Source organism: Sprattus sprattus (genome assembly GCF_963457725.1).
Source record: "Sprattus sprattus genome assembly, chromosome: 9".
NCBI classification, from domain to species: Eukaryota; Metazoa; Chordata; class Actinopteri; order Clupeiformes; family Clupeidae; genus Sprattus; species Sprattus sprattus.
Window position 1 is genome coordinate 10,612,883 of NC_137928.1, and position 144,179 is coordinate 10,757,061.

General features: G+C 44.7%; 6 protein-coding genes across 6 annotated transcripts in view; 2 read left to right on the forward strand and 4 right to left on the reverse strand.

Moving 5' to 3' along the window:
* fndc3a (fibronectin type III domain containing 3A) overlaps positions 1 to 27,584 on the reverse strand; it is a 60,106-nt gene extending 32,522 nt beyond the window's left edge. The window contains exons 1-3 of the mRNA XM_080845192.1: positions 27,266 to 27,584; positions 19,776 to 19,926; positions 4,719 to 4,794 (exon numbers count right to left, since the gene is read on the reverse strand). Coding sequence (XP_080701318.1) covers positions 4,719 to 4,794; positions 19,776 to 19,886 — 187 coding nt within the window. The 5' untranslated portion in view covers positions 19,887 to 19,926; positions 27,266 to 27,584. The remainder of the gene's footprint in view (positions 1 to 4,718; positions 4,795 to 19,775; positions 19,927 to 27,265) is intronic.
* A 2,705-nt stretch (positions 27,585 to 30,289) lies between these two features.
* Positions 30,290 to 31,318, reverse strand: cysltr2b (cysteinyl leukotriene receptor 2b; the record flags this gene model as incomplete). The annotated part of the gene is made up of 1 exon (XM_080844782.1): positions 30,290 to 31,318. The coding sequence occupies one exon, from the start codon at positions 31,316 to 31,318 to the stop codon at positions 30,290 to 30,292; it is 1,029 nt and encodes a 342-aa protein (XP_080700908.1).
* A 14,551-nt stretch (positions 31,319 to 45,869) lies between these two features.
* On the forward strand, positions 45,870 to 62,680 carry rcbtb2 (regulator of chromosome condensation (RCC1) and BTB (POZ) domain containing protein 2). Its single transcript, XM_080844865.1, has 12 exons — positions 45,870 to 46,187; positions 46,994 to 47,128; positions 47,654 to 47,804; positions 49,598 to 49,764; positions 50,151 to 50,309; positions 52,073 to 52,180; positions 52,626 to 52,768; positions 54,793 to 54,983; positions 55,394 to 55,520; positions 57,706 to 57,845; positions 59,703 to 59,833; positions 60,114 to 62,680. Exons 2-12 carry the CDS (start codon positions 47,003 to 47,005, stop codon positions 60,252 to 60,254), a joined length of 1,584 nt encoding a protein of 527 aa, XP_080700991.1. The 5' UTR covers positions 45,870 to 46,187; positions 46,994 to 47,002; the 3' UTR covers positions 60,255 to 62,680.
* Positions 62,681 to 69,000: 6,320 nt separating this feature from the next.
* On the forward strand, positions 69,001 to 71,604 carry lpar6a (lysophosphatidic acid receptor 6a). The gene has a single exon (XM_080845388.1). The coding sequence runs from the start codon at positions 69,857 to 69,859 to the stop codon at positions 71,003 to 71,005; it is 1,149 nt and encodes a 382-aa protein (XP_080701514.1). The 5' UTR covers positions 69,001 to 69,856; the 3' UTR covers positions 71,006 to 71,604.
* A 20,096-nt stretch (positions 71,605 to 91,700) lies between these two features.
* On the reverse strand, positions 91,701 to 101,726 carry nek3 (NIMA related kinase 3; the record flags this gene model as incomplete). The annotated part of the gene is made up of 13 exons (XM_080845305.1): positions 91,701 to 92,199; positions 92,463 to 92,577; positions 96,125 to 96,259; positions 96,584 to 96,745; positions 98,412 to 98,514; positions 99,017 to 99,217; positions 99,458 to 99,512; positions 99,722 to 99,808; positions 99,923 to 99,990; positions 100,445 to 100,528; positions 100,666 to 100,763; positions 101,413 to 101,509; positions 101,616 to 101,726. The coding sequence occupies 13 exons, from the start codon at positions 101,724 to 101,726 to the stop codon at positions 92,133 to 92,135; spliced, it is 1,383 nt and encodes a 460-aa protein (XP_080701431.1). The 3' UTR covers positions 91,701 to 92,132.
* An 8,482-nt stretch (positions 101,727 to 110,208) lies between these two features.
* LOC308369830 (LHFPL tetraspan subfamily member 6 protein) overlaps positions 110,209 to 144,179 on the reverse strand; it is a 51,267-nt gene continuing 17,296 nt past the window's right edge. Inside the window, exons 3-4 of the mRNA XM_080844375.1 lie at positions 115,067 to 115,165; positions 110,209 to 111,268 (exon numbers count right to left, since the gene is read on the reverse strand). Of these exons, the coding sequence (XP_080700501.1) occupies positions 111,150 to 111,268; positions 115,067 to 115,165 (218 nt within the window). The 3' untranslated portion in view covers positions 110,209 to 111,149. The remainder of the gene's footprint in view (positions 111,269 to 115,066; positions 115,166 to 144,179) is intronic.

Below are 144,179 nucleotides of genomic sequence, written 5' to 3' on the forward strand. Positions count from 1 at the left end.
GCCAATCAAGGGGGTACTAGAGAGAAGAAGGGGAAGAACAAGTGGGATGGAGAAGGGGGGGGGGGGGGGGTGTTTGAAAATAATTATGAGAGTGAGAGAGAAGAAGGGAGAGACCAGGAAAACAGACGGACATGAGAAGTAGTGGGGTTTATCTGATTCAGCACTTCATGGTAGGTGGTGTGGGTTGTCGTAGGATGTGGTGCTGGTGCTGGTGGTGGTGGTGATGGGGGTGGGGTTCTGGCAGAGGGGACTGTGGGGGCTCTGGGCTGGGCTGGGCTGGGCTGGGCCCGAGAGCTGAATCACCCAGCATCGCTCGCTCGCTTCGCCTGCCCGCTCTGCCCCTGAATCACTGCTGCAGTGAGTCACACACACAGACAAGAGTCTCTAGTCCTTTGCCAGTGCTGACCTGCACTCTCTCGCTCTCCCTCCATCTCTCTTTCCGCCCATCTATCCAGCCTTCTCCTGTACCTCCTCCTCCTTTGATTTCTGTCTGTCTTCTGTCCAATTTATTCTTCTCCAGTCTTCTCTCCATCTCCCTCTTGCTCCCCCTCCTTCCCCTAATATCTCGCTCTGCCTCAGTCTGTCTTGCCAGCAGTCTGTCTGTCTGCTTCTCTCAGTCTGTCTGTCTGCCTCTCTCAGTCTGTCTGTCTGCTTCTCTCAGTCTGTCTTGCTGCAGCCTGTCTGTCTGCTTCTCTCAGTCTGTCTTGCCAGCAGTCTGTCTACCTCTCTCAGTCTCAGTCTGCCTCCCGCTCCCTTGGGGCCCATGTCCATGGATGTGGACATTAAGCATGGAACAGTGCATGTTCCGACAAGGCGGCCCTATACACCATACTGACGTCCTGACTTGGCACCCAAACAACTTGGTAAATTAGCAGAACAGCTTCTGGTGTGATACTGGACTATACTTGCTGATGCAGCTTATGAAACAGTTTTGAGCTTTGCAAAACTATTTTATTTATTTATTTACGTTTTTCTTAAAGGGACAGTCCATGTGCAGAGAATACAGTTTTTCTATCTGCTACCTTGGCAGTCAACGGCCAATAACAACACTGACTACACCACAACAATTTCAACACATTTCCCGATTCCTTAAGCTGAAGGGAATCCCGTCAAAGTAAACTCTCTGCATATACTAATGGACAAAGTTGAAGAGACTTTTAAAACCAGAAAAGATAAATTCATATTTTGTCCAGAACTTGTATATTTGTCATAAACAATTAAGCTGTTCACCTTCAGAATTAATTATTGCAAAAAATGGTGTGGCACAACTTTTCACAAAGGAATGTGTGCTTCTGCTCTGGTAGCACAATAAAAACTAGACCCAAAACTTGACAACATAGCGAAATGAACACGGTGACCCTTAAATTGATACCATGGGTTCACTTTCATTTTGGATCAATTTTTTGGGATTTAGAATACAAGAAATACAATAAGAGATGAAGCTGTCTGTGTTGAGACCTGTCAAGTTTTCACCAACCACGTCGATGGTTATTTTCATGCAAGGTTATACAATCATATACGCAGTGTTTATTTACAATGTTTCTGCACTGGCTGCGTTTAGTCTTGTTATGTCTGCATGATGCAAATAGCATCTTTTCCTCTGCCCTCTCTACCAGTCCAACCTCACACAAAAGAGTAGCAGGGAAAGGGGAAGCAAGTCAGTGACCCACCACAGGATGTTTAAACTCCAGCTGAAGCCCTTCACCCTTGCTTCCCCTGTAGCCTATACTACCCCCTAACCCAGAAACTACACGGCTTGAAACGCTTCCCCCTGAAAGAAGTCCCATTTCCTTCCCCTCGCCAGCCTGCCTCCTCACATCAAGAAGCCAGCCAGGCAGTCAGTCATGAAACACGTGGATCCTACGCACTTCCAGCAGCTAAAAATACATGAATGAACACACAAATAGAACCAGGACGGAACAAACCACGAGAAAAAATAGGAGGAGGGAACGAGGGGTGGAGAGAGGGAGAGAGAGAGAGAGAGAGAGAGAGAGAGGGATGAGTGAGCTAGTTTCTCCGGTTCTAGCTTCGGGCTTTTTTCTTTTTAACTGCCCTACCCCTTTCCTCTCGTCTTGCTCCTTCTCATTCTCTCTTTCCTCCTGCAGCCCATTCAAAGGTTAAGGGTTAAGAGCACACACACGCACACACACACACACACACACACACACACACACACACACACACACACACACACACACACACACACACACACACATACACTACACACACACACACACACACACACACACACACACACACATACACTACACACACACACACACACACACACACACACACACACACACACACACACACACACACACACACACACACGCACACACACACACTACACACAGAATCACACACACACAGTTCCCCCCCTCCCTCTGTACCCAACTAGCGGTGAGTCATCATTCCATCCACGTCACTGACAGACGAGCTCACCCGGTGACAGGGCCAGTTAACAGCAGCCGCACTCATCCGTGCACACATTCCTCCTCCCCTCTCGCTCCCCTTCCCCGATAACCCCCCCCCCCCCCTCGGCAACACGGGAAGGGGGCAAAGGCTAGTGTCTCACTCAATCACACGCACACCAAATTTAGTTCCTGTCAGACAAGGGGGCGGAATGGCAGCAGCGGTGTCCCTACGTGACCGCCACACGTGTTCCTAGAGGAACTTTGTCAGTGCCAGGAAGTGTGCGAGGGCACAGTGGGTGCCTGACTGTTGCCTTGCCTCCGCTGCCTCCGCTGCCTCCGCTGCCTCCGCTGCCTCCGCTGCCACCACCTCCTCCACCACCACCACCTAAAGTCTCCCTAACTCCCTAAGATAACCCCTGTGGCTGGTGCATCACATGCCTTATTCCTGGACCCATCACGAGGACTCACAAAGCCCTCTCCACTGCTACAGTGTGCCAGAGGAAGAGGAAAACTGAAGACCTCACTTAACTCCTGCATGTCGCACACCTAAAACATTGCCAGCAGTAAAAAAAAAAAGTCTCTGTGGATAATGATGTAGTATAGTGATGCCCAGAAAGTTACCAAAGTATGTAACAAACCTAACTCTTAACTCAACATAAGCCCAAACAAGCAATAAAGCCCAGTTCGTAAAAAAAAAGGCTGTGGAGAAACAGGCCAGTAATTCAATTAGGTCAGGCCCCCCCCCCCCGTCAGACAGAGAGGCAAGCACCACATAACTGAGAGCTAACCTCTGCCAGCATACCTTCAGACGGGGAAAATATGAGCAAAAGCGATATTGTGTGTATGTGTGTAAGTGTGTGTGTGTATGTTTGTGGTTGGGGATAGGGGGAATTCACATCACCTTTTATTTCCCCCCACCCCTTTCATGTGCGTAATGTTCGTCTTGAGATGCTTTAAATTAATGTAGCTACAGCTCCCTTGCCTTCATCACTTTTAAAGTGCTGCAAGAAGCATTAAAGCGTTTTGGTGTACTGCTAGCGAGCTACCTACCTAAAAAGCAACCACCACCAACAGCCCAGTTGACAAAGATAAAAGCTTGCTTGATAAAAACATGCTTACTGGTGTGTTTTGGTGTTACTGTTGGCAATTGGGAATTGGGAATGTTGGGAATGACAGGTGAGTTAAGCTTAACAAATCCAACTACAGCATCATCGTCTCATTAATCTTATTTCAAAATGACTAGTTTTATTCAGGCCTGGTACACAAACCCTTCAAGCAGTGCCTCTTTTGGGGCGCCACAACGAGCTGATTTTCACGCTCCTGAATCTAGAACTCTTGTGTCGGACCCGAAGCGTGTCTCTTTTACGATTACCCTGTCACAAAGCAGCATCTTCAGTGAAAGTGCCTGTGTCGCTTTGCAACAATAGTTTAAATGGAGGGGGGTGTGTGTGTGTGTGTGTGCCTGTAAAATAGGCCTATTGAGCATGTCTAAACAGACACTGCACGGCACAACAGTGCTGAGCTGTTATGACTGCGCCACAGGCGAAGGCGGCAATTAGCAGCAGCTTGGCATTATGGGTAGTTGGGTACAGGACTGTGCCCTCCCACGGATCTGCAAAGTAACTTATCGCCTGGCACCAGCGCGTGCCAGCAATGCCAGCTGCGCCAGGGCATTTTGGCACGAGCTGAGAACTATGGCAACAATGCGGCTGTGGTAAGGCACGCTTACTTTTGAGGTGAAAAGGTCCAAAATGGTGTAGGAGAATTGAGTAAAAATTGATGGTAAGCTGTTCAAAGGAAATACACTGGCAGGTTGTCTGAGAGGGTAACTCATGAACCCACACTTGGTTTGTGTTAAAAAAAAAAAAAAGGCAGTGTTGAAATCAAGATGTTTCCAATAACTGGTAAATAATCACAGGGGAAATCTCACAGGAGAATATTACCATGAAAATATATATGGCCAAAAATAGTTTTATTCCCACCCAGAAAAAGGCTTCCTTATTCAAAGTAAGACCTTGAACCTATTTGATAAACAAACCATAATGTACTACTAATGATGCCAGCAGTGATACATAATTACCCGCGCAAGTTCCTTTCATCGTGGTTCTTAAGATCATAATGCATCCGCCCCCCCACCCGCCATCATAAAATCAATATGATTATAGATCTAAGAGAACTCCCAGTGAGAAAGACTCCAACTACATCAGAGCATTAGCCTGCTCCCTGTGTCACACACACACACACACACACACACACACACACACACACGTAGTTAAGGAGAGAGAAAAAGGAGGGCCTTACCTGTGATACACTGGATGTGACCATCCTCTCTCTGGATTGTGAAGGCTTCACCTGGGTTTACCTGCACCAAGATTACCTGCAAGAGAACAAATCAATAACATAAACTCTTGTGATCAAACAGGCAATCAGTTGAGGAAAGCAGGTAGCGTAAACACTTCCTAGAAGGAAGAAAATAAAAAAATAACATCCGAATGAGCCAAAACACACAAATACACAAACCTCAACCCCCCCCCCCCCCCCCCCCCCCCCCACGGCACCCATGTTGGCGCGTGCCGGTATGCCCTGCAGGGCCCAATCTCAGGCCGTTCCAATTGACTCGGGGGAGCCCAGGGGCTGTTGATTAATTCTTCATGACTCCGCGCATAAACACATTCCCAGGCCATCCACAAGCCTGAAGGCTCGGGATCACGGCAGCCGTTACAAACTTCCTGCTGTTAAAAATACACCGCGGGAATGCAGAAAATAGATAAAACTACTAGCAGGGGCCAACACCACTCAAGTTAGAAGAAGCGCATGTGTTGCTGTTAAAAAAAAATATCAGACAAAAACAGACCTTCTTGTTTGGATTTGTTTTTCTGGGTCGATGCTTTGTCGAATTGGGCTAGTGGTGGAGCGTGTTTGTTTTGTGTTTGTGTTTTGCAGAAATGTGATTAGAAATTAGATTGGAGTGCAAATTGAAATTTTGTTGAGTGGGTATGAATTATAAATAAATATTAATATATATAAATATAGTAAAACCGAAGTAGATTTAACTTAAGATATCAACCTTAAAGGCATAGTCTGTAGAATTTTGTGGCATCTATGGTGAGTGCTGACTCTTCCTCCCTCACTTTTTTCTTTACAAGCGTGTAGGAAACATAGTGTCTGTCAGCTACTTATAAAAATGAAGTCATCCTCTATGACCGCATCGAGTAGCCATTATGAGTTATGAGGTTACCTTAAATGGATATTTAGAAATGTTGTTTATTTATTAAGACTGTAAAAGAATAGGTGAAACTTCAGTCAATGGAATGTACAGTAAATGGAAGCTTTTTTGTTTTGTTGAATGTTACATTTTTTCCAGCTGTGGGCTGATCTTCGGAAGGGCACTGCGTCCTCTGGGTCCAAATAACTATGATCATTTCTAGTTTTGTAATGTAAAATTACAAAAATGTGATATTTTTCATCATTGACACAGGCAAAAAGGCCCACGGCCAAGATAATGAAAGCCAACTAAGGCTAAATTAACTATCCAGCAAAAAAACATTTGTCCCTCATCAGCGATTTCCATCTGGAAAAGGGCACACCATAGTTTATCCTTGTTATCGCTCGTCTCAGTTTCGTTTTTTGTTTTATTTAAACAAAGGTTTCAGGCATGTGCTAAATAATAAGTATGATCCTCCATTTTTAAACATTTGGGTTGATAAAATGATCACAACACAAAATGGTTAGCCAGCACCAGCAACCACTGATTCCTCTTTTTTCTTCTTCTTCGTCTTCGAAGTAATTATACACTAACATTATACACTTACAAAAACATAATCATAAAAAGCTATATTCCGTTGGTGCTAATAGATACCCCTAAATCCTACACACTGCACCTTCAAACCTTAACGCTAGGTTCCTTAATTAGAATGGTGAGTGGTTCTCTGCATGTGTGTGTGTGTGTGCGTGCATGTGGTGGGGTGAGCTGGCAACGAAGAAGCCTCGGGAGAGCGGTCACGCTTGGCGGCAGAGCCTCGTGGCACTCAGATGGGCCCTTGAGCCGGCACTCCATTGAGTAAGAGGGTCATCACCATGGCCAGGGAGGTGCATTGTCTTCACAACGCATTCTAGAAACCTCAGGAGGAAGAGAGGATGGGGGGGGGGGGGGTGAAAAGAGAGCGGAAAGGAAGAGAGAGGAAAGGAAGAGAGATGCCTCCGTCTCTTGACGTCAGTCCACGTCACTCTGGTTGTCCGCAAACAAGAGAGGGTGGGGGTGGTGTGTATGCATTGGCTGGTGGTGGTGGTGGTGGTGGGGGGGGGGGGGGTGTTGTGGATGTTGTGGATGTGTGAAATCCAGAGTGCGTGTTCACAGCTACCCTCTGATGGAAGCATCAGAGCAGACAGCTTGCTCTGTATCAGCGCCACACACAACCACAACAAAACCCAGACCCCAGAATACTCAAAACACTCCCCCCCCCCCCCGGCAAACACACACACACACACACACACACACACACACCACAACAACAACAAAGCCCAGACCCCCGAATACTCAAAACACCCCCCACACACACACACACACACACACACACCACAACCTGGCACACGGCAGATTACGGCCTCAAATCAAGCTCAATTTCTATGATCCAGCTGAATTAAGACTCAGAGGGCAGAGGAAGAGAGGGATGAAGGGGGGGGGGAGAGGAGATGGAGACGCAACACTGTGGGGGTATATTTGGCTTCTGGACAGAAGTCATGCCAAATCCATTTACAAGCCCACAACCCCGGCGTAAACAACAGCAGCAGTAGCATAACAAAATGTCAACCACATGCCCCCCCTCCTACCCCCCGTCTCTTTACTTGTATCTCGGCGAAAATGGCAGTTTGAGTTAAAATTTTCTAACGGCTGAGTCAACAACCAATAAACCACTTCCGAAAAGACAGCTGCACCTGCAACGCATGTTGTGGCTTTGGTGGTTTCCTACATGAAAATTAGGCACTTGGTAATTTCCCTTTTCCAGGAAAATCAGCCCCTCAGAATACCCACATTTTCACTGAAAAAAATAACCTTTTCCTCTACCTTTAAAATTTCCACAGTTAAAATTGGAATCTCTTTTTCCGTCGGCAATATTGCTCAGTCACATCACACGATGAACATCAAAATAGATACTAACTTCATACAGCTCCCATAATTGACCCCAGAAACAAACTCGTATTACCCCAGAGCAACACTCTCAGACTCTGACTTGTGGCTTACTCTGGGCTACAGTAAGAGGAGTAATGGAGCATGACTTGGGGGTGAGAGAGCTCTACAGTACGGCAGGGGCCAAAACGCCACAACGCCACTAGATCACCACACCACCGCCGCCCGTCACCTCTGCACTTAATAAATGCTCCAAAGACACCCATCCATCCCTTTCATACACAGACACACGCACGGAACACGCACACTTTCATACACGAGCACTTGCAAAAGCAGCTTTGCAGCAGACACAATGCAAACAATGGCAAACAGCATCAGGTATAATACGAACACGGTGCCCATCAGCTGAGCATCTGTTCTTCAGCCCACCTTATAACAGCCTAGCATTGACAACAGCTGCGCAGAGAACATTTAAAGTCCACGTGCCTCTTCCTCTGCGCGTGTGGTTTTTTGCGAGTGTGAGAGACGTGCGTGCGTGTGTGTGTGTGCGCGGTTACCTCGGCTTTGCGGTGGAAGAAACCGTCGTGGGAACGCGAGTGCCACGGCATGGGGTTCTGGTGGAGGGCTTCTGCGATCGCGGCCATCGCTCGCTACTTCCGTCTGTGTGTCTGTGTGACGCTGCTACTCCCATTCATACGCTCCCTCCTCCACCAGAGCACACCAGCCAGGCGTGAGCGTGCGCGCGCAGTCACACACACACACACACACAGAGGCTCTCACACGCCCTCGTGTGGGGGAGGGTGGGGGGGGGGTTGGTAGCATAAGGGGTTGGGATGAGGAGGGGGAGTACTGGTAGCTGAGGGTGGTCTGATTGAATTAGAGTCAAGGCGCTGCCGACTGTCGCAGGGTTTTCTGTGTGTGTGCGCGTTTGCTTTCTCTCCTCAACTGCCCCCCTCTCTCTCTCTCTCTCTCTCTCTCTCTCTCTCTCTCTCTCTGCTTCCTCCTTCCCCTAACACCAGATCACACACACATACACACAAACGCAGATCTCTAAGTTCCGTGCATGCATGCGCACATCTGAACGCTCACACTTTGCCTTCTCATTGCGACCACAAACAGCAGCTGTCTCTCTCACTCACTCACTCACTCACTCACTCTCTCTCTCTCTCTCTCTCTTTCTCTCCCTCCCTCTCTCTTTCTCGTCTGGGTCGTGCTGCTAGCCGAAGCCCCGATGGACCCGTTACTTACTGTAGATCGCATAGCTCGGCGTCCGCTGGTGCCGGCTGGCTGGGTCAGGGGCTCGTCGGGTCAATGCGGTCTGCCGGCTGCAACCCCTGGCAGGGGTGGTAGTGGCGGTGCTGGTTGCGGGGGTCCGGGCGGCCCTCTCCCCCCACTCCTCTAGTGCTCATGGAGGCTCCACAGAGAGGGAGGACGCGGGTGGTGCAGGGGCCAGCACACAGGGCCCCGAATGAACCCCCTTCCCCTATTGGATTCACCCCCCCCCACCCGACGGCTGCCCTTTCTCTAACCCCTAGCCTGCTCTCGGGCACCCCCAAACCCACGCTTTGGCACGACACAGCCTGAGAAAGGTAGAGCAGAGAGTGAGGGTGATAGTGAGGGCGAGAGAGAGAGAGCCAGAGATAGGAAGAAAACTGGCTGAGAGGGAAAGGGAAGTCGAGTCACAGGAGGCAGGGAACCAAGCCCATGTTTGCACTCCTTCTTCTCTTTATCTCGGTCTCCTCTCCTCTGCGGCAGACAAACCGTGTTTCTCTCTCTCTCTCTCTCTCTCTCTCTATTTCTCTCTCCTGCTGCTGCTCCCTCTCTCTCTCGCTCGCTTGCTCGCTCTGCTGGCTCACCACCACCGCCAGTCTCCACGGCAACCCCTTCAACAAATAAGCTCTGGCGATGTCCGCAGCGCGCTGCCACCGAGGAGGAACGGCTCACATCGGCACGGCAACGCACAAGCTTTGACTACGAGAGGAGGGAGGGAGAGGGGAAGAGATAGAAAGATAGAGTGAGAGAGAGAGAGCGAGAGAGACCACAGACCAGAGCTCTAAGGTGAGGCTGTTTGTGCCTCTCCGTCTCTCCCTCACTGTCTTTCTCACTATCACTCACACAGGGGGATGCTGAAATCTCATCATATGTGTGTGTATCCTTCTGTCTCAACTCTCTGTGTTTGAGCATGACTATGAGCCCGCTGTATAGTTGTGTGTGTGTGTGTGTGTGTGTGTGTGTGTGTGTGTGTGTGTGTGTGTGTGTAACAAGGAGGCAGAGCATGTCTGTATATGTCTGTAATCCTTACTGTAGCCCCCGGAGCAGAGAATCCACAGATTTCTTTTCATAGAAAAAAAAAAGGCAGCGTAGGGATTTTGCATACTTTTCATCCTTTTGGCCTGGAAAATAACCACGAGGGGACAAAATGACTCCAGATCATGTACCTACTTATAAACCTACACAAACATACACACACTTTCTTTCACTTACAAACTAACGGACATGCTTTAAACTGCAGTTCTATGTCGACGTCCCCCCCCCTCCCCACACACACACACCCTTCTCCACCCTTCTTTTAATCTCTCTCTCTTCCATTCACAGCGACATGTCATACGGCTTCTATTAATACACTGATCGATGGGAGCTGGTGATGAGGTCGTGGGAGTTCAATAGCAGCCCCCTTCTGGGTAGAGGGGTGAGGGCGGGGGGGGCGTACAGGGACCACCTCTGCCTGTCAACTGTTCCTTTTACTTCCTGTGTGTGACACGCTCTCTCACACAGACACACAAACAGACACACACACACACACACACACACACACACGATTTGGGGGTGGGGGTGGGGCTCTTTACTCCACAACAGCAGAAAAAATTCTAGTTAGCTGAAAAAATGTCCCATGATTCTGCAGCAGCTTCTCTGTCCATCACAAACTTCTCCACTCAACTTGCTTTCCAAGTACTGTCAGGGAAAGGAGTCCAGGGGGGAGAGAGAGAGAGAGAGAGAGAGAGAGAGAGAGAGAGAGAGAGAGAGAGAGACCACCCACTGGTGTGTACCACACTCCCGACACATGAGGGAAGCTTGTTTCAACCAGGCAGGTTGACATAAATAGTGCGGCACAGATTACGCATATCCCTACGCACAGTCGCACGCATTGCAGAAAATGCAATCTTGTTTTTTCTTGTGTTTTCAACAAGCTGCTTTTGATTCTCTAACTTAAAGGCCTGATCTATAAACTCCTGCTGTGAGGGCAAACACGTTTACTCGAAGCTCATACACCAATCCATCCACACACACACACACACACACTCACACACACACACACACACACACACACTATTCCCAGACCCCTCCTTCTCACTTCAGACATGTAACCATTTGCCTCAAACTCCTTATCACACACAGACTCATGCACACACACGTACACTCCAATGTCTTCCAAAGCCACGTGCACCAGGGTACGGTTGCGGTCATGGTCCACCTCTGGCTGTACACACTGGCCATCAGACTAGGCATCAGATACACTGGCCATCAGACTGGGCATCAGACACACTGGGCATCAGACTGGGCATCAGACACACTGGGCATCAGACTGGGCATCAGACACACTGGGCATCAGACACACTGGGCATCAGACAGGGCATCAGACCCCAAATGATCATCACCCCTTTGTATCACTCTAGGGAGCCCTTCCTGACCCCTGACCCCAACCCTGGCTCTTTGGCCTGAGTTCTGGTTCCGATTCTGCAGGGCACCCATCTGCTGACCTCCGCCCTCCTGATGTATCTACAACTACCCACACCTCATGGCATGGCAGTGGATACACTCCTGGGGAGGGGAAGGCAGAGCAGGTTAGGGAAAGGGTGTATGTGTGTGTGTGTGTGTGTGTGTGTGTGTGTGTGTGTGTGTGTGTGTGTGTGTGTGTGTAGTGAGCTCTAGCTCTCTTCTCTTTTGCAAGTCTCACAGCACCCCACCCCACCCCTGAGCCACTACACCTCGCCACTGCCAGGAAAGAGGAAGAGTGAAGAGGGTGAGAAGTTCAAGCCAGCCACCGTCACCAGTTAAGATAACACGGTGCCTGCAGTACGCCAGTGGCGTCACCGGGGAAGGGGGGAGGCACCGTGGAGACATCGGACGCCATGACAAGAGGAAGGAGGGGTGGTGGTGGTGGTGGGTGGATAAAAGGTAGAGGGGAAATTCAATACCTGCCATGGCATCATCGTCATCTGCCATTGGCATAATCATTGCCACGACTACACATGTCGAAAAACAAACGCTTGCCAGATTCTGGGCAGGGACCCAAGGGTCCAGCGAGAGGGATGGTAGGAGAGGAGAGGAGAGAGAGAAACGAATTAGGAGAAGGGAAAAAAAAGAGAGCAACATGGAGGGGGGGGGTATGAGCAAACATCGGCGGTGTGGTTAGTGCCGAGGCTTTATTGCCCTGGAGACGGGCCGAGTTAGTTGGCTGGCAGGCCTGCTGGCCGAGGCAGTTCATGGCTGTTAGCGCTGACGTCTCTGGTCGCGTCGCTCCTCCGGTGAGTCAGGGCTCGGGTTTCGCACTATTTGTTCCTCTTTAATTGTTTACCGAGCCCTACCGCGGCCCACAGCAGCTGGCCTGACAGGAAACAAGACACCCGCTGACGGTAGCGTGGGGGGGGGGAGGAAAGAAAGAAAGGAAAAGAGATGAAAAAAGAATAAAGAAAAACAAAGTTGAGACTATGGAGAGTGTTGGATGTCCACAGGTGATTTACAGCAGGCCTCCTCCCCGCCTGCTTTCTCACCAGGTTAACTCAACCTGGACAACACTAACACTCATACAAACCTGTCATGACACACTGCCTTTCTGTCTGTCCCTCACACCACATGAAAACAATCGGATGTGTTTCTCAACAAAATCACATTTTCCTTAACGTGCATTACGATGGTAAAGACACTGTCTGTAACGTCACGGTCACTGTCACTGAAACACGCATGCCACGTGACATGCATGTATGCTTAAAACAGCAGCTTCCATCTGCTCTTCACCTTCTCTAGTAAAACACAGAGAAATGAGCAAGTCCCTGAAAAAGAAACTTCTAGAGTAACGTTTTAGTTTTACCACTGGATACGCTCGCTCTTTCAAGTCAACCTAAGGGAGCTTCTGCATGGACGAAGCACAAGTGGTACAGAAGCACAAGCTGCAGCAGTAATGAAATTCAACTAAATTTACCAGGTAGACATAGAAAGGTGTATGTGTGTGAGAAACATGGCAGTTTCAATTCCTACACGCATCAGGATACGTATGCTAACGATACATACAAACATAAGGTGGTATATACATGATGTACAAAATTGATAGTGGATAACATGAGCAGAGCCTTCAAGTATTGTAGAGCGGCTTAGTGGGTACACACACACACACACACAGGCCTGGCAGGTGTGAACTGCCTGGGGTGAGTGGCCGTGAGGCAGGAGGGAGCCCTGCTCCTCTCTGTGTGGGTGATGTAGAGTCTGGCTGCGTCAGTGTGGCGTTGTTGACTTACAAAGAAATCCATCTGACTGCTCTGGGGATGACTGGCTCCTCTACAGCACCACACCACACCAAAACACACACACACACACACACACACACACACACACACAGTGTGTGTTTGTGGTGCTGCCACCGCCGAGTTATGGGTGGGTGGGTGAGTGATGCAGGGCCAATAAAGCCTGATTCGGTTAGCACGAGTCCCCTGGCACACAGCATGCTCCATCGCTCGCTCACGCCTCTCTCTTTGCCTCTGTCGCTCTTTCTCTGCCCGTCTCAGCTCTCTCTTCCATCCTCCATACCGAGTCTACCAGTAATAACCTACCCACACTCACAGCGTAGACACAAAACGCTTGAGCGCTTCGGCGACGCGCGCAGCCGGCCCACTCCACTGCATCTGTGAGGGCGGAACACATACCGAGGTAGTCCCCATCCACTCTTGACGAAGCATATAGCTGATCATGCAAATGCTCACGCCGCCAGTCGTCTTTCACAACCAAACCCAATTTCAACTTCTGACTCAGATTGCACTCAGAGGGGTTTGGGGGGCTGGGGCGACTGGAATAACTATATGGTCCAATGTTTGGGCCAAAAGGCTGAGGTTAGGCACACAATAAGTGCCATTGGAGGTGGCTCTGGGTGATAACAGAGGGCATTTAGGAAGAGAAAGGAGCAGTAGAATAGTGCATTGCGTATATCGATCAAGAGCTCTCTCTTTTGTATCAGTGCCACAGAGCAGAGAAGATTCCAGAGCCTTCATCACTAAGCCGATGGGCGGTCAGACGCTGTGGGGGGGGGGGGGGGGGGGGGGGGGTGGAGAACCACCACCACCAGATTAACCTCCACCCCCTCATGGTGGATTCAGCCAGTTTCCTTTTTTCTCTCCCCCCTCCATTACACAAGGTGATAAGTTACAGACTCCCACAGGAGAGGGGGAGAACCATTGCTATGGTAACGTTGCTTAGTTCGACAGAGAGAGAGTGCGCTGTAGGAAGAGCAGCGAAAGCACTGGCAGCCTGGAGGTGGGTAGGTGGGCTAGAATGACAAAGAAGAGCAGGGAGAGAGAGGAGATTAACGTCTGACAGTAAGGATGTGGGGGCGGGGGCGGGTCTATTTACGATAGGAGACGTGAGCGCAGTCATAACTCAGGTGACGGGCTGGCAGGGTGACAGCCTGTGACGCATGGGGTTAGCATACCACCCTTAAACAATGCCCTTCCATGTGTAGACACCTACCAAAATCTGGAAATATCCCCACAGTTCCCTTCCGTGTGGCTGGTGCCATTCTCCAGGACTGGACTCGAGTCCCTCACCCGCTTCAGTCATTCAGTCTCCCTGCTTCACTGGAATACATGAGAGGGCTGTGGCCACAGGTCTACTGTGGGTCCACTGCTGTGACCTGTGTGGTCTGGGAGTCCTGATGGTCTGACAGGCCAGATCTCAAGGTCTCCACTGAACACTATACTGACTGAGCCATCGATTTACTCCTCTATGTTAGATTTACTTACAGGCTCGCTTTATCGGTCTGGCTTGGCATTTCTAATCTGTCTTCAGAAGAAGGCATAATGGCAGAAAGGAACAAACACACACACACACACACACACACACACACACACACACACACACACACACACACACACACACACACACACACACACACACACACACACACACACACACACACACACACACACACACACACACACACACACACACACACACACACACACACACTCTCTAAGCTGTAAAACAAGGCCAGAAGCCAGCAGCACCCATTTCAAAGCAAACCATGTCAAAACCCATGCACAGATGAAACAGAACAGACCACTGAGAGAGGGAGTGAGAGAAAAGGGGGGAATAATCAAACACATACATAAAAGCATACAGAGTATAATGTGTCACACAAGATGGTGTGGGTGTGTGTGTGTGGGGGGGACTGTATGTATCCTAGCAGATGTTTACAAGAGATGTTTTGGCGGGGGTTACAGCTGGGCACCTGGCTGGACCATTAGCTAAAGTATCGATAAACAACCACATGATTGATTCATCTCCAGCTCCAGCTCCACATCCACACAGAGAGGCTCAGGCATGGGAGAGGAGAGAGGGAGGAGGGGGTCAGGGGAGATAGAAAGAGCAAGAGAGAGGAGAGGAAAAAAGAGACAGGATGCGGTGAAGATAGAGGTACGACAGTGAAGAGAAGTGTGTGTGAGTGTGTGTGTGTGTGTGAGTGTGTGTGTGAGAGGGGGTGGGGGGAGGAGAAGAGGCCAACATGGGGTGGTTATCATATCCTTTTGTCGATCCTTCCTTCCTTCCTTCCTTGCTTCCTTCCTTCCTTCCTTCCTTCCTTCCTTTCATTACGTCATAGCCCCTCCCTCTGATAAAAACGTGGAGGAAAGAGGGCAGTGTACGTCTCACGCATCACTTTAAAGAGACGTCAATTACTTATGACACAAGTAGCATCACCTCTTGATAGATTTAATAGACCTGTTTTTTTTTAGACAGCATATCAAATTAAGGGATTTGAGATCAAACCAAAATATGAATATTACTGTATGCAGTTGTCATCGGAGAAGCAATAAATAACCTTAAGGGTTGTTTCAATGATTTGCACCAACATTGACACAGATCTACTATTTAATTTCATTATGCATCATACATTTTGGTATTTTTTGCCAAATGCTAACATTACAATTGCCAAGGTATCCTTTTAAATCCATAAACAAGGCTAAATGTGTTGTTACATGAATTCTATCCATAATACAGAACAGTACAATACAAGTTATTATTGTGCAAAAGAAAGACAACTCCACAACACCTGTTATTATTTATATACACTGGCCTTTTAAAAACAACATGTTGCATAAGGAAAAGTTACATCCTTGTAAACCAACTCTGAACTGAATAAGGTCTCTTTATGCCAAAGTATATGGAAATTGCACACAATATTAATCTGGATAGAAGGCCTACCATACTACAGCCATTGAGATCCACTAAAGCATGAAGAGTTTTCTGCTAACAAGTCCTATTAACGAGGTGTGATATTTTGCAGCTCTCATGTCACGGTATGAATGTTTGACTGATCATTTATTGTTGTTCATAAACTGCTACATCCTATTTTAAACTATGGGTTGACGGATGTTAAGAAAGCATCTGGAAAAGAAAGGGGAGGGGAATTTTCACCCTGTGGCTGTGCCTCATAGATTGTGAGGTCTCTGCCCATAGGCACCAAAAGGGCATGTCGTGCCTTATAAACGCAGTCGTAAAACCAATCTCTAAAAAGACTTCCTTATAGGATGCCCTTGTTTTCCCTCGTTCGTGGGTCCTCTGGCCTCCCTCCGCACTCCTCGTTCCTCGTCTCCCCCCGGCAGCAATTAGAAAAATGAGACGACATCCTTCATGACGTCACACTTCAAGCGATTTCTGGAGCGCGAGCTGGAGGACAAGAGGAACGAGGACACAGAGGAAGTATGCAAATAACGTTATGGGATGCACCTAGGGTTCTTTAGAGAGAGAGAGAGAGAGAGAAAGAGGGAGAAATTGAGGGGAGGAGAAGAAAAGGTCAGGGGCAAGGAGGGGATGATGTAAATGAATGGAAACTGTGAATCGCACGTCATGTTCACCACTTCATTTGAGGGGGGAGAAATAGCAATAGTCCATTGTGCGTGTGTGTGCATGGACTTGCATCATGTGAGCGCCAATTGGAGGAGATAGAGAAAGGTGGTGATGCGGAAAAGGAGGACACACACACACACACACACACACACACACAAACACACACACACAAGGGACGATGAGTGTGAGCTCTTCAAAAGGTCAGCGATGGAAGGGTCAGCTATCGCCATGGATACACGTCACTGTCACTCCCACACAGAATCACTCTGCAGGCACCATACACACACACGGTGTCTGACCACTCGGCCAAGGACCCCAGCCGTCACTGCATTTACTCTCTCGGTCACATTCTCACAACACACACATGCACAGAGAGAGAGAGAGAGAGAGAGAAGAAAGAGAGCGACTGAGGAGGTATCTGATGTGTGCAGTACTCCCAGAGAATCACTCACACATCCTGTGTGATCTGCAACGGGCAAACATGGTCATGGACAAATGCCCACACACACACACACACACAGACACGTACACACACGCACACGCAGAGTAATTAACATCAGGCCTGCCCTTTTAACACCAGCAAAGGGTCATTATAATTCTAATTCTGCTGTGCATGCCTGACATGGAATGTATCGCACAATCATGGTCATATCAGACACCTCAAAGGCTTCGCACTCCTTTCTGGGGGCGGCAGAAAACAGGAGTAGTGGAGGAGAGGAGGTGTGGAGGAAAGGAGGAGAGTAGGAGGAGGAGGAGGGAGATAGGGGTCGCTTAAGTGTCTTAATCTTTGCTTTCTTTGTATCCAGTTAGCCAATAAGAGGGCCAGCACTGCACTGCAGCGACCCACGTCACCGTGGCTCCCGCATCCCAGTAAATCTGCATGTTGAGGGAGAGCCTCTGATCTGTGTCCTTCATGAGGCTCTGCCTCCCATCTCATCAGTGTGTGTTTGGCTACAAAACAGGCCGCTTCATAGGAATGATGCTGTGGGGTTGCATTGGTGCCTGAGGCCTGGTGTAGAGAGGTTTGTGAGGCGAGGCAAGGTAAGTGTGTGTGTGTGTGTGTGTGTGTGTGTGTGTGTGTGTGTGTGTGTGTGTGTGTGTACACAGTGCACTTTTCTGGCTCTTTAAGTACCCACGAGCCATGAAGGCACCTTCAGACAGGGGAAGTCAGGTGATTGACGCCCAGGGTTAAGAAGCTAACCGTGCTCCATTAAAACACACACATCCGGTGCTGGCTAAGGCCCAAACAGTGGGTGGATAGGGAGGGTGTTTCACAGAGTTTCTGATGGAAATTGAAACGGGTTGCTCAACATCAGAAAAAGCTCCTCTGTATACATTATGACTCATATGCCGTAGGATTAGCTCTTTAAATGCTTAGGCTTGCTAATTAGCTACGGTGTAACTTCAATAGCAGCAAAGGAAAAAAGGCTTATGCATTTGATGCATTGATATTTTCACGCCAAACTCTCAGTTTTGGCTAGGTTTTAAAGTAAGCCATCAAAAGGCAAGGCGCAGCATTTAAATACACTTTACTCTCAGTGGCCCCCATCATGACAGCAGTCACAGTCACTTAACATTAAACTTACACAACATGCTGGTGCGACTCTTGTACTAAATAATCTAATAACTAAGACATAAAGGACATTTGTACCCACATTTGAAACATTTATTTATTGTTAATAATACAAATAGTGTTCTGCATCACAGAAAAACAGCCGTGGTAACTTAAATAACACGTAATTTAAACAAAACTGACTCTCTCATCAGACAGCGCTAGTTGGGGGTGGGGGGGGGGGCATGAAGACATCTGCCCTGCAGTGGCCTCACTCACAGTGGAACAGACACCTGGCAACAGTGGTGAGGACAGAGGAGTAGTGCGTCAGTCCGCCATCCTCCATGTAAAACCATCGTCACACCAAGGCCATGAGCTCCGTGATGCCGAGCCCCATGGCAACGCACCAGGTTGCCATGACCCCGGGTTATAGTTACCCCGGTTTCCATGACACCCTCTTTTTTTTTTCCCCCACTACTGTCTACCATCTCTACCACCACCTGGCGCACCAACGTCAACCACTGCCCCCGCTATGCACGGCTGGAAATCACATTGTGTGTCATTCAGCGTGAGCCCTGGGATGTCACGGAGAGAGGGATGAGATGATGTGAAGCTTCTTGAGAAAAATGAGAAATGGAAAAACCCATTTGGGTCTGGCCACAGTGTCACATCCATCAGAGCTCAAGGAGGATGTCTGGAGAGGGAGGGGGTTCGACCAGCTTGGTCCTGCTATGAGGGCCACAGACCATTAGGGCTGTGACTCACAGAAAAAGTGCCCAAAATGTCTCCCAGACTCAGTTAGTGGACAGAATGAACGAGGAAAACAGGCAATAGTAATCTCAAAAGTTACATTCACATTACAGTCATTTTCTCAAACTATGAGGCAATGATTTAGCAACAAATTAACAAAATGCAGTTGTAATCACAACTGTCTAGTGGACCAGACTCGTTCCTCCTCTCCTTTCATGACCTTAGTGAATCGCATGACACTTTACCCCAAACCAAACCTTCTAGGTCATGAATGAATACTGGCCAAATAATTCATGTGTGTGTATTTCCCAGTGAAAAGGCAGCAGAAGACAGATCATGGAGAACCCCTTTGATAGGTCACTAGAACTAGAACTCACTCAAGCCTTTTACTGTACTCTGTACAATGCAGTTGCAGCTGTGCTTTACCTGAGCCAAATGGTACGAACTCTAAAAAGATGATCATCTCTGTAGCCATAGTGCCCAAAAATCTGAAACCCCTGCTTTGTATTTGTGCAGGGCACCAGCAAGTAGAAAACAGCTGGATGGAGTCCATATACCCGCTCACTCACAATAACTTCTACATGTATCCCTCGATTCGCACCGTCAATGACCTCTCCATGCTACTCCTCCCTCACACACATATTCATTCTGGCGAAAGACTTTGTTTCCAAACAGCCTCGCAAGGCAGACATAACAGGGGATTCACAACAAAGGCCTAGAACAGGGCCAGCTTCCAAACTATTCAACACCAGCCAACAAAACAAGCGCATTAAAAAAGATAAAGGATTCCAACGTTGAAGAAGAGGAAGTGTCGTACCTGCTGTGGGCCGTCTCCGTTGACCATGGGCGGGGGTGGAGGCGACTGGAGGAGGGGGCGCTCGGGGCCAAGCAGCTGGCCGGACTCCAGTGGGGGGGTGTGGTCTGCCATGGCTCCCTCATTCACACCACGGACCAGGCACTCCCAGCTCCTGCAGATAAACACGCCAACACACACACACACACACACACACACACACACACACACACACACACACAGACAGATCTATGAGTCTCAATAACCGTCATTGTTAAGAGATCAATAGTATAACTGTCTGCCATGTATGGCACCACTAACTTCATGACATTTCTTGACTACCACATTTTCAAGAGCATCATATTCAAAAGACCCTCTAGGTACATTTTCTCCTTAAAACACAGAATTTAATTCAACAATCAACAAACATGACAGAGGTCTCACACTGTTTTATTTTACAGCTATATTGATGTTCACATGGGTCTACCGTTGTGAGAGTCAGTGAATAGCCAGAGTCACCATTGTTTTTGGTTTGCATAAAACTCTGACGGAATATTCTGAGCATTCTTTTGTCCTACATTCATGTGATATCTAGTATTTAAGGCCAACATTGTACTCTTGCCATGAAAAGAGATAAGGGCACAAAGCACCCTAGAAATGTACTAAACTTGCACACAAGTAGTCATACACACAATCATACCAACAGCTGTGACAGCTGGACTGTCCTGTTCACAGTACTGAAGCCTTGAATTCATTTGCATAGCCTCTTACAATAGTCAACCTTAGGGTTAAATGAAAGCCTTTGTTAGTCTTTTTTTAAGTTTATTTGGTCGGATGCCGACTTCTCTGGGACTTATTTATAGAATTCCAACTAACTAAGGAACACAACCACTTTTGAGTTTCGTTTTTCAATGCATCTCTCTCCATCATGTGTTTTTTTGGCCTCATTACGTAGTGAAAGTTACATAAAGACTTTTTTTTTTTTTTTTACAGCAGTAAGGTTATCTAGGGGGAAACATTCTGAATGAAGGATAACATGCAACCTTGTTGCCAACTTTTTATGGTCAGAAGGACAAACAGTTCCAGACATTTATTGGCGGAAGATCAGTTCATGCGGAAAGGAAAAGTGTACAAATCAAAAGACGAACCCAGACCTGAAAGTCCTCCTGTGAGCCAACGCGTCATGGCAAACTACGCTTGTGCACTTTCCCCCAACGCTATTTTCCACTTAGCCAATCGAAGGTAAAGTACTCTTGACCATGTTGACGTAGGGACCATGAATTATAGCACTGGCCTTTTAGCATAGTCCTGGGATGTCCACGACAGCATCGACAGCATTGGGTGCCTCAACTCCAAGCAGAAGCCACAAAGGTATGGAGAGGGAGCCACAGAGAAGGTGTGAAGGAGAGAGAGAGATGGGGACGGCGAGAGAAGCAGCATATGTGTGACCTTGAACCTAATTAGAATCTAGTGCACTGCTAAACCCGGGGGTGATCTGGCTTAACTGCTAGCCACACCCCCCCTCCTTAAGCTCAAACACTGCCAGGTTACAAGGTGCTGGTCAATGGACACAATTACACTAAGACTGCATCTCCTGCTGTAGTGTTATGTGAACAGACACTCCCAGTTTAGGCAAGAAGCCCATTGTTGCTGGTCTAGCCTACTATGCTCCCTGGCATTACGTACTCGGAAATAACTGGGAAAAGGAACTGCTTAAGAGGCCATGTTTTCCCAAATGCATCTCAGGAATGAGAGCCTTTGTAAAAGCCTGGTGGTTATGATGGTGATGTTGAAAGTCAAAGCAGTCATGCCAACTGTTGCATGCTATATCTACCTGCTTCCCCCACTGGAACGTTTGTGATTGTTTTGTATCTTAGAGCTTTAGAGCTTTAGGCCCGCCCATGCAAAGGATATGACATAAGAAGGCTTGCACTCATCCAGGTTTAAAGTGACATTACACCCCGTCAGGCTAAGTAACTGGAACAACTCAGTTCTTTGCTTGACCATACACCGATTCATCTTCACAAGTCTTCCAAAAGTTTATCAACAACACCAAAAGATAAAGGCCCCAAATTGTATGTCAAGCACATTCTACGTCATGTAAACAATGATGACAGGTGGAAATCGAATGGAGACCTTATGGCAGTCAACATATAAGGGTTGCCAAGGCCTTTTACAATCAAAAAATTCAGTTGACTTGATCTATTTTGGTAACAGTACATAAGAAATGTGTTCATATTCTTGCCGCCAAGCTTCAAGGTCAGGGGTGTAATGTCACCTTCAGAGAGAGAGGCAAGGACAAGATGAACCGATGTAATCATTTGGACATTTCATCTCATGCCGTCTTGTCAGTGATGAGGCAAATAGGACACGCCATCTCTTTAGACCTCTGATTGTTGCACAAGACCATACTGTTAAAATTACACCATCACTGCTAGATCAACTGCTAGATGGTTCTGCGGCAGTTAATTTCTAAATACGGGATGCAGCATGATGGCAGTGACATAGCAGACTTAGGCCTGCATTACTCAGAAGGGCCCTTGAGGAAGTAGCAGGAGCCCTGGGAAGTGGCAGTCACACGTCTGGGGGTCCGTAGCCACTTGGCAAAGGAGTGTTCTCCGTCGCCATCTCCCCAGCCTGACCACGTGGGGCAAGAGGCACTGAGAACATCATCAGGACAGTTTATCCATATGAGTGGTGAGTTTGGTGTGACGAGCTCAGCTCAGCTTAGCCCGTCGATCAAGCACAGCCTGAATGTGCATTTTTATACATCAGGGTCTGCTCGCTTCAGGGTGTCTTAAGATAAGTGATTTAGGCCACTGAGGTGTCCCGACACCCTCAACGAAGAAGAGGCAAACTGGCAGCGTAAATCTACTGTTTATAGCCCAGTTGCCCATGTATTCAGGTAGGTATAACATTAGCCCGCAAACTAAACATTGTTTGCCATTAATTACCAAAATTGTGGTGGTCTACCATAGCCCAGTTTTTCCTGTCAGCTTCACAATGAACGGAATATAGGCCTATCTTTCCACTTCTCGTAATAACATAAACAGTGCTGTGTTTTCCCCCTTTGCTTCAGCAAAGCAACGATCTAAGTATCTTACTATAAGTCAGACCCCCTCCCCTCCCCCGCTTCGCACACGCATGGCATGCTCACACACACATGCACTGGACTGTCAGGTCACCTTCCTGCATCGGAGACAGGAGGCACTTTAAGGACAACAACCTTTGATGAGGTAAGTAAGGTTAACTTAAAAAGTATCCACTAGTCCACCAAAACCCAATTGTTATCAGTGTAGGACCGCAAACAGATTTACATTTACATTTTCATTTATTCATTTAGCAGTCGCTTTCATCCAAAGCGACTTAGAAGGATGTATAAACATTATTTTACGTTAACACCGATGGCACACTGCATATCAGGAGCAATTAGGGGTTCAGTGTCTTGCTCAAGGACACTTCGACAGGGAATCGAACTAGCAACCTTCTGATTACTTAACGACTTCTCTACCTCCTGTACCACTGTCGCCACTCGCCAGACAATGTAGCAGTTATCATTGATAATTAATCCTAATTAGTCTCCTTGCTTAAAAACAGGGCGCTGTTCAATTTAGGAGGTTTAAGCACATTTCACCAGTCAGAAAAGTTGTCATCAATACTGCCAAAACATGCGGTAGCATATTTTCATCCTTCAAAATACATATGATCTAACCAGTGCTACTGTGCAGGATGGTGCATGACTACTGAAACTGAGGAAGCCCCAACATGAATATGGACATGGGGGTGGGAGAGGGCGGTGGAGTATTTAGCATAGATACACAGGGTTGACTATGAATTTGCAGTGGTGTTGTCATCACTGGATTCATCTAGATAATTTCATGTTTCAAGTATTTTACAGATAGCCTACCTGTGGGAAACACTGTAGTCTAACAAGAAACCAACCTGTTTAGTTTCCAGGCAAGCACTTATTTCTTTAGTCAAATTCAGAGGTTGCTTGGTTAATATTTGTTCCATTATTTGTGTGTTAGCTGGTTTCTAATCCTATGTGGGCTATCTTACCAACCTGCCAGTTCTCCAGAGAACAATTTAACCATGGACTTTATCAAATTTTTCTACAACTTGTCACAATGAAGGAATACATTTATTTTGTTAATTCCAATGTCTACCTTAACACTCACTGTAGTAGAAAAGTTCACCAATTACGATCATTGCTATAGTAACTATTCAAACTTTCCAGATGAAAGTTTTTAACTGGGTCTGTTTCATACCCGTTTTATACAAAAACGCAGACACTATGAAAGTACTGATTGATGACTGACTGAGCCAACCACAAAAGAGATAGCATCTTTGACGTCATAAGGTGCGTTTGAAGGCAGACCCAGCATAATTTGGCCCTGTTCAGGAGAGGGTCCAAAAGGAGCGGTGTGCAGTTTGGCGCCGTTCACCTTGTAATGGGCCCAACCCAGCTAGAACCGCAATGGAAAAACGCCACTGGTCAGGCAGGGTTAGAGAGTCGCACCGCCAATATAGAGGGAACCCTTTGAGGAAGGAGGCAGATGGGCCTCGGGAAGAGGGTGACTGCTTACTTGCTTGCTCGTCTGTCAGCCAAGTTTTTCAGCCCCAAATGACTTCACAATAGTAGGTGTAAGATTGCATCTGCAGCTCAAAACAAAGCAGAAAAGGAGTGCTCCCTACACCATCTCATCCACTAGAACACCCCCTACCTCCCACTACTGCTCCCTGGTTTTTCATATTGTGAGAGGATTATAAAGCCATGCCTACATTGCCAGCATTCAGTGCCTCTCAGAATTTCAAAACATACCAGAGGCAGCCATTTGGAGAGCATGAAGTTCTCCTTTATAATACATATGCTGCATGTTTCATGCAATCATACTAGAATATTTATTGCCGTATAAATCCAAATTCTGAACCAAATTCAAGGCTCATTGGAAATATATGACAAGGGCTGGGAGAGTCCACTTAATCTCCAGACAGGCCAACACTTCCTTTATCTTCTTACTGTGAATACAGAGGTACATTCCTTCCACCCGTCATCATTGGATGAGACAGCTCTCAATCAAATTTTCCCCAGCTTATCAATTTCAACAGTGTCCACTTAATCCAAGGGCCAACACTTCCTTCATCTTCTTACTGTGAATGATGGGGGACATTCCATTGGTCATCACTGGATGACACTTCTCTCAAACAAACTTTCCCCAGCTCACCATTTTCAACATGCTGAGAAAAACATGAGTGCACATGAATTGGTTTTGATAATTCCACCAATTGCCAATCTGAAAAAATCTTTAACATGAGAGTGACCGCATGAGGTAACAAAAATCCATTTTCAGTCCTATGCATTTGCAAGAATGTCTATTTATAGGCTAAGTATGATGAATGAGACCAAAACTGAGGGTAAGGGGAGACATCTGGAGGTGTTTAAAAACTAAGACAAGAAAGTGAGAATTGGAGAAAAAAACGTAAGATAGAAGACAGAGATAGCATCTGCTTGTCTGTATTTTGTGAAACCGGCCTTCACTACATAACAGAGACGATGCAAATAAGCACCTGTGTGGGCACTTGCTTAGGCCTAACCGTAGTGCAACAATTAGACATCAATACAAGAGAGAAATCAAGAAACAAAATGTGTCCCTGTGGTAAATGGGTTATGGTAACCAAATGTCCTACAAACCCACATACATCACAGTTATAAACATAGCCATGGACAAAACAGCACAGGCCCCAGAGAGAACCCATTAGGCACCACACCTGTGATGCATAGGCCAATCTCTAAATGATTCATTTCGACAAGGGAATATTTGATGCCTCTTGTGTGAAAGAGACTTCTTATTTCTCCGTTCTCAGATTATATCTTGACCTCAAAGCACTTTTAGAAGACTAAGTGCATGTGTTCCACTCAGTAGACCCATTGTAAACTTGGAGTCTGGCCATCGCACAAATCCTAATTTTGTCCAAATTAGGCTAAGAAAAAAAACCTTCAAAAGAAAAAACTTTTTCAGCAAACATTCCATTTGCAGGCCAAGCTATGACAGAACGGAATTATGTGCATATCATGTACTATTCAATAGGTACAAAACTGCCACAAGATACAGTGGTAATGAAACAGGAACATGCTTAAAGAAAATGCAAACAGATTAGGCCTCTGATCACAATTTAATACTTTCATAATTTAGTAAGAGCCTAGTGGCAGGTGGCCACAGCCTATACCATGACAGCTCTCAACCGTTTCATTTCGCCCAAGAGCTGTTTCATGTAGTATCAAAGCCTGAATAACCTGAACACAATTGCTCCTATAGCTATGCAGAGTACGCTACTGCAACACAGCACTTAGGTAAAAAAAAAAATACTGCAGGACATCGTGGACATTACATGTCAGAAGTATTGCATTTGTTAATACCCAAACTTTATCAGTTGACTTGTGAGAATGTTTCAGAAGAGTGGTAAGCAAGTGGGTAACTTTGGTTTGGCAAATCTCAATTAACTCAATGGTTCAACCAAACGGCTTTGTGACACCAGGGCACTGTTGATTGTTCAGCAACCGTTTTCCTTTGAGTCCTAGACAGTTTACAAACAAGCTTCCTAGTTAACATTAGCTATTTATCTTAGGTAACGAAATTATTGACCATGACTTCATGAAACGTTGCCCGATGAGAACATGTTAGTGAGCAGTCTTCAGATGATATTGATGACTGACAGTATCTGCATTTCTCTCTTAGAAGTCATAATACCGACAATCGCGTCATTATATCCCAGTGTTGACGTGGACATGTAATGCTAGCCAGCGAGCTACCAAGCTAAATTATTCCTTACAGGACTAAAACAGTTAGCTTGTAAATATACGCTACCTAACCAGATGCCATTGGCTGGGCGACTGAACTAAATGTTAATTTAATCTCTGATTCCAGCTTATTGATCTACGTTCAAACAAATACCAAGGTCCACTACATGGTAAACGAATATCTAGTCAGCAGAACTGTAGCTGGCAAGCTAAGTTAATTTACAGCTAGCATGTATACCACGAGTAAACGCTCATAAACTAAGTACATAGATAGTACCCATATGCAGCTAACGTCAACGTCAGTTATTTGGCTAAATTACACAACAACGCAGGGTATGTATTTTCAAGACTGAAACCAGGCAACCCGTTTCATTTCATAGCTAGCGAGTTGGCAAATGCTGTTGGCTACCTGCACAGCTCGGCTTAATGCCGTCAACATTACCAACTTAAAGTCGATGGTCAGTATTATAACGAGTAACATTAGAGTGAATAGCAAACAGTAATGGGATGTGACATGTGAGGCTAATTTGGCTAGGTACAATGTTGCGTGTAATCCAGCTACTTATCGTTTGATAAACTTGGCTGATAGAATAGTTCAGACTTCGACATTGGGCAACAATGCTGTCTAGTTTGCCTGCAAGCCAGCTAAAACCACTGTGACAATTAGATACCAAGGGTTGCTAACTTAGTAAGGGAAACAGTCTTTGCTACTCACCACAGCTGTTTCTCGCTCGAGCCTTGTCTGCAGGCACACAAATAATACCGTCACACTCTCTGGCTGCAGTATGACTGAATTTAATCTGTCAGCGTTTCGAAAACTAGCCTCCTCGCATTCACTTGGATAACTAGCTAGCAAGCTACGTGGCTCCTTAAGCACACTTAATACATGTCTCGACTGCCTTCCCGATCCTGGAGTTTCTGATAGGTGACATCATAGACATGATCGTTTACAATTATATAATGGTGGTTGGAGAGGTTCCTTAAATCCCGAAATCAATAGTGTTTATGGGTATCACTAATTTCTAGCTACAACAGTAAACCTCTCTGCACGATAGTGCACAGGGCCCTTTAACCATCTGGAAGACCGCCATCGTTTTCCCTACAAGAATGTACACAAAGCCTAAGGCGCATGCGTATCTTGGAAATCAACCATATGTGGCCTTCTCACACACGATTTTCGCAGGCGAAGTTCTAATATCACAATTGTTGCACAAAGTCATATGGGAGTCATAATTATACGGCATAGAAAAACCTGATAGATATCTGATACATTGAACAGCTTTATAACATCCTTTTACAACGCACTGAAAATGACACGTAGGCGAACAGGACGAACAGCAGGCTAGGGAAAGTCCACTGCTTAGAGTAGTCATCTGAACAGACACTGGCTGACAGACAAAGCCGCCACATCATGGCCATCCACGTTATAAATACAAACTAAGCAGATTTTAAAGGATAAATGAAAATCAAGAGACACTCCACAAGTAGCTGTCCTCATAAATGTTGTCCTTATAGACCTACCTTTATGTGTGTGTGTGTTTTGTTCACTGCTCACGAATCGGTGAAAGGTTTAATTTAAGTGTGTGTAAACATCCTTTGCCAATAAAGTGATTCTGATTCAAATTATCTTACCAATTCCCGCAGAGGGCGCAATTTACTCATGAAACTGTTCAAAATTGCATGGTCTATGAAACCACAGGCCTTCTGTGCCATTTAAAATCTTAGTCATTGATGTAACAATGTGCATCCTTGCGAATCTCGTATTTATGTAAAAAATATATATATGCCCAACAATAAAATGGAAATTTGGTTATTTTGGAATTAAAGGGGATATTTAGTTTGGCTAAACTGTTAGAGTTTAAGAATTGTTTTCGGACAAACAATTGTTCAATCAAACCAGAAAACATTATTCCTTGTGTAGCCTACTAAACCCAGGACAATACAAGATTGTATATTTTTATACCAACCTTGGATTGCAATGCTGCCGTTATATAATTTCTTAAAAAAATACAATATGGGATAAAGACCTCAAAACATTTTTTATCAATGTATTACAAGCTCAGATTGACAACATTGTAATTGAAATAATTAATGTTTACAGTTCAGTCAACAAGGGAAAATGAAGTGGTTGTAGAGTCTTCTGTTAAGTGGTGTTCACAAGATTATCATCGAATGATGCTTAATTTGGACAGCTTTTTGTTCCCCTTTGCCTTGTTCCCCCTTTGCTTGTTTTTACATACTGCGTCACCATTTTACTTTGTTTCCAATGAGACATTTGATAGACATTTTGAAAACATTTTAAAAGAAAGCCATAATTTAGAAGAAATGAATGGAGTACAATCCATAACAAATACTGTACATACATAAAAACGTTAAGAAAAAAAAACATAAAATTATGCTTCACAGGGTCGATGTAGACATCTTACTTTTCAACTTTCGTGCTGTTCTTTAAATTGAAAGAGATAAATAGAATAAAGTGACATCAACCGCCATGTTTATAGACAAATAGCTATACAAATTAACACACAATTCTGATTATCATGAATTGTGAGCTATGAAAGTCCTTTGATTATGTTGTCATGAAATGATAAATATGAGCATTGTGTCATGGTCTCACACTCACTAAATCAGAGTGCCACAACCCCGAGTGTACAGTTTCAGCAAAGAGCATGTAAATGTTTGATCAACTATGATTCATACATTTGAATACAGAGATTGTGTATTGGTCATTTGTGCATACATTTATCAATAGAAACAAACCCAAGTCCACGGCATGAGGTTTTTCCCCATTGCGTCCACCCGTGGAAAATAAATTGAAGGTGACAGCAGAATCATTTTTCAGTTACCTGTTAAGCTGCAACAAACATAGTGACCCATGGATCTATCTCACACTCCAAAACAATCTATCCTCTGACCAATTAAGGCAGTGTAATACATACTAACGTTTGCTTTGTTCCATTTTTTTATTTGATATTTAATTGCATAGCACACATTGTACAAAAAGCCTACATCACAAGTAAACCATCAAATACCTGTCAGCTTGCCATACCCCTCCTTACCTATCAACTAACCCTTACCATAACATGTCCTTAATCCCAATTCTATCCCTAAGCCTAAGTCTTTGCTTCCATCCTTACTGTCAACAGTGTATCAGCAGTATGTGGACAAAAATAACTGGCTGTCCAAACAGAGTGGGACCTTAAAAGTCTTCTCTTCGTAGAGCATGTAAATTTGACTTTTGGCACAAAGCCCAGATATCCCAAGATAGTATAAACACTTGTGTTTTGCTGGGTACACAATAAATCTCACTGCGACTTGGTTTGGATGATTTTGTCTAACTGCTATAGCCAGGTGATTTTTTTTGTAACATCCTGCCCCATAATGCATTCCTGGATGTCATGTTCAACATATGCATACTGATGTATATGGGGCTGTTTTAAGTCGTCTTCTTGGTGTTTCAGCGTGTCCCTGCTGAAGTGTGCAGTCAGGGCTTCCACTTTTATTTAAACACACAAATCATCTGCATGACACAGACAGACATGCCTTAGAATTTCTTCTGTCCATGAACCGCCAGTGAAATAGTTTGGGTGGCCTTCTGCATCAGCCAATGGCAAGATTTTAATTTACACTAAACATGCCCCTCAACTTGAAAGCAATTCAACCATTGATAGATTACGTAAATGCCAGAAAAGGCACTTTATAATTCTTGAAATGTTTGTTGGGGCCATTTTAACAAATCTCATCTTGGGTAGCTTCGCAGTTGCATCTCTGTTTTTGTGACATCACCCAATTTCCTTTGTTCTTTGTTATTTCGTATTTGTCTTTTACTTCTTCGCCAGACCTTCCTGAAACTTTCTCCAACAATGAAGTAAAGGAGGGGATCCAGACAACTATTTGCCGCAGCCAGACAGTGAGTGATGACCGCAGCTTTACGTACTCCTGTTATGTATCCACACGAGCCCCTGGTTCCGTTTATACACAGATCCCATTCCGCCTGCAAAAATACGGTCCGTGCCACATGATAGGGGAGAAAGCAGACCAGGAAGATGAAAAGCACAATGATGGCAAGGGAACCTGCTTTTTTGTATTGCTGCCTATGTGTCGTCACACTGTTGTGTATCAAGAGGCGATGCACCACAAAAATGTAACACATAAGGAGAACCAAAAATGGAATGAGGAAGCCAACCAGTAATGCCCCATAGTTACTGATGATAAGGATTCTCAGTTGGTCTTTCTTTGGGTTCAGAAGCTCCAGGCACATCACCTTGCCCTCACTCTGTTTTGCACCACCGAAGAGGTTTGGAATGGATGCCAAACACACCAATAACCATATGGAGAGGCACGCTAGCCAGGTGTAGCGGTAATTCTGCTGCCGCATGTAGATGAACGGTTTGGTGATGGCAACATAGCGAATCACACTGAGAACCATGAGGAAGTAGATACTTCCATACATGTTGACGTAGAAGACGTAGGACATGAGGCGACAAATGACGTCCCCGAAGACCCAGTTCAAGTTGTTGATGTAGTATGAGGCTCGAAAAGGTAGCGTACTGATCAGCATGAGGTCAGACACAAGGAGGTTCACTATGAACATGTTGACCGATGAGAGAGTTCTCTGTGTTCTCCACATTTTCAGGAAGAGGCACAGTGATAATAGGTTGGCACTGAGCCCAATGACGAAGATGAGCAGGTATACAGCTGGGAAGACGCTGCGCTTGAATTCGCTGATGGAACAGTTCTGGCCATCTTCAATGTAAGACACGTTCATGGTTGAACCTATTCAAAACAGAATGAGGAAACATTGCATCATGGCTAATAGAGTGGAGAAAGGATACTGTAGATCAAAGTCAGTGTGAAAGCAGAAGGTCTGTGTATTCACATCACGTAGATGCCCTACATTTGTGAGATATTCTGGGAATATATAATGCTGAGTAATGCATCAAACCACGTTCATGAGCGGTCTGTGGAAATGTTTACCTTTGAAGGTGAGGTTTTTAGAGATTAATCTCAGTACACAACAGGAAACTGACTGTTGAAAATATCTAGGTCAGACAAAGAATGACCTCTTTTCTTCAGCATAGGAAAATCTAATTTTCTTTATACAAGGCTGTTGTGAAATCCTTTCTTCGGAGGATCAGTATGTTCAGAGCAATCCAGAAATATTTTCACAGATTTTGCTCCTGCTGAGCCGTTCAAATGTCATATCTCATAATCTTGACAAGACACAAGTCTTAGCTCGAAAAGCATACTTCTAAGCTTTAATAAGTACAGTCTTGTAGTAGAACTATTTCGTCTCTGCCCAGATTGCTAAAGGTAAAACTGAAAGTGTAATTCAGTAATTACAAGCTCTCACTGAGATATCAAATGAATATGACAACAACCGACTGTTTTGTGGCCTGCATTTCAATGAAAAGACCTTTGTAACTAGACAGCTTAACTTCTATTTTATTTCCACAAATGGAGAGCTGAACAAAGATTTAGAGATGTTTTTATAGAGCTGTCTTTTCTGGTATCATTATCACCACTGCGAATAAGAACCCATGACATTTGTTAAGTATCTTCATAACAGTATTGTCAAAAAAACTCACCTACCTGTGAAGTATAGCAACTTGCATTAATTTGGAAATCCCTAAAAAGGAAATCTCTTCTCAGAGTGTGACAGCCAGACAGAGAGAGAGAGACAGCAGTAGACACCAGCCACAGACCATATAAATATAGGAGGTTTCGTGTTTGATGCATTTAAGGGCGGTCCTTGTAGTTCTATGGTATCGGTGTCTGCCCCACAATCTGGCTCTTGTTTTTCATCCTCATTCCTTTCATTCAAACATGCATGATCAAACCTGTACATATCTATGTTGCTTATTAGTGTCAGTGCTGTTAAATGTATTGGCAGTTATCCTATAAAGACTCCAAAAAAAGTCAGGCTGCAATAAAACAGATGTTTACAAGTTTCTTGTGCTCTAAGATGAACATTATCCCATACAAGGAGATGTTTGTGTATCTTAAGAATACCATACCACTTTTTCCGCCGGTGAAGCAGGCAGAAAGGTGGGGTGGGATCAGAATATAAAAAATAACTCACCTTAAATGGACATTGAGATTGTGTGGAGGGAACCTGTGCACTACTGCCTCAAATAATGATTACATTGTTTTAAAGGCCACACCTGTGTCCAGGGCCATTAGCCTACAGCAGTAGAAATATGTCTTGTCAAAGTCAAACCTGTGCTTTACACTGACAGCTTTTGACTAAATATTATATTTTACAGTCTTGTAGATTATGGCCAGCCTGAGAGGTACTCAAAACAACACTTCATACTTACTTGTTGAATTTTTGTGTCAAAGTTTTATATCTCTTAACAATGCAGCAATGTTTTCACCACAGTTGTGACTTTCAGGTTGTGTAAATGATTTGTATTCACAGGCTCAGTGTTATTGTTACTGTGCCCTCACTGTAAGTTCCCTAGATAGTGTCAGCCTGTCATTTGCAGTTCCCCTGTGGGCAACTCATTTTGGGGAACTGATTTTGGACTGTAAACATGACAAATCATGAACAATGACATGAAATGAAAGATACAACAAAGGTGATGAAGTATTTAGAAGGGTGCTATAGCAGTTTACTGAGCATATGGTATAGCCACTTTAATTTCACTTACTTTTCTATTGGTGTGTAGATGTGACATATTCACAATGGCAATATAAACAGTTGCTGTGGTTGTTTGTCTTGTGGTTATGTTGTATCCGTTAATGTAAACCTGTGGTTTATGTTGTAGCAATGCTCTTCGATGAAAATGCTGACCATTCACAAATGACAGCATATAAAGGAAAACTTGTGTAAAATCTTTTTAATTTCAACCCGTTTATGTAAACCTGTGGTTTATGTTGTAGCTATGCTCTTCGATGAAAATGCTGACCATCCACAAATGGCAGCATATAAATGAAAACTTTCATTTCAAACAATACTTCAAAGAAACAAACAAAGTTACAAAGAAATTAAAAAAAGACCTTTTCTTACATCACAAGATATGTCAGAACCCAATGTACTGCAAAACTCCCTTCTTATTACAGGAACACACATAAAGGCATGACAACGCACTCTTTCCGAAGAAACCCCAGCACCATGTGAAAACCCACATTTAGGCCAAGTGTCTGCATCATCTGCAGTGAGAGGAGAGGATGAAAGCACATGTTTGGTTTAGCATTTATTTGGTTCAGAGTTTATAAATGGGTCATATTTGTATGATGCTGAAGCAACATAAAGGTGTCACATCAATCACTATGTTCGTCATTATTACGAGTTTTATAAAGTTTTATAAATTCAGAGCAGAGCTCATCATCATTGTTAATGAGCCTTCCAAATAAGGCCAAATCAAAGGGTTGTAGATAATAATAATAATAATAATAATAATAATACATTTGATTTGTATTGCACTTTACATTATACAAATCTCAAAGTGTTACATATACATATAAAACAACCATGAACATTGATTAGCAGAAAGCTTTTGAAAAAAGATACATTTTTAGGCCTTTAAAAAAAAACGTAGACGAGTAAAACCACATCTGGACATTTTTCTCCTTTCTATGGTGTTGCTAGAGTATGGTGGTTGCTATGGTAAATGAGATAGAGTGATTGAAAGTGTGTGTGAGAGAGAGATTGAGAGTGAAAGAGATGGAGGGATGTAAGATGTTATGATAGAATGAAAGAAATAAAGAGACATACAGAGTGAATGAAAGAGAGTGAATGAGAGAAAGAGACTGAGTGAGTATAAAAAAGAGGGTGAGTGAGTGTGTGAAAGAGTGAGAGTGAGTTAAAGTCAGAGGAAGCTGACATGAAAACAAAAATAGAGTTGGAATTGATGGACATTGAATTAATGGAGTAAAGAAAGAAGAGTGAAAAGGAGTCAATGTTGAGAGAAAGAGTGAAGAGAGTAAAGCTAGAAAGGAGAGAACATTGAGTGATACTGAGGGAAGAATAGTTAGAGCAGGGGTGCCCAAATTCTTTCTTGTCAGGGGCCAAATATTAATCGGAGTGGAGGGCCACGGGCCAAAACCAGAGTTTCATGTTAGGTCATGTCCCATTATATTGAAATGTATTGCATATGTGTACCCAATTAACATTACCTTTAATGTACATACCTGCAAACTCAGAAGGGCTAAAAAAAAGGTGACAAACCAAGCCCTGCCTGTAGGGGGGTCTGGGGGTATCCCCCCCAGATTTTTTTGTTATTTTAACATGTAAATTAAGCATTCTGGTATACTCCAAGACGAAAATAATGGGGAAAGATAACATTTGCTTCAGGTAAAAAAAGAAACATTTATTAACATATCATACTAATTTTATGTAATCTATTAGTATACACAGGGAAGATAGGTAGGGGACTTTTATAATGGCCAATCAACTAACAGCAAGTTAAAGGCTAATAAACATGATTGCAGGCAACAAGAGTGACTGCTGATGTTTCGATGGAAATACTCCCATTATTTTCTATTTGTATCCGTCAAAAGAGAAAGATATAACAGTTACGTGTAAGCTGTGCCGTGGAAACAAGCGCCGTGACAGCACTTGACTCCAAAGGCTACCTCCACAAACATTTGTTAAGCTAACACGAGCAGGTGAAACTTGTAGCAAGAGAGCGTCATGCCTTGACCTCAACTGAAGGACAGACTGCCCCAACTCAGATAGAGAGAGAGAGAGAGCTTGCACATTGACTACTGGTTGATTTCATATTTCATATCAACATTCTTTACACAAACATAAGTAAGGTACTTACAGTTGGCAGTTGCTAAACTCGTGTTGACATGTGTGAATTTGAACTCATGAATATGAACTTGTTCTACCTTTTCCCATTATAGGCCTACATGTAAGTTGAGAAGACTATAACATCAGCTAGATAACTAGCTATCATTTCATGCAAACGGAGCTCTTCCATTTAAATCGTTTAAGGTTAAGGTAAAAGCTAGCTAGTTAGCTAGCATAGCAACAAGATAACCATAGATATGGATCTGTATTGACAAAAGGTCAATAGCGCCCCCCTTGACCCATCTGAAACAATGTTAAAACTGTGGCCAAGCAGTGAACTGCAACCAGTCTTAGTTAAATATGACGTTGAAACAGAGACCCTGTTAAAAATGGGTTAAAATGCTGTCTAACGAATGACGTTCTAACTATAATTCTGACCGGAGCGCGGGCCAAAATAAATCCAGCGCGTGCCACATTTGGCCCGCGGGCCCCAAATTGGGCAGCCCTGAGTTAGAGGGATAGATAGATAAAACAAACTGGAGGGGGGTTCTGGAGAGAGAGAATGAGTGAACGTAACATAAAGAGAAAGGATTTAGTCCATGGGCCAGACACATATTGGTACCATCTGAGGGGGCAAAACTTTACCTATGCTAAGTTGTTTGTAGGACTGATATAAGTCTATTAATATATGATAACCCTTGCACAAAAGCAGCTTTTCATATTTTTGGGCTATATAACCGTTTTCACTGATGAACGCTTTAGCTAAATTTCCCAAAATCACACATGTGCTAATGTCATCTTAACAGTGATATAATTTTGTCATTATCTCAATTATTTGTAAATTATTCGAATAAGTCAAATGTTGCAACTAGACAAGTCCCAACCCTCCGTGCCGGATTCCAAGGAAAATGGGTGGTCCACAGATTGGAAGTTGGTGATTGAGTGGACATGTCTCACCAGATATGTGCAAACTGCACACCTGTTCTGATCAACCCAGTGAGAAAGAACCCACTGTCTAGTGAACAGACTCAGATGACGGTCATGGTGACTGACTCCTAGGTTGAGGGTGTGGACCTAATATATCCCAATATGTACAGTTCTAATTCTAGTTTATCTAACAGGCAATGTTAAATAGCCCTTCTATTCAAACCATCAGTATTGTTGTTACAAAGAACATGCCAATTGATGTTAAAGAAGCATTCCGGATCAATTGCTATTCGCTAACGATATGCTAGCGGCTAAAACTAACGAAATCTCTTGAAATGTGCTGACTTTGACATTATGACAAACTAGTTACTCAACAACTGTCCTAACACAGTCAAACATCAAGCAAGTGCAAACACAAGACAAAGCAAGACGGCAAATAAGCTACTTACTAGTTCGGCAGACAGTAGAAAGCCGGGCGGCGTCAGGCAATCCTACATTTAGCAGTTATATGCCTATGGACCCTGGTATTACAATGGCACAGAGGCGATTCTCCATATTAAAAGTCATTGTAGCGCCCCAATTCTTTTCAAGCTGTTATTTTAAGGTAAAATTGCTAATCCTAACCCTAATCCTGAAGTATAATTGTTGCATACTGTAACTTTAAGTGAGCATGTTCAAGTGTAGCATGTGTTCAGGTGTAGCATGTGTTCAGGTGTAGCATCATCTGGACGTATGCACTGTCAGACCACTAATTAAACAGTTTTACATGTAATGTACGTTTTGAAGGACTGGTAATACGAAAAATAAAACAAAACTATTTTACATGCCACAACATTGTTTGCCTGTATCATGTGTAGTTTTATCATAATTATCATCTTAACAGTGGTATCATTTTGGTCATTATCTCAATTATTTGTAAATTATTCGTATAAGTCAAATGTTGCAACTAGACAAGTCCCAACCCTCCGTGTGTTACGTATTTTCTATCTATTACTTGACTAGTTGTTTAGGTATTTTCAATCTATGTGCGTGCTGGTTCAAGAGAGGAGTCACGGACGAAGCTTCTTTTGTAGCAAGATAAGTTTACTCGGTAACTGGTGTTACAATACAGCCGTCAATGCAATGCAGTCAATGAAGATACATTAACACCAAGAGCTGGTTAAGGCCTTCTCCCCAACACAAGAAATGATCAACCTTTTAACGCCTAATTCTGTGATGTCACTCTGGGTCTGACAGGGCCCCCTCCCCTCATCATGCAATGGTTTCATATAGTCTGTCCCCTCTAGTCTAGTTAATCACAAGATGTTCTTACATCAGCACTTCTGGTTTTATCTAATGTGGCACATTGCATTATTGTGAAACATTCTCAGGTCGGTCTTAATTTTGACATCCAGGGAGATTTATGGCCCTGGTCACTGGGTTACACTTTTCCACGTGTGAAACTTACTCACAGTTTTATACATGCTCCATCGATATATTGATTTTATCTTACACATGCCGGATTCCAAGGAAAGTGGGTGGACCACAGACGATGATGGGAAGTTGGTGATTGAGTGGACATGTCTCACCAGATATGTGCAAACTGCAAACCTGTTCTGATCAACCCAGTGAGAAAGAACCCACTGTCGAGTGAACAGACTCAGATGACAGTCATGGTGACTGACTCCTAGGTTGAGGGTGTGGACCTAATATATCCCAATATGTACAGTTCTAATTCTTGTTTATCTAACAGGCAATGTTAAATAGCCCTTCTATTCAAACCATCAGTATTGTTGTTACAAAGAACATGCCAATTGATGTTAAAGAAGCATTCCGGATCAATTGCTATTCGCTAACGATATGCTAGCGGCTAAAACTAACGAAATCTCTTGAAATGTGCTTACTTTGACATTATGACAAACTAGTTACTCAACAACTGTCCTAACACAGTCAAACATCAAGCAAGTGCAACACAAGACAAAGCAAGACGGCAAATAAGCTACTTACTAGTAGTTCGGCAGACAGTAGAAAGCCGGGCGGCGTCAGGCAATCCTACATTTAGCAGTTATATGCCTATGGACCCTGGTATTGCAATGGCACAGAGATGATTCTCCATATTAAAAGTCATTGTAGTGCCCCAATTCTTTTCAAGCTGTTATTTTAAGGTAAAATTGCTAATCCTAACCCTAATCCTGAAGTATAATTGTTGCATACTGTTACTCTAAGTCAGCATGTGTAGCATGTGTTCAGGTGTAGCATCATCTGGACATATGCACTGTCAGACCACTTATTAAACAGTTTTACATGTAATGTATGTTTAGAACAGGGGTGCCCAAATTCTTTCTTGTCAGGGGCCAAATATTAATCGGAGTGGAGGGCCACGGGCCAAAACCAGAGTTTCATGTTAGGTCATGTCCCATTATATTGAAATGTATTGCATATGTGTACCCAATTAACATTACCTTTAATGTACATACCTGCAAACTCAGAAGGGCTAAAAAAAAGGTGACAAACCAAGCCCTGCCTGTAGGGGGGTCTGGGGGTATCCCCCCCAGATTTTTTTGTTATTTTAACATGTAAATTAAGCATTCTGGTATACTCCAAGACGAAAATAATGGGGAAAGATAACATTTGCTTCAGGTAAAAAAAGAAACATTTATTAACATATCATACTAATTTTATGTAATCTATTAGTATACACAGGGAAGATAGGTAGGGGACTTTTATAATGGCCAATCAACTAACAGCAAGTTAAAGGCTAATAAACATGATTGCAGGCAACAAGAGTGACTGCTGATGTTTCGATGGAAATACTCCCATTATTTTCTATTTGTATCCGTCAAAAGAGAAAGATATAACAGTTACGTGTAAGCTGTGCCGTGGAAACAAGCGCCGTGACAGCACTTGACTCCAAAGGCTACCTCCACAAACATTTGTTAAGCTAACACGAGCAGGTGAAACTTGTAGCAAGAGAGCGTCATGCCTTGACCTCAACTGAAGGACAGACTGCCCCAACTCAGATAGAGAGAGAGAGAGAGCTTGCACATTGACTACTGGTTGATTTCATATTTCATATCAACATTCTTTACACAAACATAAGTAAGGTACTTGTTGAGAATGGTTGTGTATGAATGTATGTATGATTGTATTTGTCCAGGAGGAGGCGCTGTTGCGCCTCATACCACATTAGTCACGTGTGACAATACTTGTCTATAAAGGGGGATGTGCACCCTTCGTTCTATCTGTTCTTCCATAACTCTCACGGAGAGCAGCAAGTGTCAGTTCATCAATAAATATGCCACAAGGTTGAAGGCTGAATATACATTCTGTTGTAACTATTATTCCGCTGTGCAGGTAGGCAGGAGGTATAAGCCTACCTGTTAACAGGTTATGGGCCCAGCTAACGGAGAATAGTTATAAAGTTTGACGGACATGTGCGTAGAGAGCTAGCAAGACTGCGCTAGCATACAGAAGTTGGATAAACCAAAAGAGCTAGTTTAGCATCGGGAGTACCGGGAAGCTAAAGCTAGGCTGAAAAGGAGCGACAAACAGAAAAAGCCATGACGAACAGAAGCAAGTGGCCCACGTTTGACGGGAGAGCAGAGGAGTATGAGCTCTGGGAAGAAAGGATGCTGTGCTGCATGCACGGAGTGGGGCTGAAGCAGACGATCCTTACAGAGCCCAGTGGACCACTGACGGTTGAAGAAAAGGCTAACGATGACAAGCTGAATGCTGACTCCTATTGTGCATTGGCGCCGCTACTTGACAATACGAGCTTGGGACTTATATTCAGAGACACGAAGGACAAGGGCAGAGAGAGCCTCAAAGTGTTAAGAGAACACTACATCGGAAAAGGTAGACCCCGTATTGTCTCCCTGTACATTACTATGACTGCGCTGAAGAAAGCTGACAACGAGACTGTGACGAAGTACGTTATCCGAGCCGAGCAGATCATTACGGCACTCAGAGGTGCAGGTGAAGCACCGAGTGAGGGACTGATGATGGCGATGGTGATGAGGGGGTTACCGGAGAAGTACAAACCGTTCACATTGATGGTGACGCATGGTTCAGCAGACATGACGCTGGGGGAGTTCAAGACAAAGCTGAGAAACTTCGAGGCTTCAGAAGACTCAGACCCAGCCGCAGAAGAGGCGGGAGAAAGAGTGCTGAGGGCCCAAGCAGCGCCAAGGAAAAAGACCGGATCAACGGAGATGGTGTGTTGGCGGTGCGGAGAAAGGGGCCACAGAAGGGATGACTGCACAGAGAAAGTTTGGTGTAGTTTTTGCAAAAGCAGGGGGCACACAGACAAGGCGTGCTCAAAGAAGGAGCGTGAAAGGAGCGCCAGGTGTGCATGTGCCCAAGATGGCGGCGGTGGCGGTAGAGCAGGTCGTGAACAAGATGGCGCCAGGGGAGCCGCGGGAGGAGAAGACCACACCTTCAGGGCACACACAGAAGATGCCAGCCTCTCACTGCAACGGCTGCCGATCCGGAGAAAGGGACTGATCGTGGACACGGGCGCGTCGTCCCACATCATCAACGACAGGGGCAAGTTTAAGGACTTTGACAGCACCTTCAAGCCGGAGAGACACAGCATGGAGCTGGCAGACGGGAAGCGCACTGTCGGGATTGCGGAAGGCAGGGGTGACGCACAGGTATACCTCATAAACAGCGAGGGGCGCCAGTGTACAGTGACTCTAAAGAACGCTCTTTACATCCCCTCTTACCCCCAAGAACTCTTCTCGGTTAAGTCTGCTACCGCTCACGGTGCCAAGTTGTTCTTTGAAGAGGGTAGAAACGTCATGGTGTCGCCGGATGGCACAAGGTACAATATTAATGTGTATAAGAGAATGTACTACTTACAAACTGAGTGTGATGCAGATGATGTATGTAACGTTAGCTATGATATCCAGACATGGCATGAGGTAATGGGTCACTGCAATTACGAGGATATCTTAAAGCTGCAGAGTGTGACAGAAGGCATGCACATTAAAGGTGTAAAGCGTAGGCCTGATAAAGAATGTACAGTGTGCATAGAGGGAAAGTTCACTCAAACGAGAAACAGAGATCCTGCTGATAAGGTTAAGACACCACTTGAGCTAGTGAACACAGACCTTGCTGGTCCAGTAAACAATGAGTCCATAGAGGGTTTCAGGTACATGCAGTCCTTCACCGATGTGTATACGGGGGCAGTGTTGGTTTACTTCCTGAAAGCGAAAAGTGATGCAGTTCAGGCCACTGAGAAGTACCTGGCAGATGTAGCTCCTTATGGCACTGTGAAATGCATTAGATCAGACAACGGGACCGAGTTCATTAACAGAGAGTTTCAGACACTACTAAGAAAGAACAAAATTAGACACGAGACTTCCTGTCCTTACTCCCCACACCAGAACGGGATAGCTGAAAGAGAAGGGCGCACTCTTTTTGAGATGGCCAGATGCAAGCTTATTGACAGCGGCCTACCTAAGAATCTTTGGCACTATGCCATCCAGGAAGCAGCCTATACTAGGAACCGGTGCTTTAACAAAAACACAGGCACTACCCCATATACAGCAATGACGGGTAAAAGGTGCAATCTCGCCAGCATGCATAAATTCGGGTCAGTGTGTTACGCCTACCAGCAAGACAGGGGAAAGCTAGAATCTAGGTGTGAGAGAGGACTTTTTGTAGGACATGACAAGAGCAGTCCCGCGCTCCTAGTTTACTACCCCAGTAAAGAAAAAGTGCAGAAACACAGACTGGTAAAGTTTGTCACCAAGACAACCTGTGAAAATGAGACCCAGACACAGGGAGTAGAGCTGGACCCCAGAGTAGTTTATGACAAGATCATAGAGAATCCACAGCCTAGTGTGCTGAGCACAGATGAACAGGCTGACGGTCCACAGTCAGCACCAGAGGATGATGACGAGAAGCACCCTAGGGTGACGTCACATGCCTCAGACAGTGGGAGATATCCCGCCAGAGAGCGTAAACCCCCAGTGTACCTGAGAGATTATACTGTAGAAGATACCGATGATGACAGTACGCTCATGAGTGTAGATTACTGCTTCCGTGTAGTTTGTGGTGTACCTCTGACCTTTCAAGAGGCCACGACATCAACTGACTCAGGAAGGTGGAAGAAAGCGATGGACGAGGAGATGAGATCCCTAGAGGACAACCAGACCTTTACACTGACTAGGTTACCAGAGGGCAGGAAGACAGTGGGAGGAAGATGGGTATACTCGATAAAGGGTGACATTGACGGACACGACCAGTACAAGGCTAGGTTCGTAGCAAAAGGATACAGCCAGAGAGCGGGCATAGATTATGGCGAGACATTCTCACCAACAGCCAATCTTACAAGTATACGTGTAGTGATGCAGAAGGCAGCCCAAGATGATTTGATCTTGCATCAAATGGATGTGAAAACGGCCTATCTGCACGCCCCCATTGATCGAGATATCTATATGGAACAACCTGAAGGTTACGAAAAAGAGGGGGAGAAGTTAGTGTGTAAACTAGAGAAGTCCATTTACGGCTTGAAGCAGTCGGGGCGAAATTGGAATGAGATGCTCCACACATGCCTTGTAGATGACAACTTCACTCAGAACCCGACAGACCACTGCGTCTACACAAAAGAGTCTAAAGAGGCAGGAAAGGTAATAGTAGTTATCTGGGTGGATGATCTTATCATTGCAGCCAGCAACACAGGGAGTCTAGAGAAAGCGAAAAACATGTTTTCTACCAGATTTAAAATGAAGGACCTAGGTAAGTTGAAATATTTTCTGGGCATAGACTTCAGCCAGTCCGATGGCTGTGTGAAAGTGTCACAAAGGAGGTATGTTGAAAAGATACTGGAACGATTCGACATGCAGGAGTGTAGAATTAGGGAGACACCATGTGACCCAAAGTTAGACTACTCTGAAGATGCCCCTAAAATGTCGGATGTGAGGAAGTACAGGGAAGCTGTAGGCAGTCTCATTTACTTGACAACCTGTACACGTCCTGACCTATGTTTCGTGGTGAGCAAGTTGTCACAGCACTTTGCTGACCCTTCAGATGAACATTGGGTTACTGTGAAACATGTTTTGCGTTATCTCAGGGGTACTGCAGACAAACAGCTCTGTTTCAGAAAGAGTTCAGAGAGTCTAGGCCTACAGGCATATAGTGACGCAGACTGGGCTGCGGACGCTACTGACAGACGCAGTATCACCGGCTATTGTGTGAGTATGGGTAAAGACAGCTCCCTAGTCTCTTGGAAAGCCAAGAAGCAACCCACAGTAGCATTATCCACATGCGAAGCCGAGTACATGGCTCTAGCTCTTACAATACAGGAGTGTATTTATTTGGAGCAACTACTGGGAGGTTTAGATACCTATGTGTATCAGAAAACTGTTGTTTATGAGGATAACCAGGGGACAATAGCGCTGGTTAAAAACCCTGTGTGTAGACAAAGGTGTAAGCATGTGGACATTAAATATCACTTCATTAGGTCTACCATAAGGGAAGATAAAATGACACTTGTTTACTGTCCCACAGACGACATGGTTGCGGATGTTATGACAAAGCCCGCCTCCAGATTTAAGCTGATGAAATTTGCAGGAGTCATGTTTGGTGTGTAAAATGTTTACATTTGACTATGACAAGTTTTTCTTTTATTGTTCTGTTTTGTTTATTTGATGTAAAAGTTGTACAGTATACATGTCATTCATAAGTGGGAGTGTTGAGAATGGTTGTGTATGAATGTATGTATGATTGTATTTGTCCAGGAGGAGGCGCTGTTGCGCCTCATACCACATTAGTCACGTGTGACAATACTTGTCTATAAAGGGGGATGTGCACCCTTCGTTCTATCTGTTCTTCCATAACTCTCACGGAGAGCAGCAAGTGTCAGTTCATCAATAAATATGCCACAAGGTTGAAGGCTGAATATACATTCTGTTGTAACTATTATTCCGCTGTGCAGGTAGGCAGGAGGTATAAGCCTACCTGTTAACAGTACTTACAGTTGGCAGTTGCTAAACTCGTGTTGACATGTGTGAATTTGAACTCATGAATATGAACTTGTTCTACCTTTTCCCATTATAGGCCTACATGTAAGTTGAGAAGACTATAACATCAGCTAGATAACTAGCTATCATTTCATGCAAACGGAGCTCTTCCATTTAAATCGTTTAAGGTTAAGGTAAAAGCTAGCTAGTTAGCTAGCATAGCAACAAGATAACCATAGATATGGATCTGTATTGACAAAAGGTCAATAGCGCCCCCCTTGACCCATCTGAAACAATGTTAAAACTGTGGCCAAGCAGTGAACTGCAACCAGTCTTAGTTAAATATGACGTTGAAACAGAGACCCTGTTAAAAATGGGTTAAAATGCTGTCTAACGAATGACGTTCTAACTATAATTCTGACCGGAGCGCGGGCCAAAATAAATCCAGCGCGTGCCACATTTGGCCCGCGGGCCCCAAATTGGGCAGCCCTGGTTTAGAAGGACTGGTAATACGAAAAATAAAACAAAACTATTTTACATGCCACAACATTGTTTGCCTGTATCATGTATAGTTTTATCATAATGATTGTGGCCTAGTGGTCTAGGTTCATTAAATACAAACTGAGGGACTACTATTTAGTTAAATTTAACTTAATATTGTATTTGAAGAGAGAACCACAAAATATTATTATTTGAAACTGCAAATTTCGCAAAAGTAGACTATATATCCTTATAAAATTGACAATGTGAACTGTTCAAGTACATAGGAGCCCATTCAAAGTATTTATTGGTAGGTTTATTTCAATGGAGATGAGATAATAGTAGGCTATATATGGTACAGTTATACGAGATGACTGGAGCATTCATCTTTCCAGTTAGCCTGATATGGGTCTCTCTGTTCAAGAGGTGAAAACCACTAAAAAGCTGCCACTCTGAAAGGGTTATCACGTCAAAACATAATCTAGGGATGCATAACATTTTAAAAATAGCAACTAGACTTTGCCCACCCAGATGGTACCGATATGTGAAATTTCAGGTCCGGGCCCATGGACTAATTGGGGGAGGGAGCTACAGGAAGACATAAACATGACACAGAAAAAGAACACATATGGGAGGGATGATAGATGACTTCAAAGTCAGAAAAGGCTGACATGAGAAAGAAGAAAAACAGATTGGAAAAATGATGGACAGTGTAGCCTAGTAGAAAGAAAAATGGGGAAAAGAAGGAAAAAGAGTGGCTATGCATAAAGAGAGAGTGAAGAGACAGAGAGAAAAGACAGAAAGGAGAGAAAATGAAGTGATGCAGGGAAGGTGTCTCTTATCCCTTATACAGTTAGGCCTATATTGAGAGCAACAGAGAGAAAGGCTGCCTTGTAAGTGAAACAGGTGCAAGAAGAAGGCACCGGATAACAGTACGCGTTCGCAAGCGAGTGTATTCAAGGCTAACTTCTACATATACAGCGGGTTTTTAAAGCCCGTGTGGCCGTGGTGTCATTATGTGAAGAGGTCTGTTGTCATTAATGACTGTATGTATACAAATATTTGTCGGGCACCAGAGAATTAAGTTTGAGCGCAAGGTTACCTCGCAATTCATCATTATGTTTTAAGTGAATGGAGTAGGCTACACTACGTTTAACACGTATGACAGAATACGTATGGCGTTGAGGTAGCTGTCAGAATGCGCGCGACAGAGGGGTGGACAGTTTTTACACCACTGCCGGTCCGCAACAAGCAACATTGTACTTTAATTTAGTCGTTTGAACTGTTTAGGCGTTCACCCAAATAAGCTAGCGTTTAACTCTTAAAATCACCGAGGTAATTGTGTTACCTCACACCACAGTAGTAGCCAACGCTAGCTGTGTAACAAGTTATTCTACTTTAGCGCTGGCTGTCTAGCTAGCTAGCTACTTAGGATACCATGTTAGGGTAATGTTAGCAGTGGAAAATAAAATGTTGCCATGTCAAAGGAATCGCCGGCGGAAAGACTGGATGAGGAAAGAGAACAGCACTAACATCTAACACGGGTGAGTGACGAAAGGTACAGGTATCATTTCATTGAGAAGCAAAAGCCTTAACCAACCAAATTAAACTGGACTTTGGAAAACTCGCTGTTTGTGAGCTAACGTTAACTAAAACCCAGGTATAAACTAGCGTTTTCATATACGCCTGACTAGCTATCTAGCTGGAATGTAATTCTAAAATCACATTTGCATTCTTTGGGAAATGTGAGGTTTAACTTATCTGGATGGCGAAGGATAAGTTATCGTTTAAAACACTGGAGGCAATTCCAATCTACGCTCAGTTCCAATAAAGTTAAATCATATTGTTATGCTATGATAACTGTTTTAAATTGTTCAGTAACGCCTTCATCCCATACCTAAATGTTGAATTAGTTTGCCTATCAGATGTCCAAGTTGTGTATTTTGAATGTGAAAGGCAAGATTTGTGCTGTATGTCTTTGGTTTCTCAAGTGGCTTTGAAGGTAAACAAACTTAGCTAGTTGCTAGCTAGCAAGGTTAGCTGTAGCTAAGATAAATAAGAATCCTGTTACATTTGAGCATTAAGCATGTTAGTTAGCTTGCTAATACAAATACAAAACCAACGCACACAGAACCAGGTGAAAAACAAGCGAGCTAACTATGAACTCGCCTAGCTAGTGCTATTTAGTATGTTACTTTGGTGAAGACATCTGCATTATTATTAAGTGAAACCATCGTTAGCTAGCTTAGCCATTTGGACGGGCTAGTCTGTTAGGTAACATTATTCGGAATGAATTTGATAGCAATTTAATATTCATCGTGTATTTAAAAAAAAATTCTGTTCTGAACAGCTGGCTAGTATGCTGGACGTGGGAAAGTGGCCAGTGTTTGCACTCTTGCCCCCCGAAGAAATACGGCTCATTCGCCAGGCGTGTGTCTTTGGAAGTGCGGCTAACGAGGCCCTTTACGTCACTGTCAATGATGAGGTAAGCTGCCAGCAGACAACCATGAGTGAAGACTGTCAATGTGGCCTAGTAAACAAGGTTAGAAAACGGAGTCGTCCGAGTTGAGTCAATAACGAATGCCCAGGAGTCAGGACGCTGTCTGCTACTGCTTAGTGTCCAGCCTCAGCGGCCCTCTCGCACAGTAAGTGACAGATATACGCTAAGCAGATAGAGTGAGGCTATATTTAGGTTTATAATGCTAATGCAAGCCTTGTTTTTATCCACAGGAGAGCTTTAGTGCATGTCTACGCCACAGCATTTACCCTCTTAGCCTGATTGTTTGCGCTGGGGCATGACAAGAGTTTTGAATAGTTTGTTTAAGGCTCAGTTAGAATACATTATAAACACCAGATGAAGCTTTTCCAGTAGTGTACACTCATCTGCTGAAATGTGGCACAGTCCCTATTCCTTAATGGTTTAGTTTATGACCAAACACCAATTGCTGAAGCGATTTTTCTACTATCTGTCTTCCCCCTGTTGAAATTGGATGCCCGTTTCCTTACACAGGTGTTTGCCCTCGGCACCAACTGCAGTGGCTGTCTGGGACTTGGGGACGTTCAAAGCACCATTGAGGCACGGAGGATAGACGTCCTCTGTGGAAAGAAAATTGTGTCTCTCAGCTATGGCACGGGACCTCATGTGGTCATTGCTACAGCAGGTGAGACATGGCAGTGACTACACCAATGTTGCATGAGGATTGGTGAGCAAACAGTGATTGATTGATTGCCCCCAGTACCAGGGTCAGTGGACCTCACTGTGAAAGTCCTCCATGGTGGCTGGGTTTGTTACACAGTATGCAAACGTTCCTGTAGAGCAGGTTCATTTTTGGTTTTCAAGCTGAATCTGATTGGCTCTCTTATGTCATTATATTCATTAAATGTTGCCGTGTTGTTTGGCCAGATCAGAATATATGGGCAATGTTAGAAGATGATGCTCTTAAGTTGCGGTAGCTCATATAAGTAACGCACAACAGTTTAATCTGGTATGAGTAGTCAGCATACAAATCATTTTGTATGTTTCAAATGTGCTTGTTAAAGCTGGTTTATGCCTTTATTAGAAGAAGCATGAGACATGCTCAGAGGGTTGCATTGGGAATTCAGAGGCAATACAACATGACCAGTGACCAATAATCAAAGCTGACCGAACATGCCCCCCGCCTCCATAATGATGGTCCAGAGAGTAATTTTGTTTCAAACATGCTGGGAATTGAGAACACTGTTGACCTCTACTGTGTGTTTTTGGCCAAAGACATCATCTGGCACAACATAGAGTATTTTTTAGTTATATTTATACAGTCATGGACAAAAATATTGGCACCCCTTCACTTTTGTCAGATAATGCACCAATTCTCCCAGAAATCTGTTGCAGTGATAAATGCTTTGGTATTCACATGTTGATTTATTTAGTTTGCATTGGAAAAACGCAAAAAATCAGAGAAAAAATGCCAAATCTGACTTGATTTGACACAAAACTCCAAAAATGGACTGGGCAAAATGTATTGGCACCCTCGACTTAATATCTGGTAGCACACCCTTTGGAAAAAATAACTGATATCAAGATTTTCTGATGCCATGTACACAGTCAAGGCATCGGGTTCCAGAAGCATTAAAGCAACCCCAAAACATCGGTCCACCCCCACCATGTTTGACTGTAGGGACTGTGTTCTTTTCTTTGAAGGCCTCATTTCGTTTTCTGTAAACTACTTTACCAAAAAACTCTTCTTTGGTGTGATCTGTCCACAGGACGCTCTCCCAGAATGATTTTGGCTTCCCCATGAAAGTTTTGGCAAACTCCAGTCTGTTTTTTTTTATGTCTCTGTGTCAGCATTGGGGACCTCCTGGGTCTCCTACCATAGCATCCTATTTCGTTCAAATGACGACGGATAGTGCGAGCTTAACTGGTTGCAAATGTGATTGATATATTACCAGCATCTGTGACCTGTCACAGGTGAATTTAAATACAAATTAAAGGAGCATTACATGCTTGAAATACAATTATTTCTTACAATTTTGAAAAGGTGGCAATATTTTGTCCTATCCACTTTTGGAGATTTGTGCGGGATCATGTCAGATTTGGCTTTTCTGCTTTTTTGGGTTGTTCCAATGCAAACAATAGAAATCAACATGTGAATACCAACGCATTTGTAATTGCAACAATTTTCTGGGAGAATTGGTACATTATCTGACAGAAGTGCAGGGGTGCCAATATTTTTGTCCATGACTGTAAAGTGCCAAAACAATCAAACTGTTCCAAGGTGCTTACCAAAGGAATACTGGACTGGTTTTGATCCTTCATTTTCCCTTGTGAAAATTTGTCCCCAAAAAGAATTTAAGAATAGGGTCGAGCTTTAAAGATCTTAAAAAAAAAAAAAAAAAAAATGTATGAAACCCTTCTGAAACAGTTTATTATATATATTTTTTTGCGTCCATTAATTCCCCCCTAACCCTTCAGATGGAGAGGTGTACGCCTGGGGTCACAATGGTTACAGCCAGTTGGGCAACGGCACAACCAACCACGGCTTGACTCCGGCTCTCGTCTCCACCAACCTGATTAACAAGAGGGTGACAGAGGTGGCCTGTGGGTCCCACCACACCATTGCACTCACCACAGATGGAGAGGTACTGGCTCTTTAGCGCCCAACAGGAAATGTCTGTTCTGTAAGGGAGTACCGAGGGGGAAAAGCGTTTGAAGTATCTTTCACTGAATAAGAACGTATAAACGCATTACTTCCCTAGACAACAAACTTCTGTTAATTGTTATGTTGAGCTATTACTACAAAAAAAAAGGCATGTGCTTTTATTCAGTCTCCTGTTTGACCTTCCCTTAAAAAGCATATTTGTATGTGTCTCAGTGTACTTTTTAACACCCAGTGTGTCCAGTTTGAAGAACACATGTATTCTATCTATGATGTCATCCATCGATACACACCAGGGCCTTTCCAATTTAAACAACCTGTTGGCCTTTCCTCGACCCTCATATATGAACCCATTGTTTCTGTGTCCAGGTGTATGCCTGGGGCTACAACAACTCCGGGCAAGTGGGCTCCGGGTCCACGGCCAACCAGCCTACGCCGAGGCGGGTCAGCAGCTGCCTGCAGAACAAGGTGGTGGTAAACATCGCCTGTGGACAGCTCTGCTCCATGGCGGTGCTGGATAACGGGGAGGTACGGTCCTGTTGACTCACATATACACTGCCTTAACAGAAATACTTAGCTCAGCTCTGAGAGTAAACTCTGAGAGTTAGCAATCTACAGAGTCCCTTGTACTGTGTAAAACCTGACAAGCTGATAATGGCTATGAAACTGATGTTGACATTATTCTAAGAACAAGTAGGAAGAGTGTCGTCTGAGCTATACCATTTGCCTACCGGTTGAGTTAACATGACTGATATATTTGAGGTCAGTGATTGAAATCTGAAAATCCTGTAGCCACCCCCTCCGGCCACACACACACACACACACACACACACACACACACACACACACACACACACACACAAAAAGAGAACACATGGAAGCATATTATTACGTTTGTGGGCCAATTTGTAAACAGGTCTATGTTCACCCCATAGAGATAATAAGTTGGTCAGTAATGATGGTGCATAGCTCTTGAATAATGAAACCTCGCTAAACAGATGTAGTGAGCCTGTGTATTGTACTAGCGATTATTATTCTAAGCTATTTGGAGTGAAAAACTGTGAGGTTCAGTGTCATGTTCGTAAGACCTGAGAGATGTTTTAAATCTGTGAGTCTCACGGATACGGCTCTAAGCTCTCATTGTATACTCTCCTTCTATGCTACCATGGGCCAACTGTTGATGTTGATATGCTATTACCCACTGAGGTCTGTTTTTAGATGCTTGTTACGTAAGTGAAGTGGTTTGATTAATTTCCATTTGCATGCTTCTGTAATGCCTGAAGGCACTGTTCATGGCATGGACTCTCCAGCCAAACAGATATTGAAAAAATATGTTACGTAGTCTAATTGCTTCTGGTCATTGTGACTTTGTGTAGGGGACAAATGCTCTCTCTATTTCAGTGTTTAGTGATTTTCCAAGCCTACTCATGCAGTCAAACTGTAATTCAGTTCTGCTTAAAATGTAATGATGCTTGATTACAACAAGGGAACAAGGGTCCTCACAATTACATTTAGTCATGTTCATATGAAGTGAATATGAACTTGTGTTAATATTAAGCTGCACAGGCACCCAGAGCATTCCTACCTATCGTAGGTTTTAAATATCCTAGGTATCTTGCTTAGGGAACCGTCTTTACAGTTGGCAGCCGCATTTGTATGTCTGTAGAAAACGGTGTTTCCTGGTTGCTATTGATGTCAAGTTGCTATGCCAGCTAACCTGCGGCTTCATATTCATATCCATATCAAATAGTTCATATTCACTTCCTATAACAGGAGTTCACATTACACATGGTAGCAACTACTAACTGTTAAGATCATTCCCAAAGCTAGAAATAGCTCATAGCTAGAATAGTTCATGACACGACACCTGTTACTTTATCGGTGCCGAAGAGGGTGAATGAAAATCTGTCCCATGTTGTCACAGACAGACAGACAGACAGACAGACAGACAGACAGACAGACAGACAGACAGACAGACAGACAGACAGACAGACAGACAGACAGACAGACAGACAGACAGACAGACAGACAGACAGACAGACAGACAGACAGACAGACCCTAGTATTAACTGCTGCGCTGTTAACTGCTGCGCTGCAGAGGTTTTACAAAATCAGTGTATAATCTGTGGTTAATAGTTGGGAAATTGAAATACTCCCCAAAGTCAATATAATTACTGATAAACTGTCAGTTGGTCCAATGTGCTGCTGTATGTGATTCAGTAATGATGAATAGCTCAGATAAACACAGTGGTACTCGCATAATCTTTTTCTCTCTTTGTTACTGCTTGTAGGTCTATGGATGGGGCTACAATTGCAATGGGCAGCTGGGCTTGGGCAACAATGGAAACCAGCAGACACCCTGTAGAATCGCAGCGCTTCAAGGCATAACCATCGTACAGGTGAGCGTTTCAGTATGGAAATGGTTGACTGCCTAAGTTTGGTAAATACTTCACGGTTTTGCCAAGACTTGCTAAAACCAAACATGCTGCAACACAAAGTTGCCTGTGCTGAGATGGCCCCTTTGCAAAGAGAACTCTGTCTGCTGTTAGGGACATTTTTTTTATTTATTTATTTGTTTATCTTGGTACCTGTTTGTTGTTTACTTTGTGTGATGGTTTGATATATTTCTGTTCTCTGACGATTTCAAATGACGACGATGCATTCTGAACACGTGTACCTAGCATTTCAAAAACGATATTATCGAAACCGGTTTCCTTTGTTTTCAAATTGCGCTTGTCAACATGCAACGATAACATGTTTGAGTTTCTTTCCCTTCAGTGCCTCTGCATGGGGAATATAAACTGTATTCGTCCCCCTCTCTAAGCCTTTCTGCTTCCTGCTCAGGTGGCCTGTGGATATGCACATACCTTGGCAGTCACAGACGAAGGCTTAATTTACGCCTGGGGTGCAAACTCCTATGGGCAACTCGGCACAGGGAACAAGAGCAACCAGGCAGTTCCCACACTTATCAACATGGAAAAGGAGAGGTGAGTGAGGACCATGTTTTAAACAATGTTTATTCACACCAACAGGAATTTTAGACTTAAACAGGGCTGTAAACTTGCCACCTTTCAGCGAAAATCGCTGTCTAGAATCCAAAATAGATGTTTTGTGTGATTAGTTTAGATCTGATACAACTTTGAAGGGGGGGGGGGGGGTGGGGGGGGGGAGGAGTAACATGTGGAGATTCATTTTAAATTGCAGTCATTCCTTGTAAATTACTTTGATGTTTGATCAGGACATTTTGACTAGGCACATTTAATAAACGTGATTGACTTGGCAGATTTAAAAGTCAGAATAAAGTTTAGAAGCAGAGCAGATATTTGGGTGGGCTGCCCACCTGTGTTGTCTGGGAAGTCCCGCCCCTCTTCTTCCGGCCAATTTGATTTTGCCTCAGAAGTGGGTATGGCAAACTTTCTATAGAAGTTCAATTCAGCATTGTAAGGATCCTTGGGGCCAATCACAAGTATTGGCTACCTGGCGCGCCATTGGCGGATTTAAACTAACCATGGCTATGTAACAAAAGCTACAGCACGGAGAGTTTTTAAACATTGGACATGGTGGCTGCCGAAGCACCGCAAAACTTCGATAAGGCAAGTTTTCTTTGAAAACAGAACAGAAACTTGCCCTGGAACAATTCATAAAGAAAAAATATCTGTTTGCTTTATTACCGATCATTGTATCGTTGTATAGTATCGTTGGTCTGATTGGTTAAAGGCGTGTCCAATTACGTGACTGAAGTGGACCGCTGTTGAGTAGTTCGCCAGACCAACTGAGCAAATGAAATGCAGTGAAGGGGCGGGGAATTCCCAGACAACCACCTGTGCCCACTTTGAGATCCAGCCTTGTTACATGCTGCAGATACATGATACAATGGCTGCAGTTTTTCCCACTACAAAGTTTTGGCAGCTCAGGATGGAGATGTTCAAACATGTTGCTGCGTAACAGTAAATGAGCTTGAGGCAGTAAACAGCTGGTGTAAGAAGTCCCAGCATGCTTTTTCATCATAAAACACATCTGCCATCCGCTGATAGACATGTAAGATAAAGATGTTTTGTGAAATATAGGGGTCAGATGAGTGGACTCTTGTGGAAAAACAGTTTAACAATATTGACTTTGGTTCTTAGCTACAGGGCTTCACTGCATTTATGAAAGGAACTTTTAAAAGGATTACTTGTTGTATAAAGGCTATGCCATCTAAGGCAAGGCAAAGCAAGGTTGATTATAAAGCACATTTCATGCAGAGGCAATTCAACGTGCCTAACATAAATACGAGCAAAAGGAACACCCAAAGGTGCTTGAAGTGCTTAAGAGTGCAAATCAATAAAGGATTATAATTAAAAGAAACACAGTACATAAAGTAGTAATTAAAAGAGCAGAGACATAAATAATTAAAAGAAAGTACACAGTACGTAATTAAATATACCGGTAACTGATATAATTAGTTTAAGTAAAGTAAAATGCAGTCATAACAGAGTGCAAGTCTTAGAGCTCAATCATAGGAACATGAATGTTGGTAACCTGAATCATGTTTTAACATGAATTTAATTACAAAAATTGTTACAGTTGGGGCACATCCAAGATATTCTGGCTGTTTGTTTCAGTTGATAACAGCCAAATGCTTCTTCCTGGTGTTTGGTTTTGTCTCTGGGCTCTACTAGTTCATGGATCTAAGAGTCCTACTCAGTTTAACTTCTTTAAACGCATCAGAGATATATATACTCAGGATTTAGCAAAGGACTCAATGGAATGGGTAGGGTGTCTGTTTATTCTGTGTATTCTATGAAGCAGATCTGATGGGCACACAACATTGTGCATCAGATTTGGAGTGTGTGAATACCTCAAGTTAAAACCGTTTCAGTGTCGATGTAGTGCCAAGATGAACATGTTGGCACATATTTCTCTCCCCTCCAGGCACTGTAACCCCACACCTTAAATGCACTCTCCTCTCCTCTCTCTCTCTCTCTCTCTCTCTCCTTATCTCTGCACTCACTCCTTGTGCTGTGCTCAGGATGGTGGAAGTGGCCGCCTGCCACACCAGTCACACGTCCGCGGCCAAGACGCAGAGCGGCCAGGTGTACATGTGGGGCCAGTGCCGCGTCCAGGCCGTGGCCGGCCCACACCTCTGCCACTTCTCCGCCACCGATGACGTGTTCGCCTGCTTCGCCACGCCTGCCGTCACGTGGCGCCTCCTCGCCGTGGGTAAGTGGCTCGGGGGGGGGGGGGCGGGTGAGGGGTTTTCATTAGTGCCCACTTACGGATAGTTGTGGCTCAGGATTAATTACATTTCATGGAATTTCCTTGGAGTCAGGCCGAGATCCACAGATCCTAATACTTCAGGGAATGTTCCATTGCTCTTATCCACTTCACAGGAACAGATTAAACTTACTGTGCTTACTTTGACATGGCATCTGAAATTAATCACACTTTGTGGGATTTCATAATGATCCAAGTCATCTCATGTTCACAGTGTTTTTTCCAGTAATGGTAATGAATACAAAGGAGGGGAGATATTCCTTGTTGATATGAAAATCTACATGACCCACGTATTCAAACCATATCTCCTCTAACAACAGACAAACAGAGCCTTAACAGCCCCCATTGTCTCCTAGATGGGGATGACTACTTGACGGTCGCCCAGTCACTCAAGAGGGAGTTCGACAGCCCGGAAATCTCTGACCTCAAGTTCCTGGTGGATGGGAAGTACATCCACGTCCACAAGGCCCTTCTGAAGATCAGGTACGTGTTTACACGTTAAATCAGGCTTAGGGTTCACATCTACTGATTTAAAAACAGGAAGGTTTAAAGGCATACATTGGCAGAATCCATCAGATGTGCCAAGACTCTGATTGCAAAATGAACAGGCAATGACAAGTCTTCTGAGTGGAACCTTGAAAGTGGTCCCATCCCTCTATAAAATGGCGTCTCCTCCTTCCCTCTCAGTTTAGGCTCATGTGTGGGGGGCATGCAGTGCCATCCTGTTTACTTCAGGAGGAAGCCACCTCTGGGAAACATGTTTCCCCTTCCGTTGTTTTCCACGCACACATCCCCCCCCCCCCCCAACCACACACACACACACACACACACACCCACACACACCTTAGTCTGCACATGGAGTGATGTAGACAATGTTGAGTGAATGCATGTATTTTTGTTATGGGAGTTTTTTCAGAGGTAGAACCAAGCAAGACATTTCTTTATGTCTGCATGCACAGGGCCGGATTTAGACATTTTGAGGCCTGGGGATAATTACCAGGATGAGGCCCCTATATCGCCCCGATGCACATTATGACACGCACACAAACCCACGCCAGGTGGACTGTCACATCAGTGCTTTAATAATAATAATAATAATTCAATTTTCTATAGCGCTTTTCTAAATACTCAAAGACGCTTTGTCCACAGAACCACTCTATAAATATGATCAGTTTAAAGGATAAAATGTATGTGTGTAGTAGACTCAGTGGTGTAGTCCAGGGTATACGCAGGTATACGGAGTATACCCACTTATTTTTCAGTCAGCATTGGGTATACTTCTCAAAACAGGTTATCCTGTGCTGTATGGGCTGCTTAAAAATAAATCAAGAGTATACCCACTTCTACATGGACCACTACACCACTGAGTAGACTACACTGTAGACAATAATAAACCAATAATGTAAATGTATACATATTTCCATTCATTCAAAAGCAAAAACAAGGCTAAATAGCCAGGGAATGAAATAACGAATTGATTAAGCATATGCCTATTAGTGAAGCAACAGCTTGGCTCCGCGCCCACGTTTCTATTCAAGGGCATTTCTATTCAGAGCCTCACCTGCCATCATTAAAGTAAAAAAACATATAACGATCAAAGGAAATAAATATTTTCTACTGGTCTATGATATAAATGTATTTTCTGCATGATTCCAATCATTTCGAGCAGTTTTATAATCAAAATCGCTGAATTTGCGCATGTCCTGTTCAAACAGACAGAAGACCGCAAGACGATGAGACAACGACGAGCTGTGCCTCATATCAGATTGCGCAATATCTCACAAACTGGATTGAGCGTAGAACCTATTTAGTCCTGCTGATCTGACAAAAAAAAACCTCAGTGAAAACCTCTACACTTTTATTTGACCATGACTGCGAAAATGGAAGATTCTATAGCTAAGCTAAAACATTTTACTTAGCTATGTCTAACTGGCTTGCAAATGTGTCTACAATTTTCAATGAATTAGCCTAATCTGCAGCGATATGCTTGAGGATAAGAACTCATACTTCTTCAATTGCTGAAAGAATTTACGTTTTATTAGGCCTGTTTAGATGGAACCGGGAAGCCTGGCTTGTTACCTGCATCGTCGTATTTGAAAGCACGTCATTAAAAGCGTTTAAATCCCTGCCTTAATGCAATGTGGTGCGAACCAAAGCAAGTTGTAAAATGTGAATTTATCTTCTTCAGTCTTACTTTGCACTTGAGGCCTTTTGCGATTAGAGGGTCACGGTCCACGGACCAGTTTTTTGGCCCCACTCTCGTGCTTTCTTTAACCGGATATTTCGCGCATTATAATTAGTTTCACTCTGAATGTTTCTAATGTTATGCGCGGTGCCGTTGACTCACTCGACATCGGGCAACCTGAGGCCCCCCTGGTGGCGAGGCCCGGGGCTGCAGCCCCTAAAGCCCATTGCCTTAATCCGGCCCTGTGCATGCATATAATGTTACATGCGAGAGGGCTACTTGGCCCGTGCAGTCCAAGCGTCAGGAAAGTCATTGCTGATGCTGAAGTGTTGCTAGGGTGGGGGTAGTTGCAGGAGCTCTTGTTGAGGCAGGCATGTCCTCAGTCTAACCAGTGTGCAGTATTACAGAATTCATCCTCTTAGAGTTGTTTTTTAATCGCGAAAGCTTCCTTTTTTTGCCTCCCCCCCGCTCGTCTCCCTGCAGGTGTGAGCATTTCCGTGACCTGCTGAACGAGACAGACGAGGACTGCATCGAGATCCACCAGTTCTCCTACCTTGTGTATCGCGCCTTTCTGGAGTACCTGTACACAGACACCATCAACCTGCCACCAGAGGATGCCATAGGTAAGCTTCTCTTCCTCCCAAGAACGCATCTTTCTGCCAGGGCAAGAAGATGAAAACATCATTATGAAAAGGAAATGTAGTCTTTTTTTTTTATCATTAAGTTCCATTCCAGCCGGCAAGGTTTGGCTGTGGATGGAATGCCTAGACAGACTGCCAGCCACATCATCACAAACCAAAGCCGCAGCCTGTATTCACCTCGCTGCTTTGTGATTTAAAAAAACAATGGGCCTAATTCTCGAACACGGTGAAAAACAAGTTAACAAGAAATGTATTCTTAACTCTACCTCTGATGTTTCCGCACACATCTGGCATTTCTGAAAGTTTTCTCATCTGGGATTCGTTCTAATCTTAGACCATTAAGAATTTAGTTTAAGAATACTAAATGGCAGTCATAATTCGGCCAGATTTTTCTTAACTCCCCGGGGACAAAGGCCTAAAGGTTTTCTGGGGTGTTCTAATGACTCTAGTACAAAAACAGAGCTTTAAAGGCATATTGACAACAAGAACAAACATTGAAATATCCCTCTACAGGGATATGGTCCCGAGACGGCTGAATTTGTGAGAAACCGTTGGTGATTGCGTTCACATCAATTCCACAGAAATCCTTGGATTTAAGTAATTATAATAATAAATACGAGAATATTACATGAACGTTTACGTTTCACATTTATAGTCATGATTCTACAAGGCATTGTGATGTCCTAAAATAAATACAGGCACTACACCAACACTGCAAATGTAAGTGAATTAATAAATAAGCACTAAACTCAATTGTGTGGATATAGCCATAGTGGAATTAAATGGACACATCTACATTCTGAAACAGTACCACTTCTGCACTGGTAAAGTTAGGTCTGCGTTTACTCGACCGGTGCTCGCTTTCCGCTTTGACATGATTTTGATCAGTCTGAAGTTGCTTTCACGTTGCCTGTGGATTGTGCACATGTCTCTTCAGTTGCATGCCCTTATAAAGAGCTGGTGGGGTGGTTCTGTATGAAAATCCAGGTTCACGAGAACGTACGTTCAATTTAAGAATCAGTGCACAGCTACGGGCACTTTGGTGTTTGGAATACATTTCCATACGTCTCCGGCGAAGATCTTTTCTTAGGTTGGTCGTGATATGGCAATGGCACAGAGGCCATTCTTTGTATTAAGCGTTATTGTAGCGCCCCAACTTTTAACCCTAAATTTAAAAAAAAAATTAAAGCTGTTATTTTAAGGTAAAATTGCTAATCCTAACCCTAACCCTGAAGTACAATGGCTGCATACTATTACTTTAAGAACATTTTAGAGAATGAGGCCCAATGAACTGGTAAACATGTCAGCCTGTCAGGTCATGTATTGCTCTGAAGAGGGTTTTGTGATGATGACTGACAATTTTCCATTCTGCTTATTCCATGGCTACTTCCCAAAGAAATAAAAATGCATTTATTTACAGCTATTAAGAAATACCAGACCTCCAAACACAATGAAGGACCCTTCATTACAAGCTGAATATTCACGACGTCAGTTTCACCACAGCCTTTTGGCATGTTTGTCTTGCTGAGAGGATATTGTGAAACCTTGTGTTTATGAAACTGGCACTGGTCATGTTTTGCTCTCTTATGCAGTGCATTGCAATACATCTTTTCAGTCGTAGCAAGTAATATGTAGATACAGAACAAGGTGTGTTTTATTTTGATTAGTTTTTAATGTTCAACTCCTCCTCGGCTTTCCCTGAATATCCTGTGACGTGGTGTTATACTCTCTCTCTCTCTCTCTCTCTCTCTCTCTCTCTCTCTCTCTCTCTCTCTCTCTCTCTCTCTGTGTGTGTGTGTGTGTGTGTGTGTGTGTGTGTGTGTGTGTGTGTGGGGTCAGGACTGCTGGACCTGGCCACCTACTACAGAGAGACTCGGCTGAAAAAACTCTGCCAGGAGACAATCAAGAGGGGCATCTCAGAGGATAACGCCATCACACTGCTGTCGGCCGCTGTCAAGTATGAGGCCCGGGTAAGGTTGCACACTCAGCACCTTGCGCACTTGCGCACACACACACACACACACACCAACATTTTTATTTTATACATGCATTTACATGCAGAATGTATTTGTGTCACACACACATACTCACAGCTTACACACTGAACACTTTCATATACAACCATGAGCATGCACATCCAAACAAAACACACACACTCATGTTCTGACTCGACAACAGTGTGTGTCATCATGGGTCCCTGTCCCTCCCTTGGTTTATACCTCCTCCAGCTATGACCTTTTGGGTTTGCAGGACCTGGAGGAGTTCTGCTTCAAGTTCTGCGTCAATCACCTGACGGCTGTCACTCAAACCCAGGCCTTCAACGACATGGACCACGACCTGCTCAAGAACTTCATCAGCAAAGCCAGCCGCTACGGGGCCTTCAAAAACTAAAAACTCCTGGCCCAAGAGGCTATGGAGAAAGGGATGGACAGGGTGAGAAAGAGAGGGGAATAAAGATGGCTGAGACTGCTGAAGTACCCGTGGCTGTGGACTGTGCACTTTCTCCGGCTGGCGTTCAGAGCCAGGGCCCAACGCCAAAAAGAGACGATCAATCAGAGCTGAGGTCAGCCTAACTGGAAAGGGTTCACCACACACCTACACACACTTGTTCAAAAGGGACATTTCATTTTTTTTCTAGGCAAAGTGAGTTTCGAGTCAAAGTGACGGAGTGTAGCTGTTATAATGACTGTTCATACAGCTCGTCAAAGGGAGTTCAAAAGGAATGCCCCCACCCACACACACACACACACACACCGCATTTTTTGTTTTTTTCCGGTCGATAAAATGGACGCAGTGGTCAAATGATTAGACGGGGCTCCTGTGGCCCAAAAGAAGGGATCACAACGTTGCCACTCTTACTGCTGCCCTGTGGATTCCGTGAGTTCTCCCATGTAATCCATGAGGCTAGTGAGGGATGTGATGGTTTAAGTTCACCTCCTCATAGGCTGTCGTCTGCTGAGTACTCTGTTACGAAGTCACTTCCAGATGAGTGCTTTTTGTCACTCTCATGTCAAAGGGAAACAAACCTAGCAACTGAGAGGTAAACTATACCACAAACAACAGCAGAATGAGTGAATTGGTGAGGTCTTCAAATGCTCAAACCTGTTTGGATTCTCCCCCAAATGTCATTTCTGAAGGACAGCTTTGTATTCATATATATATTTTTGATTTATTGTATCAATGGAAAAATCAATTTGTTGAAAATCCGACAAATGTAAGAAATATGCACTTGTCTGTTACCTGTGGCAAAATGTCTATATTTGTGCTTTTTGTTGAACTTCTGTGTTGCAATAATATCAAAAACGTCCAACTACTGTTTCATGTCCAGTATATGACTTGCAAAGCGATGTCACACATGTTGTAGTATTAATGTGTTACATTGTGCTTTATTGAAATATGTTTTGAATGTACTTTTGTCTGTGTGTTTAGCAAGGATTTAGCGATGGTGGTGTTGACAGAGAGGGGGTGAGGACCTTAAATGACCTCACTCTGTCAAACATTAACTTTCTGTGCGCGGCTGATAGCACTTTCCTGACTCCTGTCGACCATATAATAGACGTTATAGCAGGATGTCCACGCTGTTGAGCTTTCTGACCAACATGCCAATGTCTCAGCATTTTCCCATTCTCCATTATCTCCAAACCACAGCCAGCCATTGTATGTTTACTTTAGCTGTTACATGCATGAGCAGTTGATTTATTTTTCTAACTGGGAAATGACAATGGGGTAGAGTCCTTTGCTTGCTTGTTGTTTACATATGTATGCTTTTGTTTCCATATGTATGCTTATTGTTTACATATGTTTGCTTTTTTGGGGAGGGAAGGGGTGGAGGCTCTTTAAGATGCATCAACGCTCTTTTGGCGCAGCGATCCCCCTAACAGACCAATGGGTAGTCAGTACACAGCTGTGACGGTTTGATTTGCCCAAATGGCCAGTCCAGTGCAGTCTTGCCTATGCTCCAAAACTACTGTGCGGTAACCTCCGCATTTTTACTCTTCATTGTTTTTTTTTTCGACTGGAAATTTACAATGGCCCAATGGTGTTGGCACCCCACTGAAATAAGTGAACTTGTGAAAGAGGAGGTGTAACTACTTGGTGATGTGCAACAGGGGGGTATTGCAAGTATGTGGTTCGATGACAAAACTGGGTAAGTTAACTCTGAGTAAGTGGTAAACATCCTAAAAGGGAACCCAGTGGCTTTGTTTTGGAGAAGGGGGAGAATGAAGCCATAGGGCTCTTCTTTAGGAGGTCAACCACTCCCTCTGAGTTAACCTACCTAGGTTTGTCACCAAAACACATACTACTTATACTCAGTTCTACTGCATTTTCAGTGTGAAAATAAACATCCGTGAGAACCCAGCCTCAAGGTGGCCCTGTTTATGTGTGAAGGAGGAAGTAGTAAAGGCACTTGTGTGAGCTGTGATGAAGGCTGGCGTTTGATAATATTTATAAAACCACTTGAGCAGTACATCCATCGCTGAGAAACCAAACAACAATAATAGATCATGGAGTCTACATGGTAGTGCTTACATTCATTTCTTTTTTCCTAAATAGCCTTTTTTCCCCATTTAAAATTGTACTTTTGACTTGCACACAGATTCAGACCACATGTCCAATTTGCAATACGTCCTATGGCCTGAGGAGGGCAGTGTTGCACTGCGAAGAGGCAGGCAGGTTAAAGGAGGAGAGTGGCCTACTAAATCCTCCACCCCACTATATATCCTCACCTTGGACCGTGCTGTGAAATGCTCATCTCCATAATTATTCGGCTGTAGCACCCAGCTTGTTATGTGCCTAGTTACTGATGTTGGTGTGTGTTAACAGGAGTGTTGAAAGATTAGATAGGAAGGCCTGTGTGGCTTAACAGAATGTTGTTTCACACATTTCCCAATACATGTCTTTAAAAATTCTTGTAAAAAAATTAGTTACTGTAATTTTTTTTGAACAAGGTTCAATGTTCAGTGTTCAACCTTACATGTAAAACTTTATGAACTGAACTTTGAAGTCTTCACATACATCAACCGCACCACACTTCAGTCTTCTATCCCTTTTTCCCTTGGTTTATCTTAAATGTTGAACTTTACTGGAGAGATTCTCCTAAACTGTCAAACATTGCATGAGTATCAGGCTGCTCTGGCATTTGTGTTGTGCAAAACAATTTGTGATCATTCAGCTTTCAGCCATAAGCTCTTTTAAAATGGATTTGCTTCGGAAAATGACCATGCTTGTCTTTTCCCTTTCTTAATCCACTTTCTCTGGCAGACAAATGTCCATTTCATTTTCACAGTAAGCAACATTATCAATTTCTGACAAGCCTCAAACACTCCATAGCAATAAGGGAAATGTTTGAAATCCTGTTGTAATCCTATAATCTGTCTCAACTGCTTTTCTTGGTGGTGTTGTGGTGCGTAAGTAGGGGATAGAGGCAAGCATAGGCCTGCCACTCTTGACAGGAAATTGATCTGCATCTGACGCATCGCACGCACTCTGCTATGAATAGTTTTATGTCACCGAAATTAGTCCACATCTCAGACCACTGAGGTTTCTTTGCTGTGAAGTGCTAAAGAATGGTTTTCCCACCCTTTACGAAAAAAACACAAGTGAAAGTACAACAAACTCCAGGCTGTTTGAAACAACATGCACATTGTATTATTTAGTATGTGAAATTTGGTGTACTTTTACATGCCACAATTTGCTCACATTTTCTAATGGTTCAATGTCTTCTTTAACTTGTAAAATTCTTTACCCTTTTGCCACTTCGGGCACTTCGCACATAATGATCACTGCGTGTAGCTATATTTATTTGTTAATGTTTTCTTGTTGAAAATGATTTGGTGTCATTTGTGGCCTAGCCTACAAAAACACATTTGAAGTTGTGTGGTTGCATAACGGCTGATACGACGTTCAAATACCTTTTTATTTAAAAAAAGAAAATAAAACTATTCTCAATGACCTTTAGACACCTTAAACCACAGAGAGACAAAACAATGTCTGTTAGATAAACAAGGACAACAATAATCTTTTTACACCAACTTCCTCTCCCTGGTGGCGTTCAGGGATGCACGCTCTTTCAGCACAGTTGGCCCCCAAAAATAGCACTTTCGCAATCCCATTTACTTGGCATGAGGAAGCCTTTGACACGAAACAACCAGGAATCCCAATGGCCGCAGCAAAAGACATTCCTCAGAAGAACACAAAAGACCCTTGGAGACACGCACACAGAGTTCCCCTTGGTTTGTGTGATGCTTCCCAGCTTTCCTCTTTGCCTGGAATCAATGTCATATCTGTTTTTTCCTCGTCTTGAGTGGTTTCTCTCAAGGCCACAGACCCTGTTGTAAAATAACTGCCCACCATTGTGCACTTCAAGGCTAAAAACGTTAGAAAGCAGCACATGGCAACTGACACCAAGAATACATGATGAAGTATCAAGAATGAAACCACAAGCATCCTTCCCCTTTTTTAAATTATGTATATACTGTGTTGTTTGAGGACCTCTTTACTATTTTGATATATTGGTAATGAAAATTTGAATTTGTTCAGTGACAGTTAGCTCAGGCACATTGAAGTTTCCCAAACATTCACAGTGAAACAAGCCATTTGTGTGCTTCAATGTGTCCATTTCCTCCGATTTCTCACTCACACTGAGGTTAGTGGTTTCATAACGCGTTACCTCACCTGTCATCACAGCAGCATTGCTCACAGCTGAGAGTTAGCATCTGTCGACAGCGCCGAGGCTTGAGCAAGCCCCACTGCTGAGTTTTATCAGATGGACAAGCTAGAATGGGGAGGCAGCTCTTGCATGCGATGCGGGGGAGAGCGGCGCTACTCCTTGCGTGCCCAGTGGGGGAGCCTTCGTCTGGGCTTGCTCAGGAGGTTCATGGCCACCCCATGTGCCTGTGTCCAAGGCCTCTGTGATCTTACAACACACTGTCCATCAGCATGCTGTTTAGCAAGAATGAGATGCACAGAGGTGAACCTTTAAAACATCACAGCTGCAGTTCTATTTTACTCACTGTAGTATACCTTTTAACAATACACAGAAACATTAAGATTCTTGCCACGGACATAATCTGTTAAACTTATATGATTTGTATTGCATAATTTACAAAGTCCTTCAAGCTGTTTGCTGAGCAGATACAATTCCAGAGGCCACAGGAGAAAAAAAGAATTAGTTAGCTGTTATTTTGGTATCCTGATGACAGAATGATGACTGCTCTGAAAGTGCACCAGAGGAAATGCAGATCATGCTCACACATGGATCTCTTAGAAAATGAGGAAGGAAATGTTCTTTAATATTTATATAATACATATTTGTTTTACCAGGTGTATCTGCAAAATAAGCTAAAGCTGATGTACTTATTCAAGGTGGGTGAATTAGTTGATAAAGCAAGGATTGAAAGCAAGGAATGTGTGTTTGACTTGCTAATGTGAGGGAGAGGCCCGTCTACAGATGATGGGGAGAGATATTCTCTCTCTCTCTTTCTTCCTCGCTGTTTAGATTGGCGTATCATTCACTATTCCAATGCTCAATTAAATAGGCCTGCATTATTTGGTTCAGTTGGAACCAAAAGTGTACATTCACCAAACATATTCAAACTCAGATTTTAAAAACCACAACTTTAGGAAAACATATTATCCAATGACCAGTGATGTCAATAAACTAGATGCCCTAAACAACTTGCCACAAGACACCTATGATGAAGAAACACGAAATGAGCGTGTTGTGAAAGCTTCAGCCAGAAATGTACCTGGGTGTGTAAAACACATTACTTTTACAACTTCAGCTATGGTAATCAGATTAGTAGCAGCATTAGCAGTAGAAAGCGTTGTGTTTTATTGAATTAGATGGGTTTGGAGACATCTGGGCACATGTGGAGTCTAAAAGTGGTGTGTAGGAGTGTCTGCCACCAAGGAGGGAACTGTTGAGGAACCACAGCTGTTGTTTCCTTGCAGCTGTCGCTGTATTCTTGCAGGCTTCCTTTTTTACAAGCGTGCTGGAACAGCATGCACATATTCAGCCCTATTGCCTTTCTGTGTTTCAGATCAGTCTCATCCTAGAGCTGTGCGTCCCATCTGTTTCTCTCACAGACACGCTCTCACACACATTCACAAACAACACAAACAGAAATATCCTTGAAAACTCCCTTTTGGGTTATAGTGGTGTTTCATTTAGTTAAGGAGAATAGAAGTAGGGGAAGGCCCAGGGTTTGTAAAAAAAAAAAAAAAAAAAGGGTGCCTTTTAAATTCCACACATTCTATGTTTGTCGGCGGTACCAGTTGACTGCCTGACCCTGGATGTTCCGGCCTTGGTGAGAAACGTAAACAGATCCTCAAAACTTGAGAAAAGTACTCGGTCTGGAGACGGCGCTGGTGGTGCCGGCGCACATCAGGAAGTGTTGATCTTATCCTCCCGCAACCCACCCCTCTGACCTGTGTGTTGCACTGCATCCAATTTAAAGGAGCAGTCTGTCTGTCACATGCTGATGTGGTTAGCATAACTGTAGAGAGTCTGTGGAGAGTTCCCCTCCGCACATCACCGATGTCTCATACTTTCCCCCTTAGTGGTTGGGTAAAGGTGTGGTTAGGATTTGTTGCAGTGATGGTTACCACCCAGATGACGTGGTCATTTGTTATTTGGATTATGTACAATTACCGTTGTGCTTCCAATTAAGTAGCTGCTGGTTGTGCCTCGAAGTATGTGTGGAAAATAACACTGATAAAACAAAAGATAGACCTCATCATGTTCACCCTCAGGGATAGGTAATACAATTGTTACGATCAACCCTCATTATCCATTAAGTATCCAGTTCACCAGATAGGCTATGGGCTTGTGTGTTTTTGCTGGTGGAATACATGGAAAAAGTAACCTTTTGCTCCATAACTCTGTTCTGTTATGTTGTGATGTCCTGCTGCTCTTGCAGTGTGTGGTTTCTGTCTGTGTCATGTAATGGGGAGAGATGTGTGTTGTCCTGCTCGGCTGGAGTGCAACTGTCTTGGCCTTGGTGTTTTGACAGCTTCCTCGAATTGTAGGAAACTTCAACAGTCCTGGGACATGAAAACCACATGTTTTTATTTAGTGGCCTTGCTTGCATGCATGTGAGACGCTTCTTTTCATGTGCTCAATGGAACATTTTCACTTGCTCGCGTGCAGAGGGAAACGGCAAAGGCTTCTTGGTGTTTTTGTCTCCAAGAAAAAACGTTTTTCTTTGACCTTGATGCTGTTTGTCTCATGGAAAAAATGAACAAGGGGAGAAACAATGGGTTTAAAATGGCCCCCGCCTTTGACCATGTCTGATGGATCACGTGACATTTATTTGTTTGTCTAATTTATAGCCCAACGGCCTCACTGTGGGTTTTATGCCAAGGAAGTAAAAAAGGGGAAATGGTAACAGTCCAAACGACCCCAGCCCAGTGACTACAGATGAAAATGAATAATGAAAAGACAACCAAAGAAATATCAAAATGTCAATATATTTGGACGAAAAATGCTAGTGTCTAACGATAGACCACAACCATTTACACACAAGCCAGAGGACGCTAGTCCTTAAAGGTTTAGGTTTAGGTGTGAGTCCTCAGTCTGTCAATTACCATCTAACCACGTTTGTGCCAGACAGCTCCATAGAGGTTTGGCCTGGTGTCAAACAGCCTAGGGCAGAGCCAGACCTGTTATACTCCCAACTCCAGTCACCTGGCTATAGATGGTTACTCACTGTCCTGAGTGCATATTGCCACTCCTATCCAGCCAGTTAATAGCTGATATGTTGTATGACCGTATCACGCAGGAAACTGTCACTTCTAGAAATTGAGAAATGGAGTAAAATCTGAGGATCACAAAAGTGGAAGTAGAGTGGAAGTCGTGTCTGTGTGCGCCTGAGAAAAGAGGAATAGAGCTTAAAGGTGTTGAGAGAGAAGTTAGAATGGCAATGATTGAAAGAAAGAGGGATAGAAAGCAAGGCATGCTGTGACTTGTAGTCTCCATCTAGTGCCTCACTTCCTGTGGGTTCTTTGCAGCCTCTCAGACTGGTTCAGTGGGGGTGGGGATGCAGGGAGGGAGGAGGATTGTCTGGGAGGCTCTTTGTACTCTGCTTTCATTTAGGCAGAAACAACACGGATGGAGCCTCCACTTGTTACATGCCATTAATCCCTGAGCCAGGGCGACTCCACTTGAAAGCTGGAGGATTATCCATCAGAATGAAACCCTCTATTTTCACAGCTATGCCTGCCAAATATCTCAAACGTCTGTGGAAGCCATTTAAAAAGAGATTGTGTGTGTGTGTGTGTGTGTGTGTGTGTGTGTGTGTGTGTGTGTCAGGGGGGCATGGGGAGGGGTAATTATTTATTAGCCTGGATCTCCCTACTCTCTCTGGCTAAGCTCATTCATAACAATAGGCCTAATGTCTTTAAGGGACTGCAGAACAGCGAGGGTCCATGAGAGGAGGAGGCCGTTTAGCAGCCAACAAGTTGTTGTTGTTAAAAGTGTGTGTGCAAGCTCATAAGGCAATCTAAACAAGTCCATGTGAGTCCCTGTTTATTAGGGTGTATGGTGTAAAATGCTCTTGTTGAGTTTACTGGTTGGGCCAGACCTACAGCAGACAACACACATTTTCTCAGGTCTGTTCTCTTTCTAGCTCTCTCTCTCACACACACACACACACACAAAGGAACATGACGTTTTCAAATGATCTCACGTGTAGTTTGAATAGGTATGAAGAAAAAAAAAACAGCTCTTCCGACGGTTAGATAATCCTTTATCTTGCTGGACTATTACAGGAAAAGAAACGGTTAATCTCACTTCTTGCAATACTGACCACATGCTCCTTAACCTATAGTGTGTGCAAACAAAAACGGAGAGGCGGGTACTCATAAAAGGCTTTGAGGAGTGGCTATACCGGCTTTACAAAAACACTAGCAGTTTTAAGTCTTGGAGCTGGCAGTCCTCTCTTTAACTTTCCAGGCAGTCCTCTCTTTAACTTTCCACTCAGCGTCCCTAAAATGTAAGAAAACATACATCCCTGAGGCTACGGGGCAGGCGAAGAACGAAAGACAGAAGAACGAGGGGAGGGGGAGCAGGAAGCCGACCACTGAAAAAGCAGAGCGCAAGGGAGGATGACGCTTACTTACGACTGACACACTCGGGGAGGCGAGAGAGAAGTTTTGTCTCTCGCTCGCTAGTACAGTCACACGCTCAACGGTGCATTCAAATAAAGCACAGTTTAAACAAAGCAGGTGCTTCCAACCACCAACGGATTTCCCATGCCACACCAGGATTTTTTTTACGAACAAAAGGACACATCTGTGACACTTGGATAAGTACCGAAAACATCAGACAAAGAGTCACCACGAAGGTAAAGAAACTTCTTGAGGAAACTTTGTGGACCGCAGAAAACGTTTATGCATCATTTTCGAGGGACAATTTTAAAGAGGAATTTGAATTAGCCTATCCTGCGCTTCTGAACTCCTTTGTAATACAGACATCGGGAGGACTGTTTTGACTGGGGCTCGCGTGATTTCCTCTGAGTGTCGGAGTAAGTAGAGTTCTGATTCCACAAGGCTCAGGGGCGTCTGGTGGGGTGTCTGGGCTGCCGGGTAGTGCAGAGGGGGGGGAGAAGAAGCTGAAGCTAGCGCCTGCAATCTCTTGGAGGGAGCTCTTTCAACATGAGCTAAAGCAACTCCCCCCATCTCAAGACACACAAAAACAACCCCTGTAAGACTTTGGCTAAGCACCAAAGAATGTGTCAGGCAGCATTTTGATTGTATGCAACCAGCCTCAAAACGTTAAAAAAGAACTCATGAAAGACTCTCCTTTGTGTCACTGCACTGCCTGTCAGGAGACATTTCTGCACAATTTGCTTGAAAGAGTCCCTTCTGTTTGTTGCCGCGTTTGTGCTCCACTGACCATTCATGGTGGACCAGGGGCTGAGGGAAATCCTTTCATTGTGTAGCTGTTGCATAACTGTCACCTTTCGTCACCGGTCCCCCCGTTTCCTCAAGAGATGTACAACGGCACCCAGCTGATGGACAACATCACCCAGCCATGGGCCTACGGCTACGGCAACGGCAGCACCACGCCGGGGGATGTGTGGAGCAGTGCGCTCCCTTCCACGCCATGCCCCAAGAACGACAGCTTCAAGTACCCGCTGTACAGCACTGTATTCAGCATCGTGTTTGTGGTGGGCCTCATCACCAACGTTGTGGCCATGTACATCTTCCTGTGCTCGCTGAAGCTGCGCAACGAGACCACCACCTATATGATGAACCTGGTGGTGTCAGACCTGCTGTTTGTGTTCACGCTGCCACTGAGGGTGTTCTACTTCACCAAGAGGGACTGGCCGTTTGGTGGGACTCTCTGCCAGCTGTCCGTCTCGCTCTTCTACACCAACATGTACGGCAGCATCCTTTTCCTCACGTGCATTAGCTTCGACCGTTTCCTAGCCATCGTTTACCCCTTCCGTTCACGGGGGCTGCGCACCAAGCGCAACGCCAAGATTGTGTGCGTGGGCGTGTGGGTCCTGGTGCTGTCTGGGAGCTTGCCCACAGGCTTCCTGCTGGACTCTATGCCCCAGAAAGTGAACTCCAGCAGCGAGGTTGGTGGCCAGTTCTGCTTCGAGAACTTCTCCTCCAAGCAGTGGAAGTCGCACCTGTCCAAGGTGGTGATCTTCATCGAGACGGTGGGCTTCCTCATCCCCCTGTTGCTGAACGTGTTCTGCTCCTACATGGTGCTGCGGACCCTCCGCAAGCCTCAGGCTCTGGGCCGAGGCGGCAAGCTCAACAAGACTAAGATCCTGCGCATGATCATCGTGCACCTCTGCATTTTCTGCTTCTGCTTCATACCCTACAATCTCAACCTGGTCTTCTACTCGCTGGTGCGCACCAAGACACTGAAGGGCTGCCAGGTGGAGTCGGTGGTGAGGACCATCTACCCAGTGGCGCTCTGCCTCGCCGTGTCCAACTGCTGCTTCGACCCCATTGTCTACTACTTCACGTCGGAGACCATCCAGAACTCGATGAAGCGCAAGTCGCAGGGGAACCGCGCCTATGATGCCAAGTTCTCAGAGGCCTTGCAGTCGGAGACCACCTCCAGCCTCCGTTTCAATCTGCAGACGCTCAAAGCCAAGGTCTTCAACAACGAGTCCACAGTTTGAGAGGTTTAAATGGGGCCGGACAGTTGTTGAGGTTGACAGGTGCTGTGTGAGTGAGCGCTCGGAGACCCGTAGGCTCTGAGAGACATGTCTAACGGGTGCTTAAGTGTGGACATGTGGTAAGACCCAAAGAAGTGTTTTGAAGTTCTCAGTCCAGACAGACATATAAACCACTTCATGATGCACTGCACTTCCCACATATTCCAATGGAGAACAGTTTTTTTGGGTGCAAGAGTGCGGCGAAAGGAATGCTTATACTCCTCAACTGGAACTAAAACTGAACACTGGAGTCTATATGGAAAATATATATATATATGTAAATGTGTGTGTAGAAATGTATTTGAGTTGGTCTTGTGGTAAGCGAAAGTCAAAGATAACCTACAACTACTATTTAATTTCACATTTTAAACCATGTAATGCATTTCTCAATGCTGTTTCTGGCCACTGGACCTGTCTTGTATGTCATTAATGGCAGAGAGGTATGTGATCCTGTAACCATTAAAACAAAGCTTTTATGGGCACTTAATGTTGGAATTCACATTAAATTGCACTGACATTTAATGTCTATGACCAATGCCACCCTGTATTTTTTTGCAAGAAGCCATTAACTGGTCAAATAAAGCAAAATGTGTCATAAGAGCGTTGCCTATTTTGCTATATGGCATGTTTTGGCGTGGCAATTTCCAAATAATTGTTTCTCTTCTCAAAGAGCAGCACTGAGAGCAGAAACCCTGCACAGCTGACTGACACAAAACTAAATGTCAAGAGGACAGGTTAGCCGGGCAGTGTGAAAGTAGAACACTTATTTCTCTCTGGTCAGTCTAGGGAGTGTCCATCTCCTGCTGGCCTCCGAGGCATTCCACAGATACTCTGCAGCATAATCTGCTTCCAGTGCCTTTGAGTACCAGGGGCAGGAAATACTTGAAAGACTGAGAGGATGTTACTTATTTTCACAGTATGTCAAACAAAAGCAGTTGCCTGTGACATTTTCTATCAACTAGCCTGACCAGTTGGACACAGGTGTCTCGCACCTAAGGGTTCTTGTCATCTTTACTGTTTAACTATTTGCTAGCCTCAGTTGGCGTCACTGCTACTTGCTAATACTCACACTGAACCTATTTAGTGATGGTGTATACACAGTCTGGGGAAATGGCATATCGGTGAAGGCATCAGAGGCCAAGCAACTGCGATTGGGAAAAAGGTCAAGAGGAGAGCCTGAGAGTGTTTTGTCAGTGTAGTTCATTTGTAAGATTCATGACATCCACTGGCCTGCACCAGTGAGTGAGAACCTCTCCTTGCAGGGGGGCCAGACGGGAGGCCCGACACCAGACCAAAGACATTCTGCGCTAAAAATATCCTGTTATAAAACACACCAGGTCATGTTGAGTCAGACTTGCGAGTGCTCAGTGAACAGTCATTTGGAATAAAAAAAAGGCTTGAAATCTGTGAATCGCAACCATGAAGGCTAAATAAGAATCGAGAATTCAGTCTCAAGAACAGTGTGTTATATTCTCGGGTTCCTTGTTGCATGTGTGTTGGTATGAGTGAGAGGAGGTGTGACTGAATATGTATGAACGTCTCTTGAAGACTTCACACTTCTTATGTTGCAAGTAGCAGCTCACCAAGAGCACTCAAGCCTGGCACATTTTTGATCAACAAAGGATTAAAAGACTAAGTACCAGATTACACTCATGTTTAAAAAAGAATAAAGGAGTTATTTTTCCACTGTTTTGCCCCCCCTGTGTTCTGACCTGGCAAAGAAGATGGGGCCAAACATCAAAGCTCACACAAGAGGCTTCAGAAGCAGGCGTGTTGTTGCACTTCTTCCGTACTGTGAAGACCTTGAGCCTCAGATACCACAGGTCTCTGTACTGAATTTTGCTCTAAATAACAGTAAGGGATCTCTTGTTGTTTGTTTATTTTTGGTGTGAGGAGGGATCGAGAGCAGACACGATACAGACAAACTAAGGGTCACTGAGACTGGGTGTTCGTTGTGCACATCTGGATGTGTGGCCTACCTTTTCCTTTGCAAGAGAGCAAGACAATCTTACTGTAGAAGAAGAGATCTTACAGGTGTCTCTGGAGTTGAAGATAGAGGCAGGAGGTTGGAAGGTTGGGGTTTTGGGTTGTGGTGGGAGGGTCTTATTGACACATATGCCCAGCACAAGACACAGCAGCAGCTGTGCAAGCATGCAGAAATATGGGGAAGGTATTGATAGAGGCCTCAAGGCCGGGAGGATAAGGTTACTCCCTCACCCCTAACCCGCTTTCGAAAAAAGCCACGTGACTGGGCCGCCTTGAGTCAGGAGCAGGGCCTGCTGGGCCGCCAACAAACAAATACAGGACCGGGAGGGCAGTGGGAGGGAGCCCCGCAGGCCTTGAAGCTAATCCAGCACAAGCTCCCTGGGTAAACACTGAGGGGTTTTCAGCAATATTGTGATAACAGCATACTTGAAACTAAATCCTCCTCCAGACCAGACCCTAATTCCAGTCGGTGAAGAGGCGAAAGCGCTGCAAAGAAAAAGAGGAGTTAGGGGCAAAACTGTTGACAGCCATTTTTGTTTTATGCCCTTGTTTACTTGTGTTGTGAGCCCCAAGGGGACACATTAAACCGGAGTTGTCAAGGTGATGGAAAATACAAACTGTCGGCGGCAGGGATGGTGCTGTGGGGTGGACACCTACTCCCTGATTGTGTTTAGGTCACGCCCTACCCGCAAACGTGGATTCCCCTGAATTTAAAGCGACCCTTTTGACCCCAGCTTGGCTCAGACAGACAATGAGCAGGTTGTGATGTTGGGACGCGGCCGGGGGCCCTTATCTGTCCATCAGGTGCAGGGAGCAGAGAGACTTAGGCTGCATGCCTGAGAGAGAATGGGAGGTCAAAGGTCGGTCGCGTCACAGCGACCTACATGAGGCCTGCCATGCTCCCTTATCTGAGACAGATGAATTATGGGGTGGACAAAAAGATCCCCTTTCCAAATGTCTGTCTGTGTCTCTCTGTATATCTGTATGTCTGTATGTGTATTTACATTCACATTTTGTCATTTGGCAGACACACAAATACCTTGTAAGCAAATTGCCATGAAAAGTAGGTTTCATTTTCTTAGTGTCAGATAAGATCAAGAAGAACAAAAAGAGCTTGACTTGCATAAGAAGTATTGCTATAAGAAGTTGCTTCTTTCTTCAGCTGCTGTTTATATTTAGAGTGGCACCGCAGAGTACTCTCACAACTACTGTATGCAGCTCATGTGTGGCAGCTCATTTCACCACTGTGAGACCAGTGTATGTGTATCTGTTTATCTGTCTATCTGTGTATCTATCTGTCTGTTTCTGTCTGTGCATGTCTCTCTGTGTGTCCCTCTAGCTGTCTGTTTCTATACCTGTCTGTCTGAACAGTGGTCTGTCTTTTATAGGAAATCCTGGAGTATGAGACCTCTATGAGAGGCCCTCCATAGCACTTCATCTGAAGATGGCCTAAGAGTTATGGGGTGTAGAATACCTCTCTGTCATGCTGTACTAGAGCTTTAACCTCACTATCTCTCTATCTGCTTGTCCATTGGTCTTTCTATCTATGTTTTGATCATGGACAGATTCCATATCCATGGTCCCCTTGGCCTGGGAACACAGCATCCCCCCACTCTGTTTGGTCCAGGAGGGTTCAGTCTGTGGAGACGGGGACGGTATCAGGAGAGGGTTAGATGCTCCATGGTGAGGTCTCGAAGTTCCCCCTCTGACCCCTGTGTGTCCCTGAGGGGTGGACAGGCCTGTTCAGGGACCTGGACTGGTCTGGTATCTGTCTGTGTGTGTGTATCTGCTGAGATTCCCTGATGATCAGATGATACGGAGGGACTGACCTCTCTGGCTACGAAATGATGCTACCCGAGGGCCTCCAGCCCTATGATGGATAAGCTGCCTGCTGACTGGAGAAAAGACTCCTGCAACTGGCACTGCTAATGTTAGTTGAATGTGTGAGTCTGTGTGTGTGTGTGTGTGTGTGTGTGTGTGTGTGTGTGTGTGTGTGTGTGTTTGTGTGTGTGTGTGTGTGTGTGTTTGTGTGTGTGTGTGGTGTGTGTGTGTGTGTGTGTGTGTGTGTGGCAGAGTGTGTGTCAGAGTTTCTGTTAATGTTCTCCTGTCTTGGTAGCATTAATGGTCTCTCCCGAGACCACAGCACACCTCAGAATAAACAACACTCTTATCTTATCATCCCAACTTAAGTGTGTGTAGTGAGAATACCCAGAGCTCATTTGCTACACTCACACACAAACACACACATAAGCCCGTGTCTCAACTTCATGTTTGTGTATTTGTCCATCTGAATGTGTCTATATGTATACAAAAGCTTCCAGCATGACTCAGCTGTCAAAATATTTACAGAACAGTCTGTGCACGGACATAACTCAAGCTGACCAGTGAAAGTAAGACCTGTGAGAATTTCTGAACACGAAGTCCTTTGTCTTTGATTTGTAATTAACAACAATTAAATAGAATAGAATTGATAGATAGATAGAATAGAAAAGCCTTTATTGTCATTGTATTTGCATACAACGAAATTTGGAGTGCTTCTCCTGTTGGTGCGACAAGTAATGAATGGGTCTGCGTGTGTACTGTTGCAAATGAGGATGTCCAAATATAATCTATTGTGAATGTTTCAGGCTTTCATCCTTTGGATGGTTAGAGTGTGTGGATATGGTTAAATAAGTTAAGTTTGTCAAACAGCTGCTCTGACCATACACCATACATTGTATATGCTGGCTATATTATTTGAAGATACTCTTCACTATGCTATGGAGCTCCAGTATGCGTGTGTGTGTGTGTGTGTGTCTCTGTGTGTGTGTGTGTGTGTGTGTGTGTGTGTGTGTGTTTGTGTGTGTGTGTGTGTGTGTGTGTGTGTGTGTGTGTGTGTGTGTGTGTGTGTGTGTGTGTGTGTGTGTGTGTGTGTGTGTGTGTGTGAGAGTATGACTTTATGGGTGAGTAAGAGACTCAAAGAGGATGTGTGTGGCTGTTTGTCTTTGTATACATGATATAAAACACATAGGTTTGTATTTGTATGACTGCGAGTGTTAACTTGATCTGTGTGAGTGTGTGTGTCCTGTGTGTGGGCATACCCTCTCATCACATGACCAGCCGTGTTTTTTTTGTGTGGAGGACCTGGCATGACTAACTGAGCGCCTCTGGCCCGCCGTAATGATTTTCCTCAGAGGAGCCTTCCAGTTCCCCCACAGGAGGATGCGGTGCAGGAAATGGCCGTTATTATACTGATAGCAGGGACATTACTGTTACCAGTGCCATTCTCATGTACTCATTCTCATTCTCAGCCAGGCTGAGCCTAAATAAAACACCAGTAAAGTATTACGATCTTAGTCTGAATAGATGGGTTTCACAACCCACAACCCACAACTCACACTCACACACGTGTATGTATCGCACTATAAAAAGCATTGATTCATATTTGGGGAAGTATCTATGGTGTATTAACATTAACGCACTGAAATAGCAGTATGCTGTGAGGAGTTAAAAGCCAGCCATTAACATATACTGAAGTTGTTTCCATGCATCAGTGAAAAGGCTTATATGACACACTGACGATGGCTTTGGCCGAAACGCGTTTGGAAATAAACTGGTCTAAATAGCAATGAGAAAAGCTTGAGAGTGCGGTTTTATTCTACTCTAGGTTAAATGATACACCACCATGGGCTTTTACCGTTCCCTCCGCATGCCTAGAGCATCATGCATAGAGAGGCTCTACAGCCCCCCGATATGGCCAACGGCACAGCGTCCTTTCAGGGGATGGAACATTCTAGTGAACTTGTCACAGACAAATAATCTGATCAAATAATGAGGTTGTCATGTCTCTGATGAATCGAAAAAACGACAGGCGTGGGTCCACAGACTAAACGAAGCCAGGCCAGAGGAGGGACAGTGAGATGAACAGTGAAACTTCAGGCCATAAACAAACGTTATCAGTTGTGCTGGAGGCAAAGACAGCCCAGCGATGTGTTGCGTAACCGATAAGACTGCACTCCCCCTGCCACTGGAAACATTTAACTCTTGTGCTGGAAACGCAAACAGCAGACCGCACACATACTTTCTCTTTCGTGCCCTCTCCCTCTCTCTCTATCTCTATCTCTCTCTCTAATACACACACATACAAAGACACATGTCCTGCTCACACAAACACACATGCTTACTTTTCATATCATCTTCCATAATATACACACACGCACACATACATTCATGCATGCATACTCTTACATTCCAGCAGCCCAGCTTTCTTTAGGGGTGCACTACAGCCTTCTCCTCCAGGTCTATCTGTACTAGTCATTAGGAGGAGGCTGGGATTAGACGGCAAGGAAAGTATATTCCCCATGGTGGTGGTATCGGCTCGTTTATTACCTTGTTGATTAGGGCGCCAACAATCTGAGCTTTGATCAGATTCTGAGAAACTGTCGTGTGACACAAAAAATGATACCGTACTACGTGATCTACGATATCTCTTTTAGAGTACATCTCACCATATGTGAATGTGTGTGTGGGGGTGTTAGTTGTGTCTAAATGGGTAAGGACTCTGCTGGGGTTCTATTTACCACAAGGGTGACATCAAGTTCAGATTTGAATGAAAGCTAGAAGGCTATATATGCTTTATACTTTCGATCCAAGTGGAACACAAATCTAAAGCTGGGGCACCCATGAGCAAATTGATACTAGCAGTTAAATGTACACACACATTTTCACTGAATTCAACTGAAACATTCAAATCAAACAGACTCCTTTTCCACATCCTTTGGCGGAACACCCAGTTCCTTTTCCTCAGAAAATGTGCCGTAGTTGTACAGTTTATTCAAGCTGGGATATTGGCAAACCCTTATCACTGCTGCTTTGGAACCTTAGTGAGGCCCGACTCGTTCTAACTTGCTGCTGAGGAGGAGAGTCAAACGGCACTGACTGTTTCTCGTAATCAGCAGTTCCGTGTCACTGCTTGGCCGAGGCTCCTTCCCAGCAGACGATCCAAGAGGAAACTCCCTAACTTTGGGACGGCAGTTTGCAGTCATTCCATGAAACATGTGTGCCATTTTTTCACACCCTTTAGATTATGGCACTTTGATTTGGCTCGTGACACCTTGGGTCAATAGGTGATTTTCAGTTTTCACAACTAGTAAGTCCTGGAAATTAACGATTTAATATTTCAGTACTATCCGTGCCGTTTATCCATAAGAAGAACATCATATTCCCAAAAGATTCCCAACAATGGGATCCTTCCTCTATACAGTGAGCATGTGTCACGTGTAAGAATGAGCTCTGGGAGGCACTTCAAAAAAACTAAATATGTACAACGATGATCCCCCCTCTGACAAATGAGTAAACAGTTTGGAAGAGGATCCCTGATAACATTGTGTGATTTTTTTATCTGTCGAATTCTGTTTACATGAGTCTCTCTGTACAGCTTTGACATGGTATCACAGTATCTGAGAGGGTTTATAATAACATCAATCGTTTACGGGTACAGACAGGAATTGTGTGTCTGTGGGTGGGTGTGTGTGTGTGTGTGTGTAGAATGAGTGTGAGTTTGTGTGTATGTGTCTGGGGCTTCTCCCTGTAGGAAAGTACCTTAAGTATGAAACGTTAAAGATTGACCTGGCAATCTGTCAATAAGGGAGGCATGTAGTGTTGCTGTGTGTGTGCGCGTGTGTTTATGTGTGCAGCTTGTGTGTGTGTGTGTGTGTGTGTGTGTGATTTTACTGTGTGCTCACAGGCCTAGGGGGAGTGCTGGAAAGCACATGTAGTTCTGTCAGACACCCCTCCACCCATCCATCACAAGGGAGGAGAACGCCCCTTTCCAAATGACCCCCCCCCCCGCCCCATCCCTCCTCTCCCCTCTCCTCTCCAGGACAGCGTGACCAGCAAGGCTCACATTGAGGCCGTAAACAGAGCTCATGCGGGTCTCCTTCCCCCGGGTCAGATGGAACACATCAGGGCTGACACTATCAGGTCACCGCCGTAGAGGGTCGTCGGAGTCGCCGGCACAAATTCCTCACATGTTTTTAGCAGAACAAAACCCAACCCACTGACCCACAAATCACAGCCAATGTCTGGCCACATTTCATGCTCTGTCTCAAACAAGATGTGTGTTTGAACAGAGTATATGTCCACAACGCAGTGTTTTTTTCACTCCCCTGGCGCCAATTGCTCTGACGTTATAGTGTTCTGTTTGGGGTTATACTCACTGTAAAGGACGCCTTCGTGGATGAGCTGAAATGCCCATATCCGTGACACAAGCCCACGGGTCTGTCAGCCAGGCACGCGGTGTGTGTTCGACAGAAACATGGTGGCTGGCGACAGGGCATGTGTCTGTCTGCTTGAGAAGGCCCCCGATTGTGTGGTGTGATTCCTAAACACGACGCAGTGTTCCAGCTCATTACACCCATCAGCTCAAGGTGATTGCTGAGTGAGAGAAACATTTGTAAACACTCTTTCTCTCTCTCTCTCTCTCTCTCTCTGTGGGTGCAAGTAAGAGCGGCTGACTGTGTGGTTGTAAGTGCCCTCGTTTGTGAGTGATGTGTGAGCCTGAGTTACCTAAGCCAAATTTGCTTAACGCACTGGCAGCCAAATTTGCTTGTTTTAAGCAGGATTTTGCTTAAAACAAGCAAATTTGGCTGCCAGTGCGTTAAGCAAATTTGGCTTGTTAAGATTTCTTAAAATAAGTAATATTTGCTTGAAATAGGCAAAAATAACCTTACCAAGACAGCACTAGGTAAGTACAATTTAGCTAGAAACAAGACCAACTAGATTTTTTCATCTCAATATAAGAGTAATAACACTAGGTTAGAAAAGCATTTTTGCAGTGTGGGTCTCTGAATCTGCATCCTTTTGAATCCGGTCTCCAGATTGGAAAGATTCGAACCCACCAGCGGATCCATGGTTGTGTGGACGCCCGATCCGCACATTTTATAACCAGATGACAAGAACACACCAAGCCCCGCCTTGCAACCTTCACCTGAACCCTTATAAACTCTGCTGCGTCACTTCATAACAGCAACAACATATACTAAATCGAATTTGTTAAGAAGCTGGTTAGGAAAGGGATGACATTTACCAGCCACACTTTAATGTATCACTGTTACATCTATTTGCACTGGACCATTGTTCAAAACCTTTTTTTAAAAGTGTCTACAGTAGCCTATATGAGCAAATCTGACTTGAAACGATTTTTAAATTATAGACGGAAGTTATAGACGTGGCCTGGATGCCCCACTTGAAAGGTTATTTCACCAACAAACTCCCCTATTAGCATGGTGTGTAACCAACAGAAACCAAACACGCACCATGTGGAAGAGGATGGTTGGGGGTTTTGAAACTACCGTGACAGTTGCTGGCAAAATCCAACCACAAGATGTACCATACGATATGCAAACTATGTTAGTGAGTCAATCTTCGTCAATGCAATACAGATCACTGTAAGAAAGGCTGATGTTTTTCAAAGAATGGGAGGACTGGTTTTTTATGTGATCTGGCAGGTATGTATACATGGAAAAACAGTTAAAGGTTGGACTGACACATAATGGGTAAACCCAGACACTGAGCCAAGTGAGTCTGGACCAACTATATAAAGGTCAGATAAATCCATACAGCTTCCTGTTGTGCACAAAGTAAATCAGACAGGAAGCACGAAGGTTGCATGATTAAAACTAAAAAAAGATCTCTCACACTGACTGACTGGCTGAGGTTAACCATCCTTTCTATCACGTTACTTATTTAGAGCAAATGTTTCTTTTTTTATTTCTAGAAAGGGAGACAAACAGAGGAGGAAAGAAAGAAAAGACATGCATACAGTCTCTCACACTGACTGACTGGCTGAGGTTAAGTTAGTAAGTAAGTAAGTAAGACTTTATTTATATAGCACATTTCGTACAAGAGTTGCAATTCAAAGTGCTTTACATAAAATCAATAAAAGCAAGCAGCAGGAGCAATAAAATAATGGTCATCGTATCAGAACCTGATGTTCCGATCCTTTCTATCATGTTTCTTATTAAGAGCAAATGTATCTTTTTTTTCTAGAAAGGGAGACAAACAGAGGAGGAAAGAAAGAAAAGACATGCATACAGAAGAAGGACTGGAAGGGCTTGGGCTGCAGAGAGAAAGCGAGATGGACAGAGACACGTCCGGATGAAGAGAATGAGCGGGACAGAGGTGGGTAGGGGACACAGAGACACACCGCAGGCAGGAGCCTGGCGATGTCCAGCTCGATGCCGTGACTTGGTGCTGCATAAGTGCATCCGGAGCTGTGGAGGCCAGCAAGATAAGTGGCCGTGATCCTACTGGCTACGCGCCAAAAATCACAAATTATGGAAAGATAGATGGTGGCAGCATTAACCGAAGAAGAAGTCTCTCGCTCTCTAAACACAGGCCGCCTTCTCCACAGGCTCTCATTGTCAGTTATTCCACTTTATAGGCACCAGGAGGTTTGACCTAACATGATTTACAGTATAAAGGGCTGCAGGATCAACAGCGACGTGTGTGTGCTCAGGCGTGTGATTTCCCAAAATGTTCCCAATGATAAAGCTCTCTTTAAGAAAAGATCTTTTAAGACAAGCAAATATGCCCCCCCCCACACACACACACACACACTACAGATGTGCATTGTCAACGATGCAGATTTTGCATATAAATCTTTCAGTAAAAGCAATATATAACATAGTTTTAACATAAACACAGTACATATTTTTGAGGAATAAAGCGAAACTACAGTTGCCATTCATGGCCCTGTTATCCTGTGTCTAGAAAATTGCAAGTTTGCCTGAGACAAACAGCGTTTCATGCCTACTTCGCATCAATCACACTAGCATGAAACCACAGGAATTCTGGTTTGCATTGGAGTGAGTCAGGAGGCAAGCTTCAGTTCCATGGAAGTGAAGTCTTCCTACGTTAGAGACCCTTTCCAATTAGTGTGTGGGTGTATGACTTTTCTTTTCTCTCTCTCTGTCTTTGTCTGTCTCTGAGTGTGTCTGTCTCTCTCTCTCTTTTGAAAACAACCCAAATTAGGTTGTTTGAAGCGGTTAGGTTGTTTAAACCGCTGGGTGCACATTGGACACACTAAGCTAAATGAGCTGCTAATATAACCCGAGCCGCTGGGTAATTACAACCAACCTAACCTAGCTCTTCCAAATGGGTTAACATTGCTATTTTAACCCATTTGGATAAATTGGACTTCAAATCATATGCTCTTGTTCATGTTAAATAATTATACATTGTATTTGAAAATGCCTTTCAAGACACCCAAAGCTGCTTCACAACAACAAAATGCAAATGCAGTTCACAAACGACAGGGGAAAAAAAAAATTACATACAAACATTAGATATCTATATTAGAAAGAGATCTCAAGTTAAAAGAGTAAGTCTACATCACATTACACTTTGAAGGCTTCATATTAAACCGTAGGTGCAGTAGGAGGATAAGATATGTTGTCATGAGGGGCAGGGAGTCCAGAAAAACAGAGTGACGCCCACAGCAGTGGTCTTGGACAGCTCAGCAGACTTCAGGGGATATTATTTGTACCTCAAGGTTGGGTTGGTATTTTCCGTTGCTGATCCATATCAAAAGTGAGTCCAGAGCCGCAGTGGATATAACATGAAGCCTCTGGCAGGGTATATAATATAATAATTGTCAGACTTAAATCGCACAAGCCCCACGCTGCACATGTGAATACGTGGAGGCGACACACAGGACACACACACACGCACACGCAGGCCGTTTGGTCGTTTGTGAATTTAGCTACTGCATTTATCCCAACCCGGACTGTCCTTCCTCCAGGACCCCAGGAGCAATGGGCAGCCTTTAGGCGCCCGGGAACCAGGTGAGGTGAATCGTCTGTCTTGGTCAGGGACCGAGGAAGAGTGTTCTGTTGCATGTTTTTTCTGTTTGGGTTCTAAGTGGAGGAAACCCCTTGTGAACGCGGGGAGAACATGCAAACTCCATTCAGACTTCAATGGCTGACTCTTCAGAAATGTGTGGTCAAATGACCAATTTCTTCTATGGTTGAACTTAAACATGCTTTCATGTCATGCAATGTGGCTCTATACATTGCATGATGAGTCAAATGGCTGACGTGTGTGTGGTCAAATGACCAATTTCTTCTATGGTTCCCTAGAAACAGGGGGTGGCACAACCCCGCAGGCACAAATCACCCCACTCTCCCCTACCGTGGGAGGTGATCCTTACTCATCATGGGTTGTATGGAGTAAGAATAGTTTCAAAATTCACAAATAAATGTAATGCGATTCACAAATGAAATTCCTGATTCCTGGGAGATAGCCCACCTGAGCACTGAGGGTCTGAGTCTCCCCCCCAGTGCCAACAGTGCCCCATGCGGGAATCAAACCCATGACCTTCTTGATGTGAGGCGGCAGTGCAAGCACCTGAGCCACCGTGCCACTAAGCCTAAGGGTAGGCCTGCAGGTGGAGAGTATTCGCAGCTCAGACTGGCTAGAAGAGAACTTTTGAAACTTTTGATATTGAAAGAGCCACACACAAACTCCGCAACACAAACTGAGCCTGACAGAAACAGCACCAGTCACAGTCAATCCAATGTGTCGGAGAAGGGAGTCGCACAAGCACAACCTCAATCTGGCAGTTGACGTCAGTCAACCTGACCGTTCATTAGTCTGTAAATAAATGTAACAGCGTTGATATTTGTGAGTTGTGATATTTACATGTAAATCGGGGATTTCATTTGTGAATCGCATTACATTTATTTGTGAATTTTGAAACTATTCTAACTATTGAAACTATGACAATGAAACTATTCCATACAACCCACGATGAGTCAGGATCACCTTCTACGGTAGGGGAGAGTGGGTTGATTTGTGCCTGCGGGGAAGTTGTGCCACCCCCTGTTTCTAAGGAACCATAGAAGAAATTGGTAATTTGACCACACATTTTTGAAGATCCAGCCATTTGTCTCATCCTGCAATGTATTGAGCCACATTTCATGACAGGAAAGCATGTTTAAGTTCAAAAAACAGTTTTTTTGCCTTCCAAAGTAAAATTTCTATGATCAAGGGTTTTTTATTGTTGTGTTATTGATGTGTTCATGAAACCCTAGGCCTTGGCCTTGTTTACGAAAATGTACCTTTGATGTGCTCATGTGGCACAATAGGCTTGTAGAAAATCGGCCTTTGATGTTGTAAGATAACTTTAAATAAACCTTAAATGAGTAATTTCGTTTTGAATTTGTCTAGCTTTTATATAGCATCACAGTTTCTGAGATGAAAATATACTGTTTTGCTTCAGTAATCAATGGCACAATTTACCCCAATGTATTATCTCTAAAGGCACAACTAACCGCACCGGGGACAAGTTGTGCCACGAGACCACTTTTTTACAGAAAGCTATATTTCTTAAAAACTATATTTCATACCCAAAGTGATTGTTCCCAGGGATGCACCACATCCTGAAATATATGTTCATATTTTAGTTGGAAGCATTACTGTCATGGCCTCACTTTAGAGTAACTTTAAGTAAATACTGGCACAATTCACCCACTTCTCCCCTACAGTTTACATGGGTATCCTTGAAACACACCTCAAATCACAAGAGTGAATAAATCCAGAAGAACAAAGTTCTCCACACAGGAAAGCTACCTATCAATAAAATAGCACAACTGTTTAGATTCAGTGCTGATTCAATGCATTCTCAGAGGACATGAGTTAGAGGATATGACTGTTGCAGTCTGGTCTTTTTCATGCCATTATGAGATACTTCTGGTGTTTGGGGATGGGGGGGGGGGGGATGGGGGGGGTGTGCTGGCGGTGATGGTTGGGGAGTCTGGAATTTCCAAACCAACAGGCAAGTATTTACAAGCATTGTAAAAATACTTGGGATACAGTGTGATATGCAACTCTGAGAAAAACAAGCCAAAAGAATGACGCTGGCACTTCCTGACTGGAAACAGCTGAATGCTCCTCATAACCCAGCATAGTGTATCATACACAGAACAGGAGGACATATCAATACTAAGCTATAGTGCACAATAACCACTTCATATCTTGTACTTTAGCTGAAAACATGAGGTGATATTAATATGTAACCACAAACGAGTTACAGTGAGTAATTATGAATGGAAAGTGTTTGCCAGGGCCTACCTACACATCAAATGTGAAAAAAGATTCAATCCATCGGTAGCCACATATGTCATACACTGCTTCCTTTTGTCAGAGTGTGGGCACAGACAGTAAGTGGAGAGAACAGATTTTACACATCAGCCAATCAAATAGTTCTCTTTCTACGAGCCAGGCGTAATATATCAGAAACGCCATCCATCAAAAATTCAGCTCGTGCTGCAGGCCTATGTCCCTTGATGTGCTATGCTAGGAACCGGAGAACAGGGTAAGTAGGCCTAGTTCACTTCACTGGGGACCATATTGTCGGCCGAAACACATTTTGCTGCTGTTTTAAAGATTCATTTAATTTCGTCTCATAGAACCATTGCTTTTAAAATAAAAAAAATCTTGTTTGGTGGTAAGCCGTTACTTTGGGTAGGTTATCTGCTTCAAAACTACCTAATTAGCGAGACTTAAACCATGCAGGTTGGGTGCTGATGGGCCCAACAATTCTAGATGAGTTCTGTGGTTCATGTGTGTTGATCATTCATATGAGCTGCCTGCCATAGTAGAAGTATCTGTAATAGTAGTAGTAGTGGTACTAACATCTGCCCCATGTTTGCCGATATGATGTCTATTTAAAGTATTTTCTTGATCCAATGTATGAATTATCTGCCTGCCTCAATTCACGTATTTGTCATCATGAACTGTTTATTTTGCTAACTAACATGATAAAATGCAGAAGCTTATAGTATTTAACAGTAGAGATGCACAAAAATGAACTAATGAACTGTAATATGTTGGTCAGGATATCCTGGTATTAAGCCTTAGGTTATTGGCAAACTGAAACAGGCCATGAACTTCCACATTCGACTACATTTTTAACGCTTGACACAATGACTTGGTTACATTATCGAAACGTATTAACTAATGTAAGTCGATGAAACCTGCAATGATGCCCTGATGATCATATTCAGAACTTTAGAGGTGAGCAACACAACTAACAATTCTTGTGTCTTCCAGCATAACTGCCTGTTACACACACATGAAGTGGGACATTAGCGATGCTCTGCTCTTGTTTTTCCCCACTGACATCAGAGAGGGACTTTCTAAGAGCACTCAGCAGTCCAGCGGTCTATTCCAGACCCCAGGAAGGAAGCCGAGGGGATGGATCCACCCTCCTACTGACCCCAGGATGGAATGGTCTGTCAGAAAAGCCCTGGGTGGGTGGGGGGGGGGGGGGGGGGGGGGGGGGTGAAGTGTGTGTGTGTGTGTGTCTTAGTATGTTCGTCTGTGTGTGTGTATGCTGGGGTGCAGCACTTGAACAATGGTCATGACCATGCTTTGGTATAATTTGCCTGGCTCCCATTCTCCAAGTGCTGTTTCTCTATTTAACTACAAGTGACCTTCCACCCAGCCACTCCAGATAAATTACAACCACATACACAAACACACACACACACACACACACACACACACACACACACACACACACACACACACACACACACACACACACACACACACACACACACACACACACACACACACACACACACACACACACACAGTGGTTTCTATTGTCCTGTACAGCTTAGCACAGTAGTGGGAACACAATGGGAAAAGCAGTCTGAAAATAAGAATAACAGTGACTAACATAAAAGCCTGTATTAATAGCTCCAAAGATGCCTTTCAACCACAGAACTTGTGTGTATTCTGCTTGGTCGAAGGGAGGGAGGAGATGTTCCCTTGTATTTTGGGAAATGCTTTGGGCACTAAAAAACAATGAGACGACGTTTTACATCATAGCCACGGATAAGACATCTGTTTCGACATCTTTTGAAATCGTTTCAGGGGAAGTCTGAAGTCTGAAACTTGAACTTGACTGTAATGAGATTACAAAAATATCACTTACACGAAAGATTATTTGTGGGACAACAAGTAGGACTGGCATGGTCATAGATAAGAATGATTAGCATGCAGGAGAATGATTTGGAGTAGCTTGTTAGATGCAAATAGCAACAGTACACAGACACACAGTGACTCTCACTTTACACACATACACACTCACACTTTCTCTCTCTCTCTCTCTCTCTGACACACACACGCACACACACACACACACACACACACACGCATACAAAATAAGATGAGGCACGCAAACAAGTATGAACAACCAGTATGATGACACATTGGGTTTCCCAATAACACCATAACTAACAGTTTCAGAATTCATCTAGATTGGCGTATGACGATTCTCAGCTACACATCGATATTAAATACCTTAAAATATGTTAACATGGTGTTTCAAGTGAAACATCTGATGAAAACCAGAAAATTACAACAACTTTCTTTCTTGCAATGCCAGCCAAAACTCAGCAACGCAGACTTAAAGGCACCATTTTTTTCAAATCTTTATTTCTTGGTGCAATTGGTGGAGATTTCCGAACGCGTGACGTCACTATTTGCGAGCGCATGGTTTAACCAGTGACAGGATCATGTGATAGAATCTCCGGAAGCGTTCGGGACTCATCGGTCTTTTTCGTGTGCGGTCGGAAGATTTGAAAAAATGGCCTCTCCCCACCGGCGATTGTTGTTGTTTACGATTTTCTATCAGTTCTCACCACACAACAACGTCTCATCTTTGCTCCTTGAATGTCGATATGTAATGGTATGGAGTTATTGAAACTTACTACGTGTAAAAAAGACTAGAAATTGAATGTTTATTTTTCGAGTCTCAAGCCTCGAAAGTTGCACTGGGTGCCTTTAACAAATACACTTTTACACAGATAAAGCCTCAGAAGCACACACATAACAGTAACACACATACACAACCAATTCTCCTCCGCATGAAAGTAAATGATGTACAGAGCACAGGGATGACCGGCTGGCGTGGAGGGGAGATTTTCCGGCTCATTCTCTGTCTTGCAGACAATGGCTTGTGATAATGTGTCTGCACGGAACACAGTATACTGTAAATGAAGTGAGCCGAAGCAGATTGGGTAGCCGAGAGATCAATGGGTCATCCTCCATCTGTACGGTTCTTCCTGACACTGTCAGATACACTCAAACACACATACACATACAAAGACAAAAAAAGAGAAGGAGACAGAGAGACATGGATGAGAGAAAGGGAGAGGGTGTGGTGGGTGGGAAATCAGCAAGTCCAAGCGACTGAACAGTGACATGAACAAGAGCGAAGAAGACAAAGAGGGGCAGAGAGAGAGAGAGAGAGAGAGAGAGAGAGAGAGAGAGAGAGAGAGAGAGAGAGAGAGAGAGAGATGAGGACTTGAAAAAGATGAGCACCAAAAGGTGAGACCCTGGTGACAGTTGGTGCTAATGTGGGATATCAAATGAGGAAACGGGAAGTGAAGGGAAGGGGGTGTACGTCCCCTCAACCCCCTGAAATGAAAGGACTTCCTCTCGGACAGATAAGAGGGCAACAAGAGCTGTTCAGACACTTGATAGGGCTCCAGAAAACAATCAGAGTAGATAAAAAGAGCCACAGGAGGCTTTTGGCCTGTTACTTGTCACCACAAACAAAAACAGTGTTGCTGACATTGCCATGGTTGCAAGGCTAGCGGAGGGAGCATCAGTGATGTTCGGGGTACGGGGGGAAAGTTAACTTAGCGTCAAAATCTGCATGTGTTTGTGAGAGGGTTGCGGATATCCTCCGCTGAGTGTGTGTTCATGCCTCGCTCATTACGGTTGTGAAGTAGCAACAGCAGTTCCTGTTTGTTGCACAGAAAGAGAGCAAGAGCTACGAGAGCAGCAAAGCCGACCATCACCCGTGCAAACATTGAAATGCGTCCACCTTTCACACATTTCACACCTACGCGGCACATACCGCTAGACCTTCTCAGAACCTCTTAGGATATGAAAGGTTGTTTATGTGCTGCACAGACTAACGCAAAAATGGGGGCCATAGCAAAAAAACAAAAACAAAAAAAAGCTCCCGTTTGTGTGGAATGCTTCATTGTTGTGGCCCCATGTGCACCCATTGTGCTGTTGAAACAATCGTTACAATGTGACATTTTCTCCCGCTTTGTTTATTATTCAGGAGACAGCCAGGACCAGACATTACTTCATGGTTTCCTGTGTGTGTGTGTGTGTGTGTGTGTGTGCGTGTGTGTGAAGGGATGGGTGGGTGTGGGGGTTCTGTTTTTCTAGTTTCACTGTGTCCATGTCTGTGTGTATGAGTGTTTGATCGCTTCTGGTAAATAGTGGTCATTATGATGCTCAGACACAAACATATCTCTGCCTCTTGTTTAGGTCCACTAGTGTCCAGTTGTCAATTATAAGCATTTAAGTGAGTTCAGTCTGTAATACTGATATACAGCACAGAAGTAGATACCAGCAAGTCACACTGACTCAAAAGATAATGTGCACAGTATCTGGCTTGTCATTTCCATATGGCAAAAGGCCAAATCAAATGATAAGAGGGCTAGACATGCACTTCACCTCCCTAACTTTGTTAGGACTGGGATCTCACTACACTTTGAATTAGGCCCCATGGCTGATCACTACCAGACCCTGTCCAGCAGAGTCTGATGTAATAACTTTCGCTTCCTTCTTCCCGCACACCACTTTGTGCTTTCTAATATAAAAAAAGCAGTAGCTAAGGGAGGAATCGTTTAGACAAGAACTCACACCCACACACACAATCAGACATACAGACCATCTTTGGAACAGCAGTATTTTCTGATACGTTTTTTTATATGTTTATCTTTGACCCTCACAAGACAATGGGCTTCTGCTGAGGTAGGAGAAGGAGATGGAAAAGCGGGGGTGCCAAGTGCGGGTCCCTGGGGGACCCTGTGTGTCTTAAAGATAAGGCCTTGAACTGCAGTCCAGCATTTCCTCAGTAACATAGCCATGGGGTCTTATCAGTGGGTGAGTAGAGTCTTCTTGTTACCCCTACAATGTCGTTCCACAGCAAGTACAGTACATTATAGAGAAAAAAACACATGTTGGCCTGTCTGCAGTCTCCAAATACTATTCAGGTTAGCAACTGAAGTTGGGACAATGTTCGCAGATCAGAAATTCAGAGGAACACAAAGAGGAGAGGGGGTAAGTATATTCAATCTGAAGACAACCCAACCAACCCAACAGACATTGAAACTATTCTGTTTGATTTAACTTTCTACATCACAAACAACTGTACTTGTCTCATTCTGACAAGAGCAACACAACGTTCAACCACAAACCCCAGACAGGACTAAAAAAAGCAAACATGACGTTGACACACCACAATATATGCACGTGTCTCTCAAATGTGGTAATAACCACAAGTTGTTACAATCACCATAATATCATAGACATCAGCCTATAATGCCTAAGTAGCGTGTAGGCATAGGACAACAACAACAGAGTCATAGAGTGAGAGCTCATTAAACTTGAAAAAGAATGTTTTCACACCAAACATCGTGGCAAAGGTGTAGCTGTATTTTTTTTTTATTCTGTAAAATCTCAATCTGTGACCGATGGATAAAGGTTTATGTCTTCGAATAAATGTACATCACCACCTCATTCTCATTGAGCAAGTAAATGAACATGACACATTTCTAGTGTTATTTTGTAGGAAAAAGAAATCAATCAATCAATTTTAAGGAATTGTAGTAGTATTTGAAGTATTGGTCAAATGTGTCTGTCAAATGCCAATAATGCCCTAAAAATCTCTGTAAAATGCAGTCACAGAAGACATAGACCCACTATATACCCTGCTATTACTGTTTTAGCACTGGGTGTCAGTATTTAATCACCTGCTGTCTGCGCAGGACCCTTGGATTGTTCTACCTCCCCTCCCCTTACAGCGTCCATGCAGCAGGGATCTAGTCCCTCAGGCATGCAAAGGGCAGAAGCAGCCAATCAGAAGACACCTCACCAGAGCCCATGCACTGAAGACGACCTCCACTGGGTGGGGTGATGTTGACCCCATCTAGTGGACAACAGAGTCAGAGCAGCACGGGGTCACCACTCGAAGGGGGGCGGCTGAAGGGACGAATATGTTTCACGTTCAAGTTTCACAACTCGCTTGTAATGGCTTTCAGATGTGTTCCGAACACATCTGGGATAGGAGTGGAGGAACCATCCGAGAGGCTTTGATCGAAAAATAGGGGGACTTGGGAAAAAAGAGAGAAAAAGAAAGGCTGCTAAGAGAGCACCTGTTTATATATTATTGAGAAGGAAATGAGGAGAGATGAAATTTGACCCAGGAGACCCCAGCTGGGCTCTCGTGTGTGTTATTCCACATTCTCTCTGCTTCCCATGTTCAGTCACCGTCTGGTTTCGATAGCGCTGGAAAACACAGCCGATGATCAATCCCAGACTCCACCGTGGCTTTGGCAGATTGGGCCAGAGAGATGGACCATTTAAAGAGAGATCTCCTGATTCATTTTAGGCCGGATGTTGACCGTAACATTCCTGATGTTTAACATTCCACGAGAATAGCTGATGGCAAATAAAAAAATAGTCACAGTGGGGTCTTGCTGAAAAGGGAAAAATCTATTTAATACCACAACAGGAATTTTACCAATTGGCAACTTTGCCTTCATCACAGATGTTTGGCAGGAGAGTCCACCAATTTAAGTGCCTACCACAAGGGTGAAATGACATGGAACAGCTGACAGAAGAGCAAGCGTGTACAACTGGACCCTTTCTTAGACTTAAAACTGGCATGCTAACAAGCGTATCACCAGACAACAGCATAGAACTCAGGCATCGACTTGATGTGGTCTCTATAGTGATGTGTGATTGTGAGGCACAGTATCTGGGGCACACTTACCGCAAAACCCCCCATGTCAACACATAGCAGTCATCACTGAAGCCTCAACAGGTTAATTCAAGGCTAGGGTTTCAAATGACTACATTTCAAGACCAAAAATGTATGGTCATAACCACAATATGACTCATATCCTACCAGTTATGTGAAAAGCAAAGCTGTAAGGACATCTTCTACTGCTTTCCATTCTTTACACATTTACATAAAAGGGTGATGAGATAAAGGTAGTGTTTTTTTGAAAAAAGTGATAAAATATTAGTATTCAGTAGTTATTTTTTCAAGTCCATCCAGCAAGTCAAAATGAGCTTCTTCTTCGAAGTCCCTGCAGATAACGAACAAAAACATGCACATAGACATACGTAAGTGAAAGTGACATACTTTGAATGGTAGAGTATGCAGTTTGTTGCTAATAAATATCAATTACCTTAAATATGAATATTAATTAATTCATGAATTAGTGAAAGTAAAGGGAATTAGGCCACTCTCAGACCTTTTATGGGTATTTTATGGGGTATGGGATGCTGACTTATGGGGTCACTGGGTTTTTAAGCCATGGGGTATTCTTTCAGGGGGTGTAACACTCACGTGTCTTCATCGTCCGAGCGGGGGTCCAGCCTGCTCTCGTCAATGATGTCATCCTCAGGGCCGTCAACAGCATCATCTTGTCCATCTGCCAGCGGGCCCATTGGAGGGCCCTCACCTGAGGGGCGGAGCCAGAGTTAGAGACAGCATCACTGAGAATCAGAATCAGCTTCACTAGGAATCAGAATCAGCTTCAATGGGAATTAGAATAAGAATCAGCTTCTCTTGGAATCAGAATCAGCTTCTCTGGGAATCAGAATCAGCTTCACTGGGAATTAGAATAAGAATCAGCTTCTCTTGGAATCAGAATCAGCTTCTCTGGGAATCAGAATCAGCTTCTCTGGGAATTAGAATCAGAATCAGCTTCTCTGGGAATTAGCATCATCATAAGACTTATTGGGTCATACAACTTTCAGAATTTGATCCAAATCGGAGCCATTGTGAATCAAAATCAGCTTCACTGGGAATCAGAATCAGCTCCACTAATGTATGGGTAATGTATTGAGAATATAAGGCCCCATGGCCAGGTTCATTGCCATGAGTGGAGAACACAGAATGTTATAAAAATGCAGCAAGCCGTGGAACCAAAGACGGTACAGGAATTACACAACAGAAGAATCACAGAACAAAGTACAACGATGGGGGAGTGGTGCTTTCAAGGCAGAGTGAGGAAGCTGGTTTCAAGATGACTCATTTCCCCACAGCAAAAATGGTTGTCTCTTGCACTAATTAAAGCTACCACCCTTTCACATAGTGCCAACTGTCATCACAGAAATGCATTTGCACCGTTAAAGGTATGACTTGTCTGTGCAAGGTCATAAAGGCAGTTGGTATGCTATGAACAGAATTTGATTCTCTTTCCCACTGAAATTTCTCCATTACAAGTATGTCAAAAGAGCCAAGTGTATATCGGGCAAGTCATTAAATCCACAAGGGTTCATTTTTTTTATATGTTTGAATGATGTTTCAAAAGAATAATGACGAGAGTTGGTGATGGAGGATAAACTCTACTGCTGACATACAGAAACTTCATCTGAGAGAAAACCACAATCACTGTCACTATTGACAGCTCTGTGAAAGTGGAAGTAAACAGGGAAGTTAGACACACATAGTCAGTGAAGAAACTTTACAAAGATATCTGGAGGAAGCTGAGCAGAAGAGAAACTCCGCTCCCCTCCCCTCCTCTCCCCTCCCCATCACTGGCATTCATTTTTTGGAAGTGGAACATTTTTAATCACCATAAGTTTGGGGAAAAGAGGCCTCAGTCACACACAAATGCAGACAACACACACAGATATACCCACACTATCTCTCTTTCCCACATACACTACTGTCAAAAGTTTGGATTCACTGAGAAATGTCGAACTACACTTTTTTTCTATTCAAATAACCGAAAATTGATAGCAATATAGTATAGACATGGTTAATGGCAAATTTTGAATTGAATATCTACAGTACATAGGCGTAAAAGTAAAACTTACTTCTGTGTTTCAATGGCACATTATGTTAATGCTAATCCTAAATAATCATGTTTAAAAGGTAACTAATCATTAGTTTGCAAATACATTTGTGTGACTAAAGATTGTTGTGTCGTTTAGGGAAACAATAAAACCGGCCTTCTCTGGGCTTCTAGATCAGTATCAGGAGCATCAGAACTTTAAAACAGAGGCTCAAAGAATAAAACATATCCAAGACTGGCCAATGGAAGGACAAGACTAAAATGGGCAAAAGGAAACAGATAACGGGTGGAAGATGATTGAAAATATGTTATAGACCAGGGGTCGCCAACCTTTTTGAAACAGAGAGCTACTTCAAGGGTGCGGAGTAGAACTACAAGTAGGGCTACTTGTTTGATATAAACTTCCTGAATAACAAAGTTGCACAGATCACTATTCGATTAGTCTCACATCAGATGATAAGAAACTGAAAGAGTCTTTGTTTAAAGCTGTTGTGTTAGGCCTAGTTGTTAAAGAAGTGCTTCTTGGCCCAACTTCTCCAGTGTTATCATCTGCGAGTAGTGTTTTTAGATACAGATAGAGACAGATACATCTAAGTTGAGGTGTTATGATCACACCTTTCACCCCTACATTCAACAGACCGCTCTATCTTCTCAGAAACTACTCAGGATATCACATGGCACATACCGCTAGACTTTCTCAGAACCTCTCAGGATATGAAAGATTGTTTCTGTGCTGCACAGACTAACGCAAATGGGGGCCCATAGCAAAACAAAATAATAATCCTGAAAATATTTTATAGACAGATAAATCTAAGTTGAGGTGCTTGGATCACAGAGAATAAACCTTGTAAGGCACAGAACAAATACAAATATGTTAAAGGAGAGCTTGACACTATCTCTCAAGCACAGTAGAGGAGATGTGATGGTCGGGGGGTGCTTCTCAAATGTCATTTTATACAGAGTAAAAGGAATCTATAGGCTTACTCCATTTTACCATAACTCCATCATCATGCCGTACCGTGTGGATGGAGCCAATTTTATCCTACAAGACAGAGACCCAAAGCATCGCTCCAAATAATGGAAGACCTGTTTAGTGAAGATGCACTAAAGCACTCAATGCTGCAAAGTTTGTATTTGCTATAAATGGAGGATCACTTAATGAAAGCCAATTATCAAGCAAAAAACAATTTTTCAAGCAGAAATTATGATTTCTGACTTTGGTAATGTCTTATTTTGCACCTCATTTGATGGAGAAAATATGGCCTTTCCTGTGCCATTTTGTGGGTGATTACAAACTTTTGAATGGATGTGTACTCACTCACTCACTCACTCACTCACTCACTCACTCACTCACTCACTCACTCACTCACTCACTCACTCACTCACTCACTCACTCACTCACTCACTCACTCACTCACTCACTCACTCACTCACTCACTCACTCACTCACTCACTCACTCACTCACTCACTCACTCACTCACTCACTCACTCACTCACTCACTCACTCACTCACTCACTCACTCACTCACTCACTCACTCACTCACTCACTCACTCACTCACTCACTCACTCACTCACTCACTCACTCACTCACTCACTCACTCACACACACACACACACACACACACACACACACACACACACACACACACACACACACACACACACACACACACACACACACACACACACACACACACACACACACACACACACACACACACACACACACACACACACACACACACACACACACACACACACACACACACACACACACACACACACACACACACACACACACACACACACACACACACACACACACACACACACACACACACACACACACACACACACACACACACACACACACACACACACACACACACACACACACACACACACACACACACACACACACACACACACACACACACACACACACACACACACACACACACACACACACACACACACACACACACACACACACACACACACACACACACACACACACACACACACACACACACACACACACACACACACACACACACACACACACACACACACACACACACACACACACACACACACACACACACACACACACACACACACACACACACACACACACACACACACACACACACACACACACACACACACACACACACACACACACACACACACACACACACACCTTTTCTGTGTATAGTGTAGGTTTTGAATGCGGAGTCCAGGCTGGCTTTCTCTAGCAGGCTCAGAAGGCGCTCTGGAGGCTCCCGATCCCACTGTCTCCTCCCTCTCTTCTCCTGGGCCTCACAGGGAAGAGCCTCTACAGAGCAGAAATAAAAACCTCCATTTCATATCACTTTCTTATATTCAGTATAGTTTCAGGGACGTTTCAAGGACATCCCCTTTTTATGGCAACCATTCAATCATCAATGGAAACTATCTCCATGGAATACGGTTATACGTTCATACCACAAATTTGTCATTGCTTAACCATTTAATTACTTTGGTGCATTGGGTGTACACTGTTTCTTGGTATGAAATATACATGCCTGGCCTTGATTACACAAGCTGATTATGGTTGTCTGGTGAAGGAATGAGTGTATGACTGCATGAGAGATGTGCTTAATGCTGGGGAGACAATTACCTGAACTTGCCTCGAGCTCACAGATCGGCATGCTGTCAGAGGAAATGACATCAGCGTCTCTCAGGACCTTCAGGACTGTCTCCGAGGGGCCTGCAGCCCACCTCCGGCGAGGCCCCGGCTCTCCTCCGTGGCTCTCTGAGTCTGAGTTCTCCCCGAAAGGCCCTGATCAAAAACACACACTCTCTGAGGACATACAACAAAGCCTGAGGCAGCAGACGTTCACATTCCCCTCCCAACTCCCATGCCAAATGATGAGGCTCTTTATTAATATTTTCCAAGGGTGTAAGATTGTGAAAACCTCCTTGATGGACAGTCAAAATATACTGTTGGGCGTATATGGATTGGAACAGACTTCATGAAGGTCTGAGTTTTCAACAATAACATAATTGAGAGGGGTTGTAGCTCAAACTGGTCGTTCTTGTGGCCGTGTGCTAATACTGGCTAGTACCAAGTCACTGTCCTCATCTAAGCACTTGAACATTTGAGCTAGCTGACAGGCTAACTGCTATCGTTCTGTGACACCAAAGTCTACTACCACAAGGTAACACATAAAATAGACTTCAACCAGCCAACATCAATTTAAATGTATAGAAGTTGGTTAACTTTCTAGACTGAAGTAAGGTATATGAAAATATATGAATACTTTATTTCCACATTTTGTTTTCCTTTTTCAATATTGCAAGTGTATGGCAGTTTATCTGTTTTTAATTATATGTGGCATTAACATTGCATTGGCTTTCTCAAGTCACAGCATTTAGTGTTTCAACAACAGACCAACTTGGTTGTTTTGTATGCCAGGGCCCCCTGCAGTTAGTGCAAGGTGCCGGAGGCATTGACCGGTCATGGAACAGTCTCTGAAGCTCCCCCTACTGGTACTTGCCAGTATTAGCACACGTTCTCAAGACTGTCACTGTCCAGTTTGAGCTATAACTGCTTCTGACATGCCAAGCGCACGTGTTTGTGCTTTAAAACATTGCACCATTGCACAAAGTAGAGCAATGTACTTTGACGGTTGCGGAGTGTTATAGAGTTATAGCAACAATTATTTCACACACAAAATATGTCACGCAGTTCTCAAATCTATTTCCTGATTCACATACAAATGTGTAACGAATGTGCATTTACAAACGGCCATTTGTGAAGATCCCTGCATTTTTTATGTGGATTTTATTTTTTTACTTTCCTGATGCGGGTTGATCAGATAATTTCTGATAGGGGGATTTACAAATGCATTTTTTTCAAAAGGACATCCTATGTAGCCTATCAGATGTCTCTTACAATTTCAGCTAATCACAAAAACAGCTGCTCTATTTGGGGAAAGCAAACCTGCTTAAGATGGCAGGTTGGATGATTGAAGATTCTTTCAAACATCATTACCATTCTTTCCTCTTTGTGGAATCAGTTGCATGATGTCCGTTATGGCGTAGTAGTCCACATAACTGGACAATGTGCAGATGTAACGCAGTGTGGTTACGTTTAATCATACCCTCAAATTTACTTTAAATTGTCAGAGACATCTGATAAGTTGCAGAGAATGGAAAGCCATGTCAAGAAAGGGATGTTAACAAATAGCGAGCGGCTTGTAAATGCACATTCGCTAGTCTGTAAATAAATATAACAGCGTTTACATTTGTAAATCACTTGACATTTATACGTCGATCAGGACCTTTGTGAATCCTGAGACATTTACATGTCAATTTTGAAACTATTCTCCATAAAGTGTCACCATATTACCACAACATTCTGTAGTTAGACAGCTTCTCACATCAAAAACAGAACTCGTTTGGCTATTAGGTAGAAATTCTACAGTGAGTTTCACTGTACGTACTCTCCACTGTTGAGGCAGTCAGAAGCGTCTTCTGGCCCATGAGTGCGGCTACCATTTCTCCTTCTTCTCTCCTCCAGCGGTGTACCCTCGACACCTGTGGTTTCTACAGAGAGTCAGTGAAACCGACTGAATTTTCATTTTGACCACATCGAAACCTTGCAGAACACACAGTGTAGTACTTGCCAACATCATAGATTCAACAAACAAGAGAATGTGTGAATCCATACAGGGATACAGAGAATGACAGAGAGGAAGCATCCCTGCAGGGGTGCCTATCAGGCAACGGGTTACATATAAGCAGACATTCGAATGCCACAGCACTAGGCGATTGACTGCACTGTTTTATGGGTAGACTAGATAATGTTTCACACTAACAAACAAGTCAACACAAAATAGAAAAAAAAGCTTCAAAACTGAAACTGTGTTTGGGCATAGAAGCTATCTTATGGTGAGCTCTGTAATGTGACACCACTCCTGGTTTGGAGGATTTTACTGGTCTGGAGTGCTCTAAGCATCTACACAAACTGATGACACTTGGAGGATGAGGTCCAAGATGCTGGCGAACCTCTGTAGGCGGATCTAGGCAGATCCAGATGCTGGCGAACCTCTGCAGGCAGATGTTTCTGCAGCAGCCTGGAGACTCGGTGAGAGGTCAGGATGGTCTGGATGGAGGGCCGGTCCCTGGGGTTGGTCTTGAACATGTGCTTGATCAGGTAGTGGAGCTCATAAGGGAGGTGTTTGGGCAGGGGGTCATAGGCTCCTCTGCACACTCTAAGGATCAGGCTTTTCCAGCTTTGGGCCTGGAACTAAAAACAAGAGGAGCGAGAGGAGTTGTAAGAGAGACATGGAGACGACACGAGAGGGGGCAGCATGGCAGCAATAGTGGAGAGACAAATAAGGAACATAAGATGGGAAAGGAGGAGAAGATGTCAAGGACATATAAAAGAACGTTAGAACAATGGCCTGGATTCAGAGAGGTGAAGGCCTGATACATTTATGATATATCAGTCCAGGTGAAAACGAGTGAGGCAAGGAGGATACACTACCGGATGCCGAAGAGTGCAGAGTTCGTATAACACACAGCCCAGTGACCACACATCACTGCAAAACACAAGAAAAGACGGTGAGGAACAACCGCTTCTTCGGACCGTCCAATGAGCTACTCTTAGATTAAACTGCAAATCCTGTCAATAACAATGAATAGAAAAAGCATTTAGTGACACAAACAGACAAAAGAAGAACAAGGGTGGATGTTTACAGGGGTTCCCTGTAATGTTCTGCATTAGGCAGTGATAGTGTGTATGCCATACCTCTTGTTGTTGTATGGTTTATTGTCCCAGATTTCTGGAGATACGTAATATGGTGTACCAACGTATGTCTGAGCATAGCCTTGAGCACTGTACCAAAAGAAAAACCATGAAATGAGTCAAACATAACCAGGCTCGTGGTCATTACTTATGAACTACGGTACTTTAAAAGAAAGAGAACCGCTGTGCCCGCCTTTCCATTACCTGCTTAGAACACAGGCCGACCCGAAGTCTCCCAGCTTGACTATTCCATTGTCTGTCAGGAAAATGTTCTGCCAAGGGAATGAGAGGGAAATGAATAATATCATTTATTTTTTTTCATTATCACAATATAAAAATCATCCAGTGTCAAAAGGTGCCTGGCCGCCTCCGAAAAAAAGAGGCACTAAAATAAAAGTGTCTGTCAGCAGAAGTTTATCTAAGAGCACAATGCTGATTGTTTTTCCGCCCCTTGAAAAGACTGACTCATAAAATATAGACTGCTGGGTGGCCTCTCAATTCCACCCCGCCTGCCCCCCATGGGGTCACCGCCTCCTCTCACACCGGTCAATGAAACTGAGGGCGACCACAGAATTACTCATGCATTTACCGGCAAGTGCAAAAAACGGAGGCCTTGCATCCAACTACTGTTATAAACGAGGCCTTGACCTCTACAAGTCCTGGGCTGTTATTTCACAGCGCTCTCAGTGAAAGTCACATTGAATTTTCTGTTAAAAATAGTTTTACCTTGGCTTTCAAATCCCGATGCAGCACCCGCTTGTCGTGGATGTGTTTGGCACCTGAGCACATCTGGGCAAACCATTTCAGGACCTGAAGGAGGGGGGGAGGGGCGGGGGCAGAGAAAGCAAAGGTGTGAATTCCCCTCAAGAGGCTGCTGACTTATCAGTTGTGCTTGGGTGGAAAGGTTAGCCGACAGATGGCTGCATTTGTCTTAATTTTTGTCTTACAACGTCCTCGGAGAAATGCAAGCTCTTTTGCTGACGGATCCTCTGAAGCAGGTCGCCTCCGCCGCAGAACTCCATGGCAATGTACAGATGGCCGTCAGCTTAGAGGAGACAAAAGGAGGAGAACGACTGATGATGATTTATGTTTAACAACTTGTTGTTTTCACATGTTTAGACCTCAATAATTCAGTTGTCCCTCTTCTATCTCTGCAGGTATGGGCCGTAGTGAAGGGACAGAGAAAGGAGGGCACTGCATTTCTTTTTCTATGACCATCATGAGGTACCTCCCTGTGTAGATGACACAGGTGTGTGCAAATCATTTTCTAGACTTGTTTTGTAGATTTTCCAGTTCATATCTTTAGATGGCGTTTGTTGCTCCTATACAATGTTGTTGGTTGACTGGTTTTAACACCACATCAGTTGTGAATTAAAAAGGGGGGGTATTTAAATACTCAATTGAGATGTTTCTTTCTAAAGTGAGAGTAAAGTATAGGCCAATTAGATTGTGTGCGTTACATGGGAATTGAACCCGTAATGTGAGAATATCAATCTTACCCATTCTTTCTATCAGTTGGGCAATAAGATCGTGTGAATATGTTGTGCTGTTAAAGATGCAGAGCGGATGTGATCTGAAAGACTTTCCAGTTTGAGGTTGATCTAACACATAGGTTTGTAGCGTCTTGTGGGCAAGCACAATGCATTACAGCAGAATAACCTTATGTAATGGTCACACAAATAGCCCAAACAGACCTTCAAATGAATCCTTATAGGCCACAATATTTGGATGACTCATTCTGGCCAGGAGCACAGCTTCTCTTCGGGACTGTTCTGCTCCACTTCGAGCCTTCTCCGAAAGAAATCATAGTCATGCACAGACTCACCATCTGACCTCAGAGCAACAAGCCTTGAACACGTATTGCAGGTAGTAGGCTACAGCATGTATGCTACTGTACCTTTCGTATTTCTTTCAGTACACATTTTGAGTCACATTCTTCAGGTTGGACCAATAGAGCACGACCAAAAGATCCCTCCCCAATCACTTTCAGGATTCTGTAGCCATCCATACTGACGAACCCTTAATGTCGTTGAGATGGGATATTAAAAATATCCAAATTAGAAAGGTAGTGGCTGAAATCTACTGCTCTGACGAACAATGAAGAAAACGATAATTAATGTTATCACATAACATCACTACTTATCGACCACTTCACATCCAAGATAGATACAGAACAGAGGTGGTTATCTTTCTTTGTAGTCTAGAGCGAACGTTAACCGTAGTCTATTTAGAACACAACTTCAAACACACACACGGAGTAAACACATAGAATACGCGCATTTACTTGCACCTGGCGGTGGGAATATTTTTTAATTATACAAAGCAATAAGAAGGCCTAAAGAAGAACAATAACATTTCTCTTCCACTTACACCGGGGCAAAGTCGAGTGTGCATGCTTGTTCCGTGTTGATAAGTGACGTAATACGTGCGTCATTCTCCAAACCCAGCGCTTATGTCCTCGTAGTCAAAACTAAGGTTGTTCTTACTGTTTAAGACCTAACAACAGGTCAGGACATAAGTCATACTAAGGGACAACACGTAGTGTTAATGTAAACTGTTCGTATTTTTGTTTACGTTGCCAACACTGAAACGTCAAAGTTAATGCATTTTGTGAAAGGAGATTATCACACATTATTTGACCACTAGGTGGCAGAAAAGGCATTGGTCAGCGGGCTGCCTTTAAAGCCCCTCGAGTCCACCACCTTCACCTCTTGATATTATCTGAGCGAACTAAGTAGTCATGTTTTCACGTAAAACAACCGCCAGAATGCAGAAGACACGGCATGGCTGTCATTTTATAGTCTTAGATCCTTATCCAAATTGCCAGGTTAATTAACAAAATCATTCAGCATCCTCTAACATACATTATTCAATTCTGGAGTGCTGCAAGGTTTTCATGGAAACCTATTACCAAGAAGTTTGGTCGACGATAATAAAAGCTGATGGTTATGTGGAAGCTAGCTGAAAAACACTAGCGTTAAAGTGATAGAGAAAAATTACTTAATAATAAATTAAATACATTTGTTACATTTGTTAAAAAGTTACAATTTATTTACCAGGTTTGCTGTTTGTTTGAGGTCATAAGGTGGTTATTTGTTTATGCTGTTTGTTTATAGCGGCTGCCTGTTGTGCAGTGGGCTGTAGGCCTACTAATAGAAGAGCCCTAAGGCTTTATTCTCACATTAAAATAAAGTCACAGGACTCTTTTAATAAGAGGTTTACAACTTACTCTGAGTTAATGTACCCTGGTTTTGGCAGTAAACCACATATTTGGAATACCTCCTATCAGAGGAGAATCATTAATTAAATTCATTCATTCAAACTCACAATAATGGAGAAAACCAACAGTGCAGTCAAAAACTAACATTCTTGGCATATAACACAGTACAAAGCTTGCAATGTTTTATTGAAGAAATTATTTCATGATGAATATTCTCTTTTATATACAAAGCTTTCCATCTTTTATTGAAGAAATTATTTTAGGATGAATGTCTCCTTTTGTATTAATAGAACAAAGTGACTCCATATACAGCCTCAATAAATTGATATTGATAAAACAAAGGGGGACATGCTAAGCATCCTGAAATTACAAGCCTACTGCCATGACTAACTCATTATTTTCTGGGTTTTAATCCTTCCATGGAGAAATCAGTTGCAGTGACAGGGAAATTGATGAAAGGCCAACGCAGCCATATTTATATTCAGTTACTGTGTTAACTGTATCAGTGTTTTCACTTCTTTGTGCCCCGTTGTCTTTAAAGGGTCCCCTGATTGACTGTGTGTTACCTGACATGAACAGAGCCATCAATTATCATGACGCATGGGGAAATTAAATGTGCTTAAAATACCAGCAGGCGGGATCTTTTTATGGTCCATCCTACCGTAATTGCATGTTATTAAATCCTGATGGCTTTGGTTTTAAAAACAGCGGACCGAAGTGATGGGAAATGTGTTTTGTTGGGTTACCATGACCTGATTCAATGGCATTCGCTTCTCATTCGACGGTGGCACGTGTTCTGCTTCACCAGTGCAAAGCTGACTGAAAGCAGACATGCTCGATAGATGCTCTGGTTTTGATTGGGGCGGGGAGGGGGTTTTCATCACTTTGCTCCTCTCTCTGAACAAACTCAAAGCACATTGGCCACAGGGAGGTGGTTGCCAAAGGAGATATATTACTGCAGCTCTCTGCTCTCGCATGGAAGGGAATAGGGTCAACCCAGCTGTGTTTGTTCTGGGGTCCCATCCAACCCCCCGACCCCTGCCCCCCCCCACCCCCTCCACCCCCGCACTTTATTAGAGTGCCACTCCCTCCACTCAGTCAACATCCTCCCCACAATCTGCTTGTGTGTTTGCATGTGTGTGGGTGTGTTTGTTTGTTTGTTTGGGTATGTGTTTTGTTTGGGGGTGTTGGGGGTTGCTGGCTAGTAAAAAGTGGGAACAGGGTTTAGAAGTGTTTCCCCGTACAAACAGCACCTCTGGCTGGTATCGGGTCTTTGAATTCGGGCTTGCCAAACGCAAAGGGAGCTAAGAGAGCAGGTCCTCATGCATTGTGCATGTATTGTTTTCTGTGCCACTTCATTTTGCCAGGCCCCCTTGATTTCAAACAGTTTTTTTTTCAACACCGTAGTTCCTTCCATCGTAATAGTGCAAAGAAATGCTGCCTGATCTGGCTTCTCGACAGACACTTTCAGAAACACTGCGATGGCTTTCGGAGAGTGACCATGTTAAACATCCTCTTGCCATCTCTGTCAATTAAAATAATGCTAAACTACAAAGGCTCTCCACTGATGTGCAATTACAATTACAGTGACTGTCGAGAGAGCGTGTTTTACTCTCAGATTGTTCAAACATGCAGCGTGATGTTAGAGAGGGAAGCAGAAATCCATCATGGTTGTTTTGAAAGGAACGCTCATGTTCACAAAAATGTCGTCTGGAAATGATCCTCTAAGTTTTTGTTATTGCGACACCTCCTGTCTCACTGTGACCCCACCATGGATGAGAATGCTTTGCATTCCTTAATCGTGGAACTGTGAACTATGTACCATTTATTCTTGAGCACAAGTGCAACAAATAAACTCCCTCGACTGTTGCATATACAAGGACAAGACATCTGGAACACAGTGTGTACACAGTACAATCTGTCTCTATCTTTCTCTGTCTCTCTTTCTCGCTCTCTAAAACTGACTCCCTCTGTGTGCAGCAAATAGCCTGAGGAGGAATCCCACATGTATCTGGCCAATGCACACGATTGGTCCCAAAAATAGATGCCTAACTGATAGGGATATTATGTGGAAATGTAATATAATGATTCATAGAGGCTCATCTTACTACATTATGCAGTCATTACACTAAAGGCTTTTCTGTATTACCTCTTCCTCCCCTTCGGCGGAAGAACTGGAGACACCCGCAACCTTGAGTGAATCGAATCCTTTTGTTATGCCAGTGGGGTATTCCAGTGACACATTTTAATAATACCAATTGTTCTTAGAACTCCCACACATTTTTTCCCCAGTCTAAGTTATTAACTAACTAAAACAGTATGATGTTAGTTTTGAGGAAAACAAACTGCCTTGAGGAAATACAAATTACTTCACTGATAAGATTTCCAGACCAAAGAAGGAAGGAGTATTCAATGTCAAAGACACAGATGCAGTTCAACCTCATTTTAAGTAAGGGGATTATCCGGAATACTGGTGTATTTGGGCCATTTTAAAGTGTTATGAAACCAAACGTTGTGCTGACATCTGCCTATAAACATTTGGCAAATCATCCGTGCACAGAAAACAGACCTCTTCCGAGCACCAGAGAGACTACCAATGAAGCTGTCTGGGCTGTTCCTAGTCAGCATGGTAAACTGAGCTGCTTTGATGTTTATGCCTAATAGCAGAAATAGCTCGGACAATACATCGGAATTCTGGGCGTCATCCTCGTTTGATGAACTGACAGTTTGAGAGCTTAGGATTCTGTTATTGACTTACCACAAAGGGATCATGATTACTGGAAGTGGTTTTTGTGTCATTTCATAGTCTTTAGTCAACCTCAAACACGGTGTCTGATGTCAGCCCTTTGGCCATCTATGTAGTTTTGCTGGTCACAGACATATGCCTTCTTCTGCTTTGGGAGAATGGAGAGACCTAACAGGTGTTCTTTAAACTGATGAGTACACAGTCACAAATGACAGCAGCAGAGCTCTGCTGAAAATTGGACCTGTGTTGATGTTCAGAAACACAGCAGTGGTTTACTTTCTGAGGCTGCTCTATATGCCTATGTATTACTGTCAAAACTGAGCATGTTTGTCAGCATAAGCTGGTATAGTTGGTGCCCAAGAGCCTGGTCCACATCGCATGACTCAAGCATTCACATCACCGAGGGAGATTCAGGTGTGTTCTGAGTTTCAAGTGATGAGTAGTGGTACACTCAAGTTTCCTCCGAAATATTAAAACTTTTCTGGACTGGCTCTATCCTCAGGGATCAACAGTCAATGGCCATGGTGCATTAGGCTATAGCAGGAGCACCGAAGGCAAAGGAGTCAGACATTTGATGAATAAAACCTCAACCAAACCTCTCTGGAGTGTGAACAGAAAGTGGATGGAGAAGATGTGCTTCCTTTAACGCACTTAAACATTCTCCGTCACCCTCCATCAGCACAGCGCTCCCATCCGTAATACAAGATCAAAGTCAAAAACACTTGCAATGAGTGTTTCAATCTTGAAGTGCATTAAAACCCTCCAAATCTTCTCAAGCTGTAAAGTTGCGCACCAGCCTGCTTGCTTGTTCCCTATATGAAGTGGCAGTAACTGATAAGAGGTGCTTTTATAAAGCACAAGAGGACTTCAAAGCCACAATTTAAGACACAGTAGAAGATGTTATGTATTGAATTATACATAAGAGGTACAAAAAAGCTTCACTTGAGTTAGATATGAATAAGTTATACGCGATAGGCCTAATTTCATTCAACTCTGTTGTGCATGAATGAAAGCTGTACTGTGGTGTGTGGTGTAAGGATCTTGCTCACCAGGGACGTGCACAGGAATTTTGAAGGGCATTAGCTCTGCCCTGGAAAAAAGGGGCAACACATAATTTTTTGTCACAGCCGCTGCCACGCCCCCGTCATCTGATCGCAAATTTTGTCAATATAATTTTAAACTCTCACTAACCGCTGTTGCCACGCCCCTGTCATCTGATCAAAAATGTTACCAATATCATTTTAAACTCTCACTAACCGCCACTGCCACGGCCCGTATATACATATATTTCCTTCGGAGGGGCAACTTCAGTCGAGGAGGGCAAACGGGCAGTTGCCAGAGCAACCTTGGCCCACTCCTGTGCACGTCCCTGTTGCTCATGGTATTGATTAAGAAAAATGATTTGGCCAAGTAATGACATCAGCCCATAGAGTCCATTCCCTCTCAGCAACCAACACCAGACAAGATGACACCTTATGATATCACATGTGAGCTACCTCTACCTGAGACGCGTCTCATGCAGTCTCATCACTGTTCAACCGGCTTACTTCTTGGGAACCCCAGACTTACAACAGCAGATGTCATACGTAAAATAAATAAATAACATATATTTTCCTCCATCGGCAGGTGGTGGGAACACACTTTACAAGCCAGGAAATCCTTACTCAGGTAAATTTGACAGTTAACCTCTGAAACACAAGCAGTACAGCCGAGATATCATGCAGTGCAAGGGCTTTAAGTAGTCTTGAAGGACTTTTCAGTGTCTGATAGCCTACCAGCAATTAAACTGACAGTCCTGTCAGTGTGTGGACCACACTGACATTGTGGTTTCCTACACCAACGCTGTCGTAGCAGTGATTCCTCCTGATACACTGTTGTAGCAGCAGTCACATGTCCTTCACTTACAAAGCATAATGGGCAACAAATGACATTAGGCAGATGGAGCCACATACCATTGTCGGGCACATTTGTGAACTGACTTCCTGCCGTTTGCTGTGAATGGCCTACCAGGCCTTTTCCACCCGACCATAGCGGCACTGCTGTCACCATTCCTAAAATGTGCAAACAACTGCAGCGGAAAGTGCCCCTCTCTCTCTTTCTCTCTCTCTCTCTCTCTCTCCTCTCTCCTCCTCTCCACCTCCTTGCTCTGTCACTCGTTCTTTTTCATCCTCTCTCTTTTCCTCTCGCACTTGACCCAAATGTGTCAGCACATGTTGATGACACATCTTCCCGGCACTCAGGAACCGTCGTGTGTCATATCTACCGACGGAGGAGACTAGAGAAGGCGCCTGCAGACCCTGTGAGGCGTGGGGTATGGAGGGTGGTGGTGATGGTGGGGGGGGGGGGGGGGGGGACACACACACACACACACTTCACCTTTAAGTCTGGAGTACATGGGGAGCATTAGGGAACTTCTGAAGCGTTGCACGGAAGGTGAGGCAACATTTGGCTAAGGAGATTATGTCTAATAGAGGAGCACAAGTTCCTCATATTATACTCTACAACAGATACAATGCTGCCATTGTTGCCTTATAATGTCCGTGTTGCATTCACAACAACATATGCCTAACATTTATGCGTAACATTTATCTAGGCAGGTTTGCAAACTCTTATTTGGAGCTGGAGTGAATTTCATTCAGGATGAATCACAGCTAGAGATGACTCTGTGCATTTCCGTCACAGTGCACACTTCTCGTCATCTGAGAGCTGTTAAGACCAGAAGAGATAAGACTATAGCTGACATGCTTTGACAAGTGGAAAACACTTGTGCCACACAAATGATAGGGACCTCAGTGCATAGGAGCCACATGCATATATTGGATGAAGTTATCAGTTTACTTTGAACCTTATGAAGCAGTCTTTTAGAACCATCTCTGACAGGAACTTCAGCCCAGATCCTTTCATGATGGGAAGTGTCAGTTCTCCCTCCAACTCAATAAAGAACTGCTGAGGAACCATTCAAACTGAATTAAAACTTTAATACGTACAGTATGCCCATATACAGTGACTTGCAAAAGTACTCAACCCCCCTGAAAGTCATCACAATTTTCTATTTTACAAAAGATTTTCCTGATCAAAATTGTCATTTTCAATAAAAATCGGGGCTTTGGCTAGTGTTCACTTAGCTGATTTTGAGCCACTTCAGTGTTGCTTTAGCTTTGTGCCTTGGGTAATTGTCCTACTGGCTGGCTATCCCTCTCCCATACATACTGTAGTTTTACATCAGACTCCAACTGTTTGTCTTGTCACATTGGGGACATTATTTCCATTCATCATCCCTTAAATTGTAAAAGGCTTCTCAGCTCCTGTAGTCACATATAGCACTTTGAGGATTGGCTGAAAAGCTTTTTATTGGTCTCATATGACCATAACACTTTTCCCATATCTGAGGCAACCTCCAAACATGTTTCAATGTAGATCTTCTATGACGATATTTTCTTTGCCACCCTTCAGTAGAGTCTAATGTTATGGATGCTGCACCCCATTTCAAGTCACTGAACTTTGTAGATTGTCTGGGGTGACGTGTGGTTAGTGGTACCCTCTGCCACCAGCTAATATTTTCCTTGGATGATTGGTTTGGGGGACAGACTTTTCTACAAAGCATCTAGGTGGTGTGAGGCAACTTCCACATTATTCATACAGATCCAGTGGAGCTCATTTGGACATCACAACACTTGGATACTTTCTTGGAGTTTTCCCCCTCACTTAAGCATTTGAATCACCATGTCTCTTCAGTCTTCATTCCCTCTGTGACATCACATCCAGGCTGAGGGCCCTTAGATAAGTGATTGATTCTTTTAGATAATCTCTACTTTACCCACTCATAGGTAATTCCAAATTATGATCAGTTATGGACAAATAAGTGGCACTTTTGTATCATTTGTGAATAGTTTGTCATCTACCTTAATTTGGAAATCAAAAGCACAGGGGTTTGACTACTTTTGCATGTAGTATATTTCAGTTTTTTATGTATTTATTTTGAAGGTCAAATCACTTATTTGCCTTAAATTTACTACAGCATACATGTCAACAATACAAATACTAATTGGGACATTTTGTGTAAGTATCTTTTGTAATTGTGACAATGGTGATGGTTTTTATGGGGGTTGAACACTTTTGCAAGCCACTGTAGTTATAGTCTGCTGCAGCATACTTATCATTTACAGGATCACTGCTGGCTTACCAGGCTGTGTTTATAATATATCCAAGCAACATCCTGCAAAAGGACATAAATGTATCTCATAAATTTGATCTCAGTCAACTTGGATCTCAGAAGAATCTGAAACTGAATTGGGGACATAATTTCAGCTCCCCCGTCACTCCTAATGTGAAACCCTTTTTGTGAGAGCAAATCAGCACTACCATATTTGTTTCTCAGATCTAAGCTGCTCCCATAACCTAATGAGAGAAATGCTCTTGTTGTCAAGGCGATATATATATTCCTTTTGTGCAAAGCAGGATTTGCATAACCTACAGTGGAACAGGAGTGGAGAGTCAATCAAAGCTAAATAACATGGCAAAGTCAACCATAATAAACAGTGTTTATTTACAAACACAACAAAAAAAAAAAACAATAAATGGCTTCATATTTTTTCATTTTCTTTGTACAAAAATGTGTATGCTCATATGATACATACATTGTCAAACACAACATATACATACCTATAGCATACATCAACCGATAAACATTATGATTAGGTTATTGACCTACATCTGGGTTGTATACTATGGAGATTATTGCATTTAAATGATGCACGTAAGGCAGATATATGCTAAAAATAAAATATATGTGTAGGGTATATAAAGGGGGGGGGGGGGGGGGCACTCCACAATAACAACAAAGTCATTTTTCTTTTCTCTTTGTCACAGGGCACACTACCACTAGAACTTCACCAACCAGCAAGATGAAAGTGAAACGAAAAAACACTAGTTCAAAAGAGTTACTTGACAGTGATACAGAAAAGAAAAAATTGGTCCTTTAACATTTTTTTCGCTTTTTTCTTTTGTTTAGTTGCTGAAGTGGTTGTCCTTGTAGTTGAACTGCTTTAGAAGGCAGTCTGTTCAGACGACACATTGTTGTGTTGCCGCACGGCTCCTTCTCGTACTCGTTGGAGGCAGCCTAGGCGTCGTCGTATGCAAGGAGCCCTGTGACAAGTCAGGGCTGTGGAGAATCTTGCCTTTAGTGTGTGTCCCTGATTTATACAACAAACAAACACACACTCACACTCTTCTTTTTCTCCCTCACCCTCACTTTTTTCTCCCGTTTGTCTGACACACAGATTCTCTAAAACACACATACACAAAAAGAGACAGACAGACAGACAGACACCCACACAAACACACACAAACACACACACATACACGCTTTTTGAGTTGTGCCTCTCGTGCTTGCTAGCTCTGCCTCAGTGCCGCCCGTGGCTGTGTTTTGTCACTTCACAGCCTCTCTCTCTCCCCGGCTGGCTGCTCTAGTATGGGTACTGCTTCTGCTTCTTCCCAGCAAAGCAGGCCAGCCAAGTACACAGCAGCATAGCCGAGGCTGCCCCCGCTCCTGTGCAGTAGTATGCCCAGCCGATCTGACAGGATCCTGGGGAGAGAGAGAGAGAGAGAGAGAGATTTGTTTGATTATTATTATTATTATTTATTTGTATTAATTGTGATTGTACATTTTATGTAAACATGCTTTGGCAACGTTGTATTGTATGCAGTCATGCCAATAAAGCCTTTGAATTGAATTTAGAGAGAGAGAGAGAGAGGGAGGGATTCAGAGAGGGAGGGAGAAAGGAATGAGAGAGAGAGAGAGTCAGAGAGAGAGAGAGAGAGAAAGGGATGGATCCAGAGAGGGAGAGAGAGAGAGAGAGGGAGGGATCCAGAGAGGGAGGTAGAGAGGGAATGAGAGAGAGAGAGAGAGAGAGAGAGAGAGAGAGAGAGGCAGCTCAGATTCATGTTTCATTTCAAACGGATTATAAAGTGTGGCCGAATCTATATTTCATTGAAAACCTGCCTCTCCTGTGGCAGCGGAGCATGTATGTAATTTCTTGTTCATGTGCAGGGCATTTGGATGTATGTGTGGTGGCATTAGACAGCTCTGTGAGCTAAATGTGTTTTGAGGGATTTATATGTAATACCTGCTGCATTGTGAGCAGGCATTTATGACCGAATCTGGAATTGCCACAGCCTCCTATAGAGTAACTGGTTTCATGGTAATGCTAGCTCTATTGGAATGGAAAATACATGCACACACACACACACACACACACACACACACACACACACACACACACACACACACACACACACACACACACACACACACACACACACACACACACACACACACACACACACACACACACACACACACACACACACACACACACTACACAAAACAGCAGTGTGGCTCACGGGAAGAGACGGACCGTAGAGTTCACGTGTATTACTCAACAGTGTATAGCATATGTTTACAGTCCTGGAGGTTCGCACACATACCAGAGACTTTAGCTAAATTTGTCACAAGCTTTCAGCTTCTGTTCTTCCCAGAGGGAGAAGGAACAACAGATAAAGAGAGGGAGAGAAAGAGAGGAAGAGAGAGAGAGTGACATAGAGAGAGGGAGGGGGGGATTAGCTCTCAACTCACTGCACCACTGCCACTATGAGAGGAATGAGAATATATATACACCCTTTATAAAGAAAATTGTGCCATGGAATGTACCCCGGGGTAAGTCTTCAAATTTTCAATTGCGAGACTATGGAGGCGCTAACAAACCCTAACGTTGCCATGGACGAAATAAACAAAAGCTTAACAAACAGAAAATGATCTTAAATGTTATTACTTTCATCCTTCCACGAAACGTCCATGCATGCAGTCCCCACAGGTTTAGTTGTGACTGCCTATCCAGCCAACTGGCTCCAAGACAAAATGACAAGCCAGTTAAGATCTTCCCTGATGGTTGGTTCTGTCTGCACTCACGCCAACTCAGAGGCCAGCAATTACAGCTGTTCTCTGGGGGGGTTCAAACTGCCCCTCTCTGAAGTCCAGCTCTTGGTTCTCTCTGCGCTCACCCCAACACTGAGGCCAGCAATTACAGCTGATCTCTGGGGGGCCCTCTCTGAAGTCCAGCTCTTGGAGAGATCTCTCAGTGCTCTCAGTGGCCCTTTAAGTTGGCTGTTCGGCTCAAGAAAAGCACAAAGTTCTTTTTAAAGGGAGTCTACCATGTTGATAAAGAGGCTGATATTTGTCACTGCGGCACAGTGCTTTGCGTGCCAGGAGGATTGATAGAGCCTGTCCGTGCGTTGGCAAGGGGCCCAAACCAGGAAGTTTCCACCGAGAAAATGCATTTTGTATGAATGCAGGTAGTTGAAAGGAACGAATAAATACAAAGATGGAAAGTGTGCCCTGAAATAAATCACCTTTCATAAAGGGCTATTTCCCTCCCTCAGAACGTAAATTTGAAGACACAACTGCATTCTAAAATTTCAATTGTTCTTTTCATGATGCAATAAGCAAGTGGTGAAAACTTAATATGCCCCCCCACCCCATTTTCTTCCTTTCAATGATAGAACTACTTCATTTTCTCTGAAACATTTTTATGAATATTTAAAACACAGCTTTCCTTCCTTCCTAGCAACAAAATAGACCTATGAAAAAGATTGATGCGTTCATTTCTGGCTGCTCCAAGAATAACTATCACAGGGCAAATGTCTTTTTTTTCACCTGGTTGCATGCATGAAAGGAATGAGAAGAAGGAGAAGAGGAAGAGGATGAGAAGCAAGGCACCTCTGGGTCTATTTCCACAGGGTTTCATACTGAAAAAGATCAAAGGACTTTCCCAAGATGTGAGCCCAGCATCAGAGCATGGCAGAGTTTCCTTTGTAAGTATTATTCCACCCAGATGCACTCCCCCCCCCCCCCCCCCCCCACACACACACACACAGACACACACATACTTTACATGCAAATGTGCAGACACATGTATGCACACAGGTTCACACATTCTTTCCATATTTCTTATTTGGATTTCAATGGCATATACACAGACAACATCTGCAGCACACATGTGATGCATACAGATACGCGCCTAAACACACACACAGACACACACACACACAGACACACAGACAGACAGACAGACAGACAGACAGACAGACAGACAGACAGACAGACAGACAGACACACACACAGACACAGACACACACACACACACAGACACACAGACACACACAGACACACACACACATACAGACACACAGACACACACACACACACACACACACACACACACACACACACACACACACAGACACACACACACAGACAGACACACAGACACACAGACACACACAGACACACACACACACACACACACACACACACACACACACAAGGAGCAAGGCCATATATGGGCCTGTGGCAGAGTCTCATTCAGAGTGGGACAGACTGGACCAGATTGCTCCTGAAGAGCCATTCTTATCATAACATAATCTGCCTGGTCAAGCCTGTTAAGTTTCTGTTGTTGTGAAGATCCCATGATGATACACTGGGCAATTAGTGTATAATTTATTTAGTGTGTAATCTAAATCATTAGTGTACTTTTAGTGTACATCTAATTGTTTGATTAGACAATTACTGGTGGATTTTTTGACAATGAACAGTTGTGCAAGAGGTGTTCATAGGGGAGTATAAAGTCTGAATATAGAGGTATTAAAAATAACTAAATCGCACAATTTCCTTTGGTCCTGTAGTTTTCTTTTCCCCCCAAAGATTGTTGAGATGTGTTTGATTGTTCACAGCCCTCCATTCAATCTCACTGAATCCTGTCTAAATCCTGCTCCTCTTTGCGATGGAGCCTTTGGGCACAGTATAAAGGAAAGAACCCTATGGAGTATATGACGTGTTGCCATTATAATAAGATCATCCACCAGGACCACTTGCCTGAAGCACCAGGCCATTCTCTCTCACTAGAAGGAATTGACTGAAAATTGGACAACACCATTGTAACACTTTTACACAATGGGAAGCCTGGGTGTTCATGTATTTTTCTATGCTGGAAACTACAGATTGCTAGAGGTGAGTGTTCTCCTATAATATAAGCACCTTACATGATTTTCAGTACACGTACTGATTGAGAACAAGCCCATTAGTTTCTCTATTTCCCGGCCTCTCTCTTGTTGTCTTGTAGAGTCCCTTTCATCCCTTTACACTTGATCACTGTTGAAGACCTTGATCACTCTTTATTTGGATCATTTGTTGAGTGCAATCATACTAGATATTCGTCTGATGCGTGAATGCCTGTGGTCAGATTGACTCGGGTGGTTTGTTGTTTTTGTTTGTTGTCTTTTGTTGTTCATGCGCTGAGATGAAGTGTAGGGGTGGTGGTGGTCTTACCGAGCACAAACTGGTCGGATTTGTTGTCGCACGTCTGCCGGACCTCCTCACTGTCCCAGCCCAGCGGATAGAGAGCACACCCAGAGCCGATTAAGAGTCCTGAGAGAGAGAGAGAGAGAGAGAGAGAGAGAGAGAGAGAGAGAAAGAGAGTTATGGTCTCAGTTGGAAGATAAAGGTAAATTATGCAAAAGCTTTAGTAAATGCCTTTGAGACAGTGAGATCTCAGCCAGATCTCAGACCCCCCCCCCCCTCCTCCACACACACACACACACACACACACACACACACCAAAAAAAGCCATTTATCTCCAAGCCAGAGCTCAACTTCGAACAAGCCGTGACTTCAGATGCCCAAGATGATGGATAACTTCAGACCCGTGCCAGTGGCACCTCTGTGAACCCTGGCACACACACATGCGCCCCTGTTCTTTGCATCTTGGCAATGCGCTGATGCAATGCCTGTCATCTTTTTCATTACAGCATTATGTCTTAGAGCCAGACGGCCGGGGCCAATAAACTGGCCCTTACATTGCCCACAAACACACAAGACTGTGGTGACACAGCGGAGGTTGACCCAGGGGAGCCCTCGACTTGTCACCGGCAGCCAGAGGTTTCAGGCCCCCCCTGTGTCTACGTGTGTGTGTGTGTGTGTGTGTGTGTGTGTGTGTGTGTGTGCGTGTGTGCGTGTGTGTGTGTGTGTGTGTGTGTGCGTGTGTGTGTGTGTGTGTGATTGAGAGAAAGAGAGCCACGCTTCCAGGGCGAGCAGCAGCTGCAGCTGGAGGCAGGGCAGTGTTGGCCTGTGGGTCCCACAGTAAGTGGCTTTGCGATCACATTAGCTTAATCCTTGCCAATTTGCCTTTTGCTTGGCTATCAGTCTGGAGGAGAGGAACAGTTAGTATGTGTGTGTGTGTGTGTGTGTGTGTGTGTCTGTGTGTGTGTGTGTTGTTTTTTGGCGGGTGTGGGTTGGTGGGTGCGGGTGTGGACTGATTACCCCCGTCAGCCAGTGGCGCGGCCTTACTGCAGCCGGTCAAAGATAACGAGGTGGAATTAATCGCCACTGTCGCTTTGCCGGGGAACTAGGCTCAACCAGTGTGTGTGTGTGTGTGTGTTTGTGAGGGGGGCATCTGTGAGACCTACTGGGAGCAAATGAGGGAATTTATGAGAGGACCGTCTCCCAAATACACATACAAATACATAAATACATAAAAACATATGCACACACTCTCTTTCACTCGCTTGCCACAGTCATTTTCTACTAGACACCTGGAAACCCACACACACACACGCTCTACCTCTCCATGTCTCTTGTACCAATACAGATAACACAGACTCTTTCATTTAAACACTCACACAAATTCCATTTCATCTAAGGCGTACGCACACACATATACACACACACACACATACACCCACACACACTCAACTTCACACCAGTTACCACCCAAGAATGCGATGCTCCCAATCCTAATGTTTGCAATTTTACACCTGCTAAAGTGAAAGCATGGTGTCTTACAGCACCTGTCAATTCATTTGCACTGAATACTGAATGCAGACTGAAATACACGCTCTTTAGAAACACAAACATCCAAAAGCCCACCCTACACACACACACACACACACACACACACACCCATTTGCCGTAATTAATGCAGGCACAGCTCTCCGAGCGGGCGAGAGAGAAAGAGAGAGAGTGAGAGAGTGTCTGCGACAGATCCGCAACCCTGGTAATTTACAAACACCGCTCTCCAAATCCCGTGGGGGGTTCACAAGGAATAGATAAATAACCACACACCACATCTATTTGTGGAGGAGTTTGAGGAAGAGGCATCAAAACTTGTGCGTGCCTAAACTCTCTGAGGATTTGTGCGAGAAGCAATCATAGCGTATGGGCCCAATTATGTTTGCACAGTGGCAAAAATGTAATGCTGACTATCTCCGAGTCTGCTATTTCTCACTGAAAAGAAGGGGGGGGAAAAGAAGACAGTTCTGTGAATCCCTTGAGACAGCTTAGTGATTCCCTAACACTGGCCACACCGCTAACTAAAGCTACACCGCTAACTACAGCTGTGACTGACTCTCAGCTTTGACTGACATCCCCAGGATACTGTCTATCCCTCCATGACGTTGCACCCGCTCTCACATACACTTTGCGACTCCTGACATCTCGAGAGCGGCGCTCCGCATCGGACCAAATCTTATTCACGCATTCTCCTGTGCCTGTGGATCGATAGCCATTAATAACTGAAGTTTCCTCATGAATGGCTCTCATTCTTTGTGACACCAGTCTCCATTTTTTTCAGTCTGCCATGTGGATTAAAATCAATGCGTTTTAATTCACTGACATTTCCTGATGAAAAGCAAGGAGGATTCTATGTAGGTCTGAGTCATTAACAGTCAGGGATCAGAGGAAAGAACATAGCTGCTCTCTGTTTCTCTCTCTCTCTCTTGCTTTCTTTTCTTCTGTTGATCTCTCGCTTTTTGATGTAGCGGAGCCCTGTCTTCGCCATCCACCCATCCTTAAAATCAGTGCCCTGTTTGGGCGCTCAGTGCTCTAAGGAGGTCTGGTTTTGAACTGTGGATGTTCTTTGCACTGAGGATGCAGAGGAGGAAGCAGCATCAAAGGACTAGGATTTTTTCCGGGGGTGTGAGGGGGTGAGGTGGGGTGGGGTGGGGGTGTCAGTGAGTAGAGAAGCTAGGTTTGGGTGAGCTGATGTAGCCTATCTCTCCCTTGTAGCCTTCCTGTTGAGTGAGAAAAGAAAACTTTTTTTTTCTGGCATCGTTTTTTTTGGGGGTTGGGTGGGTTATATAATCCGTTCGTCTGCTGAGATACTGCGGTGTGAATTTGTAGCTGTTAGAAGAGCATGTTGTGATGGTAATGTATTCATACTGAATATTAAACAAAATCATGGATTCTCTTTTAAGTTCTGAGCAATGCCAGGAAGATAAGGAAGCATCTAATCGGTTAGAAATGCCTGAGGGCGGTGCAAGTGAAACAAAGGCAACAGGGAGCATGGCTCGGCACCCTTCAGAAACAGAGGGACAGAGAGAGAGAGAGAGAGAGAGATAGAGAGAGAGAAAGGGAGAGAGAGAGAGAGAGAGAGAGGGAGAGAGAGAGAGAGAGCGAGAAAGAGACCCTCCAGGATGTCAGCCAAGTGGCACAGGAGAATGTCCTACTCATTCATTCCCTTTTGCATGGTGCCAGGCACTTAGAAGAAAGGTGAGGAAGGAAAGGATGGATAGGTAGCTCATCAGGAGGGAACATCACGTGCCAGAACTTTCATCCGTCCTTCCCCCTGCCTCATCATCCACATGCTTTATTCATCGGGTCGGCAGACTTGAGAAAGAACTTTTTTAACTCATTAGTTAAAAAAAAAAAAATGCGAAAAAAAAAACCTGTCACTTCACATATCTATGTGAATACTTTCCACCATCCAAAAGTCTGATGAGTCAAGCATCTGCTATACAAATCAAACTCTGAAACACAAGGATGAGGGGAAAATGCTGCTGTATCCGAAAGGAATGCTATGATGTAATCCCCCGAGAGTCTTTTGTTCCTCATGGCGGCTAAGCCATGTGGATCTCGGAGATGAAGTCTCAAACAGTGTGTCTCCTGTGCCATATAGGTCTGAAGCGCGCGCTAACCCCCTCCGCAGCTTTGCACTTAAATAAACTTGTGCCGTTGTGTAAGCAAAGCCGTAGTGGTTTACACCCAAAAAATGTGGGCAAAAGAAAAAAAAAGGAATCTATGTGAAATGAATACATTGCTGCCATACCGTGCGGGCTGTCTTATTCCGTGCTTGCTTGTTTGAGCTGCCTTTATTGCTCGCTCTTAAAGCTGCAAAAAATCCCATCCTCCACACTTCTCATTCCGAGAGATGGAAAAAGGTGGTGGTGGTGAGCGAGGAAGGTGGGGGTGGGGTGGCAAGACGGGGAGGTGGAAGAAGATTACCAAGAATGGAAACAGCCACCGCGCACGCATATGTTTACATGCCAACATGCCAAAAAGGAGAGGATGGGGGGTGGATAGGGGAAGGGGCACGAGGGGGCGAGAGGGTGGTGAGAACAAGGTCAGTGGCAGCAAAGCGTGCTGTTTTTTTTGTCCTTTTTTCAGGCCACTTCCGTGACTGCTTTGCCCACACTGCCAACGTGGACAATGTGGTGCTGGCACCGAGGCAGGTCCCTTCTCGCTCGAAGCCTACTTCAGGCTCCGTGTGCTTCTGAAAACGCTTGAGAGATTACCCTGAAGTGAAGCTTTGATGGGACCGAACCGAGTACGCTTTTTTTGTCAACGCTAAGGGAAATCATGCATCATCAATTAGAGATCCTGGTTCATAGCAATCACACTACACTACAGTACACTTTTGAGAACGTTTTGATACATAACGAAAACATTATTTGGGACAATAGGTCTGTTGTAAGTAGACTAACCTAGTTTTAAAGTTTTTATTATGAAATTACATTAGGTAAAATCATGCAGGGTGATTTCTGAGGCATCCACTCTGAAATGTCACTTCACAACTCCATTTGAATGCGGTTTGTGTTTTCACACATCTGCTCGACAAAAACAACACAGCTGTGGGTCTTCCAGTCAGTCATTCCAATCCCATCAACACTGAGATCTGGCTGCAATTAACACTGCTGGAATGGGCGACAGCCGGAGCTGCTGGCTTTACTACTCCCACACAGAGTTGAAATACGTCCGTTTCAGAGAGGGTTTGACAACTGCAAAGAGGTGCTTTGGTTTTCAGTTAAGCCCTAAACAGGGCAATGAAAGCTAGTCGCCACAGATCCACAGATCCACAAACCCTGTATTTCTGACCCTTTGGAAGACAACCATGTGGCCTTAACCAACCCCACACTTTCATGCTGAGTTCCCGTCAATAGCTATAATCTAAATTGCCATTGTCTACTGTGAAGTACGCACTTACGTCACTTGAAAGTAAATCGAGCAAAATTGATGTAATCCGCCAACCGAAACGGCTCGGTTTTAGGATACTTTCCGTGGCTGTATAGCATTGTATGTAGAGGCTGCTTGCTACATTAATTTCCGTTATTGCGCCGCTTACTGTTTCATGGTCCACTTTCCGCGGCGGGCGGCAGTTTTAGCGCGTGGGCTAACGGAGGCGGTTTCCATAGTAACTGGCCTGGCGGAGGAGATGGTTGACAGCTGTCCAGAAGAATGGGGTGAGTGGGTAGAGAAGAGGATGGAGAGGATAGACTGAACGAGCGCCCGGTTGCCAGCTGAAGTTGGAGTGAGTTTTCCAAGAGGAGCGGGTTCAATGCACATCAATGCCGCAAGTGTAAAACTGGTCCATCAACTGGAAAGTGGGGGGGTTCCATTACTGTTCACCATTAGGCAAGGCTCGATATCTCCTTCAGTGTCTGCATTAATGAGTCCTTTTTCCCATTTAATTCCTGCTCAGATCTCTCTGATTGCTTCTCCCTCCATCTCTCTCTCTCTCTCACTCTCTCCTTGCTCTGTTCACTCAGCTCCGGTCTCGAGTCAGGAGTCTGCCGCTCCAACCAGTAATTAAACACTCCTCAAACACTTCGCAAATACAAATCAGGGCAGTCTTTCCCACTAGGGGGGCCAGTGGAGATAAATTCAGGCTTCTCCTGCTAGAGGCCTCAGGTGATTGAATGGGTTGTTATAATTACAGACGGGCGCCTGAGCTGGCTGCCATGTCTTACCGGCGCTACCGCTAATTTTAGGCTAATTCGATTTTATGACATGAATAACGACACGTCATTAACTAATATCTATAACATGAACAATCATTGTTTAAAGGTGGATTTTTGACTGCGAAAATATTCCTTTGAAGCTTGTCGGCCCTTGTCGGCGAATAGTTCTTTTCAACTAGACTCGGTATGTTCGTTGAGCACGGCCCCCCCCACTGTGTCTATTTTACGACCCCTCACAGGGACATGGGTGGAACTGCGAGGCAGGTGAGATCTTCATCCAGCTCAGGGATGGTTAGGCCCAGGTGGGGGCTGCCTTTCTATCACTGCCAAGGGCCCCCCCATTGTCTGAATGCCAAAAGCCTGTCCCGTGTGAAACCCTTAGAGGGCTATAGTGGGAGTGCCTTTTGTCATCCGCTCCTTGTCCTCGTCCCCGCCAGTGGCGATTCAGGAGTTCTGTGCCCCGGATTCGCGCCCCCACACAAAGGGCATTCACGTTTTTATTATTATTCAAAGGGCCCCGAAGGGATAAAAGAAAGGGCAGTAGAACAAAAAAGAGAGGAAGGAAAAGGGGCCTGGCTGAGGTTTTGGTGATGAGAGAATGGCACGGCGTGAATGGTCCGGGTTGGTGCCCGGCTGGAAGGAAGACCCCGGCTTTAGGAGAGTTGGTGAAAGAGTGGAGAGATGAGACAGAGAGAGAGAGAAAGAGAGAAAGAAAGAGAGAGAGAGGGAGAGAGAGAGAGAAAGGAGACGAGGTGCTGAGAAGACAGCCCTATGAGGCAGAGCAGGAAGAGAGAAACAAATTGACAGTCAGATTTGAATAAACTAGTCAGACAAGCTCTGTCTATCCTCCAGAGGTAGAGAGAGAGGGAATGAAAGAGAGAGAGAGAAAGAGAGAAAAAAGGGGAGTTAGAGCGTGAGAGAAAGAAGGAATGACAGTGTAGCAAGATAAGGGAATTGAAACACCCTACTATCAAAACTTTGCATGAATATCAATGTATCAGGAGTGCCATTTGACAACAGCTCAACAAACAATGGCTGTATCAGATCAGATAATAAATGGACTTTGTTCAATTTTTATATTTCATATATTTTCATTGCTGATATGAAAAAGATGCATTCATGCATGCAGTTGTCTAGACACAATTCCCCCTATCGCCCCGCAGAAAAAGGCAGTTTGGAAAGAACATCAAGCAAAGCCTATTTAAGCTGCATCCTTGGAATTCTGAGGTTAGTCACATGCACAATGTAAACTCTGACCTCCACTATAATCCTATTAAAACTCCACCGAATCCCTGGGTCTCAAGCAATCTGGTTTAGGGTGCTTTATTGTTATTATTATTTTCATTTTCTTTTATCTGGGGTCAGAAAAACATTCCCAGTATTGTTTAAAAGCCTCAATGAAATTCAAATGAGAAACTAGCAGCTTTAGCTTATAGTAGACATGATTCAATCCATCTGCTCCTTTTGACATACTGTGATTACGATCATGACGTGGAAAAAAAAAGCAATCACACTTTTGTAAGTGGCTCGCCAGCCCGTAATGATCTGTTTAGAGAAAATTGACTTCTTATCAACGCTTCCCTGTACTGTTAAGCCCATTTCATTCCGAGCTCAGCCGTCCATCAGATTCAGATTCAAGTCTGTCAACGTGCTGTGCTTCCCAGATTCCCAGATGTTTATATGACTGCATTTACTCCCCTTTTCTAGTTTTAACCGGATAAAGGCGGCATCACCACAAGGAGTTTTACTGCTGCCTGTTTATCGATGTTGAACGCTCTTCTCTTATCCCGTGGGAGCATGCAAAGCATTCTGGGAGCCTGATGAAAAGGATCTGAAGGTTGATGAGGGGGGGGGGGGGGGGGGAGTTGATGGGAAGAGAGCGGAGATAGGGAGGGGTAAATCGGTGGGAAAGTTTTTGGGGTGCTGTGGGAAGGTGCCTCGTGAAAGCAAGCTGTGAACATCAGAGTGATAGTGTGTCAAAAGCGTGGGCTGTTTAATCTCCTCTAGCTCTGAGGACTAGTGAGGTGTTTTCTCGCTCCCTTTCGCTCTCCAACAGATAAAATGTGTATTTATACTGATAACAGCTGTCCACACCAGTCTGAGAAAGGGCTGTCAGCTTCCAGAATTGGAAAGCTAGGTCACGGTTCAATGGCACACAAACAGCAGATTATTTATTCTCTCTTCAACTCCACTCTGTTCGGCCTCCATTTGTTAAAACCAGACAGTGTAAAATGCTCCCCCGTTTGCCTGAAAGCCGCATGGTTTTACTATCAAATGACAGCGAGGAATTTTGAGCTAAAGACTGGCAAATCAATTCATGAGAACAACATGACCCCCACCCTCAAAGAAGTCTAAGAGGTCAGGTCACACTGTGCACTGCCCTGCAGGCCCAAGTCCTATTGGGAATGGAGTCATCATGGCCTGCTAAACGAAACCAGATACCCTTTAGAAAAGACCAAGACATACCCCCACCAATCACAGACTGAAAGGCTGACACAAAATACCAACATATCACTGTGCACCGTGCTTCTTCGTTTCGGAGGGAATTGTTAAGCTCCGCATTGGTACTAGTGAGATTCCGCACACTTGTGCAACTGACCCTTTGGAATGTCCAAACAAAAACACGCAAATCACTTTGACCCCATGTTTTGTGTTTCACAGAGTAGTAGTTGAAATGAAAGAAAGTGGAAATCCTACACCCCCCACCCACACACGTTTGTGCAGAAAAGAAGCATAAAAAACGATCCCTTTTCTTTAGAGCTTCTTTTGGAAAACTGTTTCAGTCTCCACTCTCTTCAACACCCCCCGTGTCATATCTCCTCTTCAGGCTCCAGGGAGCTGTGACACCAGGACGGGCGAATATCGGCAGTGCCTCCTCCAGGGACCCGTGTTCATGGCCAGGTGACACATGCTCAATTTGTTCCTTGTTCTGCTGTCACTATCTCCAGACCCTCCACCCCACCTCCCTGACTCCTCAAGCCCAGCTACAGCCTCCGACCAGCGGGGCTGTGAGCTACAGCAGAGCTGGTTGCCTGGTGCGCATCGATCTGCTTCCGGTACAAAACCTCGTCAGGGCCTCTGCGTCGGTGGCGGGGTTTATCTAATCAAATACTTAATGAATCATCCAGTTGGCCTTGGGGGGCCAGCAATGAATTAAAACATCAATTAAGGTGGGAAAATAAACTTCCGCCTGATAGCAGACAGCTGTAAAATGAGTGTGCTGACAAAGTGATTTACAGACTTGGCTAGGTGTTGGCTACGGCTCTTTCAGCTTGCTGAATTCTCTGCAGATTGTGGCCAAAAATAGACTACTGATGAAACTGAAGGGGCCTGCAGAAAGTGGGCTAAATGAGTTACAGCAACAACAACAACAACAACAAAAGCCACAACAAAAATAGCCAACAGTTTTTAATCTTGGAATGTCAAAGAGAGTACAACTCGCCCGAGTGGGATTCAATTGACAGCCTTCAGAAGACCAATTGTGGGGCTTGTGTGTTACAGAACTCAGAGAAGCCGTGAGAAACAAACTCTCACTCTCTTCTCCTTCCTGTTCTCTTCTCTGATTGGCCTGAAGCAGTCATTGCCAATTTAGCCTTTATTTTTGCCCTTTGAGTTTATAAACTAGACCAGACCCCCCACCTCTCTCTCTCTCTCTCTCTCTCTCTCTCTCTTCACCGGGTAAATGGAGAAGTCAGATGGGAATGAATCGAAAGAATGTTTTCGAGGGGGGAAAAAGAAAACCGAGGAATGTAAGGAGGGTCTGTGAGAAACATCCGCCTCTCTGCTTTTCTTGCTCTCCACAGAAATAAATATGCAGTCACGGCTCCTTCGCAGGGCTGACGTTTTTAAAACATCGGTGTCTGGATATGCCAGCGAACATGAGAGAAAGACAGAGACAAACATGAGAGAATGACAAAAAAAAAACCTCATGGTATATTTACACAGTGCGGTTCACCAGTTGCGGGACAACATAAAAAGAAACTGGTGAAGCGACCTATAGCTATTTTGATTGACACCTCAACACAGTTGAGAAAACTCAGTGTCAAGGCCTCTCTCTATCACACTGACGTTATTCCTCAGCCAGTCATTTCATCTGCCTTAAATGCATCGAATCTCTTGAAGCTTTGAAAGGTTTACAAAAGAGAAGTGGTTCAAAGCGCTTTCACCAGCTTTTGCTGAGGGAAGGTTTTCGGGAGCAGGTCCGCACATTTCCCATGACCCTCAGCAGGGCTCTCGTCAGATCACTTGCCTGAGAGAGGGATCATGTCGGGAGAATCAGCCTGACTGCTGCCAAAAGGTGAAAACCGAGTAAAAACAGATAATTGAAGAACCTCTGGGTTTAAATGTGAAGAAACCTTCTAGAATCCTCTTGACATGGTGACTGACCTACAGGGGGTGTAATCTTTGGAGCTTGCTGGTGTTTGCTGTGTTGGTAGTTTTTTGCTGTGCACTTCTGCATCATGAATGCTGATGTGGTTCATGTCAGAGGACCTTTCACACAGGTCAATCACCCCATCCCCATGGCCAGCTGAGCCCTCCACCTCTCATTAAAGCTCCCAGAGCTTGCAACAGTATGAACAAATAAATAAATAAAACGGAAGGTAACGTTAGGTCATTCAGTTCGACAATCAATCCTGCCTCCCACTCTCTTGAATCAGTGAAAATGTACTCCAGACAGTGCGAGGGCGTACGTAAGACATGGCTTCGCAGAGACGGCATAATTAGCACACCGGGGCTTCAGACTGTAAGGCTTGTGAAAAACCACATCCAGAAAGCATTCCTTTCACCGGTGACTGGAACTTCACTTTCCATTGACGCAAGCCAGGCAGGGTCGTGCTTCCTTGGGCCACTTGTCTCTGCCGTCTGAGTACCTTTACGACTGTCAGAGCAATAACAGCGAGCCGGTGAAAGCCAAAGCAATGTGGTGTGATGGTTTAGCACAGGTTGTGCTCGGCAGTGTCTGGTTTCTGCCTTTGACTCTCCTGGAAGAGTGTGACTGTGGATTGGCTTTTGTCCCGACCAGAGCAATGGTTTGAGAAGGAGAGGAGGAGAGGATGAGGAGGAGGAGTTGATTATGAAACACCAGATATGCAGATGGGCCTTTGGACCTCTGTGGGTTGATATGTCAGCTTATCCCAGCAAACAAAGACTTCTCACAAGAATTTTTGTGTTCTTAAAAAAAAAAAAAAAAAAAAGAACCTATGGTTATTAAACAAGCTGTGGATAATGAGATGTTTTTATTGATTTAAATTGATAGCCTCAAGCGTTAAAGCTGTACTGGATTGCATAACTCGTAAAGACTTGGCATCCAGTTGAATTCCCTGAACCCCTATGTCCTGCACCACATTGTGTAGAACGAGTTTTATTCTTTTTGCTTTAGCAATAGGTCTGCATACCAAGTCAATTTTTTTACCCCCAAAAGCCTCCGCCAGTTATTACCATCGGAATCCTTTCTGCCTTCCTAAGCTTCTTTTTCATTGCGCGGATGCCACAATGCCTGCAGAAATGTCTGTTTGGCAATAAAGATCGCAACTGAAAGATAACCAGATAGCTGAGCCATCAGAGAGAAGACGTTCGGAACAGAGTATGCCTCATCGTGCTGTATGCTAGAGTTGTGTTTAAACTGTAACAGGTTGAAACAGCGTCTGTGAATTTCTGTGGTGCTCAAGGCAATGGTGGCTTTATTTTGATGACGGCCACAAACACTTTACCACAGAACCTGCTGCACCCCAGATGAAAGAGTAGTCCATGGAAAACCATCACATTCCATAGGCCAAACAGAATAAATAGGACACAACCATTCATTTCACACACACACACACACACACACACACACACACACACACACACACACACACGTGTTAAGATTAAAGCTGTCTACTGCTGGACTTGAGGGCTTCCTCACACCAACGTTTCACTGCTGCCTACTGTTTTTTGACACAATAAAGATGCAAGGCCCCAAGCCATGTGGCTGGTGGTGGCAGAATCTTTTAGAGGTCAGCTCTGTTAGAGAGAGAGAGAGAAAATGAGAGAGAGAGATAGAGAGAGAGGGAGAGGTTTGGGAGCTCCTGCTGTAATGTACCAATGCAGACTGTAATCACATTCTCTCTCAAAGGAATAGTTTAACATAATTAAACATAACCTGAGGACACGTCATGGTTGAACCATGTAAGAAAATGGTGCAGGTATGCATGACAGGGCTTGAGAGATTCATCCCACAGAGTCCTTTGGTGGAGCCGGCATAATTGCTTCCGATATGCAAACCAACCTGGGCAAGGGAGCGGGAACAAAGATCTGAGAATTCTAGAACTGCTAAAAAGAATACCGGTGACTAATAATAGCTGACTGCTTCAATACATATCATTGTTTTCCAAGTCAGTGATGAGGCAAAACGAGTAGAGAGAGAAAGAGGGAGAGACAGAGTCTTTTGGAAACAGGCAAAGAGCAAGAGTGGGAGCGAATGGTAAGGGAGGTGGCAGGTTTGACATATTTCTGTTGATTTCAATTCTATGAGACTCCCTCTCCAGAGATCTGGCATCATCAACCCCTTCACTGTCAGGCAGAAGTTACTGCCCCCCTCCCCCATGTCTTCCTCTCCCTTTCTCTATCTCTCTCACACACACACACACACACACACACACACACACACACACACAGCATTCCCAGCATTTTCATCAAGCGCCCATGAGCCCCTGTGCACCACCCACCTCCCCAACACCCCCCCCCCCCCCCAGCTCTTGCTGCCTCAACACTTCCGAGACCACCCGTCCAAGCGCCTAATTAATCCCACTGCAGATTGACCCAGTATGGACTCTCCTCCTCCTCTTCCCCTCCCCTCTTGCCTCTCCTGCTCTGAGTTGCCTTGGATGGATTCTAACAAGGATGTGGGCTCAGGGCTACCCTCCAAAAACACACACCCTGTCCTCATATTACAATGTCCCCATGGGGCAGTTTCGGGCTGGAAACCGTAGGGTGGCCGGTTCGTTCCCCGACCAGTAGGAAACATGTGGGCGGGGGAAGTGGTAGACCACTGCTCTCCCATGCCCACATCCACGGCTGAAGTGCCCTTGAGTAAGGCACCTAACCCCAATCACTGCTCCCCGGGCGCCGCCAAAGGCAGCTCACTGCTCCGGGTTAGTGTGCTTCAATGTGTGCTTCACTGTATGTATCACTACCCTGGATTGGTAAAACGCAGAGATATAATTCAGAGTGTGTGTGTGTCACTATCACTGCCATAACCATAGTCACTAGGGCTCATTTCCATTTTTTTCCCCCCATCAGGTCTGAACAGGTATGCACACACACCAGGTTTAGAAGAACGCACTTCACCAGCCTAATGACGATGTAAGCGAGTAACTATGGCAGCTTGTGGTTTGATCTTTACTGGATGTTCTGGAATTCACCCTGATGCTGTGGAATGGTAGCGCTCATTATGACTCGCTATGGCACCCAGCTGAAGACTGTAGACCTCAGGCTACTGTTTGTGTGAATCTAAACAGGCAGTGCAGAAGCAAAAAAAATATGCCTGAGCCAAAGACTGGGTCATATCTGCAAGACACAGCCCAGAAGCATTATTTCATCTGAATTATTTATGAGAGAAGAGGGATTGAGCAGTGCAATTAGCCTTTGTTTTCAAACATTGGAGTGACGTGATGCCTTACGCCAAATGAGAAACAGTGACCTAAAATGGAGATTGTGACAGTTGCGTGAAACATTTGGCTGTTTAAAGAGCTGCATTCCTGCCTGTCTGTGTCCACTTCCACCGGTAATTCTGCTTCATTACTATCCATCAGCTAGCTCTGGATGCTTTACTCTGGACACAGACACACACACACATACACCCACGCACATAGTGTACACACACACACACACACACACACACACACACACACACATACAGTACATACACACACACACACACACATATACATAAACACACACATTCACACACTATACACATTCAGACCAAAGCGTTTCTGAGCTCAGTGCTAGACTTCACATTCAGCAATACGCAGGGAGGCTCGAGTTTTCCCTTCTTGTCAGAATGAGTGCTGATGTCACCCCTCTGTTATGTGCATTGTTAAGGGGAAAACAAACATCTGGATGCAATTTAGCCGTGGCGCAACTCTTGCCTCACAACATACGAATCCAACTAGAAAATTACACCATACACCTAGGGAGCTTGGCTGGAGATCTCAATCCAGCAGACTCAGGCCTCCAAAAGCAGAGAGAAAAACAAGAACTCAAAGTTCCAGGCTAGTGTTTGACTGCTGCTAATTAAAAGCCTCAATGAGAGCCAGACACTGAACAATGCCTAGATCACTGCCCCAAACAAAAAAGCTCATTGTTCTCCTGTGCCCGTTTCCCTCCATGGGTTTTCATTTGTGTGTGTGTGTGTGTGCGTGTGTGTGTGTGTGCGTTTGTCTCTCTTTCCCCTTTTTGCTTGGAGATTGAAATCAAAGGCAGGCCATTATATGATTAACGTATGGAGAAGGCAACCTTTCCACTCCAGTGCGTCTGGAGCCCAGTGGAAACAGGACCGCTAATTACGCACCCTGTCAAGCAGCGCCCGGACCTGTGCTGACTGAGAGTGGCAGCATTAAAACATACCACACTCACACAGACACTCTCACAGAGAAGAGAGAGGGAGGGAGAGAGAGAGAAACACTAGGGTAGAGAGAGAGAGAAAGAGAGAGAGAGAGAGATAGAGAGAGAGGGAGAGAGAAACACTAGGGTAGAGAGAGAGAGAGAGACAAAAAAAGAGAGAGAAACACTAGGGTAGAGAGAGAGAGAGACAGAAAGAGAGATAGAAACACTAGGGTAGAGAGAGAGAGACTGAAAAAGAGAGAGAAACACTAGGGTAGAGAGAAAGAAAGAGAGAGAGAGAAATAGAGAGAGAACAAAGAGAATATGGCAATGGAGCAAAAGGGGGGGATAGCTAGACAGCTAGATCTACAGACACAGACAGAACAAATGTGAGGGGAGAAGGAGAGAGCGAGGGATGACTATGAGGTGGTGGAGAGTAAACCCAGTGCAGGAAACCAACCCCCGGAGTGAACAGCCATCCAAGCAAATCCTGGGCTCTTGTGATGGATGGTGGCATTTGGGAGTGTGCTCGCGGGATAAGTGAGCGGGGCTATGAACTGTTGGGGCTGCTGAGCGGTTGAATGCTGATGGATTGCGGCGAGCGTGACCCCCTCTCGCCCCGTCATGCACGCCGCCTCCATTGACATGGATGTGCTGGTTAGGACCGGAGAGGAGAGGAGAGGAGAGGAGAGGAGAGAAGAAAAATATGACGGATGGAGACAGGGATGGAGAAGGAGGAACTACCTTGGGGAAAAAGGCCTTCCTGTTGGCCTTCCTCGATCTGAAGGGAGCTTGCACTGGAAATAAAAACACTACCCCTTTTTTCGCTGATGGCGCAGATAACCGTCAGCGTCCTCATAACCGGACAAGCTCTTGTGCATACAAAGAAGCAGCTGGATTAAAAAACAGCCCATGTGAAGATTCCTGTTCAAGCACTGGAAAATGCAAAAATACATATCCACCCAAACTATTTGCTCCTACTCTCTCTCCCCCAAACCTCTAGTTCACACGCCCTCTTCTCTCTCTATCAATCTATCTCTGTTTCTTTCCTTAACCCTCTCTCTCCCTCTCTCTTTCTTTCTCCCTCTCTCTCTGTTCCCTACAACCTGCAATAACTTTCCAGGCCATAAAGGGAAATTCCCCCTTCATATTTGCCAGAATACGTGCCTCTAACTCTCCTCCCACCCCTCCCCCTCAAATGAAGTAGTCTCATTAGAATTCTAGGCAATCATTACTGCCCCCACCACCCCCCGTCCCTGGGAAATATACTGCCTCGTTGCTGGAGAGGGGCGACAATGACAGCCACACCTCTTATCCTTCAGCTCAATGTCACCCTGGCCCAAACTGCCTCCGCGGCAATCCCATCAGCCCATCACTGCAGACAGACGGCTGTATTTTTGTGTAGTGGGGTGGGGTGGGGTGGGGTGGTGTTGGGGTGGTGTTTTCAGTTTCTCTTTGTAGGCACAGCGGCATGTGCATGTGCTCTCTCAAACATGGCTTATCGGGGCTTTCTCGGTTGTGATATGAAATCGCTTCTTAAAAAATCGAACACCTCTAAAGCAGTCGTCGATGAAGGTGAGCGAGGGAGGGGGGGGAGTAAGCACCACCTCTTCTCTTAGCTGTTGATTTTCTCATTTTCCCTCTTTTTTTTTCTTCCTCCCTCTAGACATCCCCCCCGCGGGCCCCCTCGAGCAATCTGTCACCGACAGATGAGCATGGCTCTGCGTTTATATAAAAAAAGGGCCACCTATTCGCGCATCGTGCATCGTAAATATTATAAGTGTGATTCCAGTTAGCTTCGCTCCGGCAGTCCATTTCAGGCCCGCGAAACTGTGGACTTGACCCCCCCCCTCAACACTACCCCCCTCCCCCCCCCCCCCCCCGCCCCCTTGGTTAAAATCAATGTGGAGATGAATGAGCACCTGAAGGCAGGGGGACACCTTGTTGAAAAGGCGCGCCGCCTGCTCTAATGGTTCATAAGTTACGCGGCGGGGCACGCGCGGCTCCCCCGCAAGCAGCCCATGAATCATTCCTCCAGGAGCCACTTTACACACTTCAGCCAGTTTAATAAAAGCCACTAGGAGAGAGTGGAGGGGTGGAGGTGAGTGTGGGGGATGGGGGGGGATGTCCTGCTCGAGCGCTGCACCCCCCCCCCAATAAATCAGACGATGAATTGGTCAGGGGGCTGTAAGGTGTATGCTTGCACCCCAACACTGAGGAAGAAGCCAACACTTCCTGCTTCAAGATGGCTGCTGCTGCTGCTGCTTCTTGAACTTAACTGCGGGCCTGACTTTGTTGTTTTTTAAACTCAGTGTCATTGTTTCGGAATTGAAGTACCGAGGCCATCAAAAAACTGTGTGAGATGCGGAGATGATGTGGTTATAATTCACAGGAAGCAGGTACAGCGAGAGACATTCGCTTGGGTTATTTTGGTGCTTAACGCTCTTTATTGCCAGTGTGCCGCTATTGGCGAGACAGGGCCATATATTGCCTGTCTCATTCACGAACACAATCCTTGTCTATTCTACGACAGGAACTTTACAAATGATACCCATCTGAAAACAACATGGACATATAGACATATAGGCCTAATTCCAAGTGCCTTATTTTCAGTGCAGGTGAAAGTTACATATAAAATGGAATAAACCCACAAATCGTTTAAAGATGTACAACCCCCCAGTTATCCTTCCTATCCACACCAAGGGAGAGGGGAGTCTTTGATCACGCACTGGAACTCAAGCAGGGCAAGGCGAGGAATGAGGGCAAGGGGAAGTCTCGTCCCAGCAGGAGGTAGGCAGATGCGGGGGGGGGGGGGGGGACAGAAAAACAACAGAACAGGCAATAACTAGGACAAGAATGAGCGTGATTACATGATTGGACTAAATACCACAGCTGGGACCGTAGGCAGCAGAAAAAGAAGCAGGTCAAGATGTTTGGCGCCGTCGAGATGTGCCAGGCAGGCAGAAAAAGCGGCGGGACGGATATGGCCACAGCCCAGGGTGAACCGTGGCAGGATATTGGAAGCATGTCATGACTAGGTATCAATCTAAAAACGGAGTCTTGTCGTCGAGCGCTGCTCACGTTGTGAACCTTCCGCACCGTTTCCCTGAGCGCGGTGTTTACTTGTGTTGACGAGCCAAAAGCAAAAATAGGATTTCCCTCAGCAGGGGGGCCAAACCACTTCCCCCTTTCAAACGGGACATGCTTCCTCTCCCGGAGCCAAGTATAGCATACACACACACACACACACACATACACACTCACACACACTCACACACACACACACATTTGCACACACACTCACACACACACACACACACACACACACACACACACACACACACACACACACACACACACACACACACACACACACACACACACTCACACACACAAAAAATCCACTTATAGAAGCATGGTAAATAAGAGAGAACAAAAAGCAAACAAACCAAATCCAGGCAGTGCTCTCTGTGGGCACGCACTCAAGCACCTGTACCAGCGTGCCAACACGCCCTCCTAAGGGCCTAGCCAAAGATTCAGCGTGGCAAATGCCAAAAAGACATAGAGAAGAGAGGAGATGCTCTGAAACTTCAAAGACAGGAAGTGGATCAAGGTTTACAACCTTATTACAGTGTTTTTTTTTTTTTTGTTGATTTGTTTTTCAATCGATCCATGGCAGCATAAAGGATGAAAGAGGCTGAAAAAAACAAATGAAAAGAAGAAACAAGAGCGCAGAGGAAAACAGAAGACTGTTGAGCAGAGGTGAGGGAGAGTTACAGGGGAAAGAAACAAAAGAAGACGGGAGAAACAATGCGATGAGATGAGGCACTGTGTGTGTGTGTGTGGTGTGTAGCTAGTACGCGTGTTTGATGTGTGTAGCTGGTGTGTGTGTGTTTATGGTGTGTGTAGTTTGTGTGTGTGTTTATGGTGTGTGTAGTTTGTGTGTGCATTCTGGAGTGCTGCCAAGCTGCGGGCACCAATTACTGCTGAGTGTGGTGACAGGGGGATTAGCGTCCCCCTCTGGGCACAGATGGCACCACGGCCCTCTGGGTGCCCGGCTAAAGGGCACATTCCACAGCGCAAGGCACCGGCCCGTCCTCGGGGGGCCTCTTTAATATTCCAGAATCTTCCATGACAACCTGCTTTCTCATCTCCATCTCTCGGCCTGTAACCAGTGCCGCGCTTTATCTAGATTCTAGCATCTCTAACCTGTTGTATTTCATTTGGTACACCTCTTGATGGAGAGAATGTGTTATCAGAAGAGAGTGTTGAGGAGGCCTGAGAGGGGGAGTGTCTAACCAGGTTAGGCGCTGCCGGCATCATTTTGCAGCGGTGTCGGCACAAGACGGAATTCAATAAGATGCTTGTAGCGCAGGGAGGGTGTGTGTGTGGGGGTGGGGGTGGGGAGAAAATAGATGTTATCATTCCTGTCTTTTTGTGAGCACTCTACATCAAAGGTGGGGGGAGGTGGGGGTGGAGAGAGCTGAAAATACCACCCACGCAGGGGGTGAGTGAGGAGGGGGGAGGAGGGGCTGGCTGGCAGGGGAGCGGGCTGGGGTGGGGGGATGATATGTGAGGCCATTTGTCTGGAGAAAGGCAGCGGTCAGTGGAAACGTTATGATGGTTGTAATTCATACTTGAAGGTCATACTCGACCTTGTAGTGCCACACCCACCATCCCACCCCCCCCCCACTCCTTCCCTCCTGTTCGCCTCTCCTCTCCTCTTCTCCATGAACTCATTCTTTTATAAGAGGGCTGCTCTCCTCCTCCTCCTCCTCTCCTCTATTTTTTCCGTCTGTCCCCGGGCCTGCAGTGCTGGTCTCTCTGTTTTGACGTTGTGCCATGTCAGAACATTTCCTGCCACCATAAGGCTGTGCCCCCCTCAGGCCCTGGCAAGGCTACCTGCTGCCATATGGCATGGCTGCAGTCCGCCTAGCCCCGCCAGGCTCCCAGGAGCTTTTGCTTACATTTACTTTCCCTCTCTCCCTCTCTCTCTCTCTCTCTCTCTCTCTCTCTCTCTCTCTCTCTCCATACCTCACTGTACTTCACATAACCTCTTTTGCTCTCTCTTTCTCTTTCACTGTACACTGTCTCCTGTTCTCCCTCTGTAGTCTCTAGCCCTCTTCCCTCAACTGCACAGCTATCGAATCCATCATCCTTCCTGTGTTTCCACTCTCTTTTTTGTATTTCACCCCCCCCCCCCGCCCCTCATCCTCCGCTCCAGCTACAGTAAAAGTGCTCGGGGGAGGTAGAGGAGGGGGGTGGGTGGGCGACGTGGTAGAGGGCATGTTGGCATCTGGGAGCCTCTCCAGATCTGACGCGGCTGTCCTTATGCCAGTATACGGGGTGCTTGGTGTGCCAACGCTCTCATCTCGGCACGACAAATCACCTCGGCTTCCCTTCCCGCTCACCCCCCCCCCCCCCCCCCCCCCGCCTCTCTCTCTCCATCTCTCTCTCTCTCCCCTCCCAGCCTCCATCCCCGATGAGCAGGTGTAACTGACACGACCACAGCCACTCTGTCATGCTGAGAGAGAGGGAAGAAGAACAGCAGCTCCAGACAGACAGAGAGAGAGAGAGAGAGAGAAAGAGAGAGAGAGAGAGAGAAAGAGAGAGAGAGAGAGAGAATGCTTTGAACTGTCAACGCTGGCTCAGAGGAACTCTGCGAGGCACGCAGTCTCCTGCGGTACATTTGTCAAATGCTTAGGGGTATTTCACTGTGTGTGTCTGTGTGTGTGTCTGTCTGTGTGTGCGTGCGTGTGTGTGTGTGTGTGTATGTGTGTCTGTGTGTGTGTGTGTCTGCCGGCATGTGTACATTTGGGCTTGTGCAGATGATAAAAGTCTTTGTGCACGTTTGAGCTTAGGAGGATGTGTGTGTGTGTGTGTGTGTGTGTGTGTGTGTGTGGATGTGTGAGCAGGGAGAGATTATGTAAGCAGAATTCTGTGTTTCTAGATGCTCATCTAAGACTTAGGGTAAACAAGGTTTTTTGGTTTTGTTTGTGAGCGCATCCAAATGTATACACGCTTTGTTTGTTATCATGTGTGAAGCCACATGCATGTTTGCCTTCACTGTATCACTGTGTACTGAATGTGGCTGTTCTACGCTTGTCCTGGCCTCTTCCCCTCTGCGCCCGTGGAGTGTGTGTGAGTTTGGGGAGGACTCCGAGCATGGCTGACTGATGAGGGTTCTTAATGTGTCGGTGATAAATTGGGGTGCAGCAGGCCGAGTGATGAATTAAACGCCCTTCCCCTCCGGGACCCTGTCTCTCCATTACACGTCTTTTTTAACGCTTCTCTCCTGACGCCTTAATTGATCTTCAGCCGCCCCCCCCCCCCCCCCCCCGACTGGCCGTGTCGCGGGGCCGGTGCCATGAGGAAGAGACCCCTCTCGGGCCGGTGAAAAACGATTCGTTTCATTAAAGAGATTTCATCTGCTGATAAGCCCAACAAAGCAATAACGAGGTCCACCCTTGTGTGTCTTTTCGGCACTCAATCACCGGCGTGTGGGTGCGCACAACTCAACTCAACTCCCCCACTGGCCTCATTCTCTTCTCTTCTCTTCTCTTCTCTTCCCTTTTCTTCTTTTCTCCTCTTCCCTTCATTCTTTTCCATTTCATGCACTTCTTATTGCGTCTCTTTGGTGTTAAATAACACTCGTGCTGTCGCCTGGCTCAAGAAGAAGCCACAGTAACGAGTGCTAAAAAAGTCTGCACGTGTTTTTTTTTTGCTGGTTTTCCTCTCTTTTATTTCGTTTTGTTATTTTTGTATTCTGTTTTCACACTTGACACGGTGGCAGAAATGCAAAGTGCAGTGGAATGTCTCGCTTATGCTCGACCACGGCCTTTGGCCAGAGTGTGCATGTCTGCATAGTTTTCTCTCCTCTCCTCCCCTCTCCTCTCTCCTCGTCTTATGCTCGACCACGGCCTTTGGCCAGAGTGTCCATGTCTGCGTAGTTTTTCCCAGTTTTCACGCTTTCTTCCGTATGTTTTTCCCTGCATATTTATAACTCAGGAGCCTCATTTAGAATCGGTCCATCTGGTCCCTCTCTCAGTGGGCACGAGCACATGTCCTTTTCCCTTCTCTCCAGTGCTTTCACTCCCTCCCTCCCTCCCTCCCTCCCTCCCTCCCGCCTCAGTCCCAGAAGATGGAGGGATAGAGCCGAGTGTCACTGCTCCCTTCCAATCTTGCCTGCACACAAGCTGGCTGTTCATGTGTCTTTTAAGTGAACAAGCTACAGACATGTGTTTGAGAGCCTGAAGCAGAAAGAGTGAGGGAGAGAGGCAGACAGAGAAAAAGAGACCGAAAGAGGGACACAGCGATTTAAACGCACATGAGCATCTCTGCCTGCATGTGTGGCGAAACAATACTTAACTCCAGCCAGCCAGCCACCTACACACCCACGCCCAAACTGTGCTTATAAAATATCTAGAGCAAGGCAATCTGACAATCTGCTTGAATGGCGACACACACTCCTCCGTGCTCCTAGAAAAACCTTACGATTTATGTGTTCCTAACCTTGATTTAAGTCCATGTGTGACCGATCTCAGTAGCTGCTGGCACTGCTTCAAGGACAACAGAGATGTTTCATGCTCTACTCCACTAACGCTTATTTGTTTCACAGCCATGATCTGCATAATATCTGTTCTTTGTGCTGGTGTACTTAACAACAAGGTAAAGAACCTATACGGGTTAATGTTCTAGAAACTTCTGCATCACTATAAGTGTCTTATGGCTTATCCCCAGTTGGAGACAAGAGACCCATCAGGCGCCTTCTGATGAAGCGTTAAAGTTCCGTTACAAAGTTGAATCTTTCTAGGGTATAAGGCAATGAAAGGTTCGGCAATTTCAGAAGTGAAGAGCCCTTCAAAGGTATTGTACAGTTCCAGAGGTGTCTTGTCTTTATTGCATCTCAGCAGGCAAGCTGCTTGCCAGACAATGCAGTGGTGAAGGAGCGGTTAGAAGGAGACGCTTTTTTTGCTTCGGCAGGGTGGGAGTGTATGAGGGTTAATTAAAATCACCTCCACACCCGCAGGCTACGGTTCCCTCACCACTTTATACCCCTTTCATCTTCGCAGGGAGTTACCATAGCGCGTGGAGAAGAACGATAGATAATGCAAGGAGACTGGAGGTTTGTAGTTTTTAGTGTTAGCATTTTAAAACTTCCTGGTTTCAAAGAAGAAAAAACCCATGGAAAAATAAATGAGTTGAATGAGCGAAACAATGCCAGAAGAAAACGTCGGTAAACCATTTGGTGAATTAAAAGTTATCAATGTTTTGTAACTAACTGTTGTCTTACCTCATGAAAATAAGATGTGGCTACCAATATGCTAAAACAAAAAAAGACGGACTACATCATGTCTCTTGCTTTAAGCAGCATGTGGGACACTAGAGTGGTATCCATGGTTACAGATACCTCCTAACTCCCTCCCCACGGTTTCTTATGAAACTTATTGCTACAGTCCTAGTGCCTAAAACATATGACTTATTCTATGCAACAGCTTACAGCTATCAAATCCATAGGTAATCGAGGTGTTTACTTAACTTAACTGTGTGGTTTTTGTGAGAGCACTTGTGACCCCCGATCGGTAAAGCTAGCTACCCCATTAATTGTCTCATACTTTTTTAACATTACTGAATTTTAAAAAAAAGCCAATCCGCAGCATACAAAATGTTGCTGTCGCTTACGCACTCTATTTGGCATGAGAACAAGCTGTCATTGCAACGTGTGTTGTGATTTCAGATGAATGCCTAGCAGGGATAGTCAGGAAAACATTCATTTTGTGTGCACTTTGAGTCAAACCCAGTTATGAATGACCTATCTGTGAAAGTAAAGGGAGGGAAAGAAGCAAACGGCTACAGGGCTAGAAGGAAAATTGCAGTGATTTAAAGAGTTGAAGGCGACCTGTCTTGTCACCGTTGCCCGCTTGACCTTTTGCAGCTGTCAGGTCACGACATCATTTATCAGCACTGCGTTTAGAAGGCGTTGACATTTAATTCAGATTTTCTGGGCTTGTCTTGCTCCACAATTACCTCATTTCTCTAAATGCATTCTTCCCTCTATCTGCAGTTGGGATGGGGAGAGAGAGGGAAGGGAAGAGAGAGAGAGAGAGAGGAATGACGTGTGTGTAAGCCTGGATTGGCAATCTGGCAAATGCCAGCAAAGGCCACCAGCAATGGAGGCAAAAAATAGCGGGAAAACATTTGACCCGCTGGTACAATTAAATAAAGGTCCCAAGGAAAGAAAGGTGGAACAAAAAAGGTTTAAAATAAAAAATATATAGTTACCAATGCCAGTGTCAGGCAAAACGTTAACGTTAACAGTAGTGTTAACAGTCCACCGGTGCTAAAATAAGGGGAGGAGGACAGAGTCTAGTGGAGAGCAGGGGCAAGTAGTGGAGGCCGCTGCTGAAGACAAGTGACATGACACCCTCGCAGGTGACGGTACATGAAGTGACAGTGTTAATGGAGCTAGGCCAGAGGGGGTCCATCAAACGTAGACTGCCATGAACTTTTATGCAAGCCCAAAACCAAAGACATTTTAAAAGACCATACACACCAGAACACAACAAATACACTTGTCAAGAAGATGGTCCATAGTTCGGAAACAACAGAGGCTCTTTCTTGAGTTTCTGGTTAGTATTTGTTTATTGCAGTCGATAGCAACATTAGCCTGTTAACTAATTTAACTCTAGATTAGCCTAAATTGTTATGATAATAATAGATGCTGAATTTTCGAAATGACAAAGTGCCCTGACGGTACATGGGAACACAGCTATAATATCCACTGTTTAGCCTATAATGTTATAAATAGCCTGATACTGCTGAGTGTACGTTGGGGAAAAATGGAGCCTGTCCAGACATAAATGGCCAGAGCTGAATTTTGTTCACAGTCCCAGTATGTATGTGTGAGTGTGTGGGTTTATGCCTTCCCCTGAGAGTGGGAATATTATCTGTGTGTGTGTGTGTGTGTGTGTATGTGTGTGTGTTTGAGTGTACATATGTATGCGTTTGTGTGCATGTGTTTCCACGGGTGTGCATGCCTGCGTGTGTGCACAGGGGGCTGGTGTGAGTGCCTGCACTCAGGAGAAGATGAGTGGGAACCCAGCCAGCCAAAAGGACTCACACCCCCCCCCCCCCGCCCACCCCCAGGAGTCTTTCATTTGGAGGGATGATTAGCTGTGGCTCTGGGGGGGGGGGACCAGCTCATGACCTCCTCTGTCCTGCCCCACTGAAGATTAGCCACCCTATTTCCCTGCTCACACTCTCAAAGCTCCGCTGCGGCACCCTGGCCCTGCTGTGCTGGAGGAGGGATACTCTGTGGCACTGACCTTCATCGACACAAATGGGTCGCCCTCTTGCACACAGATGGACATGAAATATTAAAGATAAAGGTAGGAGACAGAGTTGCTAAATGGTTTTTATGGTGTGAGTGAGTTGGTGTGAGGCCTTTCCAGTACTTGGTGGGGGGTTCTTTCTTAATGTGGGTGTGTAGCTATGACCTGTTTCTGTCTCACTCTTCTCCCTTTTTGTCTTTGCTCTCTGTCTTTCTCTTTTCCCCTTGCTCTCCCTCTCTCCTTTCCTTTCCTTCTCTCTCTCTCTCTCTCTCTCTCTCTCTCTCTCTCTCTCTCTCTCTCTCTCTCTCTCTCTCTCTCTCTCTCTCTCTCTCTCTCTCTCTCTCTCTCTCTCTCTCTCTCTCTCTCTCTCTCTCTCTCTCTCTCTCTCTCTCTCTCTCTCTCTCTCTCTCTCTCTCTCTCTCTCTCTCTCTCTCTCTCTCTCTCTCTCTCTCTCTCTCTCTCTCTCATTCAATCAGATAGGGCACTCCATCTTGTTCTCAGCCCCTCAGTGAAGGATGACCTCGCTCTAGTGGTTGACACAGCTTTTCTCTACAGGAATAAACAAGCCCGCGGTCCATCTCAGGGAACGTGTCATTCATTTGTCACTAACACAAGACCCTCTAAACATACTTGCTTGGCAAACGGCCAGCCACATGGGCCTTTGTGTGTGTGTGTGTGTGTGTGTGTGTGTGTGTGTGTGTGAGTGCAGGTCTCTGTGTGTGTGTGTGTGTGTGTGTGTGTGTGTGTCGACAGTTTAGTTCACTTGGACATTGTGTGTGTATAGGTGAAAAGGTGTGTGCATGTGGGACTGTGTGTGTGTGTGCTTTTTTTTGTAATCTGTGTGTGTGTCTAAGTGTGTGTTAAGCTGAAAACCATGGGAATGTGACTGTGTATATGCTTTATCTTTGAGTGTGTAATCGGTGTGTGTGTGTGCCTGAGTGTGCATTTCCTCATTCTCACGCTCGGTGTTTCTCTCGGACCGAAACAATAAATCAGAACTGCACTGAGGTGACCACAAACTAAAAACTTTCTATCCTGCAAAAGTTGAGCCGGCAGAAATTATGAATCAGTTCATCAGACCTGACAGAGTGCCAGCAGTTTAAACAGCTTGCTAAAGCACAAACATCAGCACTAGAGCCGTGTTCTTTCAGGGCAAGGGGCTAAGGAGTGCAGATGCCAAGCTTCTCAACCGTAATGGCACATTTTTTTTAAACAAAATTAACAGATTCTTGTTTTCCGCGTCATGGGTATTCAGGCACTGTTTGGGTTTGACTTAGGTCACCGTTAAATAAAGCTTCCATGTGCCAAAAGATCACATATATTCTCAAAAGATCCAATCAACTTTCCCCACAGATTATGCCTCTGGAGTTATGAACTAGGTTCTTCTTCATACAATCATTTTTGACGCATTCATAGTATCATATACTGTATGCTATTTTGTGTAAGAGTATGCAAAGCCATACACACACACACACACACACACACACACACACACACACACACACACATACACACACACACACACACACACACACACACACACACAACCACACACACACACACACAAACAAGCACAGTGATGTGAGTAAACAGTCTGCCTAATAGACTTTTTTCCCACACCCCCGCCACCATAATGAATAACAAACAGATGGGGAAGGCCTGCCTCAGTTTGGTTGTGAGTCTTCCACAGGGCCAACCAGACACATAGGACTGTCATTACTCAGGATGACAGTCCACACCCAGACAGCTGCAAACAGGGGACAGGTGTGTGTGTGTGTGTGTGTGTGTGTGTGTATGTGTGTGTGTGTGTGTGTGTGTGTGTGTGTGTGTGTGTGTGTGTGTGTGTGTGTGTGTGTGTGTGTGTGTGTGTGTGCATGTGTGGGTGAGACAGAGAGAGAGAGAGAAAGACAGAGAGAGAGAGACCAAACAAATAAATAGAATGAGTGTGACGCTATTGAATCAGACGCTATTGAATTTAGCAGGAGGCGGGGGGGAGTGAGAGAAAGAAATATTAGACCTCATAAAATAGAATAACTTGCTATCATACATTATTGAACCCCAAGCGGGAAAAGTCTACAAAGACTGACAGAGGGAAAAGGCATAGAGGAAACTCAGACAGAATAAGGGGGCCAAAACCACACTCAAGGACTGCCATAGCAGGCTTTGAGAGAGAGTGAAAGGGGAGATGAAGGAGGAGGTCTAACCTAGACACTCTGGCCCAGATCTGGCCCACAGTCAGCAGGAATCAGGGAAGACACAATGACTGAAGAAAGAAGACAGAGGGAGAGAGAAAGAGAGAACAAGAGGGTACGGTTTAACAGTAGAGAGGGAGACCTTGAGAGACATTAGACAGACACACAGCAAGACAGAGTGCAAGACCTATTAAAGGAGATACAGAAAGAGAAATTCTTAAAAAAAAAATATAACATGACAGTCACCACGAGCACCCCCCCCCCCCCCCCCCCACCCACCCACACACACACACCCTGCTGGTTCTCCTGCTGAGGAGCTCCCATCTGTGTTTCCACTCCGTCTCCACCTGCTGAACAGGATTGCCCCCGGAGCCTCACCGCACACCCCCTGGGGAGGATAAAGGGGACTCTGACATGATTGGGGCCATTGCTCCCTACAGCACTCCACCCCCGCCCCCTCTATCCCCCCTGTTTCCCCAGCAGAGATAAATGGTAATGGGGTGGCATCTAAAGGGGGGCCACACTGGCCGCCAACCTCCTTGGGGACCGTGGGCACGAGGCTGGTGGATTAGGGGTGGATCACAGTTGACATCCCAGAGGATGGTGAGGGGGGGGGGCAGAGCACCATCTCCACCCGAAATTGAGGTGGGGGGGGAGCCCCAGTACCATATGCAATCAAACACCTTCGCTGCCCCCACACCTAGTGACTTGGCTGGGTGTCAGAGCTCTGACTGGAATAAATAGAAGAGGCCTAAAAATTGCCTGGGCTAAGTTTTCATTTCCGAACCAGACGGCACCGTGCAGATATCTACCACCCACCAAAAAAAAAAAACACAGCTGGTGCTGCTTTCTTAATGCATCAGTCTCCACCGGTTAGCTCAGCTCCATATTAGATGGTATTGAATAGCATCACCTTTCTTCTCTCTTCGCAACGTTTCACATTACCCTTGAACCCAACCCTATTATCTTTCTCACTGATATACCATTAGACATTTTCCACCTTCATAGATTCGATCCAATGGTCCACCTCCTCCCTCTTTCGAAACAGCTTAACCACTCAGCTGTGCAATGGTAAATCATGGCCCTGATTTACAGATGACTTTATGCCCTTGACACCCCCCCCCCCCCCCCCCGAGAAAAAGCTCTTGGGCTAGCTAGAAGTGGCCAACAATGTTGTTAATTGGCCCCAAGGACCCCGTCATAAAAACAGCGTAGGTCCGCAGCGTGTAACGCACTGTCTGTCCCGCGACATGTTGCTCTTTGCTAATAGATTGAGGTTCAGGACGCAGGCGAGCCAATTAGGTGGCTGGGAAGGTTGAGCAGTCAGTGTGTGGTGGTGGGCAGTCAGATTAATTGGCTGTGTAAGGTGCCAGGAAAGGAGGACAAAAAAAACAAGCCCAAACAATGCACCCGCACGTCAACAACAACACGAACATTAAGGGGTGGGTAAGAGGTTGTGGTGTTGCTTGACACCCTGAATTTTGATGAGAGGGTTTCAGGCTATGCCTCATAAGGATGGAGGAAGGGGTACCGCAGCACTGGAAGTGGTCAGGAGAATAACTCCACTTACCAATGTTCTCCTCCGAGCGCTGGAGTGGAGAACCAGGGCTTGACAAATGGACGGTGTCCAGGACTAAGCCTTGGATGTATATCCTTTTCTCCAAAGATTAGTGGACCCTGAAAATGCATTTACTTCCAGCATCACAGGGGGGGGGGGGGGGGGAGGCTGGGACAGAGGACTGTGTCTTTGTGTTTCCAAACCCGGGGGATCCTAACCATTGATCGTCCCCAGGGGTGCCTGCAGGTAAGACCGGCGAGCGATCAAAGCACCCGGGCGTGTCAATGCCGGGTTTTGTAATCACTATCAAAGACCGCCAGTCTTCTGGATCCCACAATGTGTCCTTTTTCAAAAGCCCTAAGCCTATATGGGAGTCTCCCTTATCCAGGACAACAGCGTGTGACTGAAACCCTACGGTGACAGACACTCGGGAGGGTTTCAACACTGGCTCTGCCCCAGTCCTACTCCGACCAAGTCTACTCTGCCTTCACTCAAGTATTCATTCACTGTGAACGGCCGAGGAACAACTGACGGCTAAGCCGTTTCTATTCGAGGTATGTAGGAAGGAAGCTGAACCCTGCCCTTAAAACACACTCTGTCTGAGAGACCATTTTAAAAAAACTATTTGTGTCCAGATCGGTACAGCTTCTAATCACGTTAATCAAAATGGATGGTTGGCCTTCCCCACTGGAAACCCATAATTGGCACCTACCAGCGTCTTGCCTTGTAAAAAGGAAAACCCATTGCATAGCTGAGATGCCCATA

Excerpts from the sequence above, each read along its gene's own strand:
- rcbtb2 (XM_080844865.1), top strand. The coding sequence starts at position 47,003 with ATGCTGGACGTGGGAAAGTGGCCAGTGTTTGCACTCTTGCCCCCCGAA. Across the intron at positions 50,310-52,072 it reads CGGTGCTGGATAACGGGGAG|GTCTATGGATGGGGCTACAA; the intron begins GTACGGTCCTGT and ends TACTGCTTGTAG. Across the intron at positions 52,769-54,792 it reads ATCAACATGGAAAAGGAGAG|GATGGTGGAAGTGGCCGCCT; the intron begins GTGAGTGAGGAC and ends TGCTGTGCTCAG.
- lpar6a (XM_080845388.1), top strand. The coding sequence starts at position 69,857 with ATGTACAACGGCACCCAGCTGATGGACAACATCACCCAGCCATGGGCC.